The sequence below is a fragment of the Patiria miniata genome, unplaced genomic scaffold, assembly GCF_015706575.1.
Source record: "Patiria miniata isolate m_02_andy unplaced genomic scaffold, ASM1570657v1 HiC_scaffold_1, whole genome shotgun sequence".
Classification (NCBI taxonomy): Eukaryota; Metazoa; Echinodermata; class Asteroidea; order Valvatida; family Asterinidae; genus Patiria; species Patiria miniata.
Window position 1 is genome coordinate 8,297,173 of NW_024037047.1, and position 117,824 is coordinate 8,414,996.

A 117,824-nucleotide genomic window follows, 5' to 3' on the forward strand; every position below is an offset into this window, starting at 1 on the left:
TAAATATAGTTATACCCATTTTTTTTTCTGAATTTGCCAAAAATATATGGCATAGCATTTTGAAAGCACCAATGTTAAAAAGTACCTAGTCTCTGGGATTATTTGTAATCAAGTCACAAGAGCCTCATAAAAAAAAGGAACCCTCAATGCGTCCTCTTTTTTACAGCTGTTAAAAAAATACATTGCAAGTATCTATACATATTTAGAGAGTATCGTCGCTTTTCCAATTGGGTAAATATTTATTGAGTTATGGCCAATTGAAAACAAGAACTGCTTTTTCATTTTGTCCACGGCGACTGATATTTTGACTGCCGCAATAAGAACACGGGCCGAAACTTGCATTTGTGAAAAAAGGCTACCAAGTAGAGGGCAGAGACATAGCAGCAAAATAAACATCTAAGAAGTTGACCAAACAGTCCTTGTCAGGACTACCATTACTTCCAAAGGATGAATGACCATTGTTGCAAAAATAAAAAATAAAATGTACAAATAAAGAAAGATCAAAACGTTAAACTCGGAAAGCAAAACTACCCTAGCCTCAAATCCATTCTTAACAAATGACAATTGAGACAGTGGACAGATTGAAAAAACAGGCGCTTCTTTTGAATTGGCCGCAATTCAATATTAAAATATTGACCCGATTGGAAGGACTTTTTTGTTGTTGAAAAGCTAAGGCCAAACAAAAAAAGTCTCCGGTTTCCAGTATGCGCGCGCGTCGCCGTAGCCATGCGCGTCGGCAAAATGAAATTTTATTTTTTTATTTTTTTCAATGTAAGATAATGTCTCAAAACTGCCAAACTCACTGGTTTGGCTGGACTCCTACTGCTGCACAATTTTAACATGTTTTTATTAGATGGGGTTACGATCGAGTATAAGCTTTATGTGGCCTCTCTGGACTCCCATATATTTTGCACTAAATTTAGTTTGGCACCATTTGCAGTCATCAGCCGACATTTGAAGAAAAAAAAAGTCCCCCCCCCCCCCCCAAATAAAAGCCACGTCGCCGCACCACTTTTGGGGCAAGCTTCATACCAGAAACAGGAGCCTTTTTTTTGGCCTAATGGACTTTACTCTCTAAATATGTATAGATATTTGTGATGCATTTAAAAAAAAAAAAAGCTGTGAAAAAGAGGACGCTTGAGGGTTCTGTTTTTTTGTAGTCACCCTGTATTAAACTGATCTGTGACATAGGCATTCCTTTGTTAAATTTTCATCACTTGCTACTTCGGACCTGACAAGTGACTTGACACGATAACAACTCTAGTTTTACCAAACGACAAGACGTACACACTATACATCACTTCACAGAAATTAACTTAAACCGGTGGGCTACTTATACAAATCCAATGCTACTAATGGCACTTTTTCAACTTTTTAAAATTTAATCTAGCCAAATCTATAACAGGCAGTACAGTGTTTGACATTTTTTTTTTTTTTTTTGGTTGCACGCGCGTGTAATAAGTACATAAATTGTGCAGTTCACTTATATTAAAATACTGCCCAACTCAGTGATTGCATATGACAAGACGTGCGACACGAAACACGACGACCCAGACACTGTCACGGTTGCAGACAAACAACTGTGACATGTACTTGACAAAGCTCTAAGCACGAAGCCAAAATGGGAGAAGGATGTCATGTAAATAAACGGCCCTTAATGCAAACATGCTGTTTCTTTTTCTCACATCCTATTCTTACCAAAATTTACCCAAAGCTCTACTTCAGTTTGACTTAACAATAAAACGGTGAATGGTGAACAGTAGAAACCATTTGGATATCACCAAAAAATGCGTAGCATGTACCCATATACAAGTTTCTATTATAAACAGCGCCACCGATTGTCACATGGTGTCCAGCCTTCCCACCCCACCTTTGGTATAGGAAATTTTCTATTGTTTTTTTTTGTACGGATATTTTAGGACATTACAAATTACAAATTTTATATTTCAAGATTTTATTAACACATCCCCCCCTCCAGAAATCTCGGCTTTTGGCTTGCAAACTTCCACTACATCTTACAAACTTTGGTCTATATATTTTTGATTCAATTTCTAGAGGTTACAATATATATTTTGGTTTTGTTTCAGTAATGTCACACACACATGATAAGCACCTTAATTTCGCTGTAAATATACACTGGGTCCTGTTGAATAACCTCTCAGTAACTCTAACCTCATAACGGCCAGGGTAGGTCGGTGAGGTCCACCGAGCCGCCCAGCCCGGCGTCGGCCTGCAGCAAGCTCATGATGAACGCCATCATAGCCTCGTCGTCACCGCCCGCAGGAGGGGGCGGGCCTACGCTATCCCCGCCCCCATTGTTATTATTCCCCCCGCCGTTGCTGTCGCCGTTGTTGCCGTTGCTGTTGGCTGCGGGGACGTTTCCCGCAGCGCTGGTTGACGTCATGGCCAGTAGGGAGGACATCTGGCCTAGGAGGCCGGGGTTGTCGGAGGGGGTCAGCGAGGCGTTGGGGAGCAGGGGTTGGCCGGACGAGGCCGAACCAAAGAAGCTGACTTTCTCAGCTTGTTGGGCTAAACATTCAAACAATAAAGGATTCTGAATTGATGTTTGAAAAAAGGACGGGCAGAGATGACAGTGGCACATCTATTTAGTCAAGAAGGGGGAAATTTGAATTGGTGGCTCTAGACAAAGTTAATGGCGGGGCATCTTTTTTTTGTCAAGGTGGGGAAGTAAGAATGGTTTTGAGAGAGTTGTAAATTTTTTTCTCAATTTGTTTTCTAATCAGCATTGTGGGAAGCTCCTCCGCTTAGGGAAGCCTGGTGAGACTACTGCTTGGGGAGGGGAGGGGGACACTATTTAAGCAGGTAATGAAAAAATGGTACAGGTCCAAATACAAGCAATTCCCAATTACAGAAAAAGCTGGCGGCAAAATTTCTGCTTTACCCAAAGGTGTATCATAAGAAAAAGTCCATATTACCAAACAGTATTCCTTCAGCACTGTCTGACAAGGGATAAACCTTATTTGTAGCAGCCATCATAAAGGTCATTTTTTGTTATTTTAATTCAGTAACAATTAACACACAAAAGGTTCACTTATGCATATCCCAGCAAAACAAAGGCGTTGCCCTCTAACATGGCTGCTACGTTTAAAGGGAATATACATCATTGGCTTTTGCTGTAATTTTCAGAAATGAACTATTTGAGGGGTTACTATGATATAGATCAAATAATGTTACACTGACATATTTGAAGTTTTGTGTTCGAAAATGCTGGAAAAACCAAGAAAAACACAAATGGTGGAGTAGTCTGGTTCCCTGACTCCACTAAAGACATAATGGATCAATTTATAGATGCCGGAAAATTGTAAGGTAAGGGAACCAGTCTAGCTGGCCTGCACCCATTCATGAACAAGTAACCAACAGCAAACAAAATTTGGACTGAAAAAAAAATGGTAAATTTGGAGCAGTAGTTGAAAATAGTTAGGTTTTTCCAACGGTGGTCGGCTGACCACCGTTGGAAATTTATACAAAAATACAATTTTCTTGAAACTGACTTCACACCAGGTGCCATAATTTGACAGGATGCTTTAGACTGTCATTTACCAACATCCTAGTAAGGTATTTCGTAAAAACTTGGTAGTTTTATTTTTCGATGTTTGCAAATGTTGTATATTCCCTTTAAGGTCTATTGGGAGATATTGTATGCAGTTTTCTTTACACAAGCAGTTGAAGTTGCTATATTGGTTTTCATTTCTACAATTCAATTCTACATTTTGTTTACTGGCCTCATACCTTGTACTGTCTCCACGGCCTTCTCGGCTCTAGGCGTCGGTGCTCGGGACCCGTTCAGCATGACATCGCTGGGGCTGTTCATACCGTACGAAGGATCGTTCCTGCAAATGGATACAAACATTTTTTTTTAAAATAGGACCAAGAGCAGATTAAAATCAAATTTGCATTGATCTGCAACATAAGTAAATGCATAATAAGTACACACCAAAAAAAAATTTGTTTGAGCACGTCTGACACCATGGTGTTTTAAGCTGATTTCTTCTACAACAAAAAAAGGTGGACAAATAACTTTGTTTTTAAATCACTGTAGTATTTGGTAGCTGATACTTTTATCATGATTAACATTCATGTACGTCGGGGTGATGTAAATCAATATTAGGTTTTGTCCTTCACCGACGTTTAAACACTGTATACTCAGTGTGTTACCTCCCAAGTGAAAGTTGGAAAAATCACTCGGGTGGGACTCGAACCCACGACCTCCTGCTTTCTAGTGCGGATTTCTTACCACTCGACCACCCAGCTTGTGGGATCGGTTGGCTGGTTCGAATCTGATGTGGCAGCGGGTACCGCAATGAAACTATTCATAAGATGGAATTTGCGTTGGGGCGATGTAAATCAATATTAGGTTTTGCCCTTTTACCGACATGAAGGGCAAAACCTAACACATGTATTGATGATTAAAATTCACTTCGCGATAATAACTTGTAATATGCACACTGTCGAATTGTCCAAACTGTATGTCAAACACCGTGGAACTGCGCTATAACAAGTTGTAAAATCACTCTTGTAAACTTTTAAAATGTACAAAAAAAATCGCAAACCCTGAAGAGATTCAATACTGGCAGTAAAACACATGTCTATGGCAAGTGGCTGCAGCCGCTTCCCATAGACATGTGCTATTGCTAGCCATAGCCATAAAGAAATATGGACACGGCTGAACACTCACTTTTCATTTTCCAGAATCTCCTCAGCAATCATGCGTCCGATCCTGCCCGCCCCTAGGTGGGTGTTGAGGGGCACACCGGGAACAGACACAGATTTGGATGAATCTACAACAGGGAGAAAAAGCAAAGTAGTCTTGTCAGGAATTCACAACTCCGTGCCCATTCCTAGAGTCGGAGTGGAGTCATCAAAAGTCAATCACAATTCAAATCGCAGATCATCACAAGTCCCTAAGGAGTCATCACAAAGGCATCACAAGACAATCAGGCGTCATCATGAGTCATCAAAATTAAAATCACAAGTCAATCACAAGTCAATCACAAGTCAATCACAAGTCAATCACAAGTCAATCACAAGACAATCAGGAGCATAAAGTCAATCGGGAGTTATCATGAGTGATCAAAAATTCAAATCACAAGTCATTGCAAGTCAATCACAAGTCAATCAGACGTCATCACAAAGTCATCAAAAGTTATCATAAATCAATCACAATTCAAATCACAAGTCATCGCAAATCAATCAGGAGCCATCATGAGCGTTCAAAATTCAAATCACAAGTCAATCACAAGTCATCACAAGTCAATCACAAGTCATCACAAAGTCATCACAAGTTATCATAAGTCAATCACAATTCAAATCACAAGTCATTGCAAGTCAATCAGGAGCCATCATGAGTGTTCAAAATTCAAATTACAAGTCAATCAGAAGTCAATCAGAAGTCATCACAAAGTCATCAGAAGTTATCATAAGTCAATCACAATTCAAATCACAAGTCATCGCAAGTCAATCAGGAGCCATCATTAGTGTTCAAAATTCAAATCACAAGTCAATCACAAGTCATCACAAGTCAATCACAAGTCAGTCACAAGTCAATCACAAGTCATCGGAAGTCATCAAAAGTTATCATAAGTCAAGCACAATTCAAATTACAAGTCAATAAAGGGTCATCACAAGTCAGCGCATTGACTTGTGATGACTTGTGATTTGATGTGTGATGGACGTGTGATTGCTTTTTGATTGACCAGTGATTCACCTGTGATTGACTTGTGATTGCTTTGTGATTTGACCTCTGATTGACTTGTAATTGATTTGTGATTAATTAACTAGCGATTAACTTGTGATTGACTAGTGATTGACTAGTGATTGACTTGTGATTGACTTGTGATTGGCTAGTGATTGACTTGTGATTGTCTAGTGATTGACTTGTGATTGTCTTGTGATTAACTTGTAATTTGAGTCGTGATTGACTTGTGATTTCTTTGTGATTTGACCTGTGATTGACTTGTAATTGACTTGTGATTAATTAACTAGTGATTAACTTGTGATTGACTAGCGATTGACTTGTGATATGACTTGTGATCGTCTAGTACTTGACTTGTGATTGTCTTGTGATTCACTTGTAATTTGAGTTGTGATTGACTTGTGATTGACTTGTGATTTGAATTGTGTTGGAGCTGTGATTTCATTGCCTTATAATTGTCTTTAGATGCTCAACTTACCAACTTCACAGATGATTTTGTCAACACGGTCACTTTTACTTCCCACATCTGATGTCTCAATAACTGTATCTGGTCTGTACAGAAAATAAATATACAGCTACGATCAGTTTAACAATTGACTGATTTTTAAAAAATGGTTTTTCATGATCAAAAGGTTGTACATGGTTTTCCACTGTTTTCTCAAAAAGTGTAATATCCACTGAGCTGAAACTTCAACATGCTAGGCTTTGAACATTCTTCTTTGGATTTTGAGTGGTGTTATTATCGGGAATCAAACAAAATGCATGAAAAGCAAATGATCCTACATGCTATTATAAGATGGAATTTTGCGTCGGGGTGATATATAAAATCAAATTAGGTTTTGCCCTTCACCGACGTTTAAACACTGTATACTCAGTGTGTTACCTCCCGAGTGAAAGTTTGAAAAAATCACTCGGGTGGGACTCAAACCCACGATCTCCTGCTTTCTAGTGCAGATGTCTTACCACTCGACCACCAAGCTACCCGAGTGATTTTTTCAAACTTTCACTCGGGAGGTAACACACTGAGTATACAGTGTTTAAACGTCGGTGAAGGGCAAAACCTATAATTTGATCCTACATGCCTTCAAGGCTTATTGTGTTGAAAATTTTAATACACAAATAGCTACTCGACCAATTGGTACAAAAAAATGACTTACCTGACCACCGTGTTGGTGCAGACAATGTACTCCACATCTTTAGTCCATGGGTTGCGGAAGCAGAACATTCTGGTCTGGAGCTGGACAAAGACGCCGTTCTTTGCCCGCAGTCGATAGACGTTGGTTAAAATCTTCTCCTTGGCAAGCAAAACTGGTAGATTGAGAGAGGGGTCAAAAACGGGGAGAAAAATGTTCAGAGAGAACAAATTTAAGGGTTGGAACAGTGGTTGGAAAGATTGGAAAAACATTCTGGGGAAAAAATGTTGCAACCTGACGCCACTTCCGCGATTGTGTACAAAGTCAATGGAGAGTCAAGACAATTTTTTAAGTATTTAGAAACATTTCCCAGGTCCAGATTCATGTCTTATCATCATTTTTGCAATGACTGACCTTCATTGAGATGATATATGAAGAAAAAAGTGGCGTCAGGTTGTAAGATTTTTTCCACATTCTGTATTAAAGGCAGAGTAAATAAAAATATAGATTCTCGTCTGACTTTTTGAAAAATAAAAGAGGCAGGTTTTTTTCTGCCCCCCTTCCCAAGTTGGCGGATAAGGCTTTTTATTACACGCTGTTAGTCTCAAATCATGGATTCTCTACACAAAGATTTATTTATTTCTGATTAATTTCGGTTGACGGTATTGAAAGATTTTCTGAGGTCTGTGAAAGCCACTCCTGTCAGGTCGCCACGTTCAACATTTCCGCTCCATTGATTGACCAGTTTGGCAAGAATTGTGGTTGTGGAGTGCATTGGGCGAAATCCTGACTGATTGGGATGCATTAGATCATGTTCATTGATAAAATTCATACAACTGATCACAAAAGGCTCGCTCTAAGGATAAAACGACTTCCCCAAACTTCTGGTTAGATGCATGATATGGCACTTGCACATCGTGCGTGCACGTGCACGAGACGCCTGCTGTCGGCGATCATGGCGCGCGCACGACGCGGCATATCATGCATGTAGACAAACCATTCCGCACATTTTATACACAAGCTCAGATGAGTTGTTTATCCTTGTGTAGAGTATCCGTGCTCGAGTGAAGAATGTGTGCGACGTGCCTATGAGTGCAATGCCACCTAAACTGCGATCGCCGCACTGACATCACAGGGGTACCTCAATCCACCATGCTGAGTGCTTAGGCCAAAAAAAATAAGTCTCCGGTTTCTGGTATGCGCGCGCGTCGCCATAGCCATGCGCGTCGGCAAAATGAAAAAGTTTTTTTTTTCAATAAAAGATGATGTCTCAAAACTGCCAAACTCACTGGTTTGACTGGAATCCTGCTGCTGCACAATTTTAACGTGTTTTTAGATGGGGATATGATCGAGAATAAGCTTTATGTGGCCTCTCTGGACTCCCATATATTTTCACTAAGTTTAGTCGGGCACCAATTGCAGTCCTCAGCCGACATTTGAAGCAAAAAAAACAGGGGCAAGCTCCATACCAGAAACCGGAGACTTATTTTTTTGGCCTTAAGTATACATTCAATGATTTTGTTTTGACGTCAGAAATCGTACCAGCTTTGTGGCTCTCTGCCATGTGATGGATGTCTTCTGAGTGGAAGTACTCGTAGCACGATGTGCCTAGGAGCTCTTGAGGTAGGTAACCTAGCACTGCTGTAGCCCTACAAAAAAAGAAATGAAAAATGTTTTTACAGCTTCCGTGCCAATTTTCGTCTTGCCGTTCACTGCTCTCCGACAACTTTGCTCCGATTGCAACAGTAGGTAAAAGTGGGGCCTGTCTCAGGTCAATATGGGTTGTCTCAGCTGCTGTTCTTTCCAGTTTTCTTGGATGGGATAGCAATGGGGACAAATGGGGATAAAGTGGAATGCCCAAGGACACAAAATAATGGTCAGCAGCAGGATCATGAGTCCTACACCCTAAGCGAAAAAGGCCACACTCTCGGAAATATAGTTGAACAACTGGTGAAAATATATAATATAACATATAGTGCTTATATAGCGCTTTATACCAAAGGTCTCAAAGCGCTTCACAATTATTACCCCTGTTCATCAGGCCATGAGACCAGTTTTTGCAGCAGCTCGAGATCAGCGCATTCGGGTCTCTGCCTTCACAGGTACCCATTTATGCTCCTGGGTGGAGAGAGGCAATTGTGGTAAAGTGTCTTGCCCAAGAACACAAGCACCATGTTCCCTGTCCGGGTTCGAACCCACGTACCGCGGCAAGTGAGTCGAACACCGTAACCATTGGACCACAGGGCTCCACTGAAAAGAGTGTGGGTACAAGTGGCATGGTTACCAGTCACACAAGTACCAGAGACTAGAGACGTGACCAATCCAGACCACTGAAATGACAATCTCCAAGACACAGCACAGTAAAGGATGAAATGTGACTGGATCCCACAAAATGAGTATTAAGGACAGCTTTTTCACCCTTGTGAAGTTTTTTCCCAGACCTACCTTTGGTCCACGAAAGTGTATTTGCCGTCCACGGCGTGCCTCGACACAAACTCTGCCGGCTGGATTGTGCTGCTCTCCTTGTTGGACGAATGGGGCATTTGAATAGGCTGTCCATGAAAAAAAATACAAGAAAGACAGGAAAACGTTACATACAAAGGTACAGAAGCAAGCAGTTTAAAGCAATGCTTGAATGGGGCCCATCTTACCAACATTTGAGCAACTTTTAAAATGTATCTGTTGAAGGGAGCAGCTAGTCAGAAGCCATAAACCCATATGTGCATGAGCTATTTCGAAAATAGGAAAATGGTAACTGAATAACTCACAGAAATGCGTTTTAAGCGGTGGGATAGCAGCTGAACAAGTCATCATGTCTCTCCGTTAGTTAGATACTAAGTAACAACCGTTGATTTGTTAGTAACAAATGTTACAATTGTTCCTACATATTTTGACCGATTTTAGCCAAACTTTGTCAAAAGTATTAGTAGCCCAACCCCAACATGTCACATGACCAAACTGGGGTCAAAGGTCATCATGGGATCACTGGGGTCAAAAACCCGGTTTCTACTCAAAACACTACTCCTTCCAGAAATCACATGGCACAATCACGTGACTCATGCATGAACACAAATTCGTTGGCCCACAGCTTCTGAGATCCGATCAAGCTTCTTCCATAACAAATTTTCAAATAAGCCAAAGGGCAACTCACTGCGAGGTAGATCAAAGAAATCGACAGGATCGGATTTCCGATCCGACACTCTATTAACTGAGTTATCTAGACCTATGTTCGAAGTCTCCCAGTTTGTCAATAACTTCTGGATCAATGGGCGCGAGTTGGAAGCCCTAAGCCCGTAATGCTATGTCACAATGTTAGTAAGGCCAAAAAAAAAAAAAGTCGGTCTCTGGTCAGCGCGCGCGTCGATTTTAATCATGCGCGTCAATCTTTTTTTTTTCCAAAATGTTCCGCGGTAGCTCCGACAGCGCCCTCTATTTCCGCACCTCCTCAATTTTTTTTACCAAAGAGCACCAAGGAATGGGAAATTGCACCAAGGCAAATGATCGAAAGCACCAAGGCAAATTATGGTGGACACCAATGTACATGAGGACACCAAAAAAGCAAAATAGTACCTACCTTGTCTGTACAATCGAAGCTTGAAGGAAAAAAAAAAAAAGCAAAAAAAAAAAAAAAAGCCGCGTGGCCGCGTCAATTCCGGAACTTTGGTCTGACCAGAGACCGAATATATTTTTTTTTGGCCTAATAGTACTTAAAAATGTGGCAAACTTTGCTTTTTAACATAAAATGGCAATCGGGGATCTCTCAAATCAACCACTGGCTTTGAAACAGCTCAGTTTTTTGACAACCAACATTTTGTACCCTGAAACTCCTTCGCCCAATAATTATTCCAGAACCTGCACCTTTCAAGGTACACTTTTGTGCAGTTTTTGTGTTCTACTTTTTATAAGCTTTCAAACCATTATACCTTCCTTGGAAATTTTTTTTAGACTCCAAAATGGCGCATTTCGGACGCAAGTGCTCATTTGAGTGGAAGGTTGGACATGCCCATGTTGTCATGACAACAGTGAGGATAGCTACCCACCCTCGCTATGGCAACCAGGCAGCTGAGATTGCAGCCGTCGTTCTCGTTCTCGTTGTCCATGCTGCTGCCAAAGTTGGCAGAGGGCCAACTCTTGAGGTACCCTGTGCAGTGGATGGTGACATAGGTCTTCCGGTCTTTGGGTAAAAAAAAAAAACCAAGAAAAAATTAAAAGATTAACACAAAAGTTTAACCCTATTAAGATCACTGTTTATTGGGGGAGGGGTTCTGGCCACTCCCCCTTCAGATCTCAGTAATGCAATGACAATTTTTTTTATGAAATTTGGTATGCTTATACACAAGGTTCCCAGCAAATTATAAAAACAAAACAACCCAAGTTTTATCTGATATTTCCCTGCGAAATTTCCAAACTTTGATGAGAAATACTTTCATTTCAATGAGGTTGCTGGGAAGTCAAGAGGTCGATGTAGCACAGCCAATTGTTATTGTCTGGGGAGGTGTGTGATATTCACACTGCATAAACACTCAAAAGCCACCATAGCCAGTCAGTCAATGAACACAACTTGGACACATGGCACAAGACGCACATACGCCAAGCTGGGGAAAACCTTTCCCTTCTGGGTCACTGTAAAATTCCCTGAGTTTTCCCTGTTAATTTCTTGTGTTCTTCCCAAATTACCCTGGGATGCGTTTTGGCGGTCATAACCAAGAATTGGTTCGGTGGTTTCTCTTTGACAATTGTTTTGGGGATTTGAGTACTACATGATCATGCGTAATTCTAACCCAATTAAAATTGCTGAAGAAATTCACCGACACGAAACCACCGAACCAATTCTTGGTTATGACCGCCAAAACGCACCCCTGAGTTTTCCCCGACTGGAGAAATGTAAACTCATTTTTCAAGGTTTCCCCTGATTTCCAGAGTGACTGAGAACCCTGTGCAGGGCCACAGTTGGTTGGTATGTGGGCCTTTGGGAGTGCCCTGGCCTCATGGTTAAGGGCATTGAAATTGTGGTCTGCGGGTAATTCTGCAGGTTGTGGGTTCGAGTCCATCCTGGGGTTATGGTGCGTGTGCTCTTGGGAAAGGCACTTTGTCACTCATTGCTTCTCTCCACCCAGGAGTTAATGGGTACCTGTGAGGGCAGAGATGGTTATTGTGATTGAATTAGCTTCCTTGCGCCTAACAGGCAGCATCGAGCTGTATACTCCCCAGGGAGATGAGATGGTATTTGGAATGTTTAATTGGCCCAATGATCAGGGGTAATAATAATACTGTGAGCGCTGTGATTTAGTTTACTAATAAGAGCGTTCTAAAATGCCGATTATTATTATTTGGCAAAAAAAAAAAACTTTAATTAAACTTTATAAATTTCAATATTAAAGTCCCAGCACTAACCTGAGCCCTGCTTGAGGCGTTTCTTGCTGCACATCCGATCGTCCTCCAGCTTGGCCATCAAGACTTGGTTGAAGATCTTCATCCGGCAGAAGAAGGAGCGACGCGCACCGGAGAGCAGCTGAGGCGGGGAGGGCACCACGTCCGACTTGAGAGGAAGACCCGCTACCATGGCAACGAGATGGCAAGAAAAGATAACATCATTGAAAATTCAAAAGCCAGTTAGTTGGCGTGCACACACGAAGGTTTGACAATTTCTTCCTTTGGATAAATTATTTGCAGCATGCTTGCAGAATGAAGTAAATTGTCAAACTACATGAAATCTTTCGTACGCACCATGCTTTACAGTACTTTTAATGCACATATCTGAAAATGAAGTCGGCAAAAACCCAACACTGAACAATGCACATTTCGTAGCAATTGTGATTCCACCTTCAAAATCATACCCAAGGGGACGCACCGATTCATACATCTAGGTACAGACCTCAAAATAACCTTTCAGAACATCACACAATGATTACACCAAAATCTTGATATAACGTCATGTATTTCCCATTATAACACCTCACCTAGTGATTCTGTATCTTGATTGGTTGAGAGTGAGTCACATGACATTCACTATTTTTACTATCTTGCTGTGCACCACCAAAAGACTATACAACGGCTGCCTCAGTTTAAAAAAGTACTTTACGTTAACTACCCCTACATTCATGAAGGGGTAGTTTGCAAACGTGTAAGTCAATTTTCAGTGCCCCACGGATCATTCCATTTCCCCACAGCTACGCCTCGGGAAAACAGAACGCTCCACCGATCACCTCAGGAGGCTAATTTTGCCACACCAATCAAATCAGTCAATTAATATTTCCTATAGGTACTGGTATTGTAATAGACCAGTTTGTCAGAAAAAAAATACAAAACGACCTTTTCTACATGGAGTGTCGTTGCCTTCGGTTAAGAGCACCGGACTCATGCTCTGGTGTTTCAGAGGCGGCAGAATGTGGGTTTGAAGACTAGGTCTGGACACTTGTGCCCTTAAGCAAGGCACCTAACCATCATTGCTTCGTCCTTCGGATGGGACGTAAAGCCGTACTAGGTCCCGTGTGTTGTGTAATGCAATGCACGTAAAAGAACCCAGTGACACTTATCGCTATATAAAGAGAAGGGGTTTGCCCCGGTGTTTCTGGCCTCCTGTTAAAACTTCCTTACGGAGTCCTAACGAGAAGAACCAAACAAGTACTAAGCACACAGTCAATTGATACTTCCTACTTGGTTCTGGTATTGTTATAGGCCAGTTTGTCAGAAACAAATACAAAAACAACCTTTCTACATTACCCGTACTTACTTTTTGCATCAATGTATCTTTCTCTGGGAACAAGGTCGGAGGAGGAGAGTTGCTCTTTGACCTTTGACACGTCCTTTGGGTGCATGAGGTCAAACAGGCTCTGGCCAATCAGATGCTCCTATAAAATTGAAACAGTAGTTTGAATATTGTTAGAAATAAATCAAATTTCCATAAAATACAGATGATCAGCTTCAAAATGATGTACGTGTTTTATTTGTGGCATTTGGATTTTTAAAAATGTTTTGGCATTGAGGTTTATAGATCTGTGGAATTGCTCAAAAGTAAAATGAGTGACTTGAAAGATGACAACAGAGATTTTCTTTAGTATATCTTAACGGCATATAGGATCATTTGCATTTATCCCAAAAGTAACCTACCAAATAATTATCAAATTGCTATACTTGAATTAAAGATCGTACTGGTACTAAACATCCAGTGAAATTATTTCGTCTGGCTTGCTGTCATTTAGAAGAAACCAAGAAGTGTAGGTGATTTCTGACGATCAGCCAGTTGACTGATTTTTGGAAATGAAGATTGCTGTTGACAAAATTGTGTTTCATGTTCAAAAGGTTGTGCGTGATTTTTCACCGTTTTCTCAAAAAGTGTAATATCCACTGAGCTGAAACTTCAACAGGTTAGGTTTTTAACATTCATCTTTGGATTTTGAGTGGTGTTATTATTGGAAAAGAACTGTTAAAACAGCTCTTCCTAAGATTTCTGGACAATATTACCCTGCTTATATGAAGGATGTGGCTGACCGACTCTGAAACGTAATTCATCCGACCCCGATCGCAGCTTACTACAAACAGGAACCCCTCTGCAGCCTGAAATAGGACAAATAAAACGTTCATAAATTTTAGAACAGTGACAAGTTTTTCAAATTTGGGTTTTGACTCCAGCTTTGGGTACATCTCGGACTGTAGTTACATTGAGCCAGAGGTTCTCAACTAAAGGGGGTGTATAATCATGGAGCTGAAGTCTGGAGCCAATGCTGTGGACAAAACCTAGATTTTCAAAAGCCCCATAATGCAGTACTTGTAACTGCGGTATGCAACAATTCTTAAACCAGGGATCACAGGATTCACAGCTAAAACGAAACAAGTGATTTTGAGTTTTCTCTTCAGACTGGTTCCTTCCCCCTCATCTGTTTAGTCCTTTGAATATAATGGAGAGGATAAGGAACCAGCTTTTTACCTCTAATATGAGCCTTTTCAATTCATCATCTGCTAGGAATGCTGGCTTCATGTTGGTCTCGTGGATTGAACTCACAGATCCTGTGATAATAAAAAGTCAGAAAATAGGGAAAAAACACTGACATTTTAAGTGAAAAAATAGAAATAGCACTGACGTTGCAGATTCTGGTACAAAATTGAGAGCAATATGTAAAACCATTCAGTTTTTCCCATATATGGAGGGTTATGAAGTGTTAAATAACTGCCTTAATACAGAGTTTCGTTGCCTAAACCAGAGCACATGTGGAGCGCAGTGACGTATGACAGCGTCAAAAATGACAAAAGACTCGTGAAGTGTTTTGAAGTACGGAATGCTAATTCAAAGAATTTTGTATACTGTGTGTGCTCACATACACTATGGACAAATGCGTGGAGGTGAAACTTGGAAGAGTTTTTAAGTGTTATCTGCTCCGTTTACAAGTACCCCCTCACCAGCAAAGAAAGTACATTTAGAGGTGACAGACCGATGCCATCTTGCATTTGTCGCAAAGCGAGGCCACTGGGTGTACATATAACAAATCCCCTGGTGTACGTGCGTCACACACAAGGAACAGTGCGTGTCAACCAGCGAAATGTCCCGCCCATGGGACATCATTGCTAGGTATAAGGGCGCCCTCTTTCATTGGCGCACGGAGCACATAGATGAAAATACGGTGGAAGACTTGAACAGGATTTTCCAAAGGCTGGGTGGGTGGGGGGGGGGGGGGTGGCTGGTGTGTTCGAAGTCACACAAATTTCAAGTGGTCGGGGGAGGGGGGGGGAAGGGGGAGGGACCGTACGGAGATTCGGGGAGACCACTGAGAGAGACATTCAAACGCATTGCCGACGACGCCTGACGCTCACGGGAAGAACGCTAAGGTTTTGTGCACATGCAGAATAAAATAAGTCGAGTGAACTTCACCCTATACAACAGTGCAACAGTACATGCAAGCAGTGTGTCCCATGCATGGAGCTCTCGAAAATGGTATAACAAAGTGCCCTCTCAAAGTGCCATTATAATATCTTGTGCCTGACCTCTTAGTGACTTGACGTGCTGGACGGCCATCCTGAGGATGGTCAGCTTGTCCAGTTTGGCCTTCATGGAGTTGCAGGTGGGCACCAAAGCGCACAGCTCCTGGATGTAGGTATTCATCTTCTCTCGACGACGCTTCTCAATCTCACTGTGGTTTTGCCTGCCAAGGAAAAATAATTTAAATAAATTGAAGAACCAAAACAATAAATCAACCTGGATTTATTTTTTAACCAGTTCACGCAGGAGGCCGTGATAACAACTGCCTGTTTTTGTGCACAGGTACAACTGACGGGTTAAGACGTCAAGATTGCCTGCACTCGCCTCCGGGTGACGTTCAAACACACTAATCCCTTGTGCCTTTTGTATACACACACAAAGTCTGTGTTGTCTGTGGAGGCAGACCATGTGCTGATCGTTGTGTGGGCCGTTGTGCACGGCCTATTGTTGTCTAATTTACGCTCCAGTGCACACCTCAGAGTATTGACAAGAAATATCGTGCAAATACTGTTGAAATCCCTCTTGTGAATCGGTGGTGTTTGGCTGTATATCAAAAGTTGGCTGGGAAATTTTGCCTTTTGAAAATTTCAAAATTTCCGGTAAAAATAAACCCGGCGCAAAGTGGTTAAGAAATAAAGAAATAATAAATACAATATCAACAAAGGGATTTAAGTTTGCATTTGTCACTTTAATCCTCTTCAAACAAAAAAATGGCACTTATAAGTTTAACAACATCCAACAGCTACAGTAAAAATCTTTTATGATCACTTTTCGAACCGGCCAACTGATCCCGTTAGCTTGGTGGTCGAGTGGTAAGACATCTGCACTAGAAAGCAGGAGGTCGTGGGTTCGAGTCCCACCCGAGTGATTTTTACCTACTTTCACTCAGGAGGTAACACACTGAGTATACAGTGTTTAAAACAACGTCGGTGAAGGGCAAAACCTAATTTGATTTATATTACCCCGACGCAAATATTCCATCTTATAATGATCACTTTTCAAAATTAAATCAGAATGATGCTAAGATCATGTGACCCAATTATTTGATATCACTTGGAGTTAGGATTATTTAAGCTACAAGTCTTCCTCCCTGTTTATGTTCCTCAAACCACGCCCACCTTTTGTCTTCTTCTGATGTGTATCTGTCATTGCTGGCGTCTTCGTCACTTTCCTCTCTACCAAAAGAATGAAGAAGAAAACAGATTGAAGCACACACTGGGTTTATTGCTAATATAAATGCGTTTCCTAACTTTCACTCGGGAGGTAACACACTGAGTGTTAGGCCCTACAGTGTTTATATGGGTGACGGGCAAAAGGTAATACTGAATTTACATTACCCAGATGCAAATTCTATCTTATGAATATAGCTTATTGCGGTACTCGCTGCTACATTCAAACCACCCAGCCGGTTCCGGCAAACTCGTTGGTCGAGTGGTAAGACATCTGCACTAGAAATTAAGCAGGAGGTCGTGGGTTCGAGTCTCACCCGAGTGATTTCACTTGCGAGAATTGGCACGATGCTTTCACCGTCTTTGAAAGGGGCCTTCGTGAATGTGCAGTATTAAATACATGTAGGTGTGCTCAGAATGTTCTGTAAGAATTAGCCAAGCTTACTGGCTCGAGACAATTTGAAAAACATCCTTGAAACAACTGTGCAGCTATTTTCTGGATGAAAATTTCTACAAGATCTTAAAGGGAATAAGGTCCATGCATATGACATCATCAGAGGCTATAGAGAGATGCACAAATTGACCTCACAGAGGTAACATCTCGCATAAGTTTACTGTGGGAAAACGACCGTGCATACCCTCTATTGCCTGTGACTAGGCCTTACCCAAAAAAGTCGGAATTCTCCATTCCGTAGTCGGTGGACAGCTTCCGTAGCTTGGGAAAACTCTCCATGGCCAGACAGGTACGGTGGGGTCAAGAGGACGGAGCAAACACCCTGATACACACTGTCAGAGATACCTGCAGAGTACACGTGGGGTAAAAATAATACCAAATTTGTGTCACGTGGTTATAGTAATGATAAGTTGATAAGCTTTGTTCCTTTTGCTTCAAACTCCAGTTTGTGAGTTTTTGGTCCATCTTTTTTGAGACACTAGCTCCGTTTCTGAGGTCCACTTTTGCTCCTGAACACAAAATTGTAATGAAATGGAACTGAAATTGAACCAAGTTTTGGATAATGGATGCGTGGGTAAGTGTACAACTACAAGTACAAGGTACAACTTCAGTCTCGCTGGAAACAGTCTAGCCAGAGCCTAGCCCCATAAATGTGGCCTATTTACTGGACTGCCTCCGTAAACATAGGCCACACATCCACATGTACAAAAACGTGTCGCACTTTGCCGAATTTTGATTTTCACATTTAGGCTTAGTTTGTAGGGTTTTTTTTGCTTTAGAAGCATACTCACCCTCTTTATAGGCTAATCAGAAAGTGCTGCCTTTTTCAGATGGCTAATTTTTGTGAAATTTCGTGTTGAAATTTTGATACGCAAACGTGTGCAAATGAATCTGGAAATTTCACAAAAATTAGCCATCTGAAAAAGGCAGCACTTTCTGATTAGCCTATAAAGAGGGTGAGTATGCTTCTAAAGCAAAAAAACCCCTACAAACTAAGCCTAAATGTGAAAATCAAAATTCGGCAAAGTGCGACACGTTTTTGTACATGTGGATGTGTGGCCTATGTTTACGGAAGCAGTCCAGTAAATAGGCCACATTTATGGGGCTAGCCAGAGCCATGCACAAGTCAATCTTTCCTGAATTAAAAATAGTAGCCTCAAACATGGCGTGTGTGACGAGGATGTTTCCTGAACTGAAGGTGAAATTTCTCTTTTCTTCCCACAAAGGTATGTGAACCTAACCACCACCACTTGTATTTTCAATTTCCACTGAAGCCAACAGTGGCCCATAAGGCAGTTTAAAGGGAATACATCATTTGCTTTTGCTGTAATTTTCAGAAATGGATGGAATTGGGGGGTTGGAAATATATAGCAAATATAGTTACACTGACTTTTTTGAGGTTTTGGGTTCGAAAATGCTATAAAAACCAAGAAAAACAATCATTTTCCTGGAGTCTGGTTCCCTGACTCCATATAAGAAGAAACAGAGCAGTTTACATACACTGGGGAATTGTAAGCTCAGGGAACCAGTCTAGCTGGCTTGTACCCATTCATAGGTGTGTAATCGATTGCAAACAAGTGCGATGGTCAATTGGGCCAGTATTTGAAAAAAAGCCATTTTTTTTCCAACGCTGGTCGGCCGACCAGCGTTGGAAATTGATACAAAAATACCACTTTTCTTGAAAATGACAGTATACCAGGTGCCATGATTTTACAGGATGCTTTACACTGTCATTCACTAACAGTCCAGCAAGGTATTTCAAAATGATTTGCCAGTTTTATTTTTTGATGTTTGCAAATGTTGTATTTTCCCTTTAAAGGGAATATACATCATTTGCTTTTGCTGTAATTTTCAGAAATGGATGGAATTGGGGGGTTGGAAATATATAGCAAATATAGTTACACTGACTTTTTTGAGGTTTTGGGTTCGAAAAAGCTATAAAAACCAAGAAAAACAATCATTTTCCTGTAGTCTGGCTCCCTGACTCCATTTAAGAAGAAACAGAGCAGTTTACATACATTGGGGAATTGTAAGGTCAGGGAACCAGTCTAGCTGGTTTGTACCCGTTCATAGGTGTGTAATCGATTGCAAACAAGTGCGATGGTCAACTGGGGCCAGTATTTGAAAAAAAGCCAGTTTTTTTTCCAACGCTGGTCGGCCGATCAGCGTTGGAAATTGATACAAAAATAGCACTTTTCTTGAAAATGACAGTATACCAGGTGCCATGATTTTACAGGATGCTTTACACTGTCATTCACTAACAGTCCAGCAAGGTATTTCAAAATGATTTGGTAGTTTTATTTTTTGATGTTTGCAAATGTTGTATTTTCCCTTTAAAGACTGTTTTGGGGGTAAAATCCGAAGATTTTGATTGGGGGTATGAGTAAAAATGTTTAAAAAAAAAACAATTAGTAAACGCAATGCGGCTATCGATCTTGGACTCTACTACTATCGCCCGACCTTGTCCGAATGGGAAAAAATGTTGCAAATTGACACCCTGTGTACAAAGTCTATGGAGAGTCAAGAACATTTTCTATTTTCTAAATAGTTCCTAACAAAACTGGAAATATTCTCAGTGCCAGATTCATGTCTTATCATTTTTGAATGAATGAATTTCATTGAGATTAATTTAGGACCTTTAATGTTACAGGTGAAATCAATTATGAGGTAGCGCAGCTAAAAAACAGGTGCATGGGTGCATACACAACATAACAACATGCCAGCAGTACTGTACATACAATGACATACACGCATGAGTCAGTTCACGCATTCATTGCGTTGCGTTGCTGGCCAACAGCTAAAAGCCGGTACTGTTATTAATAAATGATCTTTAAAAATACACATATTTCACTAACTGTACCTCATTCCAGATATGTTCCTTTCTTACACTCACAAAACTGGCATTCGTCAGCAAACGGTTGTAGGCATATTATTTACTTTTCCTTCAGCTGGATCATTCGTTCTCAAAAAAAAAAATAACAATGGCCGGTGTATTAGATAATGGTAGACTTGCAAAAGTCCCTCGCATCAGTGTTTTCTGTTGATGATCTGCATGCGGGGGCGCGGCGCGGGACGGGGGTTGGGGGGGGGGGGGTCCACATTGTGGTTTCTCATGACTACATATGATTTACAAAATCCTCACAATATGAAAGCCCCCTCCAAAATAATGTTATTTTAATGGTGTCTTTGGATACATACATTTTCACCCCAAAAAAGATGCTTTTGAAAAATAAACTTTTTGGTGTTTTTTTTTAGGGGAAATTCGTGGAATTTGAAACGATACAGACCCATTTGATGATTTCTATCCTTATATTTCACGAAAATGTTCACCTTTTTGAAATACTGATTTCTTAATTTTTATTTGTTTTATTCAACTGTTATTTTTAAGTCTTAGCAAGGCTGTGGGGTTATATAACCACATAAATGGTGGGGGGGGGGGGGGAGACGGGCTTTTACTATGTACACCTTGACAGAATAAATACATTGAAAATCTGAGAAGCACTATTTCATTCAGTTTCAGGATAATTAAGGTTTTTATTTTCCTACTCAGTCACACGAATGCAAATGTGGATATTAAATCAAATTCACCAAATACTTAATACTGTTTACCCATTCCTATTGGTCGAGAGCCCATCACATGGGTGGTTTTAAACGGTTGAGAAAACATCAACTGGTTTTAAACACTTTTTTTTCGGCACCACTGCATTCTGTGCCACATCAATCTCCATATAAGGAGAGTCTAATTAGTACCACGTGCGAGATACATAACATAAAAATAGCTAGAGGGATGTTTCTAAAACATGAAGTAAAATTGAAACAAAATCGTTGGAAATTTGTACTTTTACCTGTTTTGCCTTTCTGACCGAAAGGTATTTATGAATGTGAATAAATATGTACTTGGTTGGTATTAAAGGGAAGATACAACATTTGCAAACATCAAAAACGAAATGATCAAATTATCACGAAATACCTTACTGGATTGTTAGGGAATAATAGTGTAAAGCATCCTGTAAAACCGTGGCTCTTGGTGTGCTGACACTTTCAAGAAAAATGGTATTTTTCCAGTGCTGGTCGGCCGACCAGCGTTGGAGAAAACTGGCTTATTTTCAAAAATTGCTCCTAATTTTTCATATTTAGTTATTCTGCATTTTCTTTGCAATTGATTACACACCTGTGAAGAGGTACAAGCCTGCCAGACTGATTCCCTGACCTTACAATTCCCCAAAGTGTACAAATTGCTCCGTTTCATCTTAAGTGGGGTCAAGGAACCAGACTATACAAGAACATGATCGGTTTTCTTGTTTTTTCCCCAGCATCTACAGGCCCAAAACATGAAACAAGTCCGTTTAATAGCAATATTTGTTATAATATTCTAATCCTCCAAATCCATTTATTTCTGATAATTGCAGCAAAAGCAAATGTTGAACATTCCCTTTAAACAAGTACAATGTACAATTAAAACTGACCAGGAGCCTGGTCAGGGATAATGGCCTTTACCTCCAGGCCAGAGCCAGATACTTGTTTAAAACTGGCCAAGCACATATTTTGTTTGCCTTTGAAATGAACACAATCTTTAGAGATAAATATTTACAAATCTGTGAAATAATACAAAATACGTTGTTTAGCACTGCATGTGCAATCACACAGCCTCAATGTAATAATTAAAAACCTTTTAAATAAAAAAGAGTACGAACAAAAGATTGAAATAGTCCATTTAGTAATCAAGAATATCAACCCGACTTTAAATAGCACTACATGTAGCTATTTACAGATACATCATTTCCACACAATGCAAAAGTCATAAAACTCTGTTTTGTTCTCGGCTTGAAATTAGCTTATAAATATTTTAAGAAAATATAAATTTAAGAACTAAAAGAGACTAAAATTTTGGAATATGGTGCAGTTCAGCTCTCGGACAAATGCCGAAAATATAAAAAAAACAAAAAAAACCATGTTTGCAAAAATTGTAGGTGAATCCACTAGGATGCAACTTCACACTTCATCAATTTCGCTTTTACTACCCAAGTGTTTACTTTCTTAGAGTTTAGGCACTCTCCTGAAGACGGTCAGAGCATACTGACCGGAACGTCGAGTTTATACCTCTGCTTCTTTTCAGAACCATTCTCTTTAGTTGAGAAATTATTCGCGCATGGTGTTTCCACAAACCTTTCATTTATTAGTATCTCCACCATGCAAAGCCTCAAATCTTACTTCACATCTATTATAGGTTTTGTTCATTTGACCCTTAGAAAGACAAAAAAGTAGTCACACTCTGGAATACAGACTTTATTCATCATAAAAAAATTATATATAAATAAAAATTGATGCCAACAAAATTTACAAAATATAGAATAAGTACATTAAGCTTCAAACAAATCTTGAAATTATTGAAAAGTGACGACAGTAGGAATATTGCAAAGACAGCACTGCTATCTAGTGTAGGGGACGATTGTTTTGATGTTTCCATCTCATTTTCAGGGAGATGCAACTGTTATTGAGTTTTCTTTGTCTCATAAAAGGGCGTGGCTTTCGTTAAGAGGCGTGGCTTTGTTTAAAGGGCGTGGCCTATTGTTATAGCTCATTTGTTCAGGAAGACTGTAGGCCTCAAGGGTGGGAGTGTCATCTGGGAGCTGGGACTGTTGAACTTTCTTTGTCTCGTAATGAAAAAGGGGTGTGGCTTCATCAGAGGGCGTGGCATTTTTTGGTTGCTCGTTTGGTCAGGAATTCTCCAGGGCTCAGGGGTGGGAGTGTCCCGTTGCTATCACACCTCATTGTCGGGGAGCTGAGACTGTTACTGAGCTTCCTTTGTCACACAATGAAAAGAGGTGTGGTTTTTTATGAGGGGCGCGGCTTTGTAAAAGGGTGTGACTTATTGTTACATCTCAGTTGGTCAGGAATCCTCTAGGTCTCAAGGGTGGGAGTGTCCCAATGCTGCCACCCCTCATCATCTGGGAGCAGGGGCTGTTGAGTTTATTTCACTGCCTGACAGTTCAAAGAGGGTGTGGCTTTTAAAGGCACGGTTTTTGCATAAGGGCGTGGCTTCTTTTGTATCTCATTTGGTCAGGAATCCTCTGGGTCTCAACGGTGGGAGTGTCCCTATGCTGCCACCCCTCATCATCTGGGAACTGGGACTGTTGTTGAGCTTCCGTTGTCTCATCGAGGCAGAGAGGGCGGGGTTTCGTTGACGGGAGGCCCCTCCTCCTCCTCCTGCCCCACCCAGAGACAGGGCGGAGACCTGTGCATATAGACCCTTTCCGTGGTTACCTTTGACCTTCTGTGTGATGGCGCGGACAAGGTCTCGGGCATGCTTCAGACTGTAGGCTGTAGGGGCAAAAAAACAGACTTATTTAGATAAAAGTTCATCTGCATGGGAAGATGGGAAAGATGTCCGCATCTTGGGCAACATTCCTGGACCTGTTAGATAGGCCACTTAACCAGTTCGCGCCGGAGGCCGTGTTTACACACACAAGTTTTGCAGTATTCGGAACAGATGACAGATAAACAGGCAGGGAGCGAGACCAGAAATATCTGTCAACGACCGGCTCACAGCGAGCGAGGCCAGAAATATGAGTGTGCTGCCCGAGGGTGATGGCTTCAACCCGCCTGGCTTGAGGTCGAGTGAAAAGTTATCCCACGCCTCGTTCCGTTCTTGTCAAAATAATCCCGGCGTAAACTGGTTAAGAAATTTCAGGGTTTCCACAGAAATCTTAAAACGAACTTCCATGACATTTCCAGGAAAAAATTAGAGCTTTCCATGACCAATTCCTGCACTGATTTGGCATCTTAGGAGTCTATTTACAACGAGGCTTTTGTTTCATGTTTTTCCTGACAACTGAGGGCGCTGTTGCTGTGATGTCACTTAAGGAACACATTCTCCGGCTTAGGGTTTTCTCTTCAAATTGTAAACCCAAAATTCTGCTTACTGAAAACATTTGTGCATAAAGGTTTCTCATTGTCTTACTGTCATGTACTTAAACAACAATGAGCCGTTGAAAGCAGAAAAATAACCACAGCAAACCCCTAAAATTCTGGTGACTTTTTATGCTTGTGTGAAACTGAGGTTTCTGCCTTGAATGACATCACAAATTTGCTCATGAATATGGAAATTTGCATTAGCATAAAACCCCCAAAAGCTCCAAAATGCCATTAAAATGGTAACGTGAAGATAACAAATCAAGTTAGACGGACCACAAAAGTAGACTTCAAGGATTGCATTAAAAAAAAAACAAATCCTTTACATGGGCCTTTAACTTCACGGAGCCGCTAAGTATACAAATTTACTAAGCGATAAAATGTCTGGTTACCAGCTAAAACATCAGGTGATGTATACTGCTTGCGACTGGTCCCCAGCTGGTTTTCGCTTAGCAAGAAAATTTAGCTGTCCCATGTTTTCTTTACCTTTGAGTCGCGCTTTGATTTCGTCGGTGAAGAAGCCGCACTCCAACCACTCATCAAAGTCCAGGATACAGTCAAACGCTGTCAGGCCTTGCAGGTTCTTGTGTCTCACGTTGGCTCCTGGGCAAGCAATAAAAGACAACATTTCAAAATGAACGTTCTGGATTGGGCCTCAAGCCCCACAAAATGTATTTTCCTGAATTTATTCTACCATTAGAGATTTATGAAACTTTTTTTTGGGGGGGGGGAGGGGCTCTTTATCTGGCACCAGAGGGTACCATTGAAGGTAGAGGGTACCAGTGAAGGTAGACATCACTTGTAGAAAAGTAAGCTTGCAAGCAAGCTGATTACTTGCTTGCAAAAAGCTCATTAAGCTTGCCGCAAGCTTACATGAGATTGAGCTCTTGTCCTCAATGTCGTTACATTGGTGAGTAAAATAAAAGAAACCCAAATGTTGGGACCATTGTTTTAGCAAAGTTCTGCATGTAGCACCTTCAAAATCTCGGATATGAAAGCCCAATTCATAAGCTTTCTTTTAGTACAAGAATCATTCAAATCACTTATGTACTTTTCAAGTTACAGAAATTTAAACACAACCACCTTTTTAAAGTTCTGTCCACGGATCACAAAAAGGTAAGTGTTCTTTCAGCAAAATGAAAACAAATCACATAGGGATGTGTGTGAATTGTTATCGTTTTGCTGAAAGAATGCACACCTTTTCTGTGATCCGTGGACAGAACTTTAAAACGGTGGTTGTGTTTAAAATTCCGTATCTTGAAAAGTATGTGAGTGATTTGAATGATTCTTACTAAAAGAAAGCTTATGAATTGGGCTTTAATATCCTAAATTTTGAAAGTGGTACGTAAAGAACTTCACTAAAACAATAGTCCCATAATTTGGGTTTCGTTTTTTTTTTTTTTTTGCTCACCCTGTATAACGGAGTATACATTGTCTATAAAAAGACACACAAAATTCCATCTAATGAATAGTTTCATTGCAGTACCCACTGCTATATCAGATTCGAACCAGCCAGCCGATCCCTGCACGCTCGGTGGTCGAGTGGTAAGACGTCTGCACTAGTAAGCAGGAGGTCATAGGTTCGGGTCTCACCTGAGCAAGTTGTGAATTTGTTTTTCTCACAATCAATCGGTATTTATAAAAATACATCGGTGAATAGGCAAAACCTGATATTGAAGCCTAAATTGCGACTTGCCCACCTGCTTGCAGCAGCATGCTGGCCCCGAAGTAGTTGTTGGCCTGCGTGGCAAAGAACAGCGGCGAGCAGATGTCCTCGTTAGCAGCGTCCACGTCGGCGCCGTACTCAATCAACAGCTCCAGGATGTCCGTGGGTCCTGTCATGCCTGCAGCGTAGTGCAGGGGCCTGGGGGGGGGGGGGGGGGGGGAGAAGGAGAGAAGATAAAGTCATTGCACTTGTTGTTTTGCCTTTTGGTTACAAACTGCAGTGTTGTAGTAAGCAAGTTCTTCTTCCCCCCCCCCCCCCCCCCCCCCCCCCCGAGTCCGACCGACAAATATATTGAAATGTGAGATGGTACAGTGGAACGCCGCTATGCCGAACACCGCTGTGCTGAACATTCGGCTATACCGAACATCATCCTTGGCTCCCGGTTTTAATGTACAAAATGTATCAAACAGTGTTGTGGAAGAAAGTCAACAGATTTAACAAAAAAATCCAATGGTTGTATTAAACGCTATTTGGGCCACTTTTAAATTCCCGAACATCAAACGACCCATGGTTATATCGTGTTTGAATGTTGAGGAGTGTAAGGTGGCTATTATTTTACCAAGGAATAGAAGGGAAAACCACCTGTTGCTCAAGTTTCGTGGCGACTCCTGGTGCGACCACGGGATGTGAGAAATACCAGTTCACTATCGGTCAAAAGAGGGTACCGGCGAATCAAAATCGCTGTACCGAGTACTTTCTGTGGATCCCGCGATATTCGTTAAAGCAGCGTTCCACTGTTCAACCAACCACGACAAGCTCATTGGCACAGTGGTAAGACGTCTGCACTGGTACGCAGGAGGTCGTGGGTTCAAGTCCCACCAGAGCAAGCTTGTGATTCTTTTCTCGCACGCTCTCGGACAGCACTGAGTATGCAGCGCTTAAGAAATAATATTGCCGAGGGGCAAGTACTCAATATTGATGATTTTGTTGTTTTACTCACGTGTTGCCGCCTGTGTATCTCTGGTCCAAGTCTGCTCCGTGCTCAAACAAGAACCTCATCATGTCCAGTCGCTGCTTGCTGTAAGCACATGAGAATTATAGATTTCAGCATTCTTTTCTATCTTGTCATTTTTTTCTTTAATATTTGATAACCAAGGTTTGATAAGCACGTGAGCTTCAATCGGTCGACGTGACATTGGTACCGCTGGATTCTCTCTGTTCTTGTGTTCTGCCCAGGGTATTTTACAGGTACCATTACACCCAGTCAGGGGCGTGAATTGCTTTTCAAAAGTGGGGGGGGGGGGGGGGGGCTAACCTTGATCAGAACTATTGCGAGCACGATGCCCTTACAACGTGGGGTTCAGAGCCCGCTTAAGGGCCCCGAACAAAGTTGGATTCTAGATGCTCTGTGGTGCAATCGAGGTAATTTCTGCCCGCTTTAACCAATATTTTCTTAGCAAAAGATACATCGTAGTACATAATAAGGCCCTGTAAATGAATAACAAGTTCACAAATCTAGGGGGGGGACATTTGATATTGATATTTCTCCCTGTCCCCACCCCCCCTCCCCCAGGATTGACGCCAATGCACCCAGTGCACTGAGTGGCACAAACACACAGAACATACAATCGAGAAACGAGCATGTGAAACGGCTTTACGTAACGCACAATAATTCCTTTCTCAACTGTTGGTCCAACGCCAGGATTGCGTGTTTAAAAGTGAATCAAAAGCTTGTGTATATTACTCGGAATGCACAATTTTTTTTGGGGGGGGGGGATGTCATCATAAGTGCTATTTTTTTGGGCGGTAATGTTTTGTTTTGTTTTCTGCAAAATCCACTTCTTTTGGGTGACAATTCTGTAATCCAAGTTACAAAAGTGAAATCTTGTTAAGTCAAACCTCAAGGGAACAGGTTCAAAATTTGACTTAAGCAGAGTTTTGAGTTAAGCAGGGTTGTATATCATTGTTATACTACTGAAGGGAATGGAGTCTTTGTTTGATTAAACAGTTGTTTTGAGTTATCAGATTTTGACTTATCAAGGTTTCACTGTATAACAAAACATAACAGCGTTGCTGTTGAAACCCCTCAGCCAGAGTCAAGTTATCATCCGGAAACCATTTACCTTTAACTCACCACGGTGACCTTGACCTTTTGACCTCTTGACCAATCCCAACTTGCCTACTCCCAAGGGCAACCCCCTACCAAAGTTAGACACCAAAATCTCATTTCTAACTCAAGTTATCATCCGGAAACCATTTACCTTTAACTCACCACGGTGACCTTGACCTTTGACCTTTTGACCTCAAAACCAATCCCAACTTGCCTACTCCCAAGGGCAACCCCCTACCAAAGTTAGACACCAAAATCTCATTTCTAACTCAAGTTATCATCCGGAAACCATTTACCTTTAAGGCGAGCCCTCAAATTAGAATCCCTCCCCGGACCGTTCGGGGTTGAGCCCGCCCAGTATGTTGAAGGGATTGGGACCTGGCATCGAACCGATCGGCCTGGATTAACTCCACCAGGCTTCTGCACCATGGCTCTGGCTCATCACAAAGGAACCAACTTGCGACGCGCTAATCCTCCAGTAGTCAACAATGACTGTGATGAGCTTCATAGAAGTTGCCGCTGGTAATCCCAGTGGGCCGAATAATCCTCCAACAATGGCCAGACTTCAATTTATGTTGCCTATTGTGAAACCCTGAGTAACCAGTTTGGACCGATTGGGGCGTCACGCTTCAGTGACCGGGTGGCTTCTGGCTTTGTACCGATTGGGGTGAAAGAAATTAGCATACCGGACCCGGTACCCGAACGGTCTGTTATCTGATGGCTCGCCTAACTCACCACGGTGACCTTGACCTTTGACCTTTTGACCTCAAAACTAATCCCAACTTGCCTACTCCTAAGGGCAACCCTCTCGGCTGAGGGATTAATTATGGCCTAACCTCTTAATCTGCTCGGTCAGTATCCTATGCACCAGTATGTCCTGCTCGTGCTCCTTGAAGTTGAAGCCTTGCTCCACCAGCCACACCCCGCAGTCCAGGAAGTCGTTGGCTAGGGCCAGGTGCAGCAGACTGGGAGGGGACTTGGGGTCCTCTTTCTCCAGGCAGTCCCGGATGGTGCCTGTGGGGTCTGAGTCTAGCAGGAGCTGGATGGCGTCCACGCGGCCCTGCATGGCACAGCAGTGGATGGCTAGCAGCTCCTTGTTGTTGCGGTGGACGAGGTTGATATTCTCAGCGAGCTAGGAAGCAAGTTCAAAATGTAAAAATAATCTATAAAATTTACATCTCCCTGACGTAAATTCCATCTTATGAAAAAGTTTGGTTGCGGTATCTGCTGCTACATCAGACTCCATTCAGCTGGCTGTGATCCTGGTAGGTTTGGTGGTCAAGCGGTAAGACGTCTGCACTAGTAAGCAGGAGGTCGTGGGTTCCAGTCCCACCCGAGTAATCTTGTGAATTTCTTCTTGCAAGCCCTCAGACAACACTGAGTATACCATGTTTATAAGAAATACGTCGGCAAAAGGCAAAACCCTATATTTAAGATCAATCTTTAGTCAATCTATCCTTACTAAAGTGCACGTGCAATGCAAAATCAAGTGCAAAATCTCATGCAAAATCAGAGTTCACCGTGGATAGAGAAGCATTTTTTTTTTTATAATAAAGATCTGAATGTAAAACGGTATTCCATTTGCACAAAGGAATCACCTTTTTTGGGGGGTGGGGGGGGGAGTTTTCATCTTTTTGGGGGGGGGGGGGGTTTACATATGATGTCAATACATTTTTGTGTGTTGAGGTATGGGGCTTATTCACGAGTCGGCCATATTAAATTGAAAGCGAGGTAAAGTTGCGAATAGAATTGAAAGTAATGAAATAAACTTAATTAAATACCAGTGTGCTCTGATGAATAACTTAAAATTTGTGATTGAACATACCATAATGTTTCAAGCCACATTTAAAACAAATTAAAAGTGAGGCTTGGAACGCATAAATAGTCTGGCATCATCCAATTCAACAGTTTACAAGGCCTTTTTACACATACGTGATTTTGTCGCAATGACTATGTCGCACACGCGCGTGGCAATGTCGCACACACGCGTGTGTGAACAAATTTGATTTGAAAAAATTGCGCGGTAAGTCGCATAAATGTAAAGGCGCTCATTGATTTGTGCGCGCAACATTTATCACGCAACAAAATCACGTATACATTGCACAAAGAAGAACAGGGGAATAACTGCATTCATATTATTTTTGGGGAGAGGGGGGAAATGATTGAGATGGGGGTCAGAAAACAACTTTGTTGGTCTCACCAGTTCTTTGACGCAGTCGATGGGTGTAGCTTTGCCTGCCTCGCCGTAGCACTTGACGTGCAGTGGCGTGTTGCCCTCCGAGTCTATTGCATTCAGTTCAGCACCACTCTCCAGTAAAAGCTAAACAATTTAAAACAACAATAATGATAGTAATAAGGAAACAAAAATAAACAGTTTCAGAGAATACCACCAAATGGTACCTTAGAGAGACATTGGGCATTAGATTGAAATTCCGGTACTTACACATGATAAAAATATTGGAGGATTATATAACATAACAAAAATAATTTCATATTTCAATAATTTCCACAATCAAAAGTCAGTAGGTTAAAGGTGCAACCCACCCTGATAGTCTTTTGATCCCGTGCCCTGTGGAGTGGCGTGGCACCTTTGTAGTCCAGAAGGTTGACTTCCACTCTCTCTTTAAGCAGTTCCTTGATGACAGGGATGACTCCAAAGTAGGCCGCTGTGTGCAGCAAGGTGCTGCCGTTGATGCACCTGGTATATGGGCGCAAGGTACAGGGATCACTCCAGGTAAAAATCAACTTAATTTTTGGACTGTGGGTATTTTGACTGATGCCTTGTTACATATTTTGATAGCAAATATTCTAGAATTTCGCTGAGCTGTAATCAAGCCTCCTTAAATCATCATAAGTCATCACACATCGATCACAAGTAAATTACAAGTAAATTACAAGTCAATCACAAGTCGATACCATGTCAATCACAAGTCAAGCCTCAGTCAATCACAAGTCAATCGTTAGCCAATCGCAACTCAATCACAAGTCAATCGTAAGCCAATCACACGTCAATCACAAGTCAATCACACGTCAATCACTTGTCAATCACAAGTCAAACGCAAGTCAATCGCAAGTTAATCACAACTCAGTCACAAGTCAATCACAAGTCAATCACAAGTCAATCACAAGTCAATCACAACTCAGTCACAAGTCAATCACAAGTCAATCACAAGTCAATCACAAGTCAATCACAAGTCAATCACAAGTCAATAACAAGTCAATCGCGAGTCAATCGCAACTCAATCACAAGCCAATCACATGTCAAACGCAAGTCAATCACCAGTCAATCACAAGTCAATCGCAAGTCAATCGCAAGTCAATCGCAAGTCAATCGCAAGTCAATCGCAAGTCAATCGCAAGTCAATCGCAAGTCAATCGCCAGTCAATCACCAGTCAATCACAAGTCAATCACAAGTCAATCACAAGTCAATCACAAGTCAATCACAAGTCAATCACAAGTCCATCACAAGTCAATCACAAGTCAATCACAAGTCAATCGCAAATCAATCACAAGTCAATCACGGGTCAATCGCAAGTCAATCCCAAGTCAATCCCTAGTCAATCCCAAATCAACCACAAGTCAATCACAAGTCAATCCACTGTCAATCACAAGTTGGTCGCAAGTCAATCACAACTCAATCACAAGTCAATCACAAGTTAATCACAAGTCAATCACAACTCAATCCCATGTCAACCACAAGTCAATCACAAGTCAATAACAAGTCAATCGCAAGTCAATCGCAAGTCAATCTCAAGTCAATCACAAGCCAATCACAAGTCAATCACAAGTCAATCACATATCAATCACAAGTCAATCACAAGTCAATCACAAGTCAACCACAAGTCAATCACAAGTCCATCACAAGTCAATCACAAGTCACAATGGTCTTACCTGCTCCTCAGGCTTGCGAATCCCATGACCCCCGACACGTGGTCCTCCACTAGCTTCTTGAGCAGCTGGGTGTCTCCTCTCATCAGCTTGGGTATGCAGGCCTGAAGGTGGTCATAGTACTCTGAGAAAATAACAAAGACCAATCATAAGGGAATCAGCAAATAAAAGAAAGGCACATAGGATCATTTGCTTTTCATGCAGTTTGTTCGTTTCCAATAATAATAATACCACTCAAAATCTAAATTAGAATGTTCAAAACCTAACCAGCTTAAAATTTCAGCTCAGTGCATTATACTTTTAGAGACAAAAAGCTAGTGAAACACCACACACAACCTTGTTTAAACAAAACACGACTTGGTCCGTAGCACACTTTATTTCCAAAAATCAGTCAGTTGACTGATCATTGGAAATCACCTACTTTTTTTTTATTTCTCCTACATGACGGCAAGTCAGATGGACTGATTTCACAGGGTGTTTAGTACCACTACAATCTTTAATCCAAGTAAGTTTTGATAATAAATTGGTAGGTTACTTTTGGGATAAATGTAAATGATTCTACATGCCTTTAAACCATGACAGCCATCAGGGCAGCAGGTTAGTGGTACATCAGGGGGGGGGGGCAGGGCTCAAGAGGTTGTCAATTTTTTTTTGGCCCACGATTTGCCCTTTGGTGATATGTATGTGGCCTATTTTCGAGTAGTATAATAGGGGTGTAAGTGGCGCCACCATCGTCAAAACAGTCCCCCCCCCAAAAAAAAAAAAAAAAAAAACCCAATGTTTTCTGCGGCCAAAAAATTTGGGCAAATTTGTTTTTAAAAACTTTTACTTCTAAAAAATTTCAAAAACAATTGTGAGACCCCCCCCCCCACAAAGCAAAATCCTGGGTGCGCCACAGCAGCAGGGTAGGCAACAACTACATGATCACAACTTTAAATTATAACTTCCACTTGTCCACACTGCACACTTACCGACGATGCTGTTCTTCTGTTCGTCACTGCGCACCACGTCAAATGCTGTCCTGCTCTGCTTGTTCTTCATGTAAATATTGGTACCCCACTCCACCAAAAGCTGTGAAACACACAAACAATGGCCAAAAAAACCTTGAATTCATTATTATCAGTACCTTGTAGTTTACAGTTTGTTTAGGGAATGTCTCAAAAGTCAGAATGCTTGGAACGTTCCAACGGGAAACAGGGCGTTCTCGATGGGAACACACAGTTAGTGTTCCCAACAAAAAAAATTCCATAGGCAACAGAATTTTCTGACTTATGAGACGTTTCCTTCACACATTCCACATGTTTTTTTCTGACTACTTACAGTGCTAGTGCAAAAATTCTGCAAAACCTGTAAAACACAAAACCCTAAATTGAATGGTAAAGGCCACATAAGCAATGCAATGCACATGTAACTACAGGAAGCCATGAAGTTGGACCACTTTTCATACCTAAATGAGCAACTTTTTGACAGAAAGATGTACTTGAGATAGAGAGAGCCTTACGTTTTGCTCCTAGCTGGATTCAGAGACAAATGCAAAAGTGGTTTTAGTATATGAAGTCATGCCATTGTGCGCCTGCTTCACATGAAGAAGCCATGCATTTGTGAACATTCAGATGGAAAATGGTAAGTACTGTTCATGCACAAACTATTTATAGCACAATCTGGGTCGCATTTTGGCGGCCCTTGAACTGGAAAATGTTTCTGACGTCACAGCCATGACATAAACATGTTTCCAGTGCACCGCGAAAATGCCTGACCAACATTTTTTTTCTTGACGTCACTTTGAAAACAAACATGGCGGTGAGCAGACCATCATGACCACCATGGAAAGACAAATGTTTTGGTCAATTTTACACGATTTACAAGCTAAAGTCGGGCACTTACTTTTCCAATATTTTCCATCGACAGAGTAATTGTTGTGTATCAACTTTACCCAACCGACGGTACAAACCCACTGTTAAAATTCCTTTTGTGGTAACAAAGTAACATCGTCTGCTAAAACTTGTTTACCTTTCGGCCATCTTGAAACAAGTCTCGATAAACTTTGGTCGGAACAATGACGTCATTTCAGTGTAACCGAAGTGCCAAAACGGTCCTAAACCAGAAACATGTTTACGGTCACAGCGCAAAAACGCAGCCCTGTTCTCATTTTTCCACACTGGTTCCTACCCTAATGTAATTGGCTGAACAGCACATGTGAACCAGTGATGTCAGCTGTCCTTCGCTTGTCCTTGTGGTTATAGTGGAATCCGGCGACCAGAATTCTAAGCTTTTACCGAGACGGTGTCACGTGCACGTGCATCCTGCACGCGTTCATAAAGACGAGGCGCACGCACATTTTGGTTTTCCTATTGGTGGAAGGAGCCCGGAGTGCGTGTGTACTACCTGAGTCGGACTCGTGCGATCCTTGCGCCACCACAGAAAATGGCTGCCGCAGGATTTGTCTAGAGGCTTTGTGCGCCAACGAAAGAGGGCGCCCTTTTACCTAGCAACGACGTCCCATGGGCGGGACATTTAGCTGGTTGACGCGCACCGTTCCTTGTGTGTGACACACGTACACCAGGGGATTTGTACAATGTACACACAGTGGTACGGCCGCGTGTCGCGGCAAAACTGCAGTCAGGCAAGATGGCGTCGGTCGGTCACCCCCAACTGTACTTTCCTTGCCGGTGAGGGGGTACTTGTGAACGGAGCCGACAGGCTACACATAGTGACCAGTTTAGTAAATACAACCTTAAACGAGGAATGCAACAAAAGGTTCTCCAAACGCCATTTACTACAAACAGAACAAAAAAATTATTCAAAAACCAACAGAACACAAGACTATGAAGAGGGCTATATACACAGATGACAATCACAAAACCATAACGGTGCATATTACGTTCACAGAAGAAACGACATTTACAAGGCTATTCTCCAAACACAGACAAGGGGACACAGCCCTACGGAACACAAACATTTCTTTAGAGTGGCTCACCTCAGCTGCATTATTGTGATGTCCCTGGCCACGACAATGAAAACGAAGGGAAAAGAGAGACAAAATTGCATCAAGGTCAATTTCACCAAACTGCATAGGCCTGGCAAGCCTATACTGTCCAAAATCAAATCCAAGAATATGGTGATCAATTTTCCAAGAGTTTAGTTTACCGATCAACACCACAACCAATAACAGTCCACAAGTGAATTGTTAGTAACATGACGAAGTAAGTTAGAACAATATGCTAAATTAAAAGATGCATTCATTTCAGGCTTTGTAGAGTATCAATTTGTACCTATTACATACAGTATGTACATGGGCGTCGCCAGGATTTTTTCTAGAGGGGGGCAAAACGTATTTATTTTTCCAAAAAAATTCTTGTATTTCTCAACAAATTTTTGATTTATCAGTTTTAGAGGGGGCAGGGACATTTTGCCCCCCTCCCCCCCAAACTCATTAAATTTACACCACTATGACTTCGCGCCTCTGTTTTTTGTGTGTGTGTGTGTGTGTGTGTGTGTGGCTTTTCCAGGGGGAGGCAAGTGCCCCCCTTGCCCCCCCCCCCCCCTCGCGACACCCATTCTTAAAAGCTGTGGCCGGTTGCAATTTGCCACTCTGCAGCCCTCCCCCCAGCCCGCGGAGACTTTGCCCTGAGGTGTGTAAAATAGGCGATAAGGCCAAAAAAAAAGTCTCCGGTTTCTGGTATGCGCGCGGGTCGCCGTAGCCATGCGCGTGGGCAAAATGATTGTTTTTTTTTCAATGAAAGATGATGTCTCAAAACCGCCAAACTCACTGGTTTGACTGGAATCCTGCTGCTGCACAATTTTAACGTGTTTTAAGATGGGGTTATGATCGAGAATAAGCTTTATGTGGCCTCTCTGGACTCCCATATATTTGAACTAAGTTTAGTCGGGCAACCTTTTGCAGTCATCAGCCGACATCATGGGCGTCGCCAGGATTTTTTCTAGAGGAGGGCAAAAAAAAAATGTTGCCAAAAATGCTTGCATTTCTCAACATATTCTCGATTTATCAGTTTTAGAGGGGGGCAGGGACATGTTGCCCCCCCCCCCCCCAACATTAAATTTACACCACTTTGTCTTCGCCCCTCTTTTTCTTTTCTTTTTTCTCTTTTTTCTTCTTCTTCTTCTTCTTTTTTTTTTTTTTGGCTTTTCCAGTGGGGGGGGGGGGGGGGGGCAAGTGCCCCCCCTTGCCCCCTCCTCGCTACGCCCATGAGTATGTACCAAATGCCAGGAGTAACAAGGCTGTTTATTACTTTGCAAGAATGCTAATGCAAAGTTTTTTCGATGTCTCATAAAACATTTCTGGTGAAATTCACTGGAGTTCAAATGTGTTCAATTTGTTGCAAATGTTGAAGTGTGAATACTTGCTTGTGACTTCAAAATTTGATGTCATAAAAGACTGAGGGTTAAATTTGCCATTGTTCAGATGTGTTCAAGTTTTTACAAATTTTGCAATGGGAATGTTGGCTTGGGTCGTCAAATTCATGTTAGTGTTCTAATATTTGCCCAAAAATTTGAATCGGACCTTTTACGTGCAAATTATTAAAAATGCCCAGGATGTCAACACCAAAAATACAGTCATTCCAAAAACAATTTTAATTATCCAATAATCTGGCACAAATCCTCTGTTTGTTGGAGCAGCATGTTGTGGTTTAGTATGCATACCAGTGAGGTTCAGAATGTGGCCAGTCACACAAAAAGAGGTGTTGCCCACGACAGCAGGAAAGAAGAAAAGTAGGGAAATCGCACAGCTACTACAAAATGATAAAAAAATGTTAGTATAGCCACATGAACACCAACATGTATAGATTGTTTGCACAGCAGCCATCTTTGAGGTGATCTGATACACAGTGCCCTCTGGAGACATGCACAGAATAGGGAACAAAAGATTGTATACGTCTCCACGGGGCAATTTCTATAGATGAATACGTCTCCACAAGGTTTTCACGAAATAGATATATGGATTTTACTCAAACACTAGGAATCTCCAAGGTATGTTGATGTGTCGCAAATGGTAGAGTTTTAGAAAAGGGATATTAAGTCTGAATTTCAGCCAAGGAATTTAATTGTGGTTAAAATTAGAGCATTTTGAAACTGTACTTTCAAACACGAAAACTTAAGTACACGAGAACAAAGAAATGTCTCCACAAGGATACACATTTCAGTATGTGTGTTCTTTTGTTCAACGGGGATACGCATGAGTAAACCTCTTGTGCATTCATTGTTAATTGACTAACATAACAAAACACACCTCAAACATGGCTGCTTAATGCAATCAATCTATAAGCATATCATGTTTGGAGTTAGTTAGTCGAAGACACACCACACGAATATGTGTAAATGCAGAGAAACCATTGATTTAACAAGGCAAATGATGTTAGATTCCACATGTACCTAATTATGGTGTAAACAAATTAACCCATCCGCCCCTGTACCGCCCCGCCTGATACTCCTTATACCACCCCAAACAGCCCCAGCACTCGATGGTTTTATGAATTCATCATGGAGTAAATACACTGTAGTACAATGTTATACAGGTGTTAATAGGTTAACGCAGTCACTGTAGCGCCCGTAAACGCCCTTCCTGAATACTCCCTGTAGTACCCGAAACCGTCCTGCCTATTACTCCCTGTAGCGCCCAAAACCACCCAACCACTCTATGGTTTTATTGATTCTTCAGTGAATAAATACAATGGTAACACAATGTAGTACAAGTGCTAATGGGTTAATGGGTAGAAATTCCCACTCAATTAAAAAGTGGTACGCCTGAATAAATCCCTGTCATCTGATTGGTGGGTCGTTGATCACGTGTTGTTAAATCATTCGTCCCAACAATCCACAGCCAAGCCGCATCGCGAGAACAGGAGTTCTATTCCATGGTGAATAGAAGTTCAATTGCACGGCCACACTATTGGTGGCGCTGTAACAGCGCTCTGATATGGTTATGATGCTGCACATTCATTCACAGAGCAGTGGACGATGACACAATGGCAGATGATGACGAGGATTTATTCAGGCATTGTTTAAAACAAATGATTATGAATGTGTCACATTCGTGCACTGGTAAGAATTTTTATTCAGTGACGGATGGAATGTTCCATTGCACTCACAGACAGCTTCTTCTCATGGAATGGAACATTCCATCTGTCACCTCATTAAATGATTCTTACCACTGCACTCATAAGCATTCATTATTTGTATAATATCATACAATGGCAATTGTTATAAGTTAATAGATACAAGTTCTTTTCCCTAGTAGACAATTAGTTATTCATAGTTTCCTGAAGAGTTTGTGTTATCAATAGAGCAGAAGATTACGCTAAAGATGCAATGCTTGAGGCTCGAACGAGATGATGATGATGATGATGATGATGATGATGATGGGTGTTATAATGATGAAAACTGAATGTAAAACTCATATTTTAGGGTTGGGATGACATTGGGTTGGGCTTGGACTTTGGGTCAGGGTTAAGGTTAGGGTTAGGGTATAGGGTTAGGGTTTATGGTTTTGGCATAGGGTCTGGATCAGGATTACGGTTAGGGGTAGGTGTAGGGTTAATTTAAGGGTTGATGATTGTGGGTAGGTGTGCATGCTATGCAATATATTTGGGGCAACAGTTATGGGTTGGGGTAGGGGTAGGGTTAGGGGTAGGGGTAGGGATAGTGTTAATGTAAGGTTCCTGGGTGTGGGTAGGTGTGCATGCTAAGCATAGGTACCATGCTGCGAGCGTAGACTGCATTCCCTGTCCCATCACTAACTCGGTAAAGCTGCAAAGCAAAAGGGGGGCGGGGAATTCACAGCGGGGGAAGCAGAAGTGAACGATTTGGCATTAAATGCAATGACTTGCCAAAGAAAAATCAATAAAACAATACACAAATTCAAATATCCAGAATATGTAATATCAATACATGACATTCAATATGATCCACGTTTCCTGACAATATCCCTTTCCAGCATGGGTTCGAATCAGCCACAGGTTGTTTTTGTGTCCCCGGGCAGGATACTTTGCTTCAATACTTTCATCAGAAATGTGATTCAATGGCTTCAATACAATGAAACATATCCTGACATTAGTTTTCGTCCAAGTCTGTATTGAAGCCCAGCCGGGGGGAATTAGCTTGTGTCCCTCAGCAAGGCACTTTGCTCCAATTATTCCAACATTTTACTTGATCTACTTTCTCAGTAAAGTTTTCTGGATGCACAGTACATTTGTAAATCTTCTTCTGTAACAAGCTTTTGCTTTATAGTCCATTGGCCTTGAAACACAAGTGTCTGCCTTAAAGTCGATTTCATTGACCTGAAGTTGCAATGTGGGTAGATACATTTCTTGCAATAAGCGAGTTCGGTATTCCAACTGTGCTTGTGCACATCAAGATTTGCTTATTTTTTTTTCAGGATAAAAATTTCATCGTATGCGTGTAAAAGCATAGCGGGGTTCCATCAAAATTGAAGAGATCATCGCGTTCTGAAGTATAACGTTTTGCAAAAAACTTTGGACAGCAAAGTGTTTTTAGTGGTCTTGGGTGTCAAAACTTTTGTGCAAACGAAAGTTCCATCTCTTTTGGATTGCACGAAAAATTACACAGAATGCAGATTTGGTTACCACGTCCCCTTAGCCTTGCGTGCATTTATCTGCCACGGTTATTCTGAAAAAAAAAAATTGTTGTTGCTGTGCACCAGACTATTTTTGGAATACCGAGCTGGTTTATTGCGATAAATGGCTTGTAACTGCAAACGGAAGGGGCAGAGGCAACTCTCCATAGACACGTGTGTTAAAGCTATCCCTAGCCAAGTAATTTGGAAGCAGTTTTACGGCAACTGATCGATTCTAGAGGCAGTTGACTATACCTGACTTATTCCTCTGTTCAAGCCCTCCACAGCATTGAAGAAAGCAGTCGCCAGGTTTCCGTTCCTGGCATCGATGTGAGCGCCATTCTCCAGCAGAAACAGGAGAATATCCTGGGTAATTCACACACAAAATATCGAAGCTTAAAAAAGTTGAAACATCCGGGAATTTTCACTTGATTGTTTATTATCTCTGAAAACTTTTGTCAGTGTTTTGACTGTTAATCCTTTGAATCTAATTATCTTTTTAAGTTTTATTTTTCAGTGAACTTTGTATCTATTTTTTAATATATTTTGTATGTTACATGTACCATTCAAGTTAGGATTGACAGGCTTTCGAGTCACAGTGTTTTATTATACTTTTATTAATCCTGCCCAGCTTGGATTGGACTGTTTTTGTATAGTTTTGTTTATTTTTGTGGATTGCTTGTTGTATCTTTTAATTTGGCCGAATAAATAATAATAATAACAATAATAGAAGTATTCTCAGTCATTTCACGCCAAGGAAACTAAAGATTAACCTGATGTGATATGTTGGCTAGGGGCAGACAACTTTTTCATAGTTGTCCATTATGGTTAATATTTAATAAATTGTAATAAAAAGGTGCATCTCTGAGTGATCCCAGTTTGCTATTTCCCAGGTTTGCAAAATCGCTGATGTTGCTAGCATCGTGAGTTTGGGCATGGTCCCTGGCTACATGGCATATACCAGCTTATGGCTTCTGACTAGTGCCCCTTAACCAAAGACACTGACAAAATGGGGAACCGCTAACTGGATAGCTCAGTTGGTAGAGCGCAGGAACGACAATCCGGATGTCAGAGGTTCAAACCCCGCTCCAGTAAATTTCTTTGTTCAACTCAAAAATCATGGTTCTTGATAGATCTTGCTCAAGATTTTTAAAAAGTTCTTTACATAGTGTCCGTTCCTGGCAGCCATGTGCAGCGCCGTGTTTCCAGTCTTCTTCTCCTTGGCGTTGATGAACCCCGGCCGCTTGTCTCGGAAGAAGACGACCATCTTCTGGACGATGTCTAGCTCCCCGACTTTGCAGGATTTGAAGAACAGCTGCTCCCACTGGGAGAAGTTGCCGGGAAAGACCTGATACAAGAAACTAAGAGATGACAAAAGATGGCAGTTAAAAGTTGGGACAGGTGTTATACTTTATTTCCTTCCTGAGTAAACTTGCGCGCTTAGCAAACATCGGCCAAGAAACACCGTAAGTATTGGACCACAGCACTCCACAAATAGCTTTGTCGAGCGCTGTGGTCCAATGGTTATAGTCTTCGACTCGTGTGCCCATGTGCTTGTGTTCTTGGGCAAGACACTCTACAACAATTGCCTCTCACCACCCAGGAGTATAAATGGGTACCTGTGAAGGTAGAGACCAGAATGCGCTGATCTCGAGCTGCTGAAAAAACTGGTCTCATGGCCTGATGAACAGGGGGAATAATTGTGAAGCGCTTTGAAACCTTTTTATGTGTTATATAAACACCACATTATTAATTCATATCTGGGACGAGCTCCGGACAAGTTGCGGACATTGTATTAGGTAAAAGTTGCAGGATTCTGAACAACTTCCCCGCAATCTTCCCGCAGTGAAGTTATCATTATTTATGAGTCAAGCAGTTGCTAATGAAAATTTTCCCTAAACATGTCTGGGAAAATGCAGAGCTTCTTCCGGACTTAAAGGGAATGATTCTACCCACAACTTGTCCGGAACTCGTCCCCAGATATGAAGTGAGACGGGCCCTAACATGACTTGCAAGTCATTTTCATTCTTATGTGTTATGGCAACAGAGAAAAAAGTAGATTGCTAACTTACACTGCTCCTGTCTTGAGAAGTTTGTTCTTTGAGGGACTCTCTAGGAAAATCTATAAAAAAGAAAAGAAAAAAGAGAAGGCGATAAAGTATGTCTGATAGGACGCAAGCATAGAATGACATACAGTGAGTCCAAAAAAGAAAAGAAACCCAAATGTCGGGACCATGATTTTAGTGAAGTTCTGCATGTAGCACTTTCAAAATCTAGGATACGAAAGCCCAATTCATAAGCTTTCTTTTAGAACAAGAATCATTCAAATCACTTATGTACTTGTCAAGTAACAGAATTTTAAACACAGACACAGTTTTAAATTAATTAAAGTTCTGTCCATGGATCACAAAAAAGGTAAGTGTTCTTTCAGCAATATGAAAACAATTCGAATAGGGATGAATGAAAGTTGTTTTCGTTTTGCTGAAAGAACAGTTACCTTTTTTTGTGATCCGTGGACAGAACTTTAAAATGGTGTTTGTGTTTAAAATTCCGTACCTTGAAAAGTACATGAGCGATTTGAATGATTCTTGTACTAAAAGAAAGCTAATAGGAATTCGGCTTTCATATCCTAGATTTTGAAAGTGCTACATGCAGAACTTCACTAAAAAAAAATGGTCCCGACATTTGGGTTTCGGTTTTTTTTTTTACTCACCCTGTACAAAATGTAGATAAATTCAATTTTAATGTAAGGGATACATTGAGGATTCTGTCAATTACCTCAAACTGGGGGTGATCACTTGGATTTATCTCAACGACATCAAACGTGGCAACACCCAGCATTTTCCGGATGTTAACTAAAAAAGAAATTGAAGAGAAAAAAAAAAGAAAAAAGAAATGTGAGTATCTGTGTACTCCTCAAAATTACTGTTGTGTTCTCTCCCAAAAAAACCCAATGGTGATTTTGTTAAATATCTAGATAAAAATTATGTCCACAAATTGACAGAATTTTTTGCTTTGTCTATTTCAACTACAACTGCTCTAGGCTTTTTCGTAGGTAGAATCTGTATCAATGGATGGGAGGTTTGCGGTAACACCATGTAAATGAAAGATATATTTCTTAATAGTGAGTTGTGTGGTTCTGAGAAGAACCAGTTGGTTTAACTCTGTATGCTGATTAAAATCTGTATGCTGATTAAAATCTGTATGCTGATTAAAATCTGTATGCTGATTAAAATCTGTATGCTGATTCACATGAAGAACAAGTCTAGGGATGCTGAGGTCAATTTATAGTCAACGCCCATGCGAATTAAAAGTCATGAACCGCTACGAAATTTGCTGGAAATGGAATGTGTTTAACTGGTGTAGATTTCAGGACGAAAAGACGCCACGACATCACAAATTTGTAAATTCAAAATTTGCTTTCCTGTTGAGTACGACCAAGCCACTAAAGTCAGGGCAAAATTGTTAAGCATTGGTGGGCCGTTCACTGTGTTTTGCGTCTTGCGTAGGCGACCTGGGTCAAAGAAATACTAGCTGTCAATGGGTTCGATTTATTGAGATCTAACAATCCATTCTTCAGATCTTACATGTTATAGTTAACGTCGATACGAATGCATGAACCACTGAGAAATTTGCCGAATATGGAATGTGTTTAACTGGTGTAGATTCCCTGACAAAAAGATGCCACGACATCACAAATTTGTAAAATCAAAATTTGATTTCTTTTTTTAGTATGAAAAAGCCATTAAAGTGAGGGCAATTTTTTTTTTAGCATTGGGTCGTTTACTGTGTTTTGCGTCTTGTGTAGGCGACCTGGGTCAAAGAAATACTAGCTGTCAACGGGTTCGATTTAATACTGACAACTAACATCCATTCTTCAGATCTTACATTTACTGACGCCTTTGCCGTGGGTGAAATCGTCGATGAACTCCCCCGTGCTGAGATCACGGAGGACGATACGACGATCGGGCGTGACCATCTCCCTCCCCCTGGACAGGTAAAAGCCCGAGCCGTTGGTCAGGTTGAGATTGACGACGAGGGATAAGCAGAGATCGCCGATGGTGACTCCCCTGTTGATAAGAAAGAACAAAATGGCTAAGTAAGATTTGAGGCTTTGCATGGTGGTGATACTAATGAATGAAAGGTTTGCGGAAACACCATGTGGGTATAATATCTCAAACTAAAAGAATGGTTCTGAAAAGAAACAGAGGTATAAACTTCAGTTCCGGTCAGTATGCTCTGACCGTCTTCAGGAGAGTGTCTAAACTCTAAGAAAGTAAGCACTGAAGTTCTATGCATTATCGATGAAGTGTGAAGTTGCATTACACTTCATTGATTACGCATTTAGTACTCATGCAAATTTGTGAGGCATTCTTGCAAAATGAGATGGAACTGGGCACAGGCCAGAGTGGAAAAAAATGCAAAAAACTGAAAAGGGTTGATCTGTTTTATGTTTAGATTTATTGATATTTATAACCGTTTAGAAAGCTCTACCACTCATATTTTATAAGAAATGGTATAAAATAATGGGGAAAAAGCGTGTTAAAGGAAAACCAAGTGGTATCTTTCGTTTGCATGACTACAAAACTCGAAACTTTAAAGCCCCTTTCCTCAGCATATGACTTTTTAACATGTCGATAAGTGCAAACTTTAAACAGCCATAACTTGTCAATGGAATGTCTGATTGAAGTTCAACAAACAGTATTGTGAGGAGTATTTTATTCTCTTTCCTAATACCCGCAAACCCTCATTTCAACCTCTGCTCAGTTCTGTCTCACTTTGCCAGAACGCCTCACAAATATGCAGAAAATGGAAGTAGTTGATGTGAGGGTTTTTTTTTTTCAATAGTTTTCATCTCACCTTGGTATTGTTAGCGTGTCGAATCGGTCCCTCATTTTCTTGGAAACAATCTCTCGGGTCTGAACAGAAAAAAAAGATAAATAAAAATAAATTTCGAAAAGTCTTCACTTTCCGGAACAAGATAGAAATTCAGAAACATTCCAATACTTCTCACTTTCAAGTCATTTTTGAGTTTTGGACACAGTATTTGCTTGGAATATGAGAAAACTGGAAGTCGGAAATTGTTTTGATAATTATGTACAAAGATTATGAAAGCTTGTTCAAAGCTTTATGTACCAAAAGTTAACACCTGTGTGTGTATGCTTTAAACAAATGCAGCCTATTAAAGGTAGAGTAGATCATTTGTCATTTGTGCATTTGTTTCGTTTGAAGTAACAAAAGTGCTCAAAATCTAAAGAAGGGTGCTGAACAACTAACCTGATGAAGTTTTAGCTCAGTGAATGCTGTATGTTCTGGGATCTCGATTTCAATTCAAAAGTTGCCGGGATCATGTTTTAAATTGCACACAAAATCAGCGCCCAGGACACGTTCTCATCAGCCGATTGCAGCTACGCAATGTCGCACACTGAACTGACGAATTATAGCAACGGCGCGCGCGTATGCGTCGTGTCAATGCTTGTGCACACCCATTTATGACTTCGCCGAATTAAAAACAAACTACTAACGGAAATTTCCAAAAATGTGTCTTTAGACGCATCTTTAGACGCATCTTTGCAATTCACAGACTTACGACTCGAGTCTATGCCGAATTAGGAATGAAGTTTCCTGGTGGAATTCTCTATGTTTGTATGTATGTATGTTTGGAAATGACCTTCTTTTATTGTTTTCTTCAAAACGACAGTATGCCAGGAGGAATAATTTCACAGGGAGTTTATTAGCATTACAATCATTAAACCAAGTATGCTTTTCAACAATAATTTTGTCAGTTACTTTTTGGATAGCTGCAAATGGTCTACTCTACCTTTAAGTTAGCAAACTCTCTTATTTTAGCACAGGGTGAGTTAAAAAAAAAGCGGAACCCAGACCCCAAAACGTATACATGTATTTCATAAATTTAACAAAATAAGTAGCATCAAAAATAATAATGACTGGAAAGCCAATTTCATGAGCTACTCCTAGATGAAAAAATACTGAAAGTGTTAAATCCGTTCAAAGAATATCACAATTTAAATGCAATGACCCTTAAACCTGTTTCGTCCAAAGAAAATGACACAGAATACTTGTTATTTCACAACTGTCAACAACCGTAGTCCACAAAATCTTTATTTACATCTCTGGTTAGGCAAACAATATGATTTATAAAATCCACTTTTTTTTAAAAGATGGGCTTTCAAAAGGACTTTGTTGCATATTTTTACCCTTTAAACTGAGGTTTTATCGCTGGTGATTCTTAAAGACAATTGTGACGACGATTCTTGAAATCGCATTTTTTGGACGAAAGAGGTTTTTGGGTCATTGTGTTTAAATGGTGATATTCCTTGAACGGATTGAGCAATTTCAGTAATTTTTTCATCTAAAAGTAGCTGATGAAATTGGCTTTCCAGTCATTATTATATTTGGTGGTACATATTTTTTTAAATATGAAATATAATCGTGGGGGTTTGGGTTCCGCTTTTTTAAAATTCACCCTGTACAACTCGGTTTATGAGTGGTGAAAGTGTGCTTCCTACCTCGGCCTGTATATCGACGATGTGCTTCTTCCAATCCTCACACGCCTTGACGTCAAACTTGCTCTTAATTTTGGTCACCTCTGATAAAAAAAACCAAGCCATATTAATGTACTGACCTTTCGCCGTTTGCGAGTTAGCCACGCCCCTTAGCCAACCCTATGGACATTTTGTACGTTAAGTTTTGTTTGTCTCAGATTTTGCGCGTTCCGTGTCCATTTCTATATCATGGGATTGGACAAAATTTCACAAGCTGCGTTGATGCGATTATACCGCGATAGGTTTATTGGGTTTTGCGCTTCACCAACATACTTTCAGGAGCACGGTATACTTGGTGCCGTCCAAGGACTTTGAGAAAAAACATCAGGGTTTTACTCAGTTTGGACTCAGACCAGCACCCAATTTCATGAAACTCTTCGTAACTTACGATGCGTCGCAGAACTGCGACGCGTCGTACTCCTACGATGCGTCGCAGCTGCGACTCATTCTGCGATTCATTTCACAAAACACGTCGTAAGTGCCACGCATCGTAGGTGTATTTATAGTACAACATAGATCTCCTCTTGAAAAGTTTTGTAAAAAACAGTTAAACAAAATGGCGGACGTATGATGCAGTTGTAAAGGAAAACGCGCTCGCGGTGGACTGTGTAGCTACTTAGAAATTTCAACTTAAATCCAGGCTAATTCATATTTACTTCGACGATGGTTGTACTACGCTAGTCAACTATTTGGAACCAGCCTACTGTGTCCGGCAGCATCGCTGGTTATCCATAGCCTCGGTTCGTTACTTAAGTGCAGAGGGAACCATTGACACGAGTTTAAACATAGCGAGTTGAACTACCCCCTGGTTGGCCTCGGAGATATGTTCCAGTTCATTCAACAGGTCAAAGAACGTAAACAATCCAAACATACTTGTGACGGCCATATGTTGACAATGGTTTGACTAGTCATTCGCACTTTAATGTTACAGCGCATGTGCACTGTTTGACACCAACCAACCATTGGTAGACTAATGGTTGTTAAACGAACTTGCCCCCGGTAAGCTTATGGATAATAATTCACGAGGTTACTTTTGAGATATATACAAATTATCCTTTATGCTTTTTAACCCTAACCGCCCTGAATCTTTTAAAGTCCTCTTTTCCAAAGTGGAGGAATTTGGAGGATTGAAGTTACATGGCAAAGTGCGTTACTGATTTCGTAGGATGCACTTTGCCAAGGACTTAGGCCAGACCTTGTGTTGTTTTTGCTCAGCCATGCATATAATACAGGCCTGCTCCGTACTGCTCCAGGATGTCACTGGCCAAGCCTCAACATATTGACAAGTCACTGCCGCAGGAGTTTGCAGGATTCAGCCAGTGGTCACCCCTCCATGGACCATATTCAAGAAATAATGGAGGAATTTGCAGGATTGAGGCTATATGCTATTTTTCCATGAGGCCAATTGGTAGGATTTTGCAGGATTGAGGCTACATCCTAGCAAAAAGGCCTAGGGAGTTAGGGTTAAGGGGATTTCTTCTGCATGTAGTCCACAATACTGTCCAGCCGGGGCTGTGTTCGGCTGATCACTCACCTGTGTTGTAGCTCTGCAGCCTTTCGTTGAGTGTCTTACGCTTCTGGATCATGTCCATGTCGCTGAGAATCTCGGGCAGAGCGTCCAGTTCGTGCTTAGCGGCCCGGGTCAAATGCTCCAACTCTTTCTACATAAAACAAGGGGAGAACATTTCATGGACCTGGTAAGCATACAAAATTTAATAAGCACTGAACTTTGCTCATCACAGTAAAATATTTACTTGACAAAAACAGGTACATGCCTAAAAAGTTGAACACAAACCTTGGGAAAATTTAGCTACATCCTAAATCTGAGTCTGGTGTCTGGCATACACTGAAATACTACGCTAATGAATCTTACGTCTCACCTTATACACATGCACAAAAAAGCAAAGTGGTAATTGACATTAGCAGTGTTCCGTCATGATTATCAAATGTAACCATATTTTTTTTTCTATCTTTAATCAATTATAGTGGTAACTACCCAATCCCTGGTGCTACTTTTTTTGTGAGTGGGGCCCTGAACTCTCATTAAACCAATGTGGTTTGAGTTGCCGTTGTTAAAAGAAATTTGTCATTGTTTCTCATTAAATTTTAAAAATAATTGCCTACCAGCCTGCCCAGCACAGCTTTAGACTGTCGCAGTTTGAATCCGCACATGAAGAAGACTGCCATGTATGTGCATACAGCCATTGTATCAGCCTATAGAGAGTAACAAAAAAAGAAGAAACTTATTTGGGCTGTATTTGAACCATAGAGCTATATTAAATTACTAGAGCGCTAAACTTGATGTACAAAGTAATGCCTGATGGGCGCATCCATGTTTGTGCACAAACCTATGGAAAACTCGGAATTTTGCACGGCTTTTGTACGGCTATTTGCAAATCTGCATTTGTATTCCATACCGATGCGTCATCGAAGCCGATACGCCCAAAACCGAAATGCACGATCAGCAAGTGAGCGTTTCATTTTGCTCTATGCAAACAGCGCAACGTGTGCGCGTCCCTCCACTGCAGATGCTTTTCGCCGTGACGTTTTTTGAACCATCATGATGCGCTTAAGTTGTTTGCGTATCTTCTACTTGTGCGTTGCATTTAGAGTACACTTTTATAATTCAATCCATCTATTTTGACTGTGTTCTACAAACACACACATGAATTCAAAATGTCTGCGCCCAGAGCGGCTTCAAAGCGTCTCTGCACGCAAGAATGAGGAGTTAGCGCTCTGGTAATTTAATATAGCTCTATGATTTGAACCTACAATTTATGAACTAACAACCTCTGAAACTGACTTGTGATTGACTTGTGACTGAATTACAATGGACTCGTGATTGCCTTACAACTGACTTATGACTAAGTTGCAATTGACTTGTGATTGCATGTGATGAACTTGCAATGGACTTGTGATGGACATTCGATTGACTAGTGATAGACTTTTGGTTGACTATTGATTGACTTGTGCTTGACTTGTGATTGGCTTGTGATTGACTTGTGATTGGCTTGCGATTGGCTTGCGATTGACTTGCGATTGACTTGCGAATGACTTGGATTGACTTGTGACTGACTTGGATTGACTTGCGATTTGACTTGCAATTGACTTGCGATTGACTTGCGATTGACTTGGATTGACTTGTAACTGACTTGTGATTGACTAGTGACACAACTTGTGACTTAACTTGTAACTGATTTTGATATTTGACTCTACTAGGACACTCCGAAAAAATAGTACATTTTTCTAGTCCCTACCTACCTCAACCAGATCTTGGGAATCGACGGGCGTGCCGATGCGCACCAATTTGTCAAAGGTCCTGAGAGCAAGGTTGATCGTCCAACGGTCATTCAGCATGACCTCAGTGGTAAAAGTCCCTGGGACGAAGGCATTGACCAAGGCACACAGGACACGACTGTCCACTAGGTCATCTAGACTCTGTGAACATTCATAGGGTAGAACTCAGCGTTAATGTGAGAACAAAATTTGGGAGTGTGGCCCAGTAGTTAGGGTTCATGACTCATGATCAGAGGGTCAGGGGTTCAAATCCAGCTGCTGGTCATATGTTGTGTCCTTGGGCAAGCCACTTCACCCCCATTTGCCTCTCTCCACCCAGGAGTATAAATGGGTACCGACATTATCTGGGGAGTAACCAGCGATGGACTAGCATCCCATCCAGGGGGAGCAGAAATTTTCTCAGTTGTTTCAAGCAAAGGAAACCGGAGATAAACGCTGGTCTGATGGGCCACATTGGCTCGTGACAGACTTTACTTCTAATGTTAATATACATTATTAACATGTTGTGTAGGAAATCAATCATTTCTGTTGACACCAGTGGTCTTACATGTTTGTTTTTTTATTTGGGGTGGGGGAAAAGGTCCAGGCAATAAAACCCTGATAAAAAAAACATTATCAAAAGAAAAACTGCATTTTTTTTAATACCTCCACATTCAGCTTGCTTCCTTCTCTCGATGTCTGCAAATGAGCAAAAAAATTAATAATAATCAGGTCCAAATTGCTTGGAAATCCTTAAAGATATTTATAAATGCAATTGTTATGGTCTCTAGCGTGTTTTATGTTCACTAATGTTTGTGTGTCATTCATCTTTGACCAATGTTTTCGAATGTTACAGTTGGACATTTAACAATTGTTGACTGCTGTGATGTGGGATATGGCGCTTTTTAACACCCGAGTGGCGCACAGCACCCGAGGCGAACTATCCGCTCCGTTCACAAGTACCCCCCTCATCGGCAAAGAAAGCACAGTTGGGGGTGACCGGCCGACGCCATCTTGCCTGACTGCAATTTTGCCGCGACGCGCGGCCGTACCATGTACCACTGCGTGCACATAGTACAAATCCCCTGGTGTACGTGCGTCACACACAAGGAACGGTGCGCGTCAACCAGCTAAATGTCCCACCCATGGGACGTCGTTGCTAGGTAAAAGGGCGCCCTCTTTCGTTCGCGCACGGAGCCCATACACCCCATGGGATTAAAAACGACATTTCCTGCATCACAGCAGTCAACAATGTTTTTGTTATATCGTGCTAATATAAAGTCGAAAAGATAAAGGATTTAAACTCGCTATTCAAGAAATAAATGAAATCACTGCAGTGTGACCTTTTCATTACCGTGAGCTTTCCACCCAGACAAGAGGCTGAGAGGTTGCAGTTCTCTGTTGCGAGGCGCGCGTCATGCAGGCGCAATATATGCAATGTGTATGAGATAATTTATATATGCAACACTATGTGTGTAAAGGCAACAGTAATTTTTATAGAATGGACACGTGGCTGTTCCAGACAGATGAAATAACAGTATCCAAGGCATGATATTTATCCCTGGCAACGCTTTTTATCCCTGTGCATTTGTCGAGGTCTGACACATTTTCCACTTTTTACTATCAAAGCGCGACACAAACCTTCAAGAGCGTGTTGATTATCTCCACGATGCAATCCTCGGGCCTTGGCACGGGCCAAGACTTCTTGCTGGGCTTGAACTTCTTGCAGAAATCCTCGCCGGGGTATTTGACGTGAGAGGGCTGCTTGACCAACGGCTCTGCTGGCTCCTTAAAACAAATTGACAGAAACATTGAAGAAAAAAACTTTCTTAACCTTAACTCCCTACTGCACTCCCTAGTGGAGTGCTGTGGCCTCGTGGTAATTAAGGGCATTGGATTCGTGGTCTGTGGTTAAAGCTGCAGGTTGTGGGTTCAAGTCCAGCCTGGGGTCATGGTGCGTGTGCCCTTGGGCAAGGCACTTTGTCGCTCATTGCTTCTCCCCACCCAGGAGTAAATGGGTACCTGTGAGGGCAGAGATGGTTATTGCGATTGAATTAGCTTCCTTGCCCCTAACAGGCTGCATCGAGCTGTATACTCCCCAGGGAGCTGAGATGGTATTTGGAATGTTTAATTGGCCCAATGATCTGGGGTTATAATAATGTACAAGCGCTTGGATCTTAGTTAAAAGCGCTATATAAGAACCCATTATTATTATTATTGTCTTTCACTAATTACTGGACCAAGTCTGCCAAAATCCATCAATCACACTGCTTCCAATGCATGCTTTGAAATTTAAGCCTCCAGGCCCAAGTCCATCATACTCCATCAGCATTTAGTCAAACCAGGCCTGCAGGACCAAGTCCTTAAAATCCACCAAAATAGGGGGATGAATTTTGACGGAGTTGGGGAGGTTGGGTTAACGTTCTGTCTTGGCCTCTAAAGATTGCCACTTTTTGAAGTTTGGTATTGGCAATTTCAGTGTTATGAAGGGAAGTGTAATGTCCGTGACAGAGCCAATTAACCATGATATCTAATGAATGATTCAGAGAAATGATCCAAAACTCCTAGTCTGTAATCTCCTTGACCATTAGTAGATGATGGATACATAAGATTTAAAAAACACATTTTCAGGTTTATTCAGTAAGCTCTTAAAGCTCTGTCACAGACATTACATTAAGCACCATCAATTTCATAATTTTCAATAATCGATATATCAGAAATCCAATATCAAGCTTTTTTAATATATCGATTATCCAATGTGAAAGTTAAAGACCATAAAGATGACTCTTTGATTTAGAAAAATAATGTTAAGTCCCAATTTTCTACGGCTTTCTCTGGACTTTTTAAAATTCAAACTTTTTAAAACAAATCTCAGCACTGAAAATTTGTCCAGAACGGGCGGTTTCTTTTGAGGTTTTACATTGGGAGACTGCGAATTCCAGCAAACACAGAGCACAACGCGACGCCGCTTGGCATTTCGCGATGTTTTTATATTGAGTCACAAGTTTCATTTCATTATACAGCAAACGTAAAACACGAAGTAAAAGCACAAATGGGAGATTTATTTTGAAGACAATCAGACACACTTTTGATATTATTCCTTTATATTGAAAATTGTGATATTTCAATATGATTAAAAAATTGCTATCGTTGATATCGATATCAAAAAAATATCTAATAATTGAGTAATATAGATATATCGAGGGTGCTGACATTATAAAACGAGCAACGATAGTGTTAAAGATAAATTTCGCACTCACTGGGGATGATGGAAGCTTTTCGGCGACAAGCGAGGCCCCTCCGAATCCAGACAGAAGCGACTTGTTGTATTTGACTTTCTTCTTTTTCTTCTTCTCTGGAGGTGGTCTTGGGGTCCACTGAGAACAAAAACAACAACAAACAACAACAAAAACGACAAGTGTGACCAAACCGTAAACAATAAGGTGGAAGTTTGAGATCATTTGAATCTATCCCAAACTAATCTACCAAATTATTTTCAAAAGTCTTTCTTGGATAAAAGGTCGTACTGGTACTAAACACCCCGTGAAATTATTCCGTCTGGCTGGCTGTCATTTAGAAGACATCAAGAAATGTAGGTAATTTCCAGCAACCAGGCAATTGACTGATTTTTGGAAATCAAGAGTGTTATTAATGAAATCGTGTTTCGTGATCAAAAGGTTGTGCATCGTTTTTCACAGTTTTTTCCCTCGAAAAGTGTAATATCCATCGATCTGAACCTTCAACAGGTCTGCTTTTGAACATTTTTCTTTGGACTTTGAACAGTATTATTCTTAGAAACAATCAAAATGCATACAAAGCAAATGATCCTATATGCCTTTAAAACTGAGAAATAAAACTGTTTGTGCAAGACAGTTGTCAGAAATGGACCGACCTCAAAGGGCACCTCGCACAGAATCTTATCGTCGTTATGCATCAGGAATTCCAGCCGCTCCCAAGTGAACCAGATGTCGTGGGTGGAGAGTCGCCATAGCAACTCAAAGACCTTCAGGCAAAGAGAAGTAAAGCCAGCTTATAATGAGACCAACTAACACTTAACTCAAACTCACTAGACACTTTTTGCTAGGATGCAACCTCAATCCTGCAAAATCCTCCAACTGCCTCCATGTAAAAATTGCACACAGCCTCAGTCCTCCCAAATCACTCCGTTATTTCTTGAATGTGGTCCTTGGAGGGGTGACCACTGCCTCAATCCTGCTAACTCCTCCAGCAATCACTGTCAATACTTTGAGGCAGAGCCAGTGACATGCTGGAGCAGTTGGGAGACTTTCAAGTAAAATGTAGGCCTAAATCTATGCACAGCTGAGCATATATACATGTAATAAACACAAGGTCCGGCCCAAGACCTTGACACAGTGCATCCTCCAAAATCAGCCACACGTTTTTGCCACATACAGGGGTGTGAGTGACCACTGATAAAAATAGCTGAAAACAGCTGAAAAAGGTGTAAAAAAGCTGAACTTTGGAAATCTCCTATACTTTTGTACACGGCAAGTGAGGGAAAAAGCTGAAAAAAAGCTGAAATCCAAAACAAAAAAAAGCTGAAATCAGCTTTAAAGCTGAGATTTCACACCCCTGCACATAGCCGCAATCCTGCAAAACCCTGCATTTTGCAAAAAGGATTGTGGAGGATTAGGGTTAATGATTGATAAATATGTTCGTTTTTTTTTTTTTAATGTATTAATAAAACAAAGTTTAGCCCAATTTTACTCCATTTTCTACAAGACTTGTTTTGCAGGAAAAAAGGATTCCGAGACTACTCACATGGTCAGCATGTCTCATGGCAAACAGCCGACAATCCACAAAGAGATCATCAGGTACGACCTCCCTGCAATACAGCAAAGCATAAAGAGCATTTTTTTCCTTTGCAACAATTTCTATTAAATTAGATTGCTAAGTATACAAGCTTCAAGTTTTTAAGTATTGTTGAAATATAGATCTTTCCACTCTAATACTTGACGATATGACGATATTTGTCATTATCACGATGTCAAATGGTTTACCATTGCAATCAATGGATACTCACGACTCTTTCAGCTCCTTGACGACCCACTCTACCCTCGTGGTTTTCTGTTGCTGTGTCATCCCGTCAAAGTTCTGCAATTTCTTGTTGTCAATGCCAGTCATGCCTGTAAAAACAATGGGGGGGGGACATCTAAATTTCATCAAAAAACTAGGATGAAAAATACCTAGTATTATTAAAAAGAAACAAATATTCACAAAAACAAGTGCGGGTACACAATAAGCTCTGGCCGCCTTGCATAAATGTCTTGCATGAAACGATTGAGCTAAAGCCCTGGCCGCCGTGTCACACGAAAATCACGCACTGGAAATTGACCAACATTAGCCCCCCTAGTTTCCCATAAAATAGCAGGCTATACCACATGACAAACCAGCCTTGGCACCGAGCAGTTACCCTGCTAAATGCAACAAACTGCAACAGTAAATTCTGTTGCATTGTACAGTGAACCTAGTATACGCCAGCCTTGGCACCAAGCAGTTACCCTGCTAAATGCAACAAACTGCAACAGTAGATTCTGTTGCATTGTGCAGTGAACCTAGTATACGCCAGCCTTGGCACCAAGCAGGTACCCTGCTAAATGCAACAAACTGCAACAGTAGATTCTGTTGCATTGTGCAGTGAACCTAGTATACGCCAGCCTTGGCACCAAGCAGTTACCCTGCTAAATGCAGCAAACTGCAACAGTAGATTCTGTTGCATTGTGCAGTGAACCCAGTATACGCCAGCCTTGGCACCAAGCAGTTACCCTGCTAAATGCAACAAACTGCAACAGTAGATTCTGTTGCATTATGCAGTGAACCTAGTATACGCCAGCCTTGGCACCAAGCAGGTACCCTGCTAAATGCAACAAACTGCAACAGTAGATTCTGTTGCATTGTGCAGTGAACCTAGTATACGCCAGCCTTGGCACCAAGCAGTTACCCTGCTAAATGCAACAAGATGCAACAGTAGATTCTGTTGCATTATGCAGTGAACCTAGTATACGCCAGCCTTGGCACTAAGCAGGTACCCTGCTAAATGCAACAAACTGCAACAGTAGATTCTGTTGCATTATGCAGTGAACCTAGTATACGCCAGCCTTGGCACCAAGCAGTTACCCTGCTAAATGCAACAAACTGCAACAGTAGATTCTGTTGCATTGTACAGTGAACTCAGTATACGCCAGCCTTGGCACCAAGCAGGTACCCTGCTAAATGCAACAAACTGCAACAGTAGATTCTGTTGCATTATGCAGTGAACCTAGTATACGCCAGCCTTGGCACCAAGCAGGTACCCTGCTAAATGCAACAAACTGCAATAGTAGATTCTGTTGTTTCACTGTTAGCCTTGGCCAGATGCAGTTACCCTGCTAAATGCAACAAGATGCAGAACAGTGCAACAGTAAATGCAACAATTTTTTACCATTATTGCTTTCTGTTGCATTTAGCAGGGTGATGACCTAGACAGTACAGCTTTGGACAAAATCAAAATCTGTCAATTTTAAGAACTTACTGTGCAGCAACATCTTGAGGTTGGTTCCTTTCAGCAGGTCCATGATGACATTGTTCATCAGCATGTTATAGGGCTTCAGCCGTAGGTTCACCCACGACGTGAAGCCGTTGATCTTTGTCCGCAACGACATGGTGACGTCAGACCGTTTTCATTCACGAAGCAATCTGAAGAATACAAGGTTTAATTTTGACAAGTCTTATTTGAAAAGCTTAGAATTAAAAGTTTCAGCTGTCATTCGAGTTTTGTTCACGACCAACAGGAACATTTTAGCCTCAAGAATTTTTTTTCTTCAGCTTTTTTTTGTCAGCCTAATTCCACTTTATAAAAATCTAGCTGCAGTCAAAACACTGGGGAATAAATTTGTTCGTTAGAACTTCTTGTTTATGGAAGACAACTGAAGTGTAGTAGGAACAGATCAGTGGTGACATTTCCCTCAAGGTCGGCCATCTTGGTCAGATACCCTGACTGCTTATGTGTAAGAGGCGGTGTCCACCAGTCAGTTGCAGGGTGGTGCCCGACTGTCTTGTCATTGTTGTCTCTGTTTCATGTTTTGCTCCATTGCTTTCCGACAGTGAGCTGAAATTGTCACCAGAAAAAGGGAAGTTAAACATCACTGAATCATGGGAACGAATGGTCAATTTTTACTGTGACTGTTTTAGGAAAGATTCCCATATCTGGCCATCACTTGTCACCCTGTGCACAAACCCTATGGGACTAGTCTAAAAATGTCTAAGTGTTTTCTTAGTAAAACTTTTTCCCCAGCTAAATTTTACTTTTTAGGGCATATTATCACTTTCTGATGGCTGATATGTCACTGAAGGGAAAAAAATAGTGATTGCCAGATATGGGAATCTTTCCCTGTTTTATCAAACAGTTTAGTGCATGCCCTAGCCAGCTTGCTCTGCCGTGGCATGCATGGCCAACTTGCAATTGTTTCCTGTCCTTAAGTATAGTATCACCACGATAAAGGAAGACATTTAAAGTTACAAAATCATCATAGGAAGAATGTTGCAACCTGACGCAACTTTTTTCTTCATATATATCAATATCATATAAAGGTCAGCCATTGCAAAAAAAAGTTGAAAAGACATGAATCTGGGACTGAGAAACATTTCTAATTTTGTTAGGAAAGTATTTGCGTGATTTTTGGCAACATTGTGGTGAACACTGAGAATTCTCAAATTGAGATTGTGTCTGTCGTAGGGCGCTAGTACCACAGACCAAATCCCAAAGGTCAAATAAGGAGTTAGCGCCCCGGCCCCATGGGGTCTATAGATACTCCTAGTCCTAGAACTATGAGGCTCCGCTCACTATAGACTCTCCATAGACTTTGTACACAACCGGCGCTGGCATCTCGATACTACATTCTTTCCATAAATAAAACTTAGTAAATATGCCACAAAACCTGTAAATATAAACTTGTTTTTGTCATTTAGTATTTACAACATGTGCCATGGAGGAACTTCCTTCGCGCATGTGCTTCACTTTTTAAATGAGACTCCCTGAGACTAGTTCTCAGTTCTGATGAACAGGTGCACAACCCCCAATCTAACACGTACCTGTACTGTACATGACCTACAGCTAGCGTCGCTTCGTTGCATGGCAAATTGAATTACGCATGCGTAAATGCCACTTCTTCTAAAATTAGTTATTCGTCAAAAGTTATTGGGACAAATTTATTAAAGTTTTTACAAATCAAACTTATAAAAATATATTAAAAATTATAAAATAATATTATTGATCCATAGTTTTATATTTATAAACATTCATGATTTGTTTTTTTATTTATTTTGCATTTTTATTTAGGAACGAGGCTACAACATGGCGACCTCCATGTACCCTTGAATGTTGACAACAGTGCTATGTGCTGACGGTGCGTTAACATTTCACCCTAAAAACTATGGTTTAATTACACCACAATTACCTCACCATTCTTAATTGATGTATGTATGGGGCATATTATATTTGGCGTGCTTTGGGGCTCCCTTTTTTGTTCAAAAATGACTCTTGCAAGGGACTGTCTTCAACTTTTCAAGTACTTTTATATACGAAGTGGCTATCGTTACGGCAGTCGTTGTTTAGCGCCCTCTACGATACTTTTTTGATACGCACGCAGGTATATAATTATTTGTTTCCACATGTTTTAGCAAGCAGTGCGGCAGCTCAGGTGATAGAGGGTAGGATTTTGCACCGCGAGGTTGTAGGTTCGAAACTCAGTTTTGCACTCGAATTTTTTTCCTTTTCTAACCTGAGGCTTTGGAGGATTTTTTTTAAAAGGGAAATAAAGTCCGAATTTCATAACGTTCAAATTCACTTTTTTCCTTCTAATTTTATATTTTCTTGTCATGTTTTTATAAAAGTTGCAGTCTACCGTAACGATAGAAAATGGGAAATGCGTTACGGCTGCCGTAACAATAGCCACTGCGTTTATAAAATGACTTTGGCAGCATTACGTTCACCAACATGACCAAGCAAGCAGTCTTCTTTTTGTAATTTAGATTTCGAAGTGGCTATCGTTACGGCAGCCGTTTTTTAGCGCCCTCTACAATACTTTTTTGATACGCACGCAGCGAGCAGTGCGACAGCTTAGTCGATAGAGGGTAGGAACTAGGAATTTGCACCGCGAGGTTGCGGGTTCGCATCTCCGTTTTGCACTTGAATCTTTTTTTCTTTTAACCTGAGGCTTTGGAGGATTTTTTTTAAAAGGGAAATAAAGTCCGAATTTCATAACGTTCAAATTCACTTTTTTCCTTCTAATTTTATATTTTCTTCTCATGTTTTTATAAAAGTTGCAGTAGGCCTACTACCGTAACGATAGAAAATGGGAAATGCGTTACGGCTGCCGTAACGATAGCCACTGCGTTTAGATTATTTTTGTTACTTTTTTTGGTACTTTTGTAAAATGTAACTTTCTTCTTACCTGTTAAGACTACATGTGAGCCACAGCAGTTCAGGCACTGTCATCCTTTTACCCCATAATTTTCCCCATAAACACGATAAATAAAAACATAGTCCCATAAATGTGGCTGAAATACTGGACTAGTATAAAATACGGAGGTATTCCAGTATTTCAGCCACATTTATGGGACTAAATGCGATTTAGCGTGCCTTGTGCATTCACGGTACATCATGTACATCGCGCGATGATCTTTATTTTGCTGTTGCGTTTTGTCATTGTCATCATCATTTTCCCCCCAAATTTCCCTCAAAAATTCAAAACCCTGCCCTTTATCTATGACATACCTGCATGTTCTTAATGTCACCACGTCAGATAATTAAAAAGTGGATTTTTGTTCCCTTATAGGAACCAGACCCGTAGATACACGATCGCCCAAAATATGGCTGCTGGAAATCAGGAACAGGACAACCGAACCAACACTCTGACTGAGGAGCACATGAGGAGCGCCATAGAGACCGTCCTTGGAAAGACGGAGCAGAGCTACGAGGACTTCATGAGCTGCTTCACCAGTCTCAGAAAAGGTGGCATCCAGAGCTGATTTTTGAAGTTTTAATCTCTGCGATTGGTTACTACTAGGATTGGGAACAACCACATCAATCATAAGTCAGTGACAATCGCAAGTAAAATCACATGTCATATCACAGGTCACAGATGATAAATATTGACAGAGGAATGCCTGTGTCACAGCTCATTAGAATACCTTGTCACTTGACCTTATGATTGACTTGTGATGATTTGTGATTGACTTATTGTTTACTTCTGAGTTACTTGTGATGACTTGTGTCTGACTTATGGTTTACTTGTGACTGACTTGTGATGACCTGTGATTGACTTGTGATTGACTTGTGGTTTACTTGTGGTTTACTTGTGATTGACTTATAGTTTACTTATGATTGACCTGTGATGACTTGTAATTGACTTGTGATGACTTAATTGTGATTGACTTGTGAAGACTTGTGATTGACTTAATGTTGTTTAGTTGTGATTGACTTGTGATTGACTTATGGTTTACTTATGACTGACTTGTTATGACTTGTGATTGAGTTGAAATGACTTGTGATTGACTCGTGATAACTTGTGATTGACTTGTGATTGACTTGTAATTGACTTAATGTTGTTTAGTTGTGATTGACTTGTGATGATTTGTGATTGACATATAGTTTACTTATGGTTGGCTTGTGATGACTTGTGATTGAGTTGTTATGACTTATGAGGACTTGTGATTGACATGCAATGACCTCTGATTGGCATACGATGATTTCTGATAAATGTGACAGCTTTGATTGGCTGAACAGCTTGGATGACTTGATCCAAACTCTCGTCCTTTTCACACAGAGGATGTTGTGGAGCACCAAGCTCAACAGCTGCAGAAGATGCTGAGGCAGCAGAACGACATGGCTGAAGGTCAAAGGTCACACGGGGTAATGAACCCGATTGGAGATCTAAAACTAATAGAGCACGGCAGCAAAAAGGATGACATTGAAACCGAGGCAAGATGAACTACCCCCGCCCTTTTTTTTCCACCAGCTTTGCAGTATTGCTAATGTTGCAAGCTTCGTGACTTTCCCTGGCTTCACAGCATATGCGGGTTTATAGCTCTGACTAGCAGCCCTTGAACAAAGACACTGACAAAATGGGGTACCGCCAACATAGGTCTGCATAGCTCAGTTGGTAGAGCGCCGGAACACAATCCAAAGGTCGCTGGTTCAAATCCCGCTCCACTCATGAATTTCTTTGTCCAACTTTGAAGTTTTATAATGCACCTCGTCAGTTTCCCTTTGTGTTTTATTTGAAACTTTTTTGTGTGCGAATGTAACAGAGCCAAAATAAATTTAGCCGATTATGTGCAGTGTTACCTGTTATTCAATGAAGGGATGCTTTTTGTGTTTTTCAGCCCTTTTAGCGATGAATATTAATTTAATTATATTTTTTTTGTTTACTCTGCAAGCAGGAACTAGACGAGGGCCACTATGCACCAACACGTCAGTCAGCAGATTTACCTGCAGGTCCCAGATTTGTTCAGGTAGGAGCTCTCTCTTTTCAGAATATTAGTTGTGGAATGTACTCCAGTCTTCACGTCAATCACAAGGCATCAGTGTTGTGGTCAAGCCCTTTCATATGTCCTTTCACAAGTCCTTTCATTCAGCCAGTCATATGTAACTGGATGAACAATGACAAAGGAATTCTCTTTTTAATACCAGTTCATCTGACTATAGCTAGTAATTTGACTTGAGACTGGAGGACTTGTGATGGACATGTGACGGACATGTGATGGACTTGTGATGGACTTGTGATAGACTTGTGATGGACTTGTGATAGACTTGTGACGGACTTGTGACAGACATGTGATGGACTTGTAATGGACTGGCAGGGACTTGTGATGGACTTGTGAGAGACATGTGATGGACTTGCAGGGACTTGTGATGGACTTGTGAGAGACATGTGATGGACTTGTGATGGACTTGTGATGGATTTGTGACGGACTTGTGACGGACTTGTGATGGACTTGTGATGGACTTGTGACAGACTTGTGACAGACATGTGACGGACTTGTGATGGACTTGTGATGGACTTGTAATGGACTTGCGATGGACTTGCGATGGACTTGCGATGGACTTGCGATGGACTTGCAGGGACTTGTGATGGACTTGTGAGAGACATGTGATGGACTTGTGATGGACTTGTGATGGATTTGTGACGGACTTGTGACGGACTTGTGATGGACTTGTGACAGACTTGTGACAGACATGTGACGGACTTGTGACGGACTTGTGATGGACTTGTGATGGACTTGCGATGGACTTGCGATGGACTTGCGATGGACTTGCGATGGACTTGCGATGGACTTGCGATGGACTTGCGATGGACTTGCGATGGACTTGTGATGGAGATGTGATGGACTTGTGTTGGACTTGTGATGGACTTGTGATGGACTTGTGATGGACTTGTGATGGACTTGTGATGGACTTGTGATGGACTTGTGATGGACTTGTGATGGACTTGTGATGGACATGTGACGGACTTGTGACGGACTTGTGATGGCCATGTGATGGACTTGTGATGGACTTGTGATGGACTTGTGATGGACATGTGATGGGCTTGTGATGGACTTGTGATGGACATGTGATGGGCTTGTGATGGACTTGCAGGGACTTGCAGGGACAGGTCAACTGACAAAGGGGTTTGGGTCATTCTATAAATTTGGGGTCCACTTTTTTTCCTGTCTCTGTTACATTACATCTGACATGTATGTCAGTTTATAATTCTGATGTACTCTTTAATGCAGTCATCTAAACTACCTTCCCATCAGTTGAAGTCATTCTTAATACCTGAATGGCAAACAAGGTACCAAGGAAACGGGACAGAAAATGTCACATTTTGGACCCTAAATTTATAGAACGATCCACTTATTTTGACTTGAAATTTGACTCAAGATTAACTCATCTACAACTCTGGCTTTTCTCATAACAGATGGACAACTTTGTCGATGATGCCGAGCTCCTTGAAGACGATCTTGACAATGACGAGGAATTTGCATCCTGTCGATACGAGTCGTCCTTCGGAATCGTCGACAGCTCCCCCGCCTCCTCGGCCTTGAAGCTCACCAGACAACTCGTCGAGAGGATAGAAGAAGATGAAGGAAATGACAACAAAGATGAGATATCGCAAGCTCATCCGGAATTCGGAGGAGGATGCGAGATGCGAACGCTTCCCGGAGAGGCAGAGGAGGAGGAGGATGGGCAAGGAGTCTTATCTCTCTCAGATGATGCAGTCCATCGGACAGAACTTGAGATGTCAACGAGATGTCCAGAGGCTGTCGCCACAGAAGACGACCCACAATCAGAAACAAGATTAGAGGTATGCAGTCTGTGCGTTAGTAGTCATGCGGTGATTTTGCCTTTTAAAAAGCCAGGGTCTTTTTCATACCAGAATTTCGTTGTTTGTCTTTTACTCAGCCCACTGTAATATTATCTGGTTAATCCCTTCAGGCAGTTTGCCAAACCTGAGGTGGACAGTTCAGGCCATCCTCTCTGGAAACACACAAACTCAGACAGGTTTGTTTATGGTGTAAATTGAGGATTTTCTTTTGTTCCTCTTCCCTTTACCTTTGTTTGTACGTAAACTTTTTCGCAAGAGCTCTCATTGGTTTCGTACACGTTTTCTAATCGAGGTCGTCCTCAATGTGGTTCCTGTCCTGGATTCACTGATGATCTTGCAAGTGTGTGTCCTCGACTTACACCATAAACAAACTCACACGCACAGGCCACATATGTAAATGTACAACCCCATAATTCAGGATTTCCAGTTTTGTGTACCAATTTCAACGATCAAAAAAAAAAGGAAAGATGGTTTCATTTCTGGGCATAAACAAATGTTGCACTATAATATATTTATTGAAAATATGGGTGCGTTTAGGCCACTTGGCAAGGGTTCAGGCAAACCTAACAAGGCATTCAGTCAAGTGATACTAATTGCTTCCTGCTGATTGTGGGTGTTCAACCGGTAATAAACTTTCCCAGGGGGATTACATTTTGAAGTATGAGAGAGTCGAGTTGTCACCATTAAAATGATATTTGTTGTTCATTTGTCACATTTTTAGGCCAGCTAACATTTTACATGCTTTTAACTGATTATGGGTAATGATTTTTTCCCCCCAACATTTCCCGCAGGATTCCAGTGATGAAGTGCAGCCCTTTTCGTTGGATGCAGACTTTGATTACGATAACGTTGCATTGACACCCAAATGGGACTCGAACCATGGACCGCCAGGGTGGAAGCCTGGTCATTGACCATGCACAACTGAAAGTACTTCTACATCGTGAGGTGCTTTATTTATTTTCAATTGAGCAGACACCCAAGTTGGATTCGAATCATGGACCGCCAGAATGGGAACTTGGTGAAGCCACTGCTGAAATGCTTCTCCATGAAGTAACCCCATTAAATTTCAACTGAGAAGACATCCAAATTGCATTCGAACCATGCACTGCCAAGATGGAAGCCTGGTAACTGACCACAACTGGAATACATGTAGTTCACAGACTGCTGTAAAGTGTGTTAAAGCAGTACGCTCAAGTTGGATTCGAACCTTGGACTTTCCAGACTATCTCTACAAGCTGGGCCCAATTTCATAGCGCTGCTTAACAGTTAGCAGAAAAGTTGTGCTTATTGTAGCAGCACAGGCGTTGTTGGGGGGGGGTAAAAAAAAAACATTAGTCAGTTTTGCCGGCAAAATCATGATGCTGTCGGCAAAATAGAAACTGATGAATGCCGAAAGAAGGGGAAAGGAAGAGGAAAGAAGGGGAAAGGAAGGGGAAAGGAAGAGGGAAGAAGAAAAAAATGGAGAATGCAACTAATAAACACTGCTGCCCAAAACCCAGCGAAGCTAAAATCCGGTTCTGTAACCCATGGCAAAAGATTGTACATTCTGTCATGTCGGCACAAGCTGCCGCGCGAAGTCGCTTCATAAACGGGGGTTGACAGCTACAGCTGTGCAAAACACAAGCACGTGCTCGCTCGCAGACAGTTACGAATTGAGCTGATTCTCAACATCATGGATCAAGCTAAAGAGGGCAAATCTCAAAGGAGAGTCAAGCTACAGTTTTGATGTGGTGTTTGTGATGTAATATATCAACTTTGATGACCCACCCCCCATCTCACTAAAAACGAACACATTTCATTCAAAAAGTCAGGGGAAAGTGGTCAGGAAATGCCTCGGATTGCACAACAGAGCATCTAGAAACCAATGTCACCCCATGCCTTTAGGGCTCCGCGCTCACATATAAAAAGTTCCACTTAAGGATTTAAAGACCCCCTCCAGTCTGGGATCAGGGAACAGGCCTGAACAAGGTATGCGCACACGTACTGAGCTTGTACATGCAGTTTTGCGACGAGCAAATGTCCAAAACTTTTCAATATGATAGGGCAACATTTTGACGATTTACTTTTGAAGTTGAATTTTTCCCACTGAAAAATTAAATCCATTCAAAGTATTTAACATAATCAACCATTCATATAATTATTTGTGGAGGAAATTAGAAATGGAGTTAAAAGGATCATTTTGGGCGGAAATTATCAATTTCACTCATTTTGCATGACGGTCCGTTGGCAAATTTCATGATGGCACCCCCCCCCCCCCATTCAAAATGGTCTAGCAACGCCCGTGTGTAGCAGAAAATCATGCTGCTGCTTAAGCACTATTTCATGGCGTAGATGTGCTAACGGTTAAGCACGCATGGACATTTCTATTGATACGACACTGATTTTAAGCTACATTTCCACTTGGTTAAGCGTGCTTTTGCTGTGCTTACTGCTTACAGTCTCTATGGAGGCTCGGTAAGCACAAAATTGGCTATAAGCAGCGCTATGAAATTGGGCCCAGGATTGCTGGTAAAAATTTACAGGATATCGACAACAATACTGCAAACATGGGAGTTGACTTTATTGCATTTAAAATGTACTTGCATTTGAAAATAGGCTTAATACTATAGACCAATCCAGGCACGCTATGGCCCCCTTCAATGGTGAAAGCATTGTGCTAGCTATTCTGTATCTTGATTGGCCAAGAGCAAGTCACATGGCATTCGCTATTTTTTGCTATCTTGCCAGGGGTGACTGCCAAACGTGCTATACCCGTAGCAACCATAGTACTATTCCCGTAGCAACGAATAAGAACCGTTTTTTGTGAGTGCAAAATTAATGCATATACGTGCGCGTTGCGCATATTGTTCCGCTAGCACTACAGAGCTCGGTTCAAACATTTCTTGAAGGGGTAGTTTGAAAAAGAGCAGGTAAATTTTTTATCAAATAATTTCGTGTTTGTATTGAAGTACATTTTAATTGTATTAGATGAAAATAATAAGTTATCCCATAAAATCAAGCAGAATCTGTGGGAGAAAAATAGAATGGTCCAGGAATCACCTCGAGAGGCTAGTTTTACTACACCGATCGAAGCAGTCAATATTTCTATGCATGTACTATAAGGCCAAAAAAAAAAGTCTCCGGTTTCTGGTATGCGCGTGCGTCGCCGTAGCCATGTGCGTCGGCAAAATGAAAAAGCTGTTTTTTTTTCAATGAAAGATGATGTCTCAAACCGCCAAACTCACTGGTTTGACTGGAATCCTGCTGCTGCACAATTTTAACGTGTTTTTAGATTGGGTTATGATCGAGAATAAGCTTTATGTGGCCTCTCTGGACTCTTATATGTTTGCACGAAGTTTAGTCGGGCACCATTTGCAGTCATCAGCCGACATTTGAAGCCAAAAAAACAGGTAAAAAAAAAAAAGCCGTGTCGCTGCACCACATTTTGGGCAAGCTCCATACCAGAAACCGGAGACTTATTTTTTGGGGCCTAATTTCACCATTATCAAGAGGCTAGTTTTACCACACCACTCAAAGCAGTCAATATTTCTATACATGTACTATAATTTCACCATTATCTATGATAATGACATACAACCATATTGGTAACAACATGGAATCAACAAAATGACAAATTCTGAAACCTTAATTGCATAGGTCCCGATTTGACAGATTTTTTTTTCTAAATAAAACATTTCTTGTCAGCTGCAAAAAAAAATAATAATAATTTCAGATGTACAATTGTATAACACAAATTCTTTTTTTAGTAAACTATAAAAAATACTTTTCCTCTCATTTTGGATAAATTTCTACAAACTGTTTATAGAGGTGGTGTATATGTAGTTAATTTATTAAAGGCTGCAGCTACTATTTTTGCCTTTGATCATTCTGTTCTTCGCATATTTTGCAAAAATTTTATTCAATACTGATACACAGTGGCGGCGCCAGACTTTACAATTTTTTGGGGGGAGGGGAAAGTGAGGGGTCAAAATATAATTTGGGGGACAACATAGAAAAAAATCACAGGCCATGGAAAAATCGAAAAAAATGTGTGTGGGTGGGGGGGGGGGATTGGTCATTATTTGACGCTGGGGGTGCTGTTGACAACCATATTCATGTACGTACATGTATTTATGTCCAAATAGCCGCATTTTAAGGGCATTTCCAGGGGTTTTTAGTCAATATACATTCAGCGCACAGTAAATTATCGACTTTGAGTCTCTTTTCTGTTTTCCTTTACTTTCACCTTAATGGTTTTTTTTCTCTTTTGTTTGATTTTCGGTGGGGGGGGGGGGGACTTGGGGGGTGCAAAGAAGACAAATGGTGGGAAATCCCCCCCCCCCCAACCGCCACTGATACTATCTGAACATTTCTAACTAACTATATGTCCACAGCTTTTTCATTAAGTGTAGCTGGAACTTTTGCGCCGAGTAAATACTTTGAAAAATAAGGCGGAAACAATGGACAGTTGGTGGCGGTGTTCGAATTGCAGATGCTATAAATGTACACAAAGATAGACAGATCTATACATGCGTGAAGTAAGCTTGGGAGATGCAAAAATGAGTTGCAAAATACTAAATTCAGGATCTATCAGGATTTGTAAACAGTTGGAGCACTGAGCACATGGTGCATGTTACTCGAAGCTTCTGCCACCGTTGGGTATTAATCAAATAGTTACAACTGTAAGGCATTCTGAATTGCTCTAGCTACTGCTATCAGCCGGCTATCGCTTCCACTAAGACCTTCAATCTGCATGCCGAAGGGAACTCCGCTAGCTCTGGAATACCCTCCCGGGATGACCAGGGAAGGGTTGTTGCACACATTGGCGCAGTCATGATTCTCCACGATGACCAGGAGCTCTCCTGCTTTCTCCGACTTGAAGGCACTGAGGGTTGGGGCAGGGATCTTGCTGGCCGGCATCAGGATGCAGTCAAGACGGTGGTCCTGAAAGTACTTCTGGACATCATGGATGAGTTTGTCCCTTGCTTCCATGGCCGACTGCACCACTTCCTCACTCGGAGGGTTATTCATGGCTTTCCCAAATCCCTCTTTGACCACTGGGGTGGCTATCTTTTCAGCAATGTCTGCCATGGTCACGTTATGGCCGTGGTATTGGATGTATTCTTGCAATATTGCGACAATCTCATGGTTAATGGACGGGTGGAGGTAATCCCGGAAGATCTCAGCAAGTCCCGGAATCCCTCCCTGCTCGATGACCACAAACCCTTTCTCCTTGACAGAGACTAAGAATTGCTCGGCACATTCCTTCACCTCGGGGTCAAGACCCTCCCAGAAGTGGGACCTGGGAACACCGATTCGGATCTCTGTTGGCAAGAGCTCAGGGTGAGCTTCCTCTCCCGTCATCACCTGATCTAAGATGGCAATGTCCTCGAGGCTCCTCGCCAGAGGTCCTACAGAGTCCCTCAAATGCGTAAACTTCAGACCGTAATTTGAAGGCCAACGCTTGCTGGTCGGACGCAGTCCATACACCCCACTGTAGGAAGCAGGAATGCGGATGGATCCTGCGGTATCGGTTCCAAGAGCAGCGGGAACGATATCAGCGGCAACTGCTCCAGCGCTTCCCCCGCTGCTTCCCCCACAGGTGTAGTCAAAGTTGTGGAAGTTGTGGCTGTCTCCCGTGTAGGGGTTAGTGGTGGATGATCCGCGGGCCAACTCGTGCATGACAGTCCGCCCGGCAGGGATGGCCCCGGCATCGAAGAGCCTCCTAGCGACCTCGGCGGTGTGCTTGGCCTTTAGGCCGGCGAGACCAGGCGTGCCAGCTCCTGTCACCTGCCCTTGGATGTCGATGTTATCCTTCATGGCAATAAGGATGCCTTCTAGAGGCCGGTTGGTCTTGCTCTTGTACCTGGCATCCGCCTCCTGGGCATTCTTCAGCATCCGATCCGTATCCATGGAGACAAAGTGGTTAAAGACTTTCAGATCCTGAGCCCGTTGGATGACTCGTCGTGTGTAGGCCTCGCATGACAAGGTGCCATCACTGAATCCATCTAGGAGGTCTCTGATGCTCAGACGATACATCTTGAAATAATCAATACACCTGGGTGCTGGATTGATGGAATGAAAGAAAATACGTCAGTCGTTTTCTTGGCAAAAACGTGAACAGTTGTAGTCAAGTCCTCACAAGTCTGTCAAACTGATTTTTTTTACCAAAAAATCTGTCAAGGTTAGCCAAAAATCGGCTAAAACGGTCACCCAGACTGCCATTATCCATTGACCTTGTATGATATTGCAAGGTTTGTGGACAATCTCTATCCCGATCAAGAAACGTGTTAAGTACGGCAATAATACGGCGTCCCACCTAGCCCAGGTGGAGTCCCTTTCCTCCCTACGTTACATTTCGTCCAACCTGGGCTACATCCCACCTAGCCCCATAAATGTGGCCAATTTACTGGACTACCTCCATAAATAAAGGCCACACTTCCACCATGTACAAAAACATGTCGAACTTTGTCAAATTTTTATTTTCACATTTTAGGCTTAGTTTGTAGTTTATTGTTGCTTTAGAAGCATACTCACCCTCTTTATAACCTGATCAGAAAGTGCTGCCTTTTTCAGATGTCTATTTTTCGCGAAATTTCCAGATTCGTTTGCACATGTTTGCGTATCAAAATTTAAACATGAAATTTCACGAGTTTCTTACGAAGAATACATCTTTTATGTCTCAGCTGTTCACTTCTAGGATGCTTAGGTGTAGCCTAATAATATCCAATTTTCCAAGAAATTTTTTAATTTTTCTTGAGCCCATATGCGCTCGAAAATTGTCTGTTGATGGCAGCCATTTTGAATGTAAGGAGCCTTTTTCAGATGTCTAGGTAGCGGGTTTAATTTTCGAGTGGCGGGCCGGGTATTTTCAATTTTGCAATAACTCCAAAAACTCCAGCATTGGATCCAGGTCTTGCAAATTGCAGGAATTGCAGAATACCCCGCCACTTAGAAATGCACCCCTAAAATCTCTGGCTACGTGGTTGGAATCACTGGAAAAGAAACAATTCGAGTCCATTGCCAGCTACGCGGATACTGAGTGGGGGTCCATTATTTGAGAACGAAGCAACACACAAGGATAGTCCAGCAGATATGTGACAAAATATCGATGAATTGTGCACTTTTGCATAAAAGCGTGAAACTTGGCACAGATGTTCTAGATGTGGAGCCATCGCAAATTTACCCTTTTAGGGGCGTGGCATCCATTTAAAAAAAGGGGGGCGGGACTTGTCGTGCCCGCAGTAAAATTGTTTTTTTCCACTTGTTACAAAAGCAGGAAACTTCACAAAGACATAATTATATGGATTATTAGTGTTTTCCAGATTCGGAGCCACCACAAAAGTAACTTTTTAGGGGTGTGGCAGCCATTAAAAGAAAAGGGGGGGGGTTAATTATTATGCCCACTTTGGAAAACATTGTGCCCATATTTCATGAACGAATAAAACGTCCCACAGACGTGTATATATTCATGAAAAAAAATTCCAGATGTGGAGCCATCTCGAACACACCCTTTTAGGGGCGTGGCAACCATATAGGAAAAAAAGGGGGGCGGGGTTTTCATTATGCCCACCCTGGAAATATTGTTCCCACACTCATAGAGAAATGGAACTTTCCACAAACATTGACATTCATGAGAAAATAAATTTCAGATGTGGAGCCATCTCGAACACACCCTTTTAGGGGCGTGGCAACCATATCAGAAAAGGGGGGGGGCGGGGTTTTCATTATGCCCACCCTGGAAATATTGTTCCCACATTCATAGAGAAATGGAACTTTTCACAGACATTGACATTCATGATAAAAACAATTCCAGATGTAGAGCCATCGCGAACACACCCTTTTAGGGGCGTGGCAGCCATATTGAAAAAAAGGGGGGGCGGGGTTCTCATTATGCCCAACATGGGAAAAATGTGCCCACATCTCATAAACGAATGAAGCTAATTTCCACAGACATTAATACTCACGAGATAAAAATCAGACGTGGAGCGATCGTAAACACACCCTTTTAGGGGCGTGGCAGCCATAATAAAATGGGGGGGGGGGGGTAGTCATGATGCCCCTATAAAAGAAAGTTGTGCCTACCTTTCATAAATGGATTAAATTCCACTCGGACAGTACATTCATAAAAATCTTTTTTTTTTAATGTGAGGCCATCACAAACCTACCCTTTTAGAGGTGCGGCATCCATTTTTAAAGGGGGGGGGTTCTCAATATGCACATATTATGGCTGCCACGCCCCTAAAAGGGTGTGTTTACGATGGCTCTACGTGTGATTTTTATCTCGTGAGTATTAATGTCTGTGGAAATTAGCTTCATTCGTTTATGAGATGTGGGCACATTTTTCCCATGTTGGGCATAATGAGAACCCCGCCCCCTTTTTTTCAATATGGCTGCCACGCCCCTAAAAGGGTGTGTTCGCGATGGCTCTACATCTGGAATTGTTTTTATCATGAATGTCAATGTCTGTGAAAAGTTCCATTTCTCTATGAATGTGGGAACAATATTTCCAGGGTTGGCATAATGAAAACCCCGCCCCCTTTTTTTCCCTATATGGTTGCCACGCCCCTAAAAGGGTGTGTTCGAGATGGCTCCACATCCGGAATTTTTTTTCTCATGAATATAAACGTCTGTGGGACGTTTTATTCGTTTATGAAATATGGGCACAATGTTTTCCAAAGTGGGCATAATAATTAAACCCCCCCTTTTCTTTTAATGGCTGCCACGCCCCTAAAAAGGTACTTTTGTGGTGGCTCCGAATCTGGGAAACACTAATAATCTATATAATTATGTCTTTGTGAAGTTTCCTGCTTTTGTAACAAGTGGGGAAAACCATTTTTACTGCGGGCACGACAAGTCCCGCCCCCTTTTTTTTACATGGATGCCACGCCCCTAAAAGGGTAAATTTGCGATGGCTCCACATCTAAAATATTTTCTCGCATGAATATAAACATCTGTGCCAAGTTTCACGCTTTTATGCAAAAGTGCACAAATTTTTTCACACATCCGCTGGACTAGGAATGGAAGTTGCTGAAAAATTTTTTTTTAGTCCAAACCAACCACCCTGTTGGCGGCTACGCGGATACGGAGTGGGAGTGCAGTGCAGCATGGTTTATTGAGCATCAACCGTGACTCCGTAGCCGGCTACAGTACAGTACGAGGTGGATAGATTGAGTGGCGGGGGCTATTCTGCAATATTGTGCAGAAATGTGCCAATTTTTTTTGCATTATTAATCATTATATTAATATAATTTACCCATCCATAGGCCTATAGAAATTTAATATCAGACATCCAGATGTACTTACTTTTCGCTAGATATGGACTAGATGTATACGGCGGGTACGGAAGTACCATGGAGGAACAAAGTTCTTATTCTTCCATGGAACTGGAAGTACGATGATCATATCACTAATTGTTCGGGAGCGCCCTCAATAGTTTAGTGTGGGGGGGGCAGAGGGACGGTTCCTCTTTCCTCTCAATGTTATAAATGTGCCCCATCGAGATAAAAACAAAACTGCCTCTAAAAAAGCATTATGATCACGCTTCAAATAAAATGGTCTCCCAGCTTTCAAAACTGCCCCTCAAAAACACAAGCGCCCACACGCGTGACTTCTCGAGGTGAAAAACTGCTCCTCGAACAAAAGCACAATTTTGTGCCCGGCTTGTATGGTCACGGTGCGGCCCAGGTGTAGTGTGAATATCCGACTCCATGAAGAGAGCACGCGTGAGGTACCATACTATGCTATTTTTAGGATCGTTTCGGGAGCGTGACCTGTTACATGTGAGGGATTATCCCATAATAGGGGAAAACTTGAGGGTCCGATTTTCAAACGGAGTTGGATTTTCATGTGACACCGGCCCCGGCCTCAATCGGTATGGAAAACCGACCTTTAAAAATAGTCCTGCTCCCTCACGCGAATTAATTTACTCAAAATCTCACACAAGTTCAGACTGCACAAAAAAATGATGATCAACATGTCATCTTTCATTTTCTTTACAATTTTTGGTGGGTTGACAGTCGGATTTTCGAGAAATTCTCGCCCAAAGAAGACGACCCCTGAAACGAGTGATGTTTCCCAACTGAGTGCAAGCAGCCATCTTGAAAACGGATCCTTCCACAACATGGCTAAATAGCGCCACTTTCAGGCCCAATTGCGTCCAAAATACTCTGAATTGGAAGCCCCAAGTCCGGACAAGAGGTGTACTGCCATATCGCTTCAATTACCCGCTTCCATGGCTCTCAGAAGCCTCTAATAGAAAACAGATTTGAGGGTATAACTTTTATTCATGAGCTCGGCGGACGGTTTTTTGACCGGTATTATACTGAGGTCGGCCAGTGATCGGTCTTGATGGTTACAAAAGGAGATTCAAATAGGTGAGAAACTATCAAAGAACAACTGAAAGTTTCTTTCGAGAAAGGCTCGCTAAATAAAACTTCTGGCACCGGCACCAAGACAAACGCGCCTGCTTTATATTTAAGATTTGTTCAATAGAGGGCGCGCCACATAACTAGTGGTCTCCACAAAGCAACAGCACGGACGCTGCACTATTGAACAAAATGAACATACTCGTTTTCGATGAACTACTCAAGAAATAAGAGACGTGTTCAATTGAAATTTCGAGCACTGATTTTCCACCATGTGTAACATAGGTGTATTGAATATGACGAGAAACCGTTGAGCAATAAAAACAATATGATCGTAACAATGTAGTGTTTTACACGCGAAAAATCCACGTTGACTCTCATTCGGATTGCGTAAAACACGGTATGGTTATATGGTCATAATAGCTTTATTGTTGGTCGGTTTCTTATGAAATTAAATCTGGTAATTTTCTGGTAACGACAAATCAGTGGTCAAAAATTCAATTTTTCACATCTTGTATTTCTTGAGTTGTTGCCCCCAAAACGAGTTTGGTGCACGGGAGATCGAGACCACTATTTATGTGGCGCGCCCTCAATTGAAAGGGAAAAAAAGTAGACAATGGAGCGAGATCGAGACCACTAGGCCGGGTGTACCCGATCAAATACATTATTCACGAGTTGTTCATTTTTGTCGAGTTCCCTGAATGTATTTTATTAACTGTTAACTGTTGAATGGGATGGCACCAGATTATTTATGCAGGCACAATGCAGCCTTATTATACTGTCATGTTTTTGTTTAGTTTTTTAAATACGGCGTTATATTAAACATTAAGGAATGTTTAATTATAAATTTTGAATATTATTCATTGAAGCAGATTTCAATTATTATATATTAACTTGTTTTCTCTTCGCAAGTTCCAAAATTGACGATTTTACCTCACTTACAATTCAAGATGGCCGACTCGTGAATAAGGCCCATAGACAATAGCGATAAATGCCCATACTCCAAAATTCTTAGAAAATACACAAAACTCTCACAGGTGTTCAGGCTGCACAAAAAATAAGGATCAACATGTTATCTTTTATTTTATTTTTTTTTACAATTTTTGGTGGGTAGACCGATGACTTTTCGAGAAATTCTCACCCGAAGAAGACGACCCCTGAAACGAGTGATGTTTCCCAACTGAGTGCAAGCAGCCATCTTGAAAACGGATCCCTCCACAACATGGCTAAATTGCGCCACTTTCAGGCCCGATTGGTTTCAAAATACTCGGAATTGGAAGCCCCAAGTCCGGACAAGAGGTGTATTGCCATATCGCTTCAATTACCCGCTTCCATGGCTCTCAGAAGCCTCTAATGTTAACAGATTTGAGGGAATAACTTTTATTCATGAGCTCGGCGGACGGATTTTTGACCGGTATTATACTAAGTTCCGTCAGTGATCGGTCTTGATGGTTACAAAAGGAGATTCAAATGGTTGAGAAACCGTCAAAGAACAACTGAAAGTTTCTTTCGAGAAAGACGCGCTAAATAAAATTAGTGGTCTCGCACCGGCACCAAGACAAACGCGCCTACTTTGACTCTTTGACCTACGACTTTTTGAGAAACTCTCATCAAAAAAAGACGACCCCTGAAATGTTACTAATACCGGGTCTTATATAGCGGAGTCTTAAATACAAACACCTCCAACCAAAGACGGATTCGAAATGCAAGATACAAAATTATGGTAGTATCCTCACACTCATGGGTTTGCATAGGCCCTATATCTAATTAATTTTTTCCGTTCTAACTTACGCACGCAAATCCATGGCAACAATTTATTTTGTAGAAAACCACGGGCGGAAAATATTCGTCCAGCGCCAATATCCAAACACCTTTGTTCGGAAAATGTTCTTGTCCTGTCAGTTTTTCGCTCGGAGTGGCGCAACCATGGCAATGCGGCATGTTATAAAAGACAAAAATGCATGAAAACAAAAGAAGATATAGGTCAGTGTCTGTGATACTCTAATTAAATTATTTTGTCTTTTGATGAAGGGCAAAACTAGGCTGTGTTGTGGCCACTGGGTAAAGCGTAAGGACAGGTGCAGGAAACTGGACATGCCTTTGAAAGACTCGGTCAAGGTTTACGCTGAATCCACAGCTCTGAAATTCAGACTCGGAAAAAATACGTTTTGTAATTTTTAACGACCACTTCAACGAGGCTTTTAATCAAAATACATTCCATACTTCGAAAAAAGTACTTAATTTGCGTAAAGCCAAACAATCAGTTTTACTTTGAAAAAAAGATTAAAAATAATAAAATCAGACCTAAAAGTTAAAAATCCACAGAAAAAATAAAATCCACAGAATCCACAGAATTCCACAGGGGTGGGCGGCTTGAGCCCTCTCCCCAAAAGACGTTGTCAATTTTTGTTTTTTTGGTGTCATTTTTTAGTCCCATGATTTGACCGTGGTGAATATGTATGTGGCCTATTTTCGAGTAGTAAAATAGGGGTGCCAATGGCACCATCAACGTCGAAATATCCGCCCCCCCCAAAAAAAAATGCATAGAATTAAGGCAAGTCTGTAGAAATGTGTGTTTGAATGATCAGTGGTGTAAATAAGGGGGGTGGGGTGGAGCTGGGCCAGACAATCCTGAAGTCAAGCAATAACAGATCGTTGATTCGTCAGAATAGTCTGAGTGTGCAGACCAGTAAATAAACTGCCAAAGACCCCAACAATGAATGCCGCCACCACAGAGTTTCAGCAAAAATATTCACAATTTTCCAAGGTGTTCGAGACACGCATCAAATTAAAGCTTATTTCATCATCTTTTATTTTTTAATTAATTTTTTGGGGGTAATCCCATGACTTTTGGGAGAAATCCAAAGATGATCACCCGTAAAAATAGTCCTGAAGCCAACCGCCAATTGGAAAAAACGATGCGTACACTCCACTGAAAAATAGAGCGCTTTTTGTGCCCAATTTCATCCACAAATCACAGAAAAACAAGCTTTTTTTAAAAACAAATCACCAAGATTATGGCCCACAAATTGCCGTAATATCGATTAATTTGAGGGCGTACAAATCGTGGTTTGGCCGGCGTAGGCACTTTGGGCCTATTTACTGGTCTGCACTCCAAAGAATATTTTGGTCTGGGAACCAAAATTTCTAAAGGCCTTCTTAAAAGAAAGTAAATTCTTACATTATTTTATTATAATTAATCTTTACTTTGAAAATTCAGTAATTACCGATGGAATATCCAACGACACTTGCTATACCGTGTTTCTAACTCCCCCAGAACTGACAAGAATTCTATTCGCTACGGGTAAAAAACTCATTGTAAAGAGAATTTCTTAATCTACAAACGTTTATGTTCGACTTGACCCCGCCGCGCCCAACTTTGTCTCAGTGAATTTGCTGTTTCTTTAGGTCTAACACATTATCGAATCTAATAACGGAAAACCAAAAGAAACTCGCCAGTGCACGGAGCCCCTGACAATTTTCTTTCAAAAGTGTGCGCCAGAAATAATTTAAGCCACGTAAACCTCACTTTTTTTAAACATTCAAATAAACATTCACCTTTGAAAATAAAAAATTACGTACTAAAAATAATTCAATTTAAAAGAATCAAAAGGGTCTACTGAGCCCCTAAAGAGACATTAAACTTCTTCTTTTTTTAATTCGTGCCCACGTATTAATGATTTCGAGATTATCTTTGTGCACGACATAAATTATTTCGAATTAGAAAAAGCGCGAACATCCCTTTGAGGGGGTCCGCCCTAAACGTCTGATTTGTTATTGCTATAAGACAAAATGTACGCAAAAGAACACTGTACTTTAGGCCACAGTCACTTACACTTGGAAATAATTTACTTCAATATTCAGGTTTTGTCCTAATCTACACACGTAGTAAATTGAATAAAAGCAAAACCTCACCAGCCTAAGGAGCCCCTTAAGGGACATAACTTGTTTTTTATTTGTGCACGAGAAATAAATATTTCACGATATGTCTCGTCGAAACACTTATATCTGTGCACGAAGTTTATCGCATACGCACGAATACAAAAAATGTTCAAACGCGACCATGCTTACATTATATATGAGCTTACATGTGTCATTGTTTCGACTATGCCATGGATTTTTCTCTTAAAATAATAAAACGGATCCGTTCTTCCTTACTTGTGAAAATAATAAGACACCATATTTAGGTTTAAACGCTTTTATAAGTGCCCTTTTGTATTAACAAAAGCCATACTGCTGCTTCCTCAAAACTGAGGCGCTTTTGCCGTGTTGCAGTTTTGACGCGTATTAATCTAAAATGTACCTCACTGAAAATGTTCCTTCACTGATACGCTAGTCTTCATGCAACGCCTGCACTGTAGGCCCTAAATCAGATTTCTGCAAAATTGCATTAATAAGCTGATATTTTACTGTTTGCGCCTTCCCAATGTTGTCGTAGTAGCGCCCCCATTCGCACATAATGGTGCAGGCCTAAAACATTGGACTGGACTAGTTTACTTAAGGCAACAGTTCAGCGATAGCTTTGACACTTTGTTAGGATAGGGCCCAGGGGAAATTAAGTTCCCTTTTGTCCTAAAATATTCAACATCAAATTTTGTGCTGACGAAATCCATCAATGGGAGCGTGATATGCAAAATGTGGCTTTTACCGTGGTGGAATGTTGAAACTGGGACATGGCTTGAAGATCTGCCAATATACATCCGCGGAGAGGTCAATGATCCAGATTTCACGAGGTTCACTCGCGGCATCCTGCTGAAGGCTCACCCTCGGGTCGCTGCTTCTGTGGACGCCCACCTTGATCTCGCAGTTATTGTACGTCACCCAGAGGCGAGGTGGGAAGTTTCCGTCCTCTCCCACGATTTGCTCAAAGTCATCGGCGCTGCCATCATGGTTCGACAGTTGTAAAGTCCCTGTATTGGGGTGCAGCTCTGTAACCAAAAACATGTATTGATATTATGCCGCCAAAACGTGGACTTTTCTAATCACAAATTAAGTTCGATTGTTAACCATGATTCGTCTTTACGACTGACCAACATATAATAATAAATAATGATAATACAGAACATTTATACCGCGCTATACCAAGATCACAGCGCCTAACAAAATGGGGAAAACACAGAGAGGTCGGGACAACAGAGAGCAACTAACAATAACAACATTCAAGGGGAAACAGGCAATTTAAGAGAGATCTGGAAAAAGGAAAGTCGTTAAAAGAACGCTTGAAAGTTGACACAGAATCCGCCTCTCGGATCAACAGGAAGCTCATTCTAGAGACGCGGCGCTGTTACCTTGAAAGAGTTATCCCCGGCTCTCTTATTAGTTTTTGGGAGAGAAAGCCGGGTATGATCAGAAGATGAGCGGAGTCGGTGTATGTGGGAAGCTGAAGCATTGAGTAACTGTATAAGGTTGGTCAAGTAGGATGGGGATAGAGCTTGAAGGTACTTGTACATGAGGGTGATTTTAAAGGAGATCCGTTGCTTGACAGGGAGCCAGCGAAGCTCTGCCAACAGGCCAGCAGAGGGCTGGTCCCGTCCACACGCAAAGACTAGCCGAGCAGCTTTATTTTGAAGGCGCTGCAAACGCTTAAGGTCTGAATCGCGTGCACCGAACAAGAGGGAGTTGGCGTAGTCTAGACGGGACAGGACAAGACCTCTGACGGCCTGATGGCAGGCATCTTGTGTGATGAATCGGCGAATGCGCCAGAGATTGCGTATGTGGAGGTTAATGGTCTTGCAAAGAAAATTAACTTGCTGGGACATACTCAGAAAATCATCCAGGGTGACACCTAAGTTCTTCATTGGACTTGGAAACAGGAATAGTAAGACTGCCTAATTTCAGCTCAAGGTCAGAGAATGTAGGAAAAATACGGCTGTTGGCAAACAAAGAATTCAGTTTTGTCCTGGTTAATCACAACATGTTGTGAATCATCCATTTGGCAGTATAGCTCAATATCGTCGGCATCATGCGTGGAACCAGATATCAAATTCAAGAAATATTTCCCCAACCGGTGTTGTGTATATGATAAAACCAAGGGGTCCTATTATGGAACCCTGTGGTAAAGAGTAAGTGAGTGTGTGTTTTCTGAAAAAAATCGCCTTGATAGAAACCGTGGTTGATCGGTCTTTGAGGAAGGTGCTAAACTAAGACTTGACAGTGCCACGAATACCAAATTGGTTGTCTAGTCTCTGCAGCAGAATGTCATGGTCGACAGTGTCGAACGCGGCCGACATGTTATCATTGATAACAGTTTCTTTGACTCACCGAGATGGTAAGGAATCAAGCGAGCAAGCTTTGCAATATTATATTGGCGGTGAGGAGGGGGGGGGGGGATGGGGTGCAAACCTCCTGCCCACTCCCCCCGCCTCTGTTCAGCCGCGGAATAATGTTTTGGTACTATATATACAGAGTGTGTAAAAAAAAGTGCAGCATTCGTTAAACAAATAATTAAAACTGTTTAATGTTTTTTCTTTAATGAAATTAGTTATGGGTGTCCATCGAAACGATGACGACGTCTCCCCCATGCAGAAAGGAAAATTAATTTTAAAAAAATTTAAAAAATAAATAAATAAATTTTTGTACCCCATTCTATTTGGGTCGCTTGACTCAGAAATACAATCATTAGGTGAAAGGGTGTAAATTTTACTTGGGCCACTCTCACCTGTGATGTCGGCAACTTCAATGCCTATTCAATGCATAACCCAGATTCAGCATGTCCAGGTGAGAGTGGTCCAATTAAATGTACACCCTTTTATTTATTTATTTATTGCATTTCTGGATCTAGGGACCCAAATGGAATGGGGTAAAACGAGTGGATTGAGAAGTAGTCAGGCTTTAAAGCTATAGTCCATCATTTGCAGCCATCCGAAAAGTAACTGGCGTAATTATTGTTGAAAAACAAACTTGGTTGAAAGATAGTAAGGGAACTAAACTCCCTGTGAAATCATTCCTTCTGGGAAGCTGTCATTTTGAAGTAATCAACGAAAGAAGGCATTTCCAACGGTGATTCTTAAGAAGCACCGTAGGAAAATTTAAATTAGTAGTTCGTTTTGTTATTCAGCGCAGCGCGCACAAGTATTGGAACGACGCACACGCGCGCGCGGTTGTTATAATTCGTCGGATCAGTGCGCTACGTCGTGTATGGCTGCAATTCAAAACAATTCAAAACATGATTCGGTAACTTTTGATTTGAAATTGAGATCTTAGAATGCTGTTTTTCTCGATATGTACAGCTGAAGCTTAGCTGAAAGTTCATCAGGTTAGTTGTTCAGTATCCTTCATTAGCACAAATTACAAATGATGGACTATAGCTTTAATGTGAGCTATCGTGACGTGTGCAACTGCATTTTTTTCTAAAGATTTATATATTTTCGGACTACTTCTGAAGGCCAAGAGACACATTATACTCACCGATTGTGTACAGCTGCAGGCCATCGGCATTCTTCAGATGCAATGTAGCGAGTGGTGCAACGGTACTGAAAGCAAATTCCAATCGCTCTACTGGTGCCTCAAAATGGCGCGACGTTAACCTATAGCTCTGAATCGACATTTCACACGTAGTTCCCGCATCGGATTCGGATGTTTTCTCTGAACAAATTAAATCAGTAAAGACATGCAAATATGGTAAAATGCGGTCATTCCTGTAAAAAGCGACTGCATGACCACCTGACATATACAAATATGTAAATGTTGGTTGGAGCTTAGGCCCTATTATAGTTAGTAATGGAAGACATGGTCAGAGCAGAATATTTCCATTGTCGATTTTCTTGCGCTAAATGTTATAAATTAAGTCGAAGGACTGAGTAGTGAATTCGAAGTGGCGTAACAAAGGCGAGGGATCGATCGGCACGCCCCCCCCCTGTTTGAGGCATGTTCCCCCTCCCATTTCAGAAGTCGGGAAAGGCACAAATGAGCTTTGTATTGTTTAAGAACCCATTGGACAACAGGGGCAACCACTCCCCCCCCCCCCCCAAAAAAAAAAAATAACAAACGAAGACGAGCGGGTTTTTTTTTTAAATCGATGCTACTCATCTCATTTCTCCCTATGTATTTGTAAAAAAGAGGAACTTAAGATCAACCCCCGCATTTCGCATTTGCAACGGCCGGCAGGCCGTCTGTCCCCCCCCCCCCCGGGGGGGGGGGGGTGGGGGAGGGCAAGGGAGCCCTAGGACCCCTAAACAAATACATGCAAATAAGTAAAGAAATATGTATCCATCACCATTAAATTGCTCTCAATTTCAGCTTACCTTGCTTGCAGACTCTAGCCGGCTCCGTCGACGCGCTCTCCCTGCTCAACATCACCGTGTCACGGCCGCTCTCCACCGCCGCGTACCGCCCCGTGTTCACGCCTCCAAGCAGCATCTGAGCGCATTCCGCGGGGTTTTTGTCGGGGGTAACCCAGCTGTACTGCTCCGGGGCATTAGGATGGGGTTGTTGGCCTTTGTAGCACACGCGAGCACCGACTGTATTAAGAAAAAGATTTTGTACAATCTGATATAAAATGTAAGCCTGAAACGTGAAAATTAACATCCCTAATGGACGTCGCATGCTTTTTCACTGTTTTCTCGAATATCCACTAAGCTGAAACTTCATCAGGTTTGGTTTCGAATTCTTTGAATTTTGCGTGGAGTTATAAGTAGAAAGGCATAAAATGCATGAAAAACAAATTATATTACACGTCTTTAAAACATCAACGTTGACGCTCACATCTGAGCGAAGCACACGGTCATTCAGTATGTTGTTGAGGCTTCTCAAAACAAGTTTTGAAATATGGCCTTTCATTGTTGCCAGGTTCAGAAAATAAACACATCTGATGTTTTTGTTTCGTGTTTTGATGTTCCACTAATAATCATCCCTGAAATAAGTAATAACAGAATCCAATTCCTCAACAGCAATTAGCAGGATTAAAAAAATAATGCAGTAGTATTTTTATTTCCTTAGTTACAACCAGTGGCGTAGCCACCGGGGGGGGGGGGGGGGCGTGGGGGGGCGACCCCCCATGAAACCTTGTCGCCCCCCCCCCCCCTTGAGATTTTGAGTTTCTAAAAAAAATATCATTGATCTAAATCTAAATAGTCGCGAATGATACACATGATGACCACTGAGAAACGACCCTTCGACCGGCGACCGTGGACCAGTAAGCTGACAACCGGCGTGACATAGCGCATAATGATAATCTAAAATGATTAACACCCACTGCACTGCTCGCTCACACCACGGAACACGTATTATAGACAGGTGGTCCGTGGGTCACACAGTTTCAGTCAGCGATATCACGCGAATCGGCCACGCACAAACTTTTTCCTCCATTCATATAAGCTAAATAATAATATAAATGGACCAATTAAAATTCCTTGCAATCAGTGGCGTAGCCACGGGGGTCGGGCGACAGCCCCCCCCCCCATGAAACCTTGTCGCCTCCCCCCACTGAGATTTTGAGTTTCTAAAAAAAAATTATCATTGATCTACATGACGCCATGGGCGTCAATCCTGGGGGGACAGGGGGACTGGTCCCCCCCCCCCCCCCCACTTTTTGAAGGGTGGGGGGCACAATATCAAATGTCCCCCCCCCCCCCAGATTTTTGAACTCGTGTCTCATTTACAGGGCCCTATTATGTACTACAATGTATCTTTTGCTTAGAAAATATTGGTTAAAGTGGTCAGAAATTGCCTCAGATAGCACCACAGAGCATTTAGAATCCAAATTTTTTTTCGGGGCCCTTAAGCGGGCCCCGAACCCCACGCCTATAACTCGGAATTTCTGGTAGCTGATTCAATGACTCTAACCTCGAAAACAATGTTCAAAAAAATTTCTTATGCCTTTAGCTGAGAAAACCTCGAAAATTATGTTTAAATTATTATCTTTTGTGCCAAGATAATTATTGGTTAAAGTAGTAAGAAATTGCCTCGGATCACACCACTGAGCATCGAGAATCCAATTTTTGTCGGGCCCTTAAGCGGGCCCGAACCCCACGCCTATAGCTCAGAATACCGATAGCTGATTCAATGACTCCAACCTCGAAAACGATGTTCAAAAAATTATCTTTTACACCTGATCACACCACAGAACATCTAGAATCCAATTTTTTTCGGGGCCCTTAAGCGGGCCCCTAACACCCACGCCGTAAGGGCTTCACGCTTCGCGCTCGCATCAGTTCTGATCAAGGTATGTCCCCCCCCCCACTTTTGAGAAGCGATTGACGCCCCTACATGAGCCCCCCCCCCCCCCATGAAATGTTCCAGCCCCCCAAGCGCCCCCCCCCCCCCCCCCCCCACTGAAAAATTCCTGGCTACGCCACTGCTTACAACGGTCCTTCAAAGTTTTTTGGAGGCCTCTCAAGAAAATATTTTAAAAATTAGAGGTCATTAGGCCTATAAAGAGTTATGGCAAATTAAAAAAAACCACTCATCGTAACTTTCCAAGTATATTTTTGTCATGTACATATGGTCTTTGAATGTTGCAAATTCAGAAAAATACACCAATTATTTTGTTTGTTGTAGTTGGTCCACAAATAAACATTTCTGCAAAAACAAATGTCTCCCCAAGATGCACAAAGAATTTGCAGGGGATAAAAAAATGATATAGTGGAGGTTTTTCCAGCTATTTTAAAACGTTTATCAATCGAATTCACCGTTTCTAATATTCAAATTCGTCCATCAACATCGATTTAGTGCACTTCCTATGTTTAATTTCGTCTTTTGTCAGACAACATCAAAATCAGTTCAAGCAAATTCATACAATGAGCATACGTTTTCGTCCGGAATATTCGAGTTCGTCTCGTCTACGCCAAACCTTGTTGTTCAGAAATCTAATTCGTCTAACTGATTTAAGACGAATTCCATCTCTGAATACTGCCATTCGGCAACAGCTTATCTGATCTGTAATGAGGAATATTCTCGACCCGGTGACTAAAGAGGGTGACCAAACTTTGAAATTGAATGGTAAATGACTGAATTGGTTTTGTTGAAAGCGTGTGATTTTTTTCTCGGACGAAATTGAATGTTAGAGTTGGTGAATTGGTTAGAAAAATGTTTTAAAATAGCCGGGAAAACTTATATTTTGTTTAATACTTACATATTTTTTAGTCTTACAAACTTACAACTTACCCTCTGGTGAAGCAAATATGGCAGCAAGCAACAAAGCCAGGGGCCCGAGAATTCCTCTCATTTTGACGGGAAATTGAAAATGGACCACCATAAAAAATATCTGTATAATTATGCGAGGATTTATACTGATGAAAAAGGATGGATTACACAAACACGCCCAACCAAAGACGGCTTCGAAGTACCTGATAAAAATTATGGTGGTCTCCTCACACACCTACGGTTTAATATCTGATTACGATTACAAAAGGCGAGTTGCCAAAATACGCACGCAAAACCATGGCAACCTTTTCTGTAAAAAAACCATTGGCGGAAAATATTCGCCCAGCGCCAAAATTAAAAGGCTTTTGTTTGGAAAATTGTATTTCCTCTCAGTTCGGCTCGGAGTGACGTTGCCATGGCAAATGCAGCCATGTCGAAAATGACAGCACAATAGAGAAGAAACAAAGATCGTTATCGGCGCTACTATGATTCACAAAATCAAGGACCAAGCTTCATCGTGTTGTGTAGCTGCGTACGTAGCCTTCAGAATACAGTCGGAAAAGCAGGAGAAAAGACGATCTCAAAAGCAGGATGATTTGCATTTATTCAATCCCTAAACCAACCTACCGAACCATTATCCAACAGCTTACTTGGATTGCAGATCGCACTGGTATTAGACACCCCGTGGAATTATTCCGTCTGGCTCAGTGCTGTCATATTAAGAAATCGTGAAATGTGTAGGCAGGGGTAATAATGATGTAGCGCCGTGAGCGCCAGTACCTGGTGGATACGTGCGCTTTATAAATACCCAACATTATTATTATTATTATTATTCACAACGATCAGTCAATTTGCCGATTTTTTTCGGAATTTTATTTTTTGCTATGGCAAAATAATAATAAAAAAAACTGTTGACGTAATCGTGTTTCTGTCATCAAAAACAAAAGTGCCTGATAAGCACTGGAGACTGGAGACTGAGCTGTTTGCGTTCAAATTAAACTCCTTTAAAATTAAGCTTGCAGTTTGAACCTAACCATACATGGCAATTTGATGATGACTGATACTATGGAGTGTGCTACATTTAGACAAAACATCGACGTGTGATTTTTTCACTTCATACAAACAGGCGTAGAACGCATGCACGACGTGCCTTTTTTGGCCCCAACATGGCGCTCTTGTTACTTCAGCCTGTGAACTCTACACAGTTTTCAGTCAGTATAGACCCTTTGCACTCAGCAGCCATCTTTGAGGTGTTTGATTATTTAGTTCAATAGCTATAAATGCGCAGCAGGTCTACGCATGCGCATCACTGCGGAATAAAAAAGCGCGCACCTCAAACGTGTCTCCAGTGCAAACAGTCATACAGATATCAGTGAACATGGAGCTGGATTGAAACACGCTGAATCCATTCATAACCCATGCCTCCTTTAAAAAAAAACACATGATGTGGTTAGTGCTCTTCTGTGAATGATATGACATAAATGTGGCCAACCTCGTCCCCAGGGTGTCGAGCAGTACGCGCCCACCACTACCTGCTCTCTCACCCTAGTATAGACCTTTATCATGTTGCGGCTATCTTGATTTTTTCCCCATTCAAATTTACGTAACCAAAGCGAGGCTTAAAGGAAAAACAGTCTGGATCCTTTTTGCACAAAAACATTATCATTCAGTACTGTTAATGGATACAGGGAACATGATTGAAATGGTGGCAGCATGATAAAGGTCCATTGGATCATTTGCATGAATTGTGCAAAAATTTGAACACGTATGCAAATGAAGAATAGTCTGGTGCCTGCTTGTGCGTTACGTTAGCGTTTGTTTTTGCATGCGTCGTCTGGGGTAAAAACAGAATCGATTCGTCGCGCTGTGAGTTACGTATACACGATTGTTTTCGAAGTTAAAATCTTACAATCTTATCCCGCCAATATGCAGTATCCATTTCATTTTAATGTGAGAAAATTGGAAAGGAAAGTACATGTAGTATTTTTGAGGACGTTATAATTACTATAATCGTGAAACACGTATAATGCACGTTGGAAATAACAACACCAACTACACGATATATATCCATTACTAGCAGTATCGAATCAGGATACAGGAAGAAAGTTTCCTATCCAGGGCGTACTATTGAAAACGAGGTTGGAAATAAAGTAAGCCCTGGGGAAGAGGTTTGAAATATGGAACATTTTCTGACCTCCCAATAAACAAACGACATGATCACGAAAGAATGATAGACACGAGGCAATGCTTTTTTCTATTGGTGGGGATTTTATGTCTTCCTTTTAAATCTTCATAAAAAGAACAACGAGCAACACTTCCACCAACCCACTTTTCTATTCTCCATCGTGCGCCTTCCAAGACCCTTACCAGGGCCCCACGGCAGGCCCCTACTCGCTCACCTTCACTCCATCTCTGATCAGATGGACCCGGAAGTCGCGTTCTATTTGGCCTGACACCTTTCAGAATCAATATGGACAATTTTCCGGGTCAAAATGACACTTAAGTGAATTATTTGCCCTGGTAATTTCGACCCAAAAACGTTGGCAAAAGTGTCTTTCTGACCCGTCTAAGTGTCAATTTCAACCCTGAAGAGTGTCAGGCCAAATACGACCCAGATTCCGGGTCAATCTGACCATGGCGGTTTTTTTTCTTCAGAGTACATGTATACCGAGACCGAGGACATCACTACCACTGTTCTGATACTTGAACTCGCTTCTCAAAAAGATCCAAAAATGCCATCTAGGATTTAGACAACTATTTGGGCGTCTTATATACTCACAAGTATCCTGGATGTAACATCTCGTCAGCGACACCACGAAGTAACACTCAAGTGGTCTTGAGTTCGCGCTACGCGCGCGTATTTTACAGAACCGAGTGATTTTCGTTTTCACACAGTAACACTCATGCACACTGTGCGCCGACTCGGTCATATTCGTTTTCACGAAGTACGGTAACACTCATCTTTATTGCACCAGTTTAAAGGCTTTGTATTAAAATGTCTGTAATCCTTCAAGAATACGGATTCCTGTCAAACGTTTTAAAACGTTTTTATCCAAATAGTGTTTCTACGAAAATCGTTCGCGCCAGTTTCCGATGTGCGCGGGCACACTACATGTGTTACTTCGTGAATTGTTTTTGTCATTACGGTTTTCACGAAGTAACACTGATTGAGTGGACTTGGGTGTTCCTTCGTGGCGTCGGTGACGATATGTAATGTGACATGTCATTCAAACAGGGCCTGCAGGTGTTCCATTGTGTCAAAATGGCCAAAGAGAACGTGAATATTGCCCCTGACAAAGTTCAACACCATTTCAACCTGTTTCACAAGAAATAGCCTATAGACCTACCATTACAAGCGCGATGCCTTTTGAAAAGCTTAACATTCTGGTGTAAAGTGTCAAAAAACGTTTTCCTTTTTTCAACACTTACTTTATTTCATTAGTGGTTAAAGTTTGCTGACACACGAATAACTGGCTACTTTACTTTTATACCATCTGCGAAAATACCATCCCTCGATTCGAAACAAACAACAATGGCTTTCTTAAATTAACTTAGGAAGTTTGACAACGGGCATTGAATAAGGATTGATCTAAAAACCAAATGGCAAACCGTTATTATGCTCACTCTATATTTTACCTATCAAAAATGTGTGAAATCTAGTCTAAATGCTATGGTGCACCTCTTTTTTCTATATAATGCGATGCAATATGAGCCACAAAAATGAAAAGCTGAAAACGTACGCTACAGCATGTAATTCATCAAGAATCTCACATAATCCTATAGTATAGGCCTACACAGCATGCGCAGGCAAGGGAGTGCGTCACGTGGGCAAAATTGTCCAATAAGAATTGCTTTATAGCAGACGAAACTGCACTTACGGGGAAAGGAAAATGCAGTCTGGCGCCGTCAACTGTAATAGATACCAAGACGTCTTTTTGAGGCCACTGTCTGGCTTAGGTATTGAAAGGCCCAAGGTTTTAGGTTGTCAACCGGCACTGGCAGAAGTTGCCAAGAGGACCTGAAAATCGTGCGTTAATTGGATGAAAGCGGCATCACGTGGCACACAATCCAAGCCCGCCTATTGGTGGATGCTGAGCTGACCTGGGCTACTTGGTCAGGTCAATGGTGGGACCTCGTTCCAAGCCCTGCAACAATGGATAAATTGAACGAGTGGGGGCAGTGGGGTGGGCGAAAATCAACAGTCAACAGAAATTGTGCAGTGGAAAATAGAAAGTGCTATAATGCAAAAACTTAAACTCGCATGCAATCGCACTTTAGTATGGAAGAGCTTAATGGCATATAGTTTACAAAGGTAATACTTTGATTTTAAGTCTTTTTCCACAATCATAATTCGATACACAGTAAAATCTCGTTTCCAACTCAATAAATAATTACCTATCGTTAAAAAACTACTGTATTTGGGGTAGTCTAGACTCTATTTAGTAACTTGGTATGTCATGCAGATCGATCAGCAGGCACTAATCAAAACACTGAGAGACAAAAATGCAAACAAATTTTGACGCCAATGTTCTTCACTCCGTAGTCTCTCAACGTGCTTTCTGGCTCGCCGGCGTTCACTGTCCGGCCATTTATTATTTTTACAAAATCTGTGTTAGCCTTCGTCGCCCTGCAGGGGATGGAACAATACAGGCGGAGTGGTTACATGCTTGTTAAGCTAACAGCCTTTTTTCGCTGGCAAAGGCTACACTCTTTAAAGTACTGAGTCGGATTTGACCCGGAATCCGGGTCATGTTTGACATTCCATACCCGAAATCTGGGTCATGTTTGACATTCCATACCCGGAATCCGGGTATGTTTGACATTCCATACACGGAATCCGGGTCATGTTTGACATTCCAGACCCGGAATCCGGGTGTTGTTTGAAATTCCAGACCCCGAATTATTTGACATTCCAGACCCGAAATCCGGATCATATTTGACATTTCAGACCCGGAATCTGGGTCATGTTTGACTTTCCAGACCCGGAATCCGGGTCATGTTTGACATTCCAGTTTGACATTGCAGTCCCGGGTCATGTTCGACATGTTCCCATTTTTTTAGCCAACAAACGGAATCAATAATTTATGAATTAAGTTCAGTGACTTATTTATAATGTAAACAGCCTTTCATGCATCTTCTACCATTATTGCATCGTAAACCTAGGTTGTTTAATTTAATAAAAGGTAGTATGGTTTCGGACATTTTCCATTTCGAGATTATGGAGGGCACTACAGAAGGCGCTATTAAGTCAAGTTTGGGTCAATTCCTCTGGTATTTACCCAAACCAAATAGCGCCCTCTTTTGTATTCGCCATATCTCGAAGTGGCTATTAAATGTGGTACTGTTAATCTATATTTTCAAAACTGCATGCTTTTATATACTGCGGCTTCAGTGGGATTGGCTGTTTTGGGACAAGAGAGGGCGTACTATGGGTCATCCAGGGTCATCAAATTCAATTTGTTCTCCACTCAGATCTTATCAGCTACTGCTGCTTGCTAAATCCATGCTAGGACAATTCAAGTATCAACAGTTTAGCTTTGCCAGAAAGCAAATCTAATCGTTACTGCTTTATGCGCTTTGACAAAGATTAGCTAAAAAACGGGTACGATATACTGCCGTGCTTGAATTAGAAACTATTGCTATGAAGAGTTGACATTGTGCAGAGTTTTATGTTAATACAGAATCTGGAAATATACTCACGGGGGCTTTCTTCGCGCTGCTCCCACCGAACATTCCCATCCGGCCTGCCACACCCCCGGACGAAATAATGGAACCGGCCTCTTTCTCCCTGTCCATTTTGGACTTGTTCTGTTCGTGCTCATCCTATGGGCAAGGACCATTGTTTTTAAAAGGTTAAATTAAAACGAATTAATTAAAAATAAAATGACAATGCGTCTGACAATTTATTTATGCTTCTACAGACGCATACAAATGAATAAAATTATTCATTGGTAAATCACCAGCGCAGTTATCTTGAGAGCCTTTCATTCACGATTCATATTTTCCCGATGTAATCTCTGTGAAGATGACTTTTGGGAAAACTATAACACTTGCTTGCGGACAATCTCATGTCTAGAGGCATAATGATCCGAGGTCTGTCGACTTCGGACCAGACTTTTGTGGGTTAAACCGGTTTTATGAGCGCTCAACAGTCCCCTTCCCTCGGCAAATTAGGAGCAAATTTCTGGTGTGGTGTTATACCTACCTCTTGTGAAATTCATCGTAGTCTGTCTCTGACGGATAAGGTCAATAACACACAACCAGTATTATTCGTCAATTTTATTCACTTTAACTTATTTATTTATTTTATTTTATTTAAATTATCTTTAATTTAATTACCTGGGGTTTGAACACTCCACCCGCCTTAAATTTGTGCACGCTGGAAAAAAAGACAATAAAAACAAACCATTTTTAACATGCTCATTTTGTTGTTCAAGGCAAGTCAGTGATGCCCTCACGCATGCCTTTTCTATCAAATTCAAAATTGTTTTGTGGCACAGAAAATCATTAGCTATTGAGTATATTGAGTTTTGGTGGTGGCAACATCGATTATCATTTGCTTTCTAAAAGAATTCAGCCACTGTTCCAGTCCTTTAATTTTTTTTTTTTTGGCTGCCCACAAATGATTGTTCCGAAGAATAATCAAACTTCTTCTCGTCGAACAAATTCAAATAAACTTTTTGTTGGAAATTCAGTGTTTTCGACATACGATTGTTTTTGGTTGAAATTGGTATGTACAGACGATTTCCCCCCCCCCCCACTTTTTTCGTCCCCGAATAAAATTGTAGCCTGTATTTGATTCTATAGCTCAGAATAGCTGATTTAATGACTCCAAACTCGGGAATGATGTTTAAATGATGATCTTTTGCTCAAAAAATTGGTTCAAGTGGTCAGAAATTGCCTCAGATTGCACCAGAGATCGTCTAGAATCCAAAAAAAAAAAAAAAAATCCCGGGCCCTTAAGCGGGCCCCGAATGAACCCAACGCCGGAAGGGCTTTGCGCTTCGCGCTCGCATTAGTTCTGATCGAGGTATGTTCCCCACACACACTTTTGAGAAGCGATTGACGCCCTATGATCTGATTGATCACTGCATTCACGAGGCCCCCTTCAATGGAGAAACTATTGTACATGCTATTTTACAAAGCCACTTCCCGTGACGGGTTATCTGAACTTCGCCATTGAAGGGGGCCTTCGTGATGGAATTGGTCTATATGATTCTTCGCTCTGACCGGACACAAAATGTAAATGCAGCAAAATAAAGGTCTGTTGTGTCACATCACAGTGTCATCGTCATTGACAAGGTGCGTCCTCGTCATCGCCAATGTCATGGTCGCCGTGATACGTACGTGCCAGCTGACTCGGCGGCGACCGGCCTGTTGGGGGAAAATTAAAACAAAAATGAGAATCAGAAGTAACCTCGTCGTAAATGCATTGCTGTTCACTAAAATATACTGTTATACCTCTGTCTTTAATACTGTTTTTCATTGGCCTAGAACGATCACGCGTTAATTAAGTTAATAAAAGTCATGGCACACTCCCTGTGGGGTCCACAGGGAGTGTGATGTGACTTTGTACGTACGGTGTGAAACGCTTGTATCGTTGGTACCCGCGCTATTTTCACCATGTTTTCACACGTGAGTGGGAGCAGCGAACTAGCAGACGATCAGCTGTTTCGAGCACGCGACATGCATGTGAGTTGGTGTTCGATTGTCATGATTGTTGTGTTTACTGCTGTTGTTTTCGTGATTTTTACATCAAACTCTTTTAAAGAAGTCCAAGACAGAGGTATAACACAACAATAATATTGTTGACTGCTGTGATGTGGGAAATGACGTTTTGAACACCCTCGGGCGCATAGCACCCTCGAGTGTTCAAAACATCATATCCCACATCACAACAGTCAACAATTATTAAATGTGCCCTTCAACTTTTTTTTTTAATTTGTGCATAATCTCTGATTAAATGTGTGTATTCCATTTGCATGAAATGAAATTAATTTTCAATTTTGAGTATCTCGTTTTGTTTTGCTTCGTTTTGTAATTAGTTTCATTATAATTTGTTTGTTAAATTGATAGGCCTACTCACTCCTTAACCTTCGTCAGATCCTTAATGCGCTGGAGCAGCTCCTTGTGCTGGGAGGGGAGAATGAATATTGATATTATGCAAATGAGGGATTGAATATTGTAATATAAATTGCTGAACGAACGCAAAGCACGCCCAAGTCGTCGTCGTGTGTGGGTGCGTTCGATTAGCTTCCCCGTGTATACACGGGGTTTACAGTCGGGGAAGCCACACATTGAGCCTATTCCAACGCTGCGGTACATTCGCCTAGCATTCTGAGAAAACTAAGGTCAAAGGTTGCTGCGGGGGTAGGACTTTAAAATGTAAACACGCCAGGCATGTTGGATGACACAAATAATGAATGTTTCACATTTATGCAATGGAAAGAATATGGAATGTTCCATTTCACTTGATTCGCCTCGCGGAATGGAACATTCTATCTGTCAACTCATAACAAAAACTTACTACCATTGCACTCATAAACAATCGTTATTTGTGTTATATCAAATAATAATTTTACAAGCAAATCAACTACGATCGGAAACTGACTAGTTATATTACTATCAATCATTTTAGGTTTGAATAAAGAATTTGACTTGAGTGGGATTTGAACCTACGACCCACGAATGGACCCTTCTTTCGTGCCAATCAAACAGTGTGCATTGACCAATTAGATCACGACTTTTGGTCAGGTGACCACGGTAGTTTGATCAAACTCTGTCACAAGCATTGTGAGAAATGCACACAAGCCAGAGGTGGGCGGGGCTTATGACTTATTCCAGAAGGGCCAATTCAATCTGAAAATAATATTGTCTGGGTTCCACATATCTCCAAAACGCCATGACGTGCGATTTTGTGCCAAAGAAGTTTTTTTTCTACTTACGTCATACTCTTGACGTTTGCGGCGCACTTTCATGTCGAAGATCTCCGTGTACATGGCCTGAAGACGCTGCAGGAGGTTGCGAGCAATCTCCCGGATCTTATCCTCTGCTGTGCTTGCTCCTAAAAAAAATTAAATAAAAAAGTTGAAAACTTACCCTCATAATAAACTAAAACAATAATGTCCGATACCGGGCCGTTGGGCTACTCTTCTATTTTGGAGTCATCATTCAACTCAAGTAAAATTCATTATTGTTTTCGGAGTCAGGGTCTCGTGATATCTCGCTAGACAATTTTTTGAGATCGAAATTGTCCAATAGTGTTTATTTTAAATCCAACTTGAAACCTTTAATACTGTTTTCCATGTTCAAAGCCAAATGGCTGTGAGTCTTTAGTCCTCGTTTACTTTTTACTTGACTCGTATCTGACAATTTATTACACTTTTGACAGTACAGTGTCAGATTTGACCTGATTCTTTTCAAGGTCAAAGTGATACTTTTCAGGGTCAAAATTACATTTGTAAGGGTCAAAATTATACCTTTGTTAAGGTGTCCTGGGCCAAATGACCCTGAAATACGATTCAGAAAAGTGTCATTTTGACGCGGAAAAGTGTCTTTTTGACCGGGAAAAGAATCTCTTCAAATCTTTCCCGGATTCCGTGTCAATTTTGCCCTGTGACTTGTTAGAGTGCAAGGACCTACCTTTTTGTTGTGAGGTCTCGGGAAAGGTCTTGAGTACTTGACTACAACACTTGCATTATGTATCCCCCGTCCCCGGGCACTCCCTGGTCAGATTGACTCGGAATCCGGGGTCAAAATGACACTTTTTGCCAACAGTTTTTTGTATGTCAAAATTACCCGGAAAGTGTCAGTTTTGACCCAGAAAGTGTCATTTTTGACCCGGAAAAGGGTTTAGGCCAAATGGAACCCGGAATCCGGGTCAATATGACCAGAGGGTTTTTACAGTGTCATGCTTCGTACCGATGTGCAGAGGTTGGATGCGCTCCTTCATCGCTTCCTCCTTCTCACTGGCCAATTCTTCCTTGGATTTCTTCGGGGCTTTCTGCGGCTTCTCTTTCTGAAGATATGAATTGATACGAACAATCAGAAATGCGGATAATACAAGACTATCTATAACGCGATTTTACAACACAGTCTGAATTTTTAAGGGGAGAGGAAAGGGGCAACAGTTCATCACGAACATTCGTCAGCCAACCAACCAGCCAGCAAGTCAGTCAGCCTGGAGCACAATCCCGGCCAAACCACGGTTGGGACACTTCCTGAGCCTGCCACCGTCACCCACTTCCCCGCTCCCCCGGTCAATGTTGTTCTCTCCAGCTGATGGAGCTAGCACACACCGCGCAATGAGAGACAACATTGAGTGAGGGCCGGGGGTTAGGGGCCCAGCGAGATTTGGCCAGGATTGTAGTTCGGTGAATTCACTTCTAACAGCTAATGGCCTATCCAGATTTTTAGCTGCGGGTAGCAGCTCAACAAACCATCATGTCTCTCCGCTAGTCCGTACGTAACTTAGTTCGCCGTTGACATTGCATATTGCTCCTACATTATTTTGACCGATTTCAACCAAACTTTATCAAAAGTATCAGTAGCCCAGCCCCAATATGTCACATGACCAAACTGGGTTCAAAGGCCATCATGGGCTCAAGGTGAGAATAACGTCAAATTTCAAATAAGCCTTGTTGGCCTTGGTCAACATTAAGACATGTCAATGGTGAACTCTTCGTCTAACAGTAACCTACAGTAATGGGGTAAAAGGTCAAAATAGGTCAGATTTTTAAGAAGCTCAAATGACAAAGTAGCGCTGTGAACATGTTGGCCTTGATCAAAATATATAAAATGTCCATGGTGACCTCTCGATCTGACCTACATGCAGCTATGGGGTCTATGGTCAAAATAGGTCAAATTTCAAAAAAAACTTTAATGACAAAATTAGCGCTGTCAACATAATGGCCTTGGTCAAACATTAAAAGCGTCCATGGTAACCTCTTGATCTGACCTACAGCAATGGGGTCAAAGGTCAAAATAAGGTGAAAACAAATTTGTTGGCTTGCAGCTTCCGAAATCCGATCGAGCTTGTTAAATGGTACTCCGTGATTTACCTCAATGATAACCGCCTTGAACGCATTAGGGTCGTGCATAGCCCGCACTCGGGCCTCGCGTTCCTTCTTCCTCATGTCAGCCATTTCCTTCCTCTTGCGCATCTCCTCCTTCTCCTTGGCCCGTCTCTCCTCCGCGAACTTCTCCAGCATCTTCCGCTCCTCTGCTTGCTGCTTTCGGCGCTCATCCTGAAGAGCGGTAAGAATTGGACAATATTATTATAGAAGAGCACGGGCGTAAATCACTTTCTGACCAGGGGTGGTTAAGTCATTGGAACATCCCCCAGATGAAAAACAAACAAAAAATGAAATGCCGATTTTAAGGTTTTCCAACGGTTATCTTTATGAAATAGTTTTGAAGAACGGAGAACAAACACTACATTATCGATTCTGAAAGGAGCTCAATTCTACTGTACTGAGCACGAATTATATTCTTGGCGAGCGCAAATAAGTCGATATTTCCGATCCAGCTTGTTTTATCGCTAGAAAAAAATACTAATTGAAAGAAGATAGTAATATAGCACGGACAGTACACATCTTTTAGTTGATACCAATGCCATACTTCGTTTGTTGCGAGGATGAATTATGTGTGACGAAATGACGGCGCATGTACGAACCGGATACAAAAGCCGAAGTCAAAACGCTTACGGAGTGACTTGTGACAAGTCTATTATGCTCTCCGTGCGCGACATCGAAATTTTCCTAAACCACGGTTTTATTCTGGCTTTTCTAATCGGTAGCCGGAACGAAACCGAGGTCTAGAAAACCCTCATGGAGATTTTATTTACCCCAAAAATGTGACCAGACTTTGAACGTAGGATTAAGGTTCAGGGGTTGTACTTAAAACTGGCAAATCTGGGACAGTGGGCCAGTACGCTGTTACGATTTTGAACTGCAGGTTGCATCGCATTGTGTAGTCCAAAGTTTCCCATTGGTATCTAACTTGCATTTCCGCAGTCATGGATGGTAAGCAGCCCCATTTTTTTTCAAAAACCTAAAGCTAGAAATGGTATTTTGCCAAGCTGGCTAATAATTGGTGAAATGAGCTTTACAAAAAAGCCCCGTCGCTACGGAGGTGTTGTTTTATAAAGTGGCAAATCATAGTGTTATTTATGAGTATAGAAAATCGTTCAGAAGTAATTTCCACACAGGAATTTTTTAGTTAAATTTTGTCTGTTTGTTTGTTCGTTGGGCTGTTGCGCTGGGCTGTAGGATTGATTGTTTGTCAGGGTTTGTTAGGCTGTTTGTTTGTTTGTCTATTTCATTATTTCTTGTTTTATTTTATCTTTTTCTTTCTGTTTGTTTGTTTGTTTGTTTATTTATTTACTTGTTTTCACGGCTCATCTCAACTTGGCAGCCCAACTTGGGAAAACGTTCGTCTAGCAATCAGCCAAATCTAGACTGGCATTACATGTAAGAGCACATGACATTGTCTTGCATGCTTTTCCTTTTTTGCATCGTCGGCCCTCCAATTTTTTTTTCTCAAAAATAGACCGATGTTTAAGGACTTACTCTCCTGGCGCGAAGGGTCTCCAGTTCCTTCTCTTTCTCTTCCTTCATGCGGCGATATTCTTCCCGCGCTTCATGGAGCTCTTTGTTCACTTCCTCGCGCCTCTTCTCTGCTTGTTCCTGATTGGACCAAATGAGAGAGACGTGAGCAAGTTGGCCAATCAGTAGCTTGAATGCATAATTTTATCCCGCCCCTTTTTCCTTTGCCATCTCAACTAGCCTCTGATTGGACGATTCGGTTAGAAACAGGAAAGGCTAGACAAAGAGTTTTCACGTCATTTTTTTTTTATATAAACAACCCTTACACGCTAGACAGAATATGAATTATGCATGACTATAACAGAGCAATAAACAAAGTGTTCGATGCCTTCCCCCCCCCCCCCCGTATTGCCTGCCATGAAGTGTGTCACCACCCTCTTTGTCTTATTGGTCAAGACCAAAAGGGGCGTGGAAAGGGGCGTGGCTGTCTGCTTTTGTTTCTTATTCTGTATTACTGAGAAAGATTTGATGACCAGCCTGTAATTATATAATTACAGTGGCGTATCACTAGGGTCAAATTTGTATGACAGGTGTACTTGTGGGATCTTCATTTTCCAGAGGGGCGCTGAAATGGGAGTGGTCATAATCTAAACACTGGACTCTAGTTGTGGGAGTGCCCCACGTATCGCCTATAGTTACACATCACAGTAGAATGAAATTGACAAATTTGTACTTTAAAAAGGTGTTACAACCAAAATGAAACAGCTTACTGAAATCAAATAAAGCCAACTTAGAGAGTTTCAAATTCTCTGTAGCATCAGTATTTCTTTCTGGGGAGCCAACGGTGAAATATTACATGAAAAAATATGGGTAATTGTTTCGTTTAGCGTTTACGGGCTATGGGAGAAAAAAACATAAGTTATATGCCACTGTATAGTGCTGTCCCATTTATACTGGAATAATATGTGCAATAATATCGGTGTTCTTAAACAAATTCTTCTAATAAACTTTACGAAAGTATTCTTTGTAGGTGGTCTGATTTTACCTTGATGATAGCCAAAGCGTCGGGTTCTTCACTGAAATAAGAAAAAAATACGCAACAAATATATTGTTAGACACGAAATCTAAAATAAACATATATCCTGGATACACTTATATAAACATATATAAGTTTTGTTAACAGTCTACGTGAGCCCTGAACTTGTTTCCCCCACTTGTCAATGATAGAGACTTTGTTGGTGTGCTTTTGGCTATATATAGATACAATGAGTTGAGATTATATCGTGTTTACGGACTGGCGCGACTTTGGCCAAGACCTTCGATAAAGCGAGTGATTAGTGTCGGCTTTGAATTAAAGGTGAACACTGTTCAAAGATGGGGAAAACACTGTGGGGCAATGTTATAAATTGTAACGCTTATATAGCGCTTTCCATCGTATCAACAATCTCATTCAAAGCGCAGTACAATTATTCCCCCGTTCATCAGGCCACGAGACCACACCGCAGCCGATATCAGCGCACATTAAGGTCCTCTACTCTCACAGGTACCCATACATACTCCTGGATGGAGAGAGGCAATTGTAGTTAAGTGTCTTGCCCAAGGGCACAAACACCATGTTCCGTAACCACTGAACCATGGCATTCTACTATTAGCCCAATATTGATATGAATTGACCTTATTTCTGGTTAATTCGGGTAAACATTGACCAAATATTGTGAAGAATTTGCCCACCTTTTTGCTGTACATTCAGCAAGATCTCGCCACAATTTCATGTTTCAAATTCTTTACTTATGTCATTTCATAGGTCTGGTACTATGGGTCACAGGCAACCCATGTTTGCCTTGCATTCCTGGGGGAAAGTGTTGGGGGAAAAAAACCTGTTTGCTTGGCTTGACTGGAATGATGACATGTAGCGATCGAAATGCTCGATTTGTGGTATAGCAAAATCTCTTCGCGCGGTAATTACAAGAAACCAGCAAATTGCCAATTAAGGTACATTGTGTGGACGTTCATATTCTACCTTTTAACGATCTATCCAACTTTTATTACTTCTGTGCTAAAGGCATTTTCGAGCCTTAATTGGCGCATGCTTTTGAAAGTTCCCCTTTAATTGTCCATCGAACTTTTATCAATATTTACCCCCAAAAAAGTTCGGGGGATCCGACCCCTTGCATATAATTTACATATATTCACCGTGTACACTATAGACTGCATGGCTTTAGGACATTCATTGGCGTTTGCCTTGTCTATCCATTTGGGCCAGGATGGGACTTAAGCAAGTCTAAATCACAAGCGACATCGGTCAGTCAGTCAGTCGTGTACAAAGAGAACAAGGCCTATAGACTTTATTCACGAGTCGGCCATGTTAATTTGAAAGCGAGGTAAACTTTTCATTTGTGGAACTTGCGATTAGAAATGAAAGCAATGATATTAATGTTCATTACAAATTAATACCAGTCTGCTCTGATTAATAATTTAAAATTTGTAATTAAACATATCCTACTATTCTAAGCCACATTTAAAAAAAAAAAATTAACGTAAGGCTTGGAAGACATTCCGATCATAAAATAGTCTGGCACCATCCCCTTCAGCAGTTTACAATATTTAAAATAGATTCCGGGAACACGATCGAAATGGCTTCCTCGTTAATGAATTAACATAAAACACAACTTAAAGATGGCTGCTGAATGCAACTGCTCTATGTGATTATATATTTATTTTGCAGTTGTAGCTGCTGTAGGCCAGCTCTCGACTTGGCCAGCCCTGGCTACAGCCGGCCTGCTGTGTGGTCTGTTGCTCGCGGCCAAACTCGTTTACCGCGGAATCTTCGGCCTGTTCGAGTATCACGCGGACGAGGCACGGCACGCGTACATGTTCCAGCGGGGGCAACCGCCGGGCATGACCCGGGAGACCGCCGTGGAGGAGATGAAACGCTCGCGGAGGATCGGCAACATCCCGCCCGTCTACCCGAACGGCTGGTTCGCGGTCTTGAGGTCCGAGGAACTCGGCAAGAAGGAGACGAAGTTTGTTCATGCGCTGGGTATGTTAATTTTTTCCCAGATTTTTTTTAAAGTTTGGTTTGGAGTGAACTGGACCACGGGAGGGCGCTCTGTACAGGTTTTCTATCTACATAAGGCTTCTAGATTGTAAAATAAACTGTTGGTTCTCCACCTCCAGCACAGTGAATAAATTTATCATACCAAGATTTTTGTCTTATATGAAAACGACATCACCGACCATTTTTGAATTTTCTCTTTGTGTAGTAGTAGTTGATGAAAAAAGCAGCTTAGTCAGCACTTATTAGATACATTTTCATATAACAAATCTTTCATTGTATACGTTTTAGATTTGCAAGGCAAGTGAAAAGGTATTCCTTTGGAAGCCATGTTAAAAAAAAACCTCGTAGCTGTTTTCGTACAAACGAAATTAAATCGCACTCAACAAAATCCCTATTTACAGATTCAATTCACAGATTCAAAAGTCCTGTTCCCTGACTTGTCGATTGCCTGACGTCTCTATAAAGATTCGTCAAAATAACCAAAATCGTTTGGTGAAGGAACCAGACGAAAATTGCTTCTTTTGGGGTAACGTATAGATGGCGCAGTGTTGTGAATGGCACGTAGCTTCCTTTAATCCCAAAAAAACATTTAAATTAATGTCCTTTTTACAATCAGGTTTGCGTCTTGCTGTCTTCCGAGGAGAGAGTGGGGAGGTGTACATTGTGGACGCCTACTGCCCGCACCTGGGGGCCAATCTAGCTATAGGCGGCAAGGTGCGGGGGGAGTGCATCGAGTGCCCCTTCCATGGCTGGACCTACCGTGGGGACAACGGCAAATGCGTCAAGATAGCATACGCAGAGAAAGGTGAGGCCATACGGCGCCATGTTGGGAGGCTCAATCCACTCAAACAGACTTAAAATCGTATTTGATCATTTTGCTTTTCGTGCATTTTGTTCATTTTCCAATAATAACACCTATCAAATTCCAAACAGGAATGTTTGAAACCTGTTGAAGTTTCAGCTCAGTAGATATAACACCTTACGGGGAAACAGTGAAAAGCCATTCACACCCTCTTGGTCACGAAACACGATTCCGATATAGCACTCTTTTTTTCTGTCGGGCGTTCGAAATTGGTATCTCCGTAACGACTTCTAAACGTTGAGTAATGTTGAATGAATTTGAAAATACATACAATTATTGCATTATTTCTGTACAAAATTCGACTTATTAGAAAGGTATATCATTGAAATGACTTTTCGACCCTAAAAACCTAGCTAAACCCAGCCCCTCTTACAAGAACCGCGTATTTGTGTAGTAACATCCTTATATAAAGTTATAGTAAGTCTAGCCAGCCTAACCACGGGGCGTGGATAATCGATCATCCTGTCAACAAGACTAGTCAGCAAGCTCAAGCAACGGCTGTCTTCTGACCACTTTACAACCTAAGTTATAGACAGCAAATTGTTGAGTGAATTTGGACCCCTTTTATAACGTGTACTACAAAATCGTCGCGTCAGTGCACTCCATTCTGCAAAAAAAGTCGTATCTCGCGCGAATGCGCTCCGTGCAACACGGTCGTATCTCGACGTCCATTGACTTTGAGTGTACATCCGGGTTATCTTTTGACATTCTGAAACTCGTGTTTCACGTACGGCCCATTTTAGGAGATACGACCTTGTTGTACGGACACGACGTAATGTAGTACGGTCCTGAAACCGTGCTTGGAATAGCATTTTAAAACGTCGAGGGTTAAAACCAAACCCAACAAAAACACTGCACGTTTGCCTCGGTTTTTACTCCACAGTGCCAGACTTCGTCAAAGTTGACACGCATCGTTCCCTGGAGATCAACGGCTTGATTATGATATGGTACCATGCCGAAAAGGAAGAACCTTCCTGGTACCCCCCTGAGATCGAGGGTGTCAAGGATGGGCAACTTCGCCGGGGTGGCTTCTTCCAGGCCTACTTTGAGGCGCACATACAGGTATTGGCCAGTTCGGTCTTCCAACTGAGCAAGCACTTAGAAAAAAGTTTGTGGCGGATTTTTACTTAGTTCGCTCTTCGCCCCTGCTATTTCACAATTTCTTTGTAAATGAAACGCAGGCGTCACAAAGCATTGTGGGTCGGTCACGTGCCATAAACAATGTAGGCCTAAGTGCATTTCTTGCGCACGGGTCGTGCGCACTGGTCGTATGCACGTACACGGAAGTGCTGACCCCAGCGAATTTTGGAGGTCACAAGTTCCCTTGTGGGTACAAACGTGTAAATATGTCAAAAATCCATCTGCCAAACTCATGAATAAAAGTTATACACTCAAATTATTCTATAATTATTACAGAGTTCTGAGAGCAACAGAATTGGGAAATTGAAGTGATACGGCAATGTACCTCAGGCCCAGACTTGAGGCTTCCAATTCTGAGCACTTTGGATGCAATTGGGCCCGAAAGTGGAGCTACACTGTATTTAGCCATGTTGTGGAGGGATCGTTTTTCGAGATGGCTAAGTACTTTTCCGCCTTGGGAAACCTCGCTCGTTTTAGGGGTTGTCTTCTTTTGCTGAGAATTTCTCTAAAAGTCAATGGTAAACCCACCAAAAATCAAAAATAAAATAAAAGATGACATGTTGATCATCATTTTTCTGTGCATCAACACTTCTCGGTATCAACACCTGTGAGAGTAGGTGACACGCAGTCTTTCAAAACATGCATGAATTCGCGGACTATGAAATAACTGTCAACTTCTTTTGTCACAGGATGTGGTTGAGAATAGCGGAGACATTTCACACTTGAATCATCTGCATGGTCCGTAAGTATTGGCCTACAATGATAACTGCTTCTGAAGGTGGGGGTGGGGGCTTGATAACAGACGACACGAGAGGGCGCTGTTGTGAAAAAAAACAATCCAATTTCGACATTTCCAACAAGAAAATGTCCTGTTTGCAAGAAACTCCTTACTCACAGTGGACTATAGTGGTTTTTATTGGCCAACAGTTAGCATGTTTTATTATAATGCTACAAGACCACGCACGTTATAATGATGCATGTTTAAAGCACTACGACACCATTTTAATCCTTGCACAAAGGTTTCGACCGCAAGCGAGGACACATTTTCAGAGGATGCTGGGAAACAAGTTTAAACAACTGATCCTTACATCGGGAAATTGCAATTAAGACTCAAGTTAGAAACAAATTAGCTTCGTATGGCTTAAATTTGGCCTCAATTTTTCAGTTACACTGTGTGTCTAAATAGGCCGTATTTTTTTTAGTAATAGCCTCATGTAAAATTACGCCAAGAACCTTGCTTGCACGTCTGTTTGTGCTCCAAAATGGCCTCGTTCAAGTACACCGCCCTCTTTCGCTCTAAACTAAATAGGCATGCGCCCTCTCCCGTTGTTTCGCACTTCCAGGCAAATATATGACAAGTTGTACACGGGCACGTGGGATCCTCATCCGACGCAGCAACACGTGAGCATCAGCCAGACCACAATCACCAACAACTCTTCAAACCCCGTGTTTTCAAGCGGGACAATCGACGTACGAGTCGAGCAGGTAGGGAACTTCGCCTCTCTCCTCTCGCCCCTCTTCTTCCCCCCTCGCTCGTTGTTGTTGTTTATTTTTGTAGACACACACGTTCCACGGTAAAATACAGTACACGTTTGAATATGGAATACGGTCCAATCTACGCAAACATTGATTTTGATAGTCTTTGTCCAAGACTTTTTTGCAGCCAGTCCCGTAGCAAACACAATTAAGTTGCCGCGGCGGTGGAGGTCTCTATCAACAACATGAATCAAATGCATTCATCTTGTTGACAGCGATCTCGCTCATCACGGACAAGTTGTGGGGAATAAAAAAGCAAAATCAAGCCTTTGACCAGGACTACGCTAAAATGTGCTGTCTATCAATTAGGGAGTTATAGCTGCAAAAGCCATCACTTGAGCCTGCTGACTAGAACAGCCTTAATTGTTGACACGATGGTTGAATAGGGATGTTTAGCTGCACGTCCTACAAGGTGAGGGTCCTTTCACCTTGGAGGAGTACCAGAAGGCCAAGTCGAACACCAAGACAGGGAAGAGTTGTGGTGAGGACGGGTTTATACCAGAGCTACTCAAGTATGCCCCACAATAGACGACACAGTACTGACGCTCATAAACAAAGCCTATACAAGTCCGGGGAACCACCTGAGGAGTGGGTTACTTTCAACATCGTGCTGGTACCCAAGAGGGGCGAACTCTCGAAGCCTGACCACTACCGGGGGATCAGTTTGTCCTCGCTTCTCATGAAGACATACAACCGTATGACCTTGAATCGCATTCGCCCTGTGCTTGATCCACTCCTGCGAGACTCGCAGAACAGCTTCCGCCCGAAGCAAACCACAGTCGGGCAGATCATTGCCCTGCAGCGAATGCTGGAAAGAGTGAAGGAGAAGAACCTGTCGCTGTGTCATCATTTCATTAATTTCAAAAACGCATTCGACACTTTGCACCGAGGCAAGCTCATCGAGATCCTTCGCGCGTATGGTGTCCGGCCCAGAGAAGGTGGTGATGGCATCCTGACAGGCTGCAGTAAGACGATGGCAAAGGTGGTCACGCCAGAATATGGCGAGCCAAAGTAACATTTATATATCAAAGTCTTTAAAACAACTTAGTGCTATCGACAATATCTTTAATGTATTCAATGATATCTTTAAATGATTTAAATATATCTCTAAAAGAGTTAGAGATATCTTAATAATCATTTGAAGATATCTCTAAATCTTTTTGAGATATCTCTAAATCATTTACATATATCTCTAACAATTTAGAGATATTTCTAAATATTGAGATATATCTTTACAGATATCTTTAAATTGTTTTAAGACTTTGCTAATGCTACATATTGTTACTTTGGCTCGCCATACCAGACGGTACCGCGGACCTCTTCGAAATACTGGCCGGAGTTCTGCAGGGGGACACACTAGCGCCCTTCTTGTTCATGCTCGTGTTGGACTTAGCGCCGAGGCGCGCAGTCTGGGCTTCACGCTCGCCAGGCGCCGGACGGAGTCGGAGAGTACCAGCAGTGGTGATCACTGACCTGGACTTTGCTGACGACATCGGCTCCTCTCCGACACGGCGGACCAAGCACGAAAAGTGGTTGCAGCTTTAGAGCTCCACTGCTGCCGAGTAGAGCTACAGCTCAACTCGAAGAAGACCAAGGTGATGGCGTTTAACTTGGAGGACAGTATCATCAAGTCAGATACTGGTAATCACTGAGTCCCGAGATGGTGCTATCCCCGAGATGGCGCTATCCTAGAGGTAGTTCAGGAGTTGAAATACCCCGACAGGGAAGAGCTGTGGTGAGGACGGGGAAGAGCTGAAATACCCCGGCGCCCTCATATTGATCGACTGAGCGCGAATTGAGAGCGAGGACAGCTTTTATAGCGTGGAAGGCCCTTCATGGTTTGAGTCGAGTATGGAAAGCTGGTCTCACCGACGACATTAAGAGACATCTTTTCGTGGCTACAGTTGAGTCTGTACTTTTGTGTGGAGCCAAGTCGTGGACGCTAACAGCTAAGCACGAGAGAGCACTGGACGGCGTCTACACACGAATGCTACGGATGACACTCAACGTCAGTTGGGAAGACCACGTGCCCAACATCCAGCCCTACGACACCCTGCCCAGAGTATCTGCCAAGGTCAGGGAACGGAGGATGAGGCTGGCGGGCCACTGTTTGCGTCATCCACTTTTCGCGTTTACGTTCACGTTTTTTATTCGCCCGAAACATGTTGCTAAACGATATTACACAAACATGTGGTTCTTGGCAGTGGGGCTGGTGTTTGTCTAGAGTACAATGGATATACCAAGCTGTTTTCTTGATAACACCCTCGCCTGATGACGAACAGAGCATACTGTTCGAAACGTCGAGTTAAACCAACTGGTTCTTCTCTGAACCACTCAACTCACAAAGAGATATCATTCACATGGTGTTACTGCAAGCCTCCCGATTCATTAACCTACCTTTTTTTTTTTTTAAATTGTCAATGTAGTACATGTAATCGTAATGCCTGTATTTTACAACACAGCACGGGCCTGGCATGTCTTACGTTTACTCCAAGGCGGGCGTCATAATTGTGGTCGCCACACCCGTCCAGCCGCTCAGACAGAAGGTCATCTTCACCAAATTCATGACACGTGGATTCAAGTACGCCCTCTTCAACAAGCTACAAATGTATTTCTCCTTTCTCGGAGTAAGTGAATTTCTAAGCAACATTGGGTGCCAATATAAAGCCTTTTTAGTTTTTGGATGTGGCGGACACAGTAAGAGGGCGCTATTTAGATTGGGTAAATTCGGGTATCTGTATCTGTATCTTTATAGTCGGTAAAGCATCCCAGGGGAAACATCAAACCAACTTAGAGAGAAGACAATGAGAAGAAATTACAGTTTTAGAGGTGGGAGGAAAAGCCCAGAAGACATTTTGGGGAAAACCCACGGAATCAGGTAGGGATTGAAAACCCAATCCACATATTGACCCAGGAGGGATTCGAACCCGGGTCACAGCGGTGGAAGGCGAGGAAAGTACCACTAAACCAACCTGTAATTGCAACACTGATCTCCATTTAAAAATCGGGAGAGCCCATTGGCTGTTATAAGCGAAGTCACCGTCCGTCATGTGACCACTCCAAGAACAAAGATTTGTAAAGAAAGATATCGAATTTAATTGACATGTACACAGTGTTTTACTGAATGTAACAATAGCGCCCTCCTTCATGATTGCGTCCACCATATAGCATAATTCAGGCGCTCTGGTTCTGCACCTGCATCTGTAGAATACTGTGCAAACTCCTTGATATGATATCCTGTATTGCAACTCTTTGGGTAATTGCGCAATTGTTATGGAATTTGTGGCCATTTTACTACGGGAATATATACGTGCTTGGCCGGTTTAAACAAGTACGCTTAAAACCGGCTAGGGGCCTGGTCGTTGATAATGGCTCGAGCCGAAGGCGAGGGACATTATCGGCCACCAGATTAAAAAGTCAAAACACGTGAAACATTCACAAATTTCAACGATTTGTTTAACAATTTCGCCTCATGTTTTCTGAACAACCCTCTGCCCATGTACATGTCCATGGTATGCACCTTGCGCGCGTAGTGCTAAAAATCTCCTTATATGGAAATTGGCGCGCGTGACGGGTTCTCGACCAATAGGAATGGGTAAAATGTTTCACGTCTGTTTTATAAATCGCTGTCTAGGCTAGTACCTCTGAGTAAACAAGTTGGAGCAAAAATGATTCGGCAGTGATAGTTTGTTGGAAATAGAATATGAAGCAATGGTTTTTCAACTCGGTGCAGTGGGTATTAAACTGACAAAGACAAAAAGCATATAATAATTTCAGTGTTTTTTTTCCAGAGGTTTAATGGCACTACGTTCTGTATTTTATTAATGTTTGGTTCTGATTTGTTCTTTGGTGTGTGTTTCATCCACTATCAGTTGCAGGGCGATATCATGGTCTGGGCTAACAAGACCTACAATGCCAACCCGCCCTACGTGAAGGAGGACAGCTCAACAGCCCGCCATCGCAAATGGTTCTCCCAGTTCTACACCGAGCACAGCCCGAGATTTGTCCCCCCTGACCCCATGCAGTGGTGAACAGTGCTCGTGGGATTTAGCGGCATGCATCCATATTAGTAGTCTTGGCCAAGACGTATTATAACGCGTTAGTACGATTAAAATTGATAGCTCTATCCGGTACGTTAGTGTGACCATCAGTTTAAATCACGCCCACTGCATAATAAGTAGCATTTGAAATATTGGAACCGGAAGTTAACGCAACTTGATGAGTGTTTATCCATGGGTACTAGTAACAGTGGCGTAGCCAGGAAATTTTCAGTGGGGGGGGGGGGGGGGGGGGGGGGGGTGGGGGGGCGCTTGGGGGGTTGGAACATTCATGGGGGGCGTCATGTAGATCAATGATAAAAAAATTTAGAAATTCAAAATCTCAGTGGGGGGGGGGGGCGACTGGGGGCGACAAGGTTTCATGGGGGGGGGGGGGGCTGTCGCCCCCCCCCCACCCCCCCCCCACGCCCCCCCCCCATGGCTACGCCACTGGCGAGTAATCAGTGGTGCGCACGCGTATTATGACGAAGTCACTAACGAAAGGGATGGATCAACCTAAGTTGATACACTAGACTGTTTAGTAAGTCGGTAATCGAATAAAAGGATGGACTCGATCAGATCGAGCTAGGAATCGATTCAGATAACACATCAACGAGGGAATATTGGGGAATCGATCACAGCGTCTTGGATCTGGAATGATAAAAACCACGAAACTCGGACTGCCAAGATTACCAACTTTAGCAGCAGTATCTTTTCGCTTTTCTGTATCAAATTTAAAATTGTTCCGTAATTCAGAACGAATGCCGGGCAGTTTACTTAGCTTTACTAGGATTGATAATTGCAGGAAAACGTATGTTGTTCACAGTGGCGTAGCCAGGAATTTTTCAGTGGGGGGAGGGGGGGGGGGGCGCTGGGGGCTGGAACATTTCATGGGGGGGGGGCGTCATGTAGATCAATGATAATTTGTTTAGACACTCAAAATCTCAGTGGGGGGGGGGGGCGACTGGGGGGGTGACAAGGTTTCATGGGGGGGGGGGGGCGGTGTCTACGCCACTGGTTGTTCATGACTGTATATATAGAAACAACTTTGTCTTGATTTTGTTCACTGAAACGCGTTTTTGGTAGTTTTGTTTGAGCTCCGTCACCATGCATGTCATTTTATTTCATTCACTAACCACACAATGTGCATCAAGTCCGTCAACGATGCGAAGGACAAAAATCATCATCATCATCACTCGGCCATGCATGTACACACATTTTAAAGAACGGCTTTCGTCGAGCTGCCACAGTGGCCTAGTTGATAGTGGAATCATGGTGGTAGAATGAACTATGGATCTTGGTTCGAACCCATGTCCATTTTCATCAAATATTTTTGTTGGTTTGGATAAATTTCATTGACGGGAAAACACTACGAGAACCTATTTTCTTCCATCCACACAGCGTGATAAATGTTAGAGTGCGTGATGTGATTGGTTAATACGATGTGTGCTTAAAAAAAGATACGCGATCCGGAAAAACTTAATAAAATCTAGCTGTTGATTTAATTTTTATAGAATCTGAAGTTGGAAAAACATCAACACATTTTGTACAATATGAACATTCGAAGGGACTTTATCAGTGATGAATAAGATAAGACATGAAATTGTCGATGTCGTCCAAAAAAGCTAGAAAGCTTGTTAAGGTGAGTCCTGAATAATTAGAGATGCAGGAAAAATATATTTGAAGGAACACATTACACGGTATATAGGCGGTGGAGACAAATGAATGTCAAATCCTATACCGCCCTCTGGCGAATGTCATTGTGAACTTACACGAAGGGAAAAAATGATATGAACAAAATGACGTCTTACCCTTCTGGCGCCGCCATGATGAATCGCTTCCGCTCTTACCACGAGTAGGGAACGAAAATCTGTTTGGAAAAAAAGGAAAAAAGAAAACACTTTCAACAATAAATTTTAGAAACATGAAATTAAAAAGCAATCTTTTATTATAATATCATCTTCTTCTTTTTATTCGAATCCATTGCCATTTTAGGTCATTACCATTTAGGTCATTACCATTTTTAGGTCATTACCATTTTAGGTCATCATTTTAGGTCATTGCCATTTTTTCGTCATTGCCATTTTTTCGTCATTACTCTTTCATTCACTTGCAGCTGATCAACATGTATCAGTGCTATGTACCGCGCATAATAATCTATGATGTGAATTATTTGAAACTCAGCGACGCTTCAATCAGCACACAATTTTGCTGAGCAGAAGTTGTTTGGCTTAGCATCCAGATTACCACTGCCCAAGTGATGTATGCAGGGGCCTATGTTCGACTGAGTTTTGCCGAGAGCGATTGAAAGTTTTAATTATCGATTTCAATTTTATCGGCTGATCGGCAGCACCATGAAATCGGACGTATAGGATCCCTTTATAGTCACTTGAAAAACTACAGCTGTTTTTAAATAAATAGAGAAATCAGACTATTTAATGCTTTCCGATTGTGACGTTTTGATGCTTTATTGTAAGGTCAAATAAAAAAAACATGTTTAACGTCCCCGCCCGTTCCTTTTTGGAGGCCGCCTCCTTCGTTTTTTTTCCTCTTTTTTTTCACGGAAAAAATGATGAATTTTAAACAGTGACATCATTTTGACCTCTTTGCCTGTTGCATCTAGCCCATAAAGCTGGTATGTCATTCCTGAGTCCAAATGGCTGCCATTAAAAAACAAAAAGCTGGCGGCCATCTTGAAAAATAGCCCGATCGGGCGGCCATTTGGGAAGGTAAAAAAAAGGGCCTCCTCCCTTTTTTTCAAAAAAGCAGGATGCTAAACATGATTTTTTGACCTATATGGTATTATGTGAGCCCTGGCCCTAAATCGAATGTTCAACATAACATACATCAACCGGCCCAAATTTCCTTCTGATAAGTCATTATATTACAGACGGTATCATTTTTTATTCCTGCAAAATAACTGAATAACCCAAAGTTCTTTAAACGTGTGGGCCATGCACTTACACGAACGACAGCTGAGCGCCCGTTCACTTGCAACAGCGCTCCATATTTGGGCAGCAGTGTTGCGCTGCGCGGAAACGGGCCGTTGAAATTCCACAGGGGTGATCATACCGAACTGTGCTTATAATAATTCTAATTTTTGTATGAAATGAATCCAACAAATCTCTTGATGCCTCGAGTGAAGTTTTTGTATTTAATTGCAGGTAATCAGATGAATAAAATAGCTTGAAAGATTGCTGTTGGTCATTTCTTTTCCTGTGAATGGCCGACTTTAAGTTGACTGACATGTAAATAATAACAGTACGCATACACGCGGAAGAAACATCATAACATCCGAAACACTAAGTAAACTATCCGAGTAGACTGAGTCTGCGTTCAAATAAAGGAACATAACGAATAAACGATATGTACATGAATTTCATATTGTTTTAATTCATACGGGGACAAATGTTGAAGCTGACGGATTTAGCATGACCGGTGCATTTTTACAATTCACGAAATCCTAAATTTGATATATTTAACTCTATAAAGGGCATTCAAAACTGAATAAAGCATACAAGGAATGTTTAAGTAAAGCAAACAATTTGAAGAAAGAACTTCAAGGAGCAAATGGGATTTCACAACTGAAACTGTGGTTCTTGTGATTTCTTGTTTAGAAATCATACTGGAGCAGCACAATAGTGCGTTCGACGGACATTTTTGATTTACTGAAAGAAAATTACTATTTCTTTTTCTAAATGGTTAGAAAGTTGATTAGGCCTACACACAGAATTAAAGAAAGGATTAATTTACCTTACTCGATACTCCTTGGTCGATATTCCCTTGAACTCCAACTCAAATCTTAAGACAGTCAGACAGCGAGCCAACACACTGAAACCATTTGCCTCATTATCGTCCTCCACACATTTTCCACATTCCTAAAAATCCACGTCGGCTGGCGATGGCCCCTTGCATATGCGTTGCACTTTTGTTGTCACCGTAAAAGTTATATATCGCCCTCTACCGACAAGACAGTTTCGGACTTTGGGCTCGTTTTCTTCAATCCCAAGGAAAAATATTGCATTGATTTGAAATTTCGTCCATGGCCGTCATATTTGACAAAGGACTTTTGAAAAAGTACGGGAACAGTTGAAAAATAAATGTATTTTATGACTATTTATTTCATTACTATTTAACACAAGGAAACAACACTCACGTTGCTTGAACAATAACTTATTAAATACCTGTCGCACTGATATAAAATGTCCCCTACTGATTAATCATGACTGGTAAAACTAGACTTTAAAGCATAAGAACAAACAAATGTTGTCGTCATTGACAATTAATTTTTGTCATCACGGAGAAAAACCTGCCTAAATGAAGTCCCAGTCTACAGACATTCTTCCTGACCATTGAACACGCAGTAACAACACTCACGTTGCTTGAACAATAACTTATTAAATACCGCTTGCACTGATGAGAAATTTCCAGTACTGATTGGTCATGACTGGTAAAACTAGCCTTTGGAGTATAAAGACAAACAAATGTTGTCGTCGTTGACAATTAATTTTTGTCATCACGGAGAAAAACCTGCCTAAATGAAGTCCCAGTCTACAGAAATTCTTCCTGACCATTGAACACGCAGAAACAACACTCACGTTGCTTGAACAATAACCTATTTAATACCCGTTGAACTGATATGAAATATCGTCTAGTGATTGGTCATGACTGACAAAACAAGCCTATAATGTATAAAGACAAACAAATATTGTTGTCATTGACAATTATTTTTTTGTCATCACGGAGAAAAACCTGCCTAAATGAAGTCCCAGTCTACAGAAATTCTTCCTGACCATTGAACACGCAGAAACAAGACTCACGCTGCTTGAACAATAACTTATTAAATACCTGTTGCACTGATATTAAATCTCATCTAGTAATTGGTCATGACTGGTAAAACAAGCCTATAAAGTATAAAGACAAACGAATATTGTTGTCATTGACAATTCATTTTTGTCATCACCGCGAAAAACCTGCCCAAATGAAGTCCCAGTCTACAGAAAAATTCATGACCATTGCACACGCAGAAACAAGACTCACGCTGCTTGAACAATAACTTATTAAGTACCTGTCGCACTGATATAAAATCTCGTCTAGTGATTGGTCATGACTGGTAAAACCAGCTTATAAAGTATCAAGACAAACAAAAACTGTTGTCATTGGCAATTTATTTTTGTCATCACGGAGAAAAACCTGCCTAAATGAAGTCCCAGTCTACAGAAATTCTTCCTGACCCTTGAACACGCAGTAACAACACTCACGTTGCTTGAACAATAACTTATTAAATACCGCTTGCACTGATGAGAAATTTCCAGTACTGATTGGTCATGACTGGTAAAACTAGCCTTTGAAGTATAAAGACAAACAAATGTTGTCGTCGTTGACAATTAATTTTTGTCATCACGGAGAAAAACCTGCCTAAATGAAGTCCCAGTCTACAGAAATTCTTCCTGACCATTGAACACGCAGAAACAACACTCACGTTGCTTGAACAATAACCTATTTAATACCCGTTGAACTGATATGAAATATCGTCTAGTGATTGGTCATGACTGACAAAACAAGCCTTTAATGTATAAAGACAAACAAATATTGTTGTCATTGACAATTCATTTTTGTCATCACGGAGAAAAACCTGCCTAAATGAAGTCCCAGTCTACAGAAATTCTTCCTGACCATTGAACACGCAGAAACAAGACTCACGCTGCTTGAACAATAACTTATTAAATACCTGTTGCACTGATATTAAATCTCATCTAGTAATTGGTCATGACTGGTAAAACAAGCCTATAAAGTATAAAGACAAACGAATATGTTGTCATTGACAATTCATTTTTGTCATGATCACCGCGAAAAACCTGCCCAAATGAAGTCCCAGTCTACAGAAAAATTCATGACCATTGCACACGCAGAAACAAGACTCACGCTGCTTGAACAATAACTTATTAACTACCTGTTGCACTGATATAAAATCTCGTCTAGTGATTGGTCATGACTGGTAAAACAAGCCTATAAAGTATAAAGACAAACGAATATTGTTGTCATTGACAATTCATTTTTGTCATCACCGCGAAAAACCTGCCCAAATGAAGTCCCAGTCTACAGAAAAATTCATGACCATTGCACACGCAGAAACAAGACTCACGCTGCTTGAACAATAACTTATTAAATACCGCTTGCACTGATGAGAAATTTCCAGTACTGATTGGTCATGACTGGTAAAACTAGCCTTTGAAGTATAAAGACAAACAAATGTTGTCGTCGTTGACAATTAATTTTTGTCATCACGGAGAAAAACCTGCCTAAATGAAGTCCCAGTCTACAGAAATTCTTCCTGACCATTGAACACGCAGAAACAACACTCACGTTGCTTGAACAATAACCTATTTAATACCCGTTGAACTGATATGAAATATCGTCTAGTGATTGGTCATGACTGACAAAACAAGCCTATAATGTATAAAGACAAACAAATATTGTTGTCATTGACAATTATTTTTTTGTCATCACGGAGAAAAACCTGCCTAAATGAAGTCCCAGTCTACAGAAATTCTTCCTGACCATTGAACACGCAGAAACAAGACTCACGCTGCTTGAACAATAACTTATTAAATACCTGTTGCACTGATATTAAATCTCATCTAGTAATTGGTCATGACTGGTAAAACAAGCCTATAAAGTATAAAGACAAACGAATATTGTTGTCATTGACATTCATTTTTGTCATCACCGCGAAAAACCTGCCCAAATGAAGTCCCAGTCTACAGAAAAATTCATGACCATTGCACACGCAGAAACAAGACTCACGTTGCTTGAACAATAACTTATTAAGTACCTGTCGCACTGATATAAAATCTCGTCTAGTGATTGGTCATGACTGGTAAAACAAGCTTATAAAGTATCAAGACAAACAAAAACTGTTGTCATTGGCAATTTATTTTTGTCATCACGGAGAAAAACCTGCCTAAATGAAGTCCCAGTCTTCAGACAATCTTCATGACTATTCTACGCGTAGAAACAACACTCACGTTGCTTGAACAATAACTTATTAAATACCTGTTGCACTGATTTGAAATCTCGTCTAATGATTGCTCATGACTGACAAAACAAGCCTTTAAAGCATAAAGACAAACGATTGTTGTCGTCATTAACAATTACTTTTTGTCATCACGGAGAAAAACCTGCCTAAATGAAGTCCCAGTCTTCAGACAATCTTCATGACTATTTAACACGCAGAAACAACAGTCACGTTGCTTGAACAATAACTTATTAAATATCTGTCGCACTAATATGTCATTTCGACTAGTGATTGGTCATGACTGGTAAAACCAGCTTATAAAGTATCAAGACAAACGATTATTGTTGTCATTGACAATTCATTTTTGTCATCACGGAGAAAAACCTGCCTAAATGAAGTCCCAGTCTACAGAAATTCTTCCTGACCATTGAACACGCAGAAACAACACTCACGTTGCTTGAACAATAACTTATTAAATATCTGTCGCACTAATATGACATCTCGCCTAGTGATTAGTCATGACTGGTAAAACAAGCTTATAAAGTATAAAGACAAACGATTATTGTTGTCATTAACCATTGAGTTTTGTCATTACGGAGAAAAACCTACTTAAATGAAGTCACAGTCTTCAGAAAAATTCATGACCATTGCACACGCTAAAACAAGACTCACGCTGCTTGAACAATAACTTATTAAGTACCTGTCGCACTGATATAAAATCTCGTCTAGTGATTGGTCATGACTGGTAAAACCAGCCTATAAAGTATAAAGACAAACGAATAATGTTGTCATTGACGATTACTTTTTGTCATCACGGAGAAAAACCTGTCTAAATGAAGTCCCAGTCTTCAGACAATCTTCATGACTATTTAACACGCAGAAACAACAGTCACGTTACTTGAACAATAAGTTATTTAATACCTGTTGCGCTGATATAAAATCTCGCCTAGTGATTGGTGATGACTTGCAAAACAAGCCTATAAAGTATTAAGACAAACGAATGTTGTCATCATTAACGTTTTTTTCATCACGGAGAAAAATCTGCCTAAATGAAGTCCCAGTCTACAGACATTTTCCATTGTAGAGACAATAACTCAAGAAAAACATATTGCATTGAATTGAAATTTCGTCCAATGATTGGCCGTGATATTTCACAAAAGATATATGAAAATTGACGGGAACAGGAGAAAGATAAATTTAAAATGATTTTTCGAATATACTGTGGATTTAACGCGACCGTACCTGCAAATTATTCCCTATGATTGTACTCTTTGTGAAGACACAAAGAAAAGAAGACTCAAGAAAAACACGATGCATTGAATTGAAATTTCGTCTAATAATTGGCCGTATGCGTTTAAAATACTTAATTGTTTCGGTCATTTAAGTTGAAATGTTTGATGCATTTTTTCAATGTTACACATCACAACCGATCACTGAACCAATCGGTATTTGCTGAGTTATCACCCCAAAACGAGTGTGTTATTTTTCCATGAACGTTGACTTTCATTCGGATTGTATTTTTCGCTTTAAAACATTATTGTTTCGGTCATACTCATATTATTTGTTTTGTTTGTTGGTATCCATGAAATTAAATCTCCTAATGTTACACCTGATAGCAATTCAGTTAACGAAATTTCAGTTTAATATTTCGGGTATTTTTATTTTTATTTATTTGTCCAAACATTTTTCCACTCATTCTTAAAAATCCACGTCGGCTGGCCCCTTGCGTAGACGTTGCACTTGTTCTATCACTGTAAAGTTATAAACCGCCCTCTACCGACAAAACAATTTCGGACTTGGAGCTCATTTTCTTCATCCCGAATTCAAGCCATTTTTAATTGAAAAAAAATAAAACACTTTTTGTGGAGACAATAACTCAAGAAAAACATGCTGCAATGAATTGAAATTTCGCCCACTAAATGGCCGTGATATTTGACAACAGAAATTTGAACATTGACGGAAACCGTTGAAGGATACATTTATTATGATTAAAACAATATATTATGTAGATTTATCACGAAAAAAGTCATCACGAATTCAAGTCACTTTTAACTGAACACAAATAAAATACTTCTTGTGGAGACAAAACCTCAAGAAAAAAAGCACATTGCATTGAATCTAAATTTCGCTCGATAATTGGTCCTGATATTTTGACATAAAACGTTGGAACTGAATTAACATTTTTCACATTCCTTAATATCCACGTCGGTTGGCCCCTTGCGTGTACGTTGCACTTTTGCTGTCACCGTAAAAGTTATATACCGCCCTCTACCGACAAGACAATTCTGGACTTCGGGCTCATTTTTTTCAATCCATACAAAAGTAAAGCACTCTTTTGTGGAGACGACAACTGAAGAAAAACATACTGCATTGAACTGAAATTTCGTTCAATAATCGGCGGTGATATTTGACATGAGCAGTTTGAAAATTGACGGGAACCGTTGAAGGATAAAGTTATTATGATTTAAAGAATATACTGTGGATTTATTGCCAAAAAATCATTCCGATTTCAAGTCATTTTAGTTTAACAAAAATAAAACACTCTTTGTGGAGACGATCACTCAAGGAAAAAATATTGCATCGAATTGAAATCTCGTTCAATAATTGGCCGGGATAGTTGACATAAGCAGTTTGAAAATTGACGGGAACCGTTGAAGGATAAATTTATTATGACTTCAAAGAATATACTGTGGATTTATCGCCAAAAAAATCATTCCGATTTCAAGTCACTTTTAATTAAACAAATATAAAACACACTTTGTGAAGATAATAACTCAAGGAAAACATATTGCATTGAATTGAAATTTCGTCCAATAATTGGTCTTGATATTATAACATAAAAAGTTAGAAAATTAACGTTTTCCGCATTCCTTAAACTTCACGTCGGTTGGCCCCGTGCATAGACATCGCACTTTTGCTATCACCGTAAAAGTTATATACCGCCCTCTTCCGACAAGACAACTTCAGACTTCGGGCTCATTTTCTTCAATCCGAGCAAAAACTAAGCACTCTTTTGTGGAGATGATAACTCAAGTAAAACATATTGCATTGAATTGAAATTTCGTCCAATACTTGGCGGTGATATTTGACATAAGCAGTTTGAAAATTGACGGGAACCGTTGAAGGATAAATATATTATGATTAAAGGAATATAATGTGAGTTTATCGCCACTGTACCTGCAAATTATTTCATGATTGTACTCTTTGTGGAGACCATAAAAACACGATGCATGGAATTGAAATTTCGTCACAAGATGTTTAAAAAGTGACGGGAATCGTTAAAGGTTAAAATTATTATGATTTAAAGAATATACTATGAATTTATCGCGAAAAAAATCATTCCCAATTCAAGTCACTTTTAATTGAACAAAAATAAA

At 41.3% G+C, this 117,824-nt stretch overlaps 6 protein-coding genes across 12 annotated transcripts; 1 reads left to right on the forward strand and 5 right to left on the reverse strand.

The window, feature by feature from the left end:
• Positions 1-1,114: 1,114 nt before the first annotated feature.
• On the reverse strand, positions 1,115-20,425 carry LOC119721783 (protein cycle-like). The gene is made up of 16 exons (XM_038191744.1): positions 20,304-20,425; positions 17,655-17,788; positions 16,939-16,995; positions 15,826-15,983; positions 14,774-14,853; positions 14,311-14,403; positions 13,580-13,697; positions 12,241-12,402; positions 10,887-11,020; positions 9,292-9,398; positions 8,389-8,495; positions 6,871-7,021; positions 6,192-6,265; positions 4,697-4,799; positions 3,751-3,851; positions 1,115-2,529 (listed from the first exon to the last, which is right to left on the reverse strand). Exons 2-16 carry the CDS (start codon positions 17,720-17,722, stop codon positions 2,174-2,176), a joined length of 1,869 nt encoding a protein of 622 aa, XP_038047672.1. The 5' UTR covers positions 17,723-17,788; positions 20,304-20,425; the 3' UTR covers positions 1,115-2,173.
• A 1,731-nt stretch (positions 20,426-22,156) lies between these two features.
• Positions 22,157-56,115, reverse strand: LOC119721792. Its single transcript, XM_038191753.1, has 28 exons — positions 55,986-56,115; positions 54,498-54,600; positions 54,236-54,299; positions 53,346-53,456; positions 52,714-52,830; positions 51,095-51,241; positions 50,120-50,152; positions 49,439-49,615; positions 48,302-48,391; positions 47,712-47,838; positions 46,142-46,221; positions 44,472-44,530; positions 43,500-43,681; positions 42,390-42,466; positions 41,684-41,733; positions 40,777-40,972; positions 39,867-39,977; positions 38,735-38,785; positions 34,998-35,021; positions 32,992-33,091; positions 32,024-32,144; positions 30,676-30,829; positions 30,332-30,451; positions 28,968-29,263; positions 27,022-27,099; positions 26,056-26,219; positions 24,842-24,958; positions 22,157-23,764 (listed from the first exon to the last, which is right to left on the reverse strand). Exons 1-28 carry the CDS (start codon positions 56,113-56,115, stop codon positions 23,496-23,498), a joined length of 3,348 nt encoding a protein of 1,115 aa, XP_038047681.1. The 3' UTR covers positions 22,157-23,495.
• Positions 56,116-57,791: 1,676 nt separating this feature from the next.
• On the forward strand, positions 57,792-64,563 carry LOC119721803. 3 transcript variants are annotated; one of them, XM_038191772.1, is made up of 7 exons: positions 57,804-57,928; positions 59,290-59,465; positions 60,280-60,434; positions 60,896-60,967; positions 62,416-62,802; positions 62,934-62,999; positions 63,615-63,698. In XM_038191772.1, coding segments are annotated over exons 1-6 (810 nt in total). In that variant the 5' UTR covers positions 57,804-57,926; the 3' UTR covers positions 62,952-62,999; positions 63,615-63,698. The 3 variants fall into 3 exon arrangements, with proteins under 3 accessions (XP_038047694.1, XP_038047700.1, XP_038047690.1); XM_038191766.1 differs by lacking the exon at positions 62,934-62,999 and having other exon boundaries at positions 57,792-57,858; positions 63,615-64,563; XM_038191762.1 differs by lacking the exon at positions 62,934-62,999 and having other exon boundaries at positions 63,615-64,563.
• A 2,878-nt stretch (positions 64,564-67,441) lies between these two features.
• Positions 67,442-72,265, reverse strand: LOC119721824 (mandelamide hydrolase-like). Of its 3 annotated transcripts, none has more exons than XM_038191781.1 (2): positions 72,109-72,265; positions 67,442-68,867 (listed from the first exon to the last, which is right to left on the reverse strand). In XM_038191781.1, the coding sequence occupies exons 1-2, from the start codon at positions 72,155-72,157 to the stop codon at positions 67,477-67,479; spliced, it is 1,440 nt and encodes a 479-aa protein (XP_038047709.1). In that variant the 5' UTR covers positions 72,158-72,265; the 3' UTR covers positions 67,442-67,476. The 3 variants fall into 3 exon arrangements, with proteins under 3 accessions (XP_038047709.1, XP_038047718.1, XP_038047713.1); XM_038191790.1 differs by lacking the exon at positions 72,109-72,265 and adding an exon at positions 71,863-71,889; XM_038191785.1 differs by lacking the exon at positions 72,109-72,265 and adding an exon at positions 69,464-69,510.
• Positions 72,266-77,217: 4,952 nt separating this feature from the next.
• On the reverse strand, positions 77,218-80,781 carry LOC119721851. Its single transcript, XM_038191796.1, has 2 exons — positions 80,577-80,781; positions 77,218-78,097 (listed from the first exon to the last, which is right to left on the reverse strand). Exons 1-2 carry the CDS (start codon positions 80,713-80,715, stop codon positions 77,814-77,816), a joined length of 423 nt encoding a protein of 140 aa, XP_038047724.1. The 5' UTR covers positions 80,716-80,781; the 3' UTR covers positions 77,218-77,813.
• A 6,474-nt stretch (positions 80,782-87,255) lies between these two features.
• On the reverse strand, positions 87,256-111,309 carry LOC119721862 (troponin T, cardiac muscle isoforms-like). 3 transcript variants are annotated; one of them, XM_038191809.1, is made up of 12 exons: positions 111,188-111,309; positions 109,241-109,299; positions 97,842-97,872; positions 96,821-96,937; positions 95,312-95,497; positions 94,173-94,269; positions 93,197-93,315; positions 92,338-92,384; positions 91,599-91,625; positions 90,591-90,630; positions 89,952-90,074; positions 87,256-88,396 (listed from the first exon to the last, which is right to left on the reverse strand). In XM_038191809.1, the coding sequence occupies exons 2-12, from the start codon at positions 109,255-109,257 to the stop codon at positions 88,358-88,360; spliced, it is 843 nt and encodes a 280-aa protein (XP_038047737.1). In that variant the 5' UTR covers positions 109,258-109,299; positions 111,188-111,309; the 3' UTR covers positions 87,256-88,357. The 3 variants fall into 3 exon arrangements, with proteins under 3 accessions (XP_038047737.1, XP_038047732.1, XP_038047743.1); XM_038191804.1 differs by having other exon boundaries at positions 111,183-111,309; XM_038191815.1 differs by having other exon boundaries at positions 88,277-88,878; positions 111,183-111,309.
• Positions 111,310-117,824: the final 6,515 nt, after the last annotated feature.

Excerpts from the sequence above, each read along its gene's own strand:
- LOC119721824 (XM_038191781.1), bottom strand. The coding sequence starts at position 72,157 with ATGGTACTTCCGTACCCGCCGTATACATCTAGTCCATATCTAGCGAAA. Across the intron at positions 68,868-72,108 it reads TAGTCCATATCTAGCGAAAA|CACCCAGGTGTATTGATTAT; the intron begins GTAAGTACATCT and ends CCATCAATCCAG.
- LOC119721783 (XM_038191744.1), bottom strand. The coding sequence starts at position 17,722 with ATGGAGAGTTTTCCCAAGCTACGGAAGCTGTCCACCGACTACGGAATG. Across the intron at positions 14,854-15,825 it reads GCACGTCAAGTCACTAAGAG|GATCTGTGAGTTCAATCCAC; the intron begins GTCAGGCACAAG and ends TTATTATCACAG. Across the intron at positions 2,530-3,750 it reads GGCCGTGGAGACAGTACAAG|CCCAACAAGCTGAGAAAGTC; the intron begins GTATGAGGCCAG and ends TTGAATGTTTAG.
- LOC119721792 (XM_038191753.1), bottom strand. The coding sequence starts at position 56,115 with ATGTCGTTGCGGACAAAGATCAACGGCTTCACGTCGTGGGTGAACCTA. Across the intron at positions 48,392-49,438 it reads ATTCCCAAGATCTGGTTGAG|GCTGATACAATGGCTGTATG; the intron begins GTAGGTAGGGAC and ends TACTCTCTATAG. Across the intron at positions 39,978-40,776 it reads CTGCCAGGAACGGACACTAT|GATATTCTCCTGTTTCTGCT; the intron begins GTAAAGAACTTT and ends TGAATTACCCAG.
- LOC119721851 (XM_038191796.1), bottom strand. The coding sequence starts at position 80,715 with ATGTCGATTCAGAGCTATAGGTTAACGTCGCGCCATTTTGAGGCACCA. Across the intron at positions 78,098-80,576 it reads CCTGCAGCTGTACACAATCG|AGCTGCACCCCAATACAGGG; the intron begins GTGAGTATAATG and ends TTTTGGTTACAG.
- LOC119721803 (XM_038191762.1), top strand. Across the intron at positions 60,435-60,895 it reads AGGATGACATTGAAACCGAG|GAACTAGACGAGGGCCACTA; the intron begins GCAAGATGAACT and ends CTCTGCAAGCAG. Across the intron at positions 60,968-62,415 it reads CAGGTCCCAGATTTGTTCAG|ATGGACAACTTTGTCGATGA; the intron begins GTAGGAGCTCTC and ends TTCTCATAACAG.
- LOC119721862 (XM_038191809.1), bottom strand. Across the intron at positions 95,498-96,820 it reads AGACCCTTCGCGCCAGGAGA|GATGAGCGCCGAAAGCAGCA; the intron begins GTAAGTCCTTAA and ends ACCGCTCTTCAG. Across the intron at positions 91,626-92,337 it reads GATCTGACGAAGGTTAAGGA|GCCGGTCGCCGCCGAGTCAG; the intron begins GTGAGTAGGCCT and ends TTCCCCCAACAG.